General features: G+C 43.1%; 3 protein-coding genes across 6 annotated transcripts; 2 read left to right on the forward strand and 1 right to left on the reverse strand.

Annotated features, from left to right (window-relative positions):
* Positions 1 to 6,580: 6,580 nt before the first annotated feature.
* Positions 6,581 to 14,003, forward strand: LOC118362314 (Krueppel-like factor 11). Its single transcript, XM_035742544.2, has 4 exons — positions 6,581 to 6,778; positions 7,671 to 7,931; positions 12,090 to 13,014; positions 13,229 to 14,003. The coding sequence occupies exons 1-4, from the start codon at positions 6,737 to 6,739 to the stop codon at positions 13,525 to 13,527; spliced, it is 1,527 nt and encodes a 508-aa protein (XP_035598437.1). The 5' UTR covers positions 6,581 to 6,736; the 3' UTR covers positions 13,528 to 14,003.
* Positions 14,004 to 33,693: 19,690 nt separating this feature from the next.
* On the forward strand, positions 33,694 to 47,016 carry LOC118362315 (zinc finger protein 395-like). Of its 4 annotated transcripts, none has more exons than XM_035742550.2 (10): positions 33,694 to 34,041; positions 39,350 to 39,579; positions 40,679 to 40,899; positions 41,007 to 41,107; positions 41,337 to 41,539; positions 41,678 to 41,778; positions 41,951 to 42,221; positions 42,458 to 42,541; positions 43,938 to 44,056; positions 44,296 to 47,016. In XM_035742550.2, exons 2-10 carry the CDS (start codon positions 39,385 to 39,387, stop codon positions 44,405 to 44,407), a joined length of 1,407 nt encoding a protein of 468 aa, XP_035598443.1. In that variant the 5' UTR covers positions 33,694 to 34,041; positions 39,350 to 39,384; the 3' UTR covers positions 44,408 to 47,016. The 4 variants fall into 4 exon arrangements, with proteins under 4 accessions (XP_035598443.1, XP_035598439.1, XP_035598442.1 ...); XM_035742546.2 differs by having other exon boundaries at positions 33,695 to 34,041; positions 41,334 to 41,539; XM_035742549.2 differs by lacking the exon at positions 33,694 to 34,041 and adding an exon at positions 35,362 to 38,149 and having other exon boundaries at positions 41,334 to 41,539.
* Positions 47,017 to 47,060: 44 nt separating this feature from the next.
* Positions 47,061 to 97,851, reverse strand: LOC118362135 (proenkephalin-A-like). The gene is made up of 3 exons (XM_052485925.1): positions 97,748 to 97,851; positions 61,083 to 61,247; positions 47,061 to 49,592 (listed from the first exon to the last, which is right to left on the reverse strand). The coding sequence occupies exons 2-3, from the start codon at positions 61,212 to 61,214 to the stop codon at positions 48,963 to 48,965; spliced, it is 762 nt and encodes a 253-aa protein (XP_052341885.1). The 5' UTR covers positions 61,215 to 61,247; positions 97,748 to 97,851; the 3' UTR covers positions 47,061 to 48,962.
* Between the last annotated feature and the right edge of the window lie 4,398 nt (positions 97,852 to 102,249).

The following is a 102,249-nucleotide window of genomic DNA, read 5'->3' on the forward strand; positions in this document are numbered from 1 at the left end:
CCTTGTACAAACACAAATTACTCCAATTCTCTCGAATTTCAGAGGTACAATACATGCCCAGACCGTCTCAATGGAGCTCCACTAGGGAACCGCCAAGCCTTCAAACCTGCCTCGCCACTCGCAGTTACCTAGACAACAGCCAGCAAATTTAGCAGCTAATGTGTTCATGTGTCATAGTAACAGATCGGTTTTGGCATCCAATACGCACCAATCCTGAGTGAGTCCTGTTAGGAATTGCACTGCTATGTCTTTGGGGGGTGTGTCCTGTTCTCAGATGATTGATAGACATGACTCCCACAAAAGGAAAATGGCCAACTTGAACAGATAGCCAAGTATGGAATATGGTTCACCTGAAAACAGAGATTGCTGCTTAACCAGCATTTCACATTTAAATCTGATGAGAACTGCTTATTAGCATTTGTTTGCATATTTATTTGCTGTCAATTGTGCTTATTTTGATGAGTCTTGATCTTATATTAATCAATCAATGTACAATATATAGTTCATTTAGAGGGACAAAGACGCTTGGAGTCAAATCAGTCAGTATTGATAAGGGTAACACAACAACAATACACACAAACACAAAGAGACAACCTGTTCTTCTGTGAGCACCATGGAAAACGGCATAGCATAAGCCAAAACCTTTTTCGAGAATAGATAGGCTAACACACTGATTGACATCAAAATAGAGCATAGGCTAACAACTTGTCAGCAATGTAAAAGGAAGTAGTACAACTAACCCCCTACCTATGCCAGGCATGGCATGACATGGCACAGTGGCTGTGCCCCACAGGGTAGGTTGAATTCTGCATGCCAACAGGCACAGTGACAGGTCATAGGACCATTGGGACATGTGCCACTTGGTGACACGGTAGGTAGACGGTCTCACTTGTTGTTGTCCTTTCACCCAGATGCCAATCCCCTTGTGGCTTCGATGACTGTCATGACCGACTGTCAGCGTGAAATGTCATCTCTCCGAGGTATTTTAGGCAGGCCCTCCTCAGAACCTCATGGTCCCATGCCCAGTGAAGCTTCCACTAGGGGATGGGTTCAGCATTCCTCAGACACACAAACAAACACACACTAGGGCATGGGTTCAATGTTTCTCGTGGCTGCCTGTCTGAATTGATAGAGCAGAAGACAGGTGTGTATGTAGACCACAGGAGGTTGGTGGAACCTTAATTGGGGAGGACAGGCTCATGGTAATGCCTGGAGCGGAATAGGTGGAATGATATCAAATACATCAAACACATGGTCATTATGGCCATTATTATGAGCCGCCCTCCCCTCCACTGATGTAGATTCAGGTGCTGCTGCTGTATGTTTCCTGGAGGCCATAATGAAGCTCTGGAACCTTGAGTCATACCCAGAGTTCTCACCATTTAACTAGATGTTGATAACATCTGAACAGGACATAATTTTAGAGGAACACACATTTAGTTTACTATGAAAAAGTATTTCCTTTTTTATAGTACACAGCAATTAGTCATAATAAGGACTTTGCATTTATGGTCACAATTTATTTGGATAGTCCCATATAGATCATCTCCAGATGGTCATACCATCAAAAAACTATTATTTATTAACCAACTTTAGGGTATTGGTTCAAATTAGAACTCAATGCAATACATGTAATTTGTGCCTGTGGGATCAAATTTGCCCAATGGTAGTTTGTTATAATGCTGTCATGCACAATGTTGATACCCTGATCAATCATTTTGAGGCCCCTTGTCTGTTTGGTCAGTTGAGGCATTTAATCATTATCCTCATGTTACTGCCAAAACAAAATTCCTGTCCATTGTGCCATCACACCAGCTGATTATATCAAACCCTCTCTTGACAAATCCAAACAGGTTTGATATCATTAATACACTATTTGGTGTATAGTCAGCACAAGTTTGCAATAATGCATGGCAGCAACCTGGTCCCAGAGCATTTGGTATTATTCTGTATGTAAATCTGGGAAACTCCTTTAGTATGATATGTTACGTTTTGTATGGTATGTATTAATTTGTGGATGTCCATCATCCATTCCGTATGATATGTTAGTTCCCGAGTTAGCAAAACGTACAATATGTTACACTATGTTACAAGATTTTGCAAAACATATGATATGTTACAAATTCCAATTTGTTGTGGCTAACGTTAGCTAGCTGGCTAATACTAATGTTAGCTAGCTGGCTAACATTAGGGCTAGGGGTTAAGGTTAGAAGTTAGGTTAAAGGGTTAAGGTTAGGGGAAGGGTTAGCTAAAAGGGTTAGGCTTAGAGGAAGGGTTAGCTAACATGCTAAGTAGTCGCAAAGTAGTGAAAAAGTAGTAAGTATTTGAAAAGTTGCTAATTAGCTAAAATGCTAAACTTGTCCGTGATGAGATTAGAATACGCAACCATTGGGTTGCTACACCCTGACTAACCCACCTCCTTTTGTTTTGGCCTTAAGTAACATTCTGTCTTATGTAACCATGCCAAACGTAACATATCATATGAATTTGAGTGTCCTGGATTTTCATGTACTATGTTACGTCTAGTCTATGAGACCAGGCTGATATCTGAGAGGTGCACTTCTGTGAGAATTACTATTTCTCTACTTGACTCTGCTCCCCTGTCCGAAGTGTCCGCATTTCAGGGCTTGGGGGTGGGAGTGAGTTATAGCCTCTGGGGTGGTATATCTAACTCTCACAGGGCAATAGCCCTCAACTCCCCCTTTCTGTGTCCCCTCATGGAAGTTCCTGAGAGGAGGAGTTATCAGGCGAGGGGAGGTGTGAGCCTAGATTTGACCAGCGTTAACCTTTCCTCCAGTTTTCTTGTTGGCCAAGTTCATACGGTTCTACTCCACTTATATCACAAACAGTTTCTGTTGCTGCTGCAGCCTCTATCTCTAGCCCTGCTCCTCCCTCTGCACCTCTCACTGCTTATGCTGTGCTGCTGGCACTGGGTTGCATTGTACAACCAAGCCCTACTCAGCCCTGCTGCCTGAGGTCATTCTTATGTGACTCGAAGTGGAGCATGGCCTCCCTGGTCGCTCCCTGGTCGCTCCTGACATACCGGGGCGTTTGGGTGGGAAAACTGGTTGATTGAACTACAGAGAGAATGAAGATGACCGGTTTCATTTGAATATTTTCAGAGGTTCAGAGAATGGGGAATGTAGAAAACATTTAAACAGTTTTTTTTTAATTAATTTTTTTAAGTGTGTGTCAGATATCTTAGATTGTAATCTAATTACATAGGCTACTGCAGTTGCAGAGTTTTTGACATACACTATAGTTTCTTCCATCATGTAAACAATTTTGATGATGCAACGTTTCGGAGATGTAGGTCAGCACTCATTTGAATTTGTGACATGGAATTCTGAGAAACCATACATATAGAGGCACAGGAGGCTGCTGAGGGGAGGATGGCTCATAATAATGGTTAGAATGGAGTGAATGAAATGGTATCAAATACATGGAAACCGGGTGTTTCGATACCTTTCTATTTATTCCATTCCAGCTACCCTGGGGCGGCAGGGTAGCCTAGTGGTTAGAGCTGTTGTTCTGCCCCTGAACAGGCAGTTAACCCACTGTTCCTAGGCCGTCATTGAAAATAAGAATTTGTTCTTACATTTACATTTAAGTCATTTAGCAGACGCTCTTATCCAGAGCGACTTACAAATTGGTGCATTCACCTTATGACATCCAGTGGAACAGCCACTTTACAATAGTGCATCTCCCTCTAACTAGAGAAACACAGGGTTATTCCCCCTCTAACTAGAGAGAGGAGGGTTATTCCCCCTCTAACTAGAGAGAGGAGGGTTATTCCCCCTTAACTAGAGAAACACAGGGTTATTCCCCCTCTAACTAGAGAAACACAGGGTTAAACCCCCTCTAACTAGAGAGAGGAGGGTTATTCCCCCTTAACTAGAGAAACACAGGGTTACTCCCTACCTCCAGTCTGGACCCCCTCCCCACCTCCAGTCTGGACCCCCCCCTCCTCCCTACCTCCAGTCTGAACCCCCTCCCCCTCCCTACCTCCAGTCTGAACCCCCTCCCCCTCCCTACCTCCAGTCTGAACCCCTCCCCCTCCCTACCTCCAGTCTGAACCCCCTCCCCCTCCCTACCTCCAGTCTGAACCCCCTCCCCCTCCCTACCTCCAGTCTGAACCCCTCGCCCCTCCCTACCTCCAGTCTGAACCCCCCCCCCCCCCCTACCTCCAGTCTGAACCCCCCCCCCCTCCCTACCTCCAGTCTGAACCCCCTCCCCCCCTCCCTACCTCCAGTCTGAACCCCTCCCCCCCCCCTCCCTACCTCCAGTCTGAACCCCCTCCCCCTCCCTACCTCCAGTCTGAACCCCTCCCCCTCCAGTCTGAACCCCTCCCCTCCAGTCTGAACCCCCCTACCTCCAGTCTGAACCCCCCTCCCTACCTCCAGTCTGAACCCCCCTCCTCCCTACCTCCAGTCTGCCCCCCCTCCTCCTCCTCCCTACCTCCAGTCTGCCCCCCCTCCTCCTCCTCCCTACCTCCAGTCTGCCCCCCCTCCTCCTCCTCCCTACCTCCAGTCTGGACCCCCTCCCCCTACCTCTAGTCTGCCCCCCTCCTCCCTACCTCCAGTCTGGACCCCCTCCCCTCCTCCCTACCTCCAGTCTGGACCCCCTCCCCTCCTCCCTACCCCCTCCCCCTACCTCTAGTCTGCCCCCCTCCTCCCTACCTCCAGTCTGGACCCCTCTCCTCCCCCTACCTCTAGTCTCCCCCCTCACCTCTAGTCTGCCCCCCTCCCTACCTCCAGTCTGGACCCCCTCTCCTCCCCCTACCTCTAGTCTCCCCCCTCACCTCTAGTCTGCCCCCCTCCCTACCTCCAGTCTGGACCCCTCCACTCCCCCTACCTCTAGTCTGCCCCCCCCCTCCTCCTCCTCCCTAACTCCAGTCTGGACCCCCTCCCCTCCTACCTACCTCCAGTCTCCCCTCCCCTCCTCCCTACCTCCAGTCTGCGTATGACCAGGTCGTATTTTGGTTCACATTCCAGTAGCTGAACTCTCTCTAGTAGCGACTCCATCTTGGATTCAGACTGTTTCATGGCACTATGCACTTCCTGCTGGAGCAGACCCTGGACCTCACACTTAACTGACTTGCCTAGTAAAATAAAGGTAAAAATAAATAAATAAAGCCCGTCCTCCCCATTTAAGATGCCACCAGCCGCCTGTAATGTAGAGACAGGTACAATAACTGCTAAAACTAAATTATATTTGGATATTTAATACCGTTTCGATATTACATTAAATGTGTTGCCCATGGTTAAAGCACAGCTATGTTCTTGGTGCGATGAAATGTTGAGTCCAGGGCTACAGGAAGCCTTCTCTGAAGCCATACGATGCATTGTCTTTGTTATAAGTTCATGACATATTTCATTATGTATTAGGCCTACACAACATCCTGTGATTTTGACATGATATATCCTACATACCGGTACTCTGTTTTTCCGTACCATAACAATGGGGCCCGGAGCAAAATGTTGGGCTCTATGGACAAAAACAGAGAGGCTAGGTTGTTCACAAGCTCCACCCTAGAATTCCTCTAAAGATGTTTTTTATGAGCCCATATAAACCATACGGGGTTGAGAGGGGTGGGTCTAAAAACAATATTTAACTCAAATATGACCCAACAATGTTTATATTACTGTGGGGTGTTGAATTTTCAATGTGATTTTGGATTGACATTTTTATGCATTAGGCAACCTGAGGCCTCTGAAGTTCACAATGGTCTCATGCAGTATTTGAAAACAGAAGTGTCAAAATAAATCCAACATTAGCTACATAGTAATATATCTACTAGAAGTAGCAATAAGTAGAGACGTTTTGTAACAGATATAATATGAACGTTACTAAGGTCTGATACAATGTTCATGTTGCGCCTGCTTTGTTAGGTAGATACGATGTGACAATGGTGTAGCTTGAAATGCACATCATTAAGGTGGTAAAATAGAGCATGACTTTTTACTGAATTTGAAAAGCATTGTGATTTTAATAGCTGACAAACTACTAACTGACAAAAAACGAGAGTATTCATTGGCAAACTCTAAAAGCTTTAGATATCCTGTAAAAAATAATAAACATAAAAGTATGTCAAAAACATATGGGAGAAACTCAGGAGTCCCCTCATCCGGCACTAGTTCCGCGTTCAAAACATCTTGGAACTCGGAAAATACGAGGTCGAATCATGACGTCAGTGATTTTCATGTCGGAAAATTGGAGCTCTAAAAAGAGTCCCGAGTTGGAATTCTGACCGTTCAAATCGATTGTTCCCAATCGATGCTAGTTTTTTCCGAGTTCCCAATTGTTTTAAACGCATTGAAGTCAGAGATTTCCGAGCTCCCAGTTGTAATGAACGCGGCATAAGACCTTTCACCTAGTTTTCAGACTTGCAGTTCATCGGGTTCTTTCTGACACCGATGACCCATTTGTACGCCTACCAACAGCCACGCACCCTATTTCCTCCAATCGTCCGGCCACCATGCACTGATCACGCGTCGTCTCACCTGCTATTGGCTAAGATCTCACACACATTTGTTTTTCATTGGTGGCATGTTGCCATCCGCCTGTGTGTTGTGAATTTTGTTTTCCTTTTTTTATCCTGATGTTTTACACAGCTGAGAGAGGACGTAGTGAAAACGAATTGAACAGCCAGTCTCTACTGATCGGGCGGAGTGACACCGCTTCTTTTGTTCCATATCCGGTTGATGCTAAAACTTAATTCAAATATACCTAAACAATGCCCTTACAAACATGTTCAGAAATTGAAGTCTCGTATGGGGTAAGAATATTGTTTTATTTTCTTAATATTATTATTTCAAGTCAACATGCGTATTATTTCATGACAAACGTTTGAATAATTGGTCAATAGGATACTGTATTTGTTTGTCCCTCCAGTTTGTTAATTTCACTTTGGACTTTTTACTTTATAATATTATTCAGTTGGTAATTGAGTCATGTTAGTTCAAAATTATTGAGAAAAAGACAAGACAAAGAAATTATCCAATGACTTCGCAATGATTGACTGTTGGTCCAATATCTTTAATTCAACAGTGCCCAGTTGACAGAATTGTGCAATAGTGTAGCATTTGTTTTATTGACCTGTGTTAATGTTACCCAACGTCACTCTATGATAACCAGGTAGCCCAGTAGAGTGGTATTGTTTTTGCCTAGGCGGGCTACGCTTTCACTATGTGAAACTGGTCACATTATTTGATGTTGGGAGTGGCCATACGATCACTGATAGTGTCATTGCAGACAAAGCACTTCCTGATGCAGCGTTCACACTGGGTAACATACCCTGTCCTGTGCATGCGGGTTTCGGTCTCACGTGGCAAGTGGTAGGGATACATTACTAGTTGGTCTATATTTGGCAATGGGAGGTTACTTGGCTCGTAGGTTTAGGGCAGATGGGGATGTAATCTCAAAAGTCTGCTCCTTCAGCACTCTTAACGGCCACACTGACAACCTCGCAGCAACTGGCACTTGACATTAAGCTAATGACGGGTAAGAATAGAACCATTTCACATTTGAGGTCATTTGGATGCAAATGAATACATCTAGCTGTATGGTTTTGATTGGGTCTCATTTCCCAGTTATTGTTGTGATTAGTCCCTATTGTGACTCATAAGTCTTCTATTATACCATCATCAGAAAAACTTTCTTTCCTCCAGATGAATGGGATGGTGATGGACTATTGCGGCTCCTATCTGAAGAGGAAGAGGCACTACAGTGAGCAGTCCTCCCTAGGCTGCAGTCTAGAGTACACAGACCTGGAGGCTGCAGAGGCTCTGGTCTGCATGAGCTCTTGGGGCCAACACCGCCCCAACCCCTGCAAACCCAGACCCCTTACCCCCGCCTCGGACTCCTGCGACTCCCTTTTGCCTCTGGACCCACCGGAGACCCCCAAAGACTTTGTCTCGCTCTCCTCCCTGGTAAGAGTGTATTCTCTATGGACAACCATAAACACCACACATCCCAAAACAACCATCCTAGCTTTGACTTACTGTGTAAACCAGCTTTGAGACAGTGTCTTTATCTCAGGTTGGTGTGTTTGCTAAAAACTTTGCATGGCTTATAGGGGTTGGAGGGGTTAGGGAGGTTGTTGCACAGGTGTCAGGAAAGAGATAAAGAGAGTCAGTTTCAACTTCACCCAGTGCTCATCTCTCAGCTGCTGGTTGTAAAAATCACTGTTTTACAACCACCCATCTCAAACTAGTCAATAGTGTAGTGTGCATACGTGCCTACTGTGGTCACGTATCTCTCCTAACAGCTACATTAAACCTCCAATTTGAAACAGAACACACCCAACCTAGGACTTCTGTACTAGAACACCACAGTGGCTGTACTAGAACACCACAGTGGCTGTACTAGAACACCACAGTGGCTGTACTAGAACACCACAGTGGCTGTACTAGAACACCACAGTGGCTGTACTAGAACACCACAGTGGCTGTACTAGAACACCACAGTGGCTGTACTAGAACACCACAGTGGCTGTACTAGAACACCACAGTGGCTGTACTAGAACACCACAGTGGTTCTTTGTTCTACAAAACAAGTTTTCATGAACAATTGTGACATGACCAAGATAAAGCAAAGCAGTGCAACAAAAACAACAGTGTTACACATGGGATAAATAAACATACAGTCAATAACACGATAGAAAATCTGTATACAGTGTGTGCAAATGAAGTAAGGAGGTAAGGCAATAAATAGGCCATAGTGGCGAAGTAATTACAATTTAGCAATGAACACTGGAGTGATAGATGTGCATATGAGGATGTGCAAGTAGAAACACTGGTGTGCAAAAGAGCATTAAAAAAAACGTAATATGAGGGAGGTAGTTGGTTGGATGGTTGGGCTATTTACAGATGGGCTGTGTACAGCTGCAGCGATCGGTAAGCTGCTCTGACAGCCGATGCTTGAAGTTAATGAGGGAGATATCACCCAACTTCAGTGATTTTTTTAAAAATTATTTTATTTTTTTATTTTTTTTATTTTTTTGTAATTTGTTCCAGTCATTGGCAGCAGAGAACTGTAAGGAAAGGCAGCCAAAGTAGGTGTTGGCTTTGGGGGATGACCAGTGAAATATACAGTTGAATTCAGAAATTTACATACACTTAGGTTGGAGTCATTAAAACTTTTTTTTCAACCAGTCCACTAATTTCTTGTTAACAAATATTGGTTTTGCCAAGTCAGTTAGGACATCTACTTTGTTCATGACACAATGTTTCCAACAACTTATTATAATTCACTGTATAACAATTCCAGTGGGTCAGAAGTTTACATATGCTAAATTGACTGTGCCTTTAAACAGCTTTGAAAATTCCAGAAAATTATGTTGTGGCTTTAGAAGCTTCTGTTAGGCTAATTGACATCATTTGAGTCGATTGGAGGTGTACCTGTGGATGTATTTCAAGGCCTACCTTCAAACTCGGTGCCTCTTTGCTTGACATCATGGGAAAATCAAAAGAAATTAGCCACAATTGTAGACCTCCACAAGTCTGGTTCGTCCTTGGAAGCAATTTCCAAATGCCTGAAGGTACCACGTCCATCAGTACAAACAATAGTACCAAGTATAAACATCATGGGACCACACAGCTGTCATACCGCTCAGGAAGGAGATGCGTTCTGTCTCCTACAGATGAATGTACTTTGGTGCGAAAAGTGCAAATCAATCCCAGAACAACAGCAAAGGACCTTGTGAAGATGCTGGAGGAAATGGGTACAAAAGTATCTATTGCCACAGTAAAACGAGTCCTATATCGACATAACCTGAAAGGCCGCTCAGCAAGGAAGAAGCCAATGCTCCAAAACCGCCATTAAAAAAAGCCAGACTGCGGTTTGCAACTGCACATGGGGACAAAGATCGTACTTTTTGGAGAAATGTCCTCTCGTCATAATGACCATCGTTATGTTTGGAGGAAAAGAGGAGGCTTGCAAGCCGAAGAACACCATTCCAACCGTGAAGCACGGGGGTGGCAGCATCATGTTGTGGGGGTGTTTTGCTGCAGGGGGGACAGGTGCACTTCACAAAATAGATGACATCATGAGGCAGGAAAATTATGTGGATATATTGAAGCAACATCTCAAGACATCAGTCAGAAAGTTAAAGCTTGGTCGCAAATGGGTCTTCCAAATGGACAATGACCCCAAGCATACTTCCAAAGTCGTGGCAAAATGGCTTAAGGACAACAAAGTCAACGTATTGGAGTGGCCATCACAAAGCCCTGACCTCAATCATGTAGCTTATAGGGGTTCACATTCTTAAATCAAAGTGGTGATCCTAACTGACCTATGACATGGAATTTTTACTAGGATTAAATGTCAGGAATTGTGAAAAACTGAGTTTAAATGTATTTGGCTAAGGTGTATGTAAACTTCCGACTCATCTGTACCTGCTGGAGCGCGTGCTATGGGTGGGTGTTGCTATGGTGACTAGTGGGCTTAGATAAGGCGGAGCTTTACCTAGCCACGACTTATAGATGGTTTGGCGAGGACCAGCCAACGAGAGCATACAGGTCGCAATGGTGGGTAGTATATGGGGCTTTGGTGACACAACAGATGGCCCTGTGATAGACTGCATCCAATTTGCAGAGTAGTGTTGGAGGCTATTTTGTAAATTACATCGCCGAAGTCAAGGATTGGTAGGATAGTCAGTTTTACGAGGAAATGTTTGGCAGCATGAGTGAAGGAGGCTTTGTTGTGAAATAGGAAGGCGATTCTAGATTTAACTTTGCATTGGAGATGCTTAATGAGTCTGGAAGGAGAGTTTACAGTCTAGCCAGACTCCTAGGTATTTATAGTTGTCCACATATTTTAAGTCGGAACCGTCCAGAGTAGTGATGCTTGGCGGGTGCGGGCAGCGATCGGTTGAAGAGCATGCATTTGGTTTTACTAGTGTTTTAAGAGCAGTTGGAGGCCACAGAAGGAGTGTCGTATGGCATTGAAGTTTGTTTGGAGGTTTGTTAACACTGTCCAAAGAAGGGCCAGAGGTATACAGAATGGTGTCGTCTGCGTAGAGGTGGATCAAAGAAAGAGCGACATCATTGAGAGATATATATATATATATATATATACATACATACATACATACATACATACATACATACATACATACATACATACATACATACATACATAGAAAAGAGTCGGCCCGAGAATTGAACCCTGTGGCACCCCCATAGAGACTGCCAGGGGTCCGGACAACAGGCCCTTCAATTTGACACACTGAACTCTGTCTGAGAAGTAGTTTGTGAACCAGGCAAGGCAGTCATTAGCGTACTTTGATTGACAGAGTCGAAAGCCTTGGCCAGGTCGATGAAGACTGCTGCACAGTACTGTTTTTTAAAATTTATTGATGGGCATTATGATATCGTTTAGAACCTTGAGTGTGGCTGAGGTGCACCCGTGACCATCTCGGAAACCAGATTGCATAGCGGAGAAGGTACTGTGGGTTTCGAGATGGTCGGTGATCTGTTTGTTCACTTGGCTTTCAAAGACTTTAGAAAGGCAGGATGGATATAGGTCTGTAACAGTTTGGGTCTTGAGTGTCTTCCCCCTTTGAAAAGGGGGATGACCGTGGCCGCTTTCCAAGCTTTAGGAATCTCAGACGATACGAAAGAGGTTGAACAGATTAGTAATAGGGGTTGCGACAATGGATAATTTTCGGAAGAGGGTCCAAATTGTCTAGCCCAGCTGATTTGTAAGGGTCCAGGTTTTGCAGCTTTTTCAGGACATCAGCTGCCTGGATTTGGGTGAAGGAGAAGCTGGGGGGGCTTGGGTCAGTTGCTGCGAGGTTGCAGAGCTGTTGGTTGGGATTGGGATAGCTAGGTGGAAAGCGTGGCCAGCCGTAGACAAATGCTTATTGAAATTCTAGATTATCGTAGATTCATCGGTGGTGACCGTGTTTCCTAGCCTCAGTGCAGTGGGCAGCTGGGAGGAGGTACTGTTATTCTCCATGGACTTACCAGTTTCCCAAAACTTTTTGGAATTAGTGCTGCAGGATGCAAATTTCTGTTTGAAAAAGCTTCCTAGTATGGTGCATACATACACTGATTCTGTCTTGCCTTTTTCTCTCTGGTTTCCAGTGTATGACACCTCCTCACAGCCCCAGCTTTGCTGAAACCCCCACCAGTACTGCCATCCACACAAGCACCTCTCCTCTGAGCCGGCCCAGCTCCAGCCTTTCTGTAAGGGTCTGTGGGGTCCCACGACCGCCCATGGCCTCTATTGCTGAGTCCCCAACCACTGGAAAGACCCCACCACCGGCACCCTGCCGAGCAATGGTAACCAGCGTCATCCGCCACACTGCAGACACACAGCCCTGCGAGCAAATTCCAGCACACCCCACCGAGCAACAGAGGATCTCAGAGCTGGTGGTCCATCAACAGCACACAGTAAAGACTGAAAAGAGCAGCAAACCTCCCTTCACACCCAACCTCGCCCTCATCTCTTCCTGTAGGGAACAGCCAGTCAAGACTGAGAAGGAAGAGCCAAAGGCTATCCACTGTAAGGAGAGCCCCTCCCCTCCCGCTAACACCCAATCACAAAACAGCCTGCCCACATGCCTCTCCCCGCCCCCCACCTCCAATCCTCCAATCATCTGCCAGATGTTCCCGGTGACCAGCCAATCAGGGATGATCTCAGCGTTCATCCAGGGCCCGATGCAGACATCCAGGACCCCCACATCCATCCTGCCCCAGTCTGGCCCTCTAGGGGCCCTCCAGCAGCCCTTCCTCATGGGCCAAGCTATGCCCCAGGGCACGGTGATGCTGGTTCTCCCCCAGTCCCACATGTCTCAGGCACCCCACTGCTCCCCACAGACTGTCATGACCCTGGGCCACGCCAAGCTGCTACCTCTGGCCCCCGCCCCGGTCTACATGCCCGCCGGACCCTGCAGCGCCACGAAGATGGACTTCTCCCGCCGGAGGAACTACGTGTGCAACTTCCCCGGCTGCAGGAAGACTTACTTCAAGAGCTCCCACCTCAAGGCACACCTCCGAACACACACAGGTAAGCGAGAGTTCACAGTGCTTCTCATGGATGAGTGGAAGTGAGATAGAACTTGACATTTATGGGATAAGATGTTAGGATCTTCATTTGTGTATCACGATGTAAACTGAAGATTATAAGGTCATTTATTTGACTCAAAGCATGTTGGGGTTTGTTAGTGACTAAATGATAATGACTTGCTCACTTACACTCTCTTTCTAATTTTCTCTCTCAGGTGAGAAGCCCTTCAGTTGCAGTTGGGAGGGCTGCGACAAGAAGTTTGCGCGCTCTGACGAGCTCTCGCGTCATCGGCGGACCCACACGGGCGAGAAGAAGTTTGTGTGTCCCGTGTGCGAACGGCGCTTTATGCGTAGCGACCACCTGACCAAACATGCCCGCCGTCATATGACCAGCAAGAAGACCCCCTCCTGGCAGGCTGAGGTGCGCAGCCCCAACAAAATGTCCTCTCCCAAGCCTCTGCCGTCAAACCCTGCCTCACTCTCCCTCAGTATGCTGGTACCTGCCTTAAACTAGACTCTGCCCAACACTACCCACTAGTGACTTCTTACCCAAAACCCCCAAACCATGACATGGATAGGGGGGGGGTAGTCAAGCACACAAGGCTGCCATTTTACTCATGGAGAATGTCTGAAGACATGCACTGGACTCTGTATTTTTTTTTATTTTACTGCTCATTTGTACATTTTTGTTTACTTTTCAGATATTTTACACAATTGTATGTATGTATGTATGTATGTATGTATGCACTCTTTTGCCAAAGCCTTTGTAATGAAGTTTGTCTTTTACATTTCACCTGTCTTCTTTGTATGTATATTTGTACATAATATCTATGTGATTGTGTTGTATTTCAAACTACATTTGTTAATTTGGGAAAATGACTTAATTGTGTAAAATAATCTATGTGGATAGTAATCTATACTGTGATAATTACTTACTGACTTTTCATATTATTTAATACACATTTGTAATAAAGACATATTATAAACTGGTGTGTTTTTAGCAAATCTCCCTTTGACCTTAGATGGTCCTTTTTATAAAAAATCAGAACAGCCCTCTAGTTAATCAGCATTCCTTTCCAGTCACTCCCCCAGTTATATGGTAGTGGAATAGAATGGTGTCTTGCCACACCTATGTGAGTCAGTCAGCTGAAACACTTCCTGTTCAAAATGCTGACTGATCACAGCTCTGGACTGGACCACATCCTGTTGGTTTAGTGGAACGTGCAGGCCAAAGGACTTTTTGTCCCATTCAGCAGCTCTAATCCAAACTATGCTATGAGGCAGCGGGATGTATAGGCACTCATATCCTTGCCTCTGTACTTATAAGCCTGGCCGACTGGTGTATGCCCTGTGATACAGGTAAGAAACCTCACAAGTATCGTTATGAAGTAGTGTGACATTATTTGTGTCAATTGATAACTCAGTCTCTGGATTGCTTTAATAATACAGATTATTATATAAGCCTAATAAAGGTGTAACCAGTAGTCATCCTTGTAGGTTAAACATTCAGTATTACATAAACACCCATCAAGTAACTATTTTGTCCCTCTTTGGCCATCACATAGCTTATATAGCCACAAAGTCATAATAATGACTAAATCCCGCATTTTCAGAATGTATATTCTTGTAATTGGAATCTAACCTTAACCGTATGCCTAACCTTAAATGAATATCGAAAAACGTATTTTTAGCACAAATGTTGACTTTGTGACTGGTAACTAGTGGAAACCCTCTTGCCGCCACTGCGGTTCCATACCCGGTAACAACCGTCCTCCAATCAGATTGTGAGAACTGAACTGTCGGGAGGTGCGACCAATAGACTGGGTCCTTGAATACCCGCCCCTTTGCCTTACGGATCGATTTACACAATACTGCCTCTATGGGTTGAATGGGTTCATACTATCTCACATTTTCTCTAACAGTGACACCTTGTGGACATTAAGAAACATTATCTGACTTCACAAGTGCCACCTTGTGGACAAAAGCTGCACTGTAATTTATTTTCCCGGTTAGATGATGCTGATCTAAATCTCCTGTAGTTTTTGTAGACTACAGTTTTTCCTGGGATTTCATGAAAACAGGAATATCTGAGGTTTGCGTCGGTAGCCTACAGCCTACTGCGCACGGGAATAGCTGGAAAGAGAGAGTATGGAGTTATGTGGCCGAGTAAGCTAAATAATAAGCTAGATATTAGGATCCTCATTAACTAAATATTGGGGCTATAAATATATTCACCTGTCAAAGGGCAAGAAAAAAAAAGTGTATATATGATGAAATGTCCGATCTGTGCGTTCCTCCAGAGTCGGTCACGCAAAGCTCCGCTATTGATTAGGCCTAGATAAGAAAATAACAATTCTACCTAGGCTACAACAACACAGTACAATGAGGAATGTAGTATTGTTATGAAGTGAATATACAATTATTGGCTATAGCTGTAAACTGTAGGGATGTAGGCTAATTAGACATATATATTTTTTTGGGATCCCCATTAGCTGGGGTGATTGCAGCAGCTACTCTTCCTGTGGTACAAACAATACACGATACATGACATAATACGGAACATTAATAGACAAGAACAGCTTAAGGACAGAACTACATACATTTTAAACGTGTGTGTCAGTGCTGTGTGTAAATTTACTATGTAAACAAGTTGGAATATTCAACACATTATGCTTCTTCTAAAAACAAGTGATGCAGTCAGTCTCTCCTTTACTTTTAGCTAAAATAGACTGGCATGTCTTGTACAGATTGATAATAGCCCTCTGATAATAGTGAAGAGCAAGACCGCTCAAACGTACCGTTTTGAATGCTTCATGTCGAAATAACTGCATAGAATCTAATTAAATTGAATTTGTCATATGCCCTGAATACAACTGGTGTAGATTTAACCTTGATTATGAGCCATTCACAACGATGCAGTTTAAAAAATAATAATTACAATAAAATGGTAACATACACAAGAATGGAGCTATATACAAGGAGTACCATACAGCCTGATTATGCAAACATTTCGATCACTTATGGCTATTCTCAACTGTTTGCATACAAGGTCCAGAAGGGTACATTATCAGGCTACTCATATGGGGGATTTTATGCGCGCTCTCTTCCCGTTTCGTTCCGTTTAAGAAATATTTTTCAACAGAATCGGCGAAATGTAAATAGGTTTTCCTTTGGTTTCTGCATTTTACATTCAGCAGGCAAGAGCAGACTGTAGTAGTAAATAAAAACATTGAAATAAGTGAACAATAGGCTATTGTAAGTCTAGTTTTTTCATGGGACTCCACGAGCTAAAGAGGATTTATTAGGAATAATACTACAGGCCTGCCTACCCAATGAATTTACAGTGAAATATTTGGTTTAAAATATATATATATATATATATATATTTATATGAAATGACAGTCAGCCTAAGATAAACATATTGCTCAAAAACAGAGGAGAACAACTCCTATGCACACAGCTAGTCCAGCCATCTACATGGACTGTTGTCCTCCCTATTTGGTAGCAACTCCAAAGTCCGATTGAATTTTTATTTAACAAGGCGAGTCAGTTAAGACCAAATTCTGATTTACAATGACGGCCTACCCCAGCCAAACCCTAACCCAAACCCAAATTTGTAACGGGTTTCTTCCTGGGAAGGAGAGGAGGACCAACATGCAACGTGGCTATTGTTAAGCATCTCTAATAAAGACGAAAACACTATACAAACACAAAATAAGAAAACGTGGCAAAAACCGAAACAGTCCTAACTGGTGCAGAGAACACAAAGACAGGAAACAACCACCCACAAAATACCTAAAGAATATGGCTGCCTAAATATGGTTCCCAATCAGAGACAATGATAAACACCTGCCTCTGATTGAGAACCACTCCAGACAACCATAGACTTACCTAGAATACTACACTGAACACAACCCCATAAATCTACAAAACCCCTAGATAAGACAAAATACATAAATCACCCATGTCACAGCCTGGCCTAACCACAATAATAAAGAAAACACAGAATACTAAGGCCAGGGCTTGACAAAATTAATCCTGATGGTTGTACAGTCGTCTCAAATAAAACTGTGAAGGACCTCGGCGTTACTCTGGACCCTGATCTCTCTTTTGATGAACATATCAAGACTGTTTCAAGGACAGCTTTTTTCCATCTACGTAACATTGCAAAAATCAGAAACTTTCTGTCCAAAAATTATGCAGAAAAATTCATCCATGTTACTTCTAGGTTAGACTACTGAAATGCTCTACTTTCCTGCTACCCGGATAAAGCACTAAATAAACTTCAGTTAGTGCTAAATACAGCTGCTAGAATCCTGACTAGAACCAAAAAATGTGATCATATTACTCCAGTGCTAGCCTCCCTACACTGGCTTCCTGTTAAGGCAAGGGCTGATTTCAAGGTTTTACTGCTAACCTACAAAGCATTACATGGGCTTGCTCCTACCTATCTTTCTGATTTGGTCCTGCCGTACATACCTACACGCCCCTAGAATTTCTAAGCAAACAGCTGAAGGCAGGGCTTTCTCCTATAGAGCTCCATTTTTATGGAATGGTCTGCTTACCCATGTGAGAGAAACAGACTCGGTCTCAACCTTTAAGTCTTTACTGAAGACTCATCTCTTCAGTGGGTCATATGATTGAGTGTAGTCTGGCCCAGGAGTGTGAAGGTGAACGGAAAGGCTCTGGAGCAACGAACCGCCCTTGCTGTCTCTGCCTGGCCGGTTCCCCTCTCTCCACTGGGATTCTCTGCCTCTAACCCTATTACAGGGGCTGAGTCACTGGCTTACTGGTGCTCTTTCATGCCGTCCCTAGGAGGGGTGCGTCACTTGAGTGGGTTGGGTCACTGATGTGATCTTCATGTCTGGGTTGGCACCCCCCCTTGGGTTGTGCCGTGGCGGAGATCTTTGTGGGCTATACTCGCCTTGTCTCAGGATGGTAAGTTGGTGGTTGAAGATATCCCTCTAGTGGTGTGGGGGCTGTGCTTTGGCAAAGTGGGTGGGGTTATATCCCTCCTGTTTGGCCCTTGTCAGGCGGTATCATCGGATGGGGCCACAGTGTCTCCTGACCCCTCCTGTCTCAGCCCCCAGTATTTATGCTGCAGTAGTTTATGTGTCGGGGGGCTAGGGTCAATTTGTTATATCTGGAGTACTTCTCCTGTCTTATCCGGTGTCCTGTGTGAATTTAAGTCTGCTCTCTCTAATTCTTTCTTTCTCTCGAAGGACGTGAGCCCTAGGACCATGCCTCAGGACTACCTGGCATGATGACTCCTTGCTGTTCCCAGTTCACCTGGCCGTACTGCTGCCCCAGTTTCAACTGTTCTGCCTGCGACTATGGAATCCTGACCTGTTCACCGGACGTGCTACCTGTCCCAGACCTGCTGTTTTCAACTCTCTAGAGACAGCAGGAGTGGTAGAGATACTCTTAATGATCGGCTATGAAAAGCCAACTGACATTTACTCCTGAGGTGCTGACTTGCTGCACCCTCGACAACTACTGTGATTATTATTATTTGACCATGCTGGTCATTTATGAACATTTGAACATCTTGGCCATGTTCTGTTATAATCTCCACCCGGCACAGCCAGAAGAGGACTGGCCACCCCTCATAGCCTGGTTCCTCTCTAGGTTTCTTCCTAGGTTTTGGCCTTTCTAGGGAGTTTTTCCTAGCCACTGTTCTTCTACACCTGCATTGCTTGCTGTTTGCGGTTTTAGGCTGGGTTTCTGTACAGCACTTTGAGATATCAGCTGATGTACGAAGGGCTATATAAATACATTTGATTTGATTTTGATTTGATTTGAACCCAGACGACCCTGGGCTAATTGTGCGCCGGGACTCCTAATCACAGCCGGTTGTGATACAGCCTGGAATCAAACCCGGGTCTGTAGTGACGCCTCTAGCACCAAGATGCAGTGCCTTTAGACCGCTGCGCCACTCGGGAGCTTTTCACTTTTTTCCGCATTGAGGAACCATCTCCAATATTCCATTGAACTTTTCTAGACTCTCTTCAGCAGACAGAGACGGCAAAGAAACTTTTAAATGATTGTGAAGGTAACTTTGTTCACAAGCTGTGGTCTTTGTATAATTGTGCTATGCCATGCTTGTTGATTATTTCTGTGCTTTCAAGACAACTGGGAACTATGGAAAAAAATGAGGTCAAATCAGGACATCGGTGATGTTCAGGTCGGAAAGTCGGAGCTCTAGAAAGATGCATTTATCCTGATCTGGTATTAATTTGTTATTAATTTGTTATTGGGATCGATAGAGATATGGTATTCTACCTACAAAAAATCTCCTGTTGATTATTTATTGGCGTAATGCATAGATAGATCAGCAGACATCTGCCTTTTTAAAGATGTAAGAAGTGGAACCTTGTGTATTAACATTTACATTGATTATGCTGCTTGGTTGTACAAAAAAATCACATGGTAAAATGATAAGCTAGTTATAAACTATGAGTTATGTTACTGGTTTCTTTCATTTGGATTCATCCAACATGGCCGACATAATTATACAAAGAACACTATAAGGTGAGGCAATGGTGGTGCATTCATAAATCATTTATGTCTATACATTTATTCAGTAACACAATATTATATCCATAAACTGTTTATCAAAATACTGTTTATCCAAAACTTATTAAAAACCCCAAACACACACACAAACACTCAGACACATGGACAGAATGGTCGGTTTTGGCAGCCCTGGTGTCAGGATTTGGCCAGGGTTGTTCCGGTTTTTGGTCACTAGATGCCCCCATTGTGCCTTTTGACCTTTTGTTTTCCCTTGATCCCCATTATTATTTGCACCTGTGCCTCGTTTCCCCTGATTGTATTTAAACCCTTTGTTTTCCTCAGTTCTTTGCTCTGTGTTTGTATGTTAGCACCCAGTCCTAGTACTCTGTGAACTCTTGTTGATCCCGGTGGACTCTCTTGTGGAATTCTGTTTTTTGTTCTTGTTTGTTTTTGAGTATCTTTTGAGGCTATACCTTCCACCTTGTGGATTTACCTTTTTTGTCTTGGCGGATTACCTTTGTTCTTGTGGAATTCCTTTTGAGGTTGTGGAGTTACATGTTTTCCTGAAGAACTTCACTTTTTACTTCATTAAATGCACCGTCTCAAGTACTGCTGTGTCTGCCTCATCTTCTGGGTTCTGCCGACTATTCGTGGCTCAGTTGGTTAAGTGACTGTTTCTCACTCCGGAGACCCGAGTTCGTAACCGGGTCCTGACACCTGGGAATTCGTTTGGTATGAGGCATCACTTTCGCATCACTCCACGTTATGAACACACACTCCACTTCATAAGTGGGTCAATATACAATTAGTAAATCTATCAGATAATCTACTCAAAACATCCACCTGTCCTGGGTGAGAAAGAATAGCCTACCTTGCTGTGTGTTTCGGCTTATCAAAGGCAATAGAACTACATGGAATTCGATAGTCTAATAATGACCCATGTGTTTTTAACCATTTCATTGTAAAGTTAAAGTATAGTATTGGTTATCAATTGCCGTTTCAACTACTTCTAAGGGTGAAGATAATATAATAATAGACTACTTGATTTGACTACTTGTGGGTATGAACTATGAATCTGATGTGACATTGTGAATAAATACGTTAATCAGATGCAGTTTTACCAGCAGATGGCAGACACATACTGGCCAAGTGTGACCTGTTTGCTGCATTATCAGAATGGAAAATCAGTTGTCGGTTGATCAACAATGGGTTCATATGATAGAATCAGACTTGTCTATTACAATCACAAAGATAAACACTGGGTTGTTATGAGTTTTGCTGTATTTAGCCCAGGCCTATTGTGTGTTGGAGCAGGTCTGGAGCAAAAACCTGCATTGGTTGGCCACCCCTTGTTTAAACTGTTGACACTGTTGTGGCTATACATTTGCTAGTGATCTTGCATTGCGGTTCGTGTATTACTGAAATAGAATAGGTTGAACTGGTTTGTGTATTACTGAAACAGAATAGGTTGAACTGGTTTGTGTATTACTGAAACAGAATAGGTTGAACTGGTTTGTGTATTACTGAAACAGAATAGGTTGAACTGGTTTGTATTACTGAAACAGAATAGGTTGAACTGGTTTGTGTATTACTGAAATAGAATAGGTTGAACTGGTTTGTGTATTACTGAAACAGAATAGGTTGAACTGGTTTGTGTATTACTGAAACAGAATAGGTTGAACTGGTTTGTGTATTACTGAAATAGAATAGGTTGAACTGGTTTGTGTATTACTGAAACAGAATAGGTTGAACTGGTTTGTGTATTACTGAAACAGAATAGGTTGAACTGGTTTGTGTATTACTGAAACAGAATAGGTTGAATTGGTTTGTGTATTACTGAAACAGAATAGGTTGAATTGGTTTGTGTATTACTGAAACAGAATAGGTTGAACTGGTTTGTGTATTACTGAAATAGAATAGGTTGAATTGGTTTGTGTATTACTGAAATAGAATAGGTTGAACTGGTTTGTGTATTACTGAAACAGAATAGGTTGAACTGGTTTGTGTATTACTGAAATAGAATAGGTTGAACTGGTTTGTGTATTACTGAAACAGAATAGGTTGAACTGGTTTGTGTATTACTGAAACAGAATAGGTTGAACTGGTTTGTGTATTACTGAAACAGAATAGGTTGAACTGGTTTGTATTACTGAAACAGAATAGGTTGAACTGGTTCGTGTATTACTGAAACAGAATAGGTTGAATTGGTTTGTGTATTACTGAAATAGAAAAGGTTGAACTGGTTTGTGTATTACTGAAACATAATAGGTTGAACTGCTGAACAGCTCTGAGGTCTACATGGGATAAGCAGCTGTCTTACGGGCTCCTTACATTGTGTTTTTTTTTACGCTGATCGTAACTTTTTTGTACAAATGTCTCCTGTACATAATGTCTACGTAGCCAATGCGAGTAAGACCTTTAAACAGGTTAACATTTTCAAGGCCACGGAGCGAGACGGAATACCAAAACGCGTACTCAGAGCATTTGCTGACCAGCTGACAAGTGTCTTCACTGACTTCACCATAAGATCCTCAAAAAGTTATACAGCTGCACCATTGAGAGCATCTTGACTGGCTGCATCACCTGCTTGGTACGGCAACTGCAAGGCACCCGACCCCAAGGCGCTACAGAGGGGGGTGAGTATGGCCCAGTACATCACTGCCATCCAGAACCTTTATATCAGATGGTGTCAGAGGAAGGCCCCAAAAAATTATAAAGGACTCCAGCCACCCAAGTCATAGACTGTTATCTTTGCTACCGTATGACAAGCGGTACTAACGCACCAAGTGTAGAACCAACAGGACCCTGAACAGCCCCGTGCCATAAGACTGTTCTCTTTGCTACCGTATGACAAGCGGTACTAACACACCAAGTCTAGAACCAACAGGACCCTGAACAGCCCCGTGCCATAAGACTGTTCTCTTTGCTACCGTATGACAAGCGGTACTAACACACCAAGTCTAGAACCAACAGGACCCTGAACAGCCCCGTGCCATAAGACTGTTCTCTTTGCTACCGTATGACAAGCGGTACTAACGCACCAAGTGTAGAACCAACAGGACCCTGAACAGCCCCGTGCCATAAGACTGTTCTCTTTGCTACCGTATGACAAGCGGTACTAACACACCAAGTCTAGAACCAACAGGACCCTGAACAGCCCCGTGCCATAAGACTGTTCTCTTTGCTACCGTATGACAAGCGGTACTAACACACCAAGTCTAGAACCAACAGGACCCTGAACAGCCCCGTGCCATAAGACTGTTCTCTTTGCTACCGTATGACAAGCGGTACTAACGCACCAAGTGTAGAACCAACAGGACCCTGAACAGCCTCGTGCCATAAGACTGTTCTCTTTGCTACCGTATGACAAGCGGTACTAACACACCAAGTCTAGAACCAACAGGACCCTGAACAGCCCCGTGCCATAAGACTGTTCTCTTTGCTACCGTATGACAAGCGGTACTAACGCACCAAGTGTAGAACCAACAGGACCCTGAACAGCCTCGTGCCATAAGACTGTTCTCTTTGCTACCGTATGACAAGCGGTACTAACACACCAAGTCTAGAACCAACAGGACCCTGAACAGCCCGGTGCCATAAGACGGTTCTCTTTGCTACCGTATGACAAGCGGTACTAACGCACCAAGTGTAGAACCAACAGGACCCTGAACAGCCTTGTGCCATAAGACTGTTCTCTTTGCTACCGTATGACAAGCGGTACTAACACACCAAGTCTAGAACCAACAGGACCCTGAACAGCCCCGTGCCATAAGACTGTTCTCTTTGCTACCGTATGACAAGCGGTACTAACACACCAAGTCTAGAACCAACAGGACCCTGAACAGCCCCGTGCCATAAGACTGTTCTCTTTTCTACCGTATGACAAGCGGTACTAACACACCAAGTCTAGAACCAACAGGACCCTGAACAGCCCCGTGCCATAAGACTGTTCTCTTTGCTACCGTATGACAAGGGGTACTAACACACCAAGTCTAGAACCAACAGGACCCTGAACAGCCCCGTGCCATAAGACTGTTCTCTTTGCTACCGTATGACAAGCGGTACTAAGGCACCAAGTGTAGAACCAACAGGACCCTGAACAGCCCCGTGCCATAAGACTGTTCTCTTTGCTACCGTATGACAAGCGGTACTAACACACCAAGTCTAGAACCAACAGGACCCTGAACAGTCCCGTGCCATAAGACTGTTCTCTTTGCTACCGTATGACAAGCGGTACTAACACACCAAGTGCAGAACCAACAGGACCCTGAACAGCCCCGTGCCATAAGACTGTTCTCTTTGCTACCATATGACAAGCGGTACTAACACACCAAGTGTAGAACCAACAGGACCCTGAACAGCCCCGTGCCATAAGACTGTTCTCTTTGCTACCGTATGACAAGCGGTACTAAGGCACCAAGTGTAGAACCAACAGGACCCTGAACAGCCCCGTGCCATAAGACTATTCTCTTTGCTACCGTATGACAAGCGGTACTAACACACCAAGTCTAGAACCAACAGGACCCTGAACAGCCCCGTGCCATAAGACTGTTCTCTTTGCTACCATATGACAAGCGGTACTAACACACCAAGTCTAGAACCAACAGGACCCTGAACAGCCCGGTGCCATAAGACTATTCTCTTTGCTACCGTATGACAAGCGGTACTAACACACCAAGTCTAGAACCAACAGGACCCTGAACAGCCCGGTGCCATAAGACTGTTCTCTTTGCTACCGTATGACAAGCGGTACTAACACACCAAGTCTAGAACCAACAGGACCCTGAACAGCCCCGTGCCATAAGACTGTTCTCTTTGCTACCATATGACAAGCGGTACTAACACACCAAGTCTAGAACCAACAGGACCCTGAACAGCCCCGTGCCATAAGACTGTTCTCTTTGCTACCGTATGACAAGCGGTACTAACACACCAAGTCTAGAACCAACAGGACCCTGAACAGCCCGGTGCCATAAGACTGTTCTCTTTGCTACCATATGACAAGCGGTACTAAGGCACCAAGTGTAGAACCAACAGGACCCTGAACAGCCTCGTGCCATAAGACTGTTCTCTTTGCTACCGTATGACAAGCGGTACTAACGCACCAAGTGTAGAACCAACAAGACCCTGAACAGTCCCGTGCCATAAGACTGTTCTCTTTGCTACCGTATGACAAGTGGTACTAAGGCACAAAGTCTAGAACCAACAGGACCCTGAACAGCCCGTGCCATAAGACTGTTAAACAATACAGCGAAATAGCTAATCAAATGCTACCTGCTTCTATCTATCCTGTTGCATTGTCACTTTACCCCTACCTATATGTAGATAGCTACCTCAATTACCTTGCACATCGACTCTGTACTGGTTCTTCCTGTATATAGCCATGTTAATATTACTCTTTATTTTGATTTGTTATACACTGTATATTTATTTGTCGTGTCACTATTTCTATCTATCTATAAATACAGTATCAGTCAAACGTTTTAGAACACCTACTCATTCAATGTTTTTTTTCTTTCTTTTTAATTTTCTACATTGTAGAATAATAGTGAAGACATCAAAACTATTAAATAACACACATGGAATTAAGTAGTAACCAAAAAAGTGTTAAACAAATCTAAATATATTTTATATTTGCGATTCTTCAAAGTATAGCTATAGCGCTTGATAGTTTTTTGACTGCCTTGATGACAGCTTTGAACACTCTTGGCATTCTCTCAACCAGCTTCAACTGGAATGCTTTTCCAACAGTCTTGAAGGAGTTCCCACATATGCTGAGCACTTGTTGGCTGCTTTTCCTTTACACTGCGGTCCAACTAATCCCAAACCATCTCAATTGGGTTGAGGTTGGGTGATTGTGGAGGCCAGATCATCTGATGCAGCACTCCATCACTCTCCTTCAAATAGCCCTTACACAGCCTGGAGGTGTGTTGGGTCATTGTCCTGTTGAAAAACAATGATAGTCCCACTAAGCGCAAACTAGATGGGATGGCGTATCACTGCAGAATGCTGTGGTAGCCATGCTGGTTAAGTGTGCCTTGAATTTTCAATAAATCACTGACAGTGTAACCAGCAAAGCACCACCACACCTCCTCCTCCATGCTTCACGGTGGGAACGACACATGTGGAGATCATCCGTTCACCTACTCTAAGTCTCACAAAGAAATCGGGGTTGGAACCAAACATCTCAAATTTGGACTCATCAGACCAAAGGACACATTTCCACCATTCTAATGTACATTGCTCATATTTCTTGGCCCAAGCAAGTCTCTTCTTATTATTGGTGTCCTTTAGTAGTGGTTTCTTTGCAGCAATTCGACCATGAAGGCCTGATTCATGCAGTCTACTCTGAACAGTTGATGTTGAGATGTGTCTGTTACTTGAACTCTGTGAAGCATTTATCTGGCCTGCAATCTGAGGTGCAGTTGACTTTAATGAACTTATCCTCTGCAGCAGAGGTAACTCTGGGTCTTCCTTTCCTGTGGCGATCCTCATGAGAGCCTGTTTCATCATAGCGCTTGATAGTTTTTCGGCTGCACAGTTCTTGAAATTTTCCGCATTGACTGACCTTCATGTCTTATAGTTTTGATAGACTGTCATTTCTCTTTGCTTATTTGAGCTGTTCTTGCCATAATATGGACTTGGTCTTTTTCCAAATAGGGATATCTTCTGTATACCCCCCCCCCCCTACCTTGTCACAACACAACTGATTGGTTCAAACGCATTAAGAAGGAAAGAAATTCCACAAATTAACTTTTAACAAGGCACACCTGTTAATTGAAATGCATTCCAGGCGACTACCCCATGAAGCTGGTTGAGAGAATGCCAAGAGTGTCATCAAGGAAAAGGGTGGCTACACTTGTTTTGGTTACAACATGATTCCATATGTGTTATTTCCTAGTTTTGATGTCTTTACTATTATTCTATGATGTAGAAAATAGTACCAAAATTAAGAAAAAACCCTCGAATGAGTAGTTGTGTCCAAACTTTTGACTGGTACTGATGTACACTGCCTTTCAAAAGTTTGCAACTCCAGGAGGCTGGCCTTCTAGGCAGAGTTGCAAAGAAAAAGCCATATCTCATACTGGCCAATAAAAATAAAAGATTAAGATGGGCAAAATAACACAGACACTGGACAGAGGAACTCTGCCTTGAAGGCCAGCATCCCGGAGTCGCCTCTTCACTGTTGACGTTGAGACTGGTGTTTTGCGGGCACTATTTAATGAAGCTGCCAGTTGAGGACTTGTGCGTCTGTTTCTCAAACTAGACACTGTAATGTACTTGTCCTCTTGCTCAGTTGTCCACCCACTCCTCTTTCTATTCTGGTTAGGGCCAGTTTGCACTGTTCTGTGAAGAGAGTAGTACACAGCATTGTACGAGATCTTCAGTTTCTTGGCAATTTCTCGCATGGAATAGCCTTCATTTCTCAGAACAAGAATAGACTGATGAGTTTCAGAAGAAAGTTATTTGTTTCTGGCCATTTTGAGCCTGTAATCGAACCCACAAATGCTGATGCTACACATACTCAACTAGTCTAAAGAAGGCCAGTTTTATTGCTTCTTTAATCAGACAACAGTTTTCAGCTGTGCTAACATAATTGCAAAAGGGTTTTCTAATAATCAATTAGCCTTTTAAAATGATAAACTTGTATTAGCTAACACAACGTGCCATTAGAACACAGGAGTGATGGTTGCTGATAATGGGCCTCTGTACACCTATGTAGATATTCCATAAAGAATCAGCCGTTTCCAGCTACAATAGTCATTTACAACATTAACAATGTCTACACTGTGTTTCTGATCAAATTGATGTCATTTTAATGGACGAATTATGTGCTTTTCTTTCCAAAACAAGGACATTTCTAAGTGACCCCAAACTTTTGAACGGTAGTGTATATATACAGTATTTGTATCTTTAACATACATCTCTATTGTGGCAAGTAGAAAAATAAAACAATAAAAACTAACAGAAACTCTCTCTGTATCTCTTTCTGTGTATCTCTCGCTCTCTCTGTATCTCTCTCTCTCGCTCTCTCTGTATCTCTCTCTCTATCTTTCTGTGTATCTCTCTATCTCTCGCTCTCTCTGTATCTCTCTCTCTCGCTCTCTCTGTATCTCTCTCTCTATCTTTCTGTGTATCTCTCTCTCTCTATCTCTCGCTCTCTCTGTATCTCTCTCTCTCGCTCTCTCTGTATCTCTCTCTATCTTTCTGTGTATCTCTCTCTCTCTCTTTCTGTGTATCTCTCTCTCTCTCTATATATATCTCTTTCTGTGTATCTCTCTCTCTCTGTATCTCTCTCTCTCTCTCTCTGTGTATCTCTCACTCTCTCTCTGTATCTCTCTCTCTCTCTCTCTCTCTGTGTGTATATCTGTGTGTATCTCTCTCTCTCTGTATCTCTCTCTCTCTGTATCGCTCTCTCGCTGTATCTCTCTCTTTGCGTGTGTGTGTCTCTTTCTGTCTCTCTCTCTCTCTGATTCTGTATATCTCTCTCTCTGTATCTCTCTCTTTCGGCATCTCTCTCTGTGTGTGCATCTCTCCCTGTGTATCTCTCTCTATATCTCTCTCTCTCTCTCTCTCTGTGCGTATCTCTCCCTTTCTCTCTGTATTTCTGTGTGTGTGTGTCTATCTCTCTCTCTATCTGTATCTTTCTCTGTGGATGTCTCTGTGTGTGTATCGCTTGGTCTTTCTTTTTCTCGGTGTGTGTGTCTTTCGGTCTTTCCCACAAGCGCACACACACACACACACAATCAATGTTGTGTACAACATTCTACAACCTTCTTGTCTCTATTGGGGCAAGTAGATCAAAAGCAAAAACAGAAAGAAAAAAAAATAAATCTGTCAATCACTTGTTCAAAGTATCCATAAAACGTGTTTGTTGTAGGTGATTATTAATTTACAGGTGTGTTTTGACACCTCATAGGTAACTCTCCACTCAAGATGCCTTGCAGATTGCCAACGGGACTCATAGAGCTGTAACCATACTGATAGCAGCATCTCAAATCACCCATGTGCACTCTAGCTTCACCTCTCAATGTGTCTTTGGCTTAAACCTGAGCTGCTAATATGCCCACCCTGTAGCAAAGTGCAACTGTATACCGGTAGGCAGATACAGCAGCTGTAGCCTTGACTTTGGAACAAACATTAGGCTACATTCTATGAATAGTGTGTTGGGCTGGGCTCACAGAGGGTATATCCCCAAGCATTGAGATGACAAAGGCCTTTGCATTATGTCTCAAATAACATTTGATAGTTTAATGCACATAGAAGGGGTTCAGATTTAGTCAATGCCTTAAGTCATTTTTGTATACTTTGAAGGGTTCATGAAAAGTACAGTCAACAACACTGAATATATCTTCTTAATGTAATCTCTCACAATGGCCACTTAGTCTCTATCTGTATTTATGTTTGGTAAGCCCTGACGAGATAGTCAAAGTCCGTTTGTAACTGCAGAATTTATACATTTTTAACATTGTTGGCATTGTTAGTTGTCATGATTAGTATTCATGCCATCTGGCATAGGCCTTTGTATTAAGGGCTGAGGTAAAGTCAGGCCTCTCATTTCTTTGCTGACTAAAAACATGTGAATGACTTCCTGAAATGCTGATATTCACAGTATTACACTAATCTAACGTCATGACCCAGTCTTTAAAAAACATTACTCATTATCACCTGTTGGCATTGAGGTCACTGTCATGACATTCTGAAATTCACTGGGTGCGGTTCCATTATCTGTTGCAATCAGTGGCAAGAGCATTACATGGTGAGAAGGGGATTCTGTCTTGTGACTTGTCAGCAGTGTTTGAAGGAGCAGAGTGAGTGTATGTGTTCGTTTGTGAGTGAGTGAGTGAGTGAGTGAGTGAGTGAGTGAGTGAGTGAGTGAGTGAGTGAACGAACACAAATATAAATTCCATCTGGACACTGTTGACCTAGAGCACACTAAAACGATATATACCCTAACCTAAACATCAGTGCCTCGGGTAACTTCCACAAGGCTGTGAACGATCTGAGAGACAAGGCAAGAAGGGCCTTCTATGCCATCAAAAGGAACATAAAACTTGATATACCAATTAGGACCTGGCTAAAAATACTTGAATCAGTTATAGAACCCATTGACCTTTATGGTTGTGAGGTCTGGGGTCCGCTCACCATCCAAGAATTCACAAAAAGGGACAAAGACCAAATTTAGACTCTACGTGCAGAATTCTGCAAAAATATCCTCAGTGTACAATGTAAAACACCAAATCATGCATGCAGAGCAGAATTAGGCCGATACCCGCTAATGATCAAAACCCAGAAAAGAGCAGTTAAATTCTACAACCACCTAAAAGGAAGCGATTCCCAAACCTTTCATAACAAAGCCATCCCCTACAGAGAGATGAACCTGGAGAAGAGTACCCTAAGCAAGTTGGTCCTGGGGCTCTGTTCACAAATACAAACAGACACCACAGAGCCCCAGGACAGCAGCACAACTAGACCCAACCAAATCATGAGAAAACAAAAAGATCATTCCTGACACATTGGAAAGAATTAACAAACAAACTGAGCAAACTAAAACGCAATTTGGCCCTAAACAGAGAGTACACAGTGACAATACCTGACCACTGTGGGTGACCCAAAATTAATGAAAGCTACGACTATGTACAGACTCAGTGAGCATAGTCTTGCTATTGAGAGAGGCCACAGTAGACAGACCTGGAGCTCAAGAGAAGACAGGCTATGTCCACACTTCCCACAAAATGAGGTGGAAACTGAGCTGCACTTCCTAACCTCCGGCCAAATATACACTACCGTTCAAATGTTTGGGGTCACTTAGAAATGTCCTTGTTTTTGAAAGAAAAGCACATTTTCTGTCCATTAAAACAACATCAAAATGATCATAAATACAGTGTTCACATTGTTAATGTTGTAAATGACTATTGTAGCTGGAAACGGGAAGAGGCGACTCCGGGATGCTGGCCTTCTAGGCAGAGTAGCAAAGAAAAAGCCATATCTCAGACTGGCCAATAAAAATAAAATATTAAGATGGGAAAAATAACTCAAACACTAGATAGAGGGACTCTGCCTAGATGGCCAGCATCCCGGAGTCGCCTCTTCACTGTTGACGTTGAGACTAGTGTTTTGCGGGCACTATTTAATGAAGCTGCCAGTTGAGGACTTGTGATGCGTCTGTTTCTCAAACTAAACACTGTAATGTACTTGTCCTCTTGCTCAGTTGTCCACCCACTCCTCTTTCTATACTGGTTAGAGCCAGTTTGCGCTGTTCTGTGAAGGGAGTAGTACACAGCGTTGTACAAGATCTTCAGTTTCTTGGCAATTTCTCACATGGAATAGCCTTCATTTCTCAGAAAAAGAATAGACTGATGAGTTTCAGGAGAAAGTTCTTTACAGCCATTTTAAGCCTGTAATTGAACCCACAAATGCTGATGCTCCAGATACTCAACTAGTCTAAAGAAGGCCAGTTTTATTGCTTCTTTTATCAGACAAGAGTTTTCAACTATGCTAACATAATTGCAAAAGGGTTTTCTAATAATCAATTAGCCTTTTAAAATGATAAACTTGGATTAGCTAACACAACGTGCCATTGAAACACAGGAGTGATGGTTGCTGATAATGGGCCTCTGTACACCTATGTAGATATTCCATAAAGAATCAGCCATTTCCAGCTACAATAGTCATTTACTTCATTAACAATGTCTACACTGTATTTCTGAGCAATTTCATGTTATTTTAATGTTAAAAATGTTGTTTTTCTTTCAACAACATGGAAATGACCACAGAATTTTGAATGGTAGTGTATTTCACAGACCTTCAAAGAATTCAAAAACAAAATCAATTTTGATCTCCCATATCTATTGGGGGGATATATTACAGTGTGCCATCACAGCAGCAAGATTTGTTTATTTATTTTCCCCTTTGTACTTTAACTATTTGCACATCGTTACAATACGGTATGTAGCCATAAAATTACGTTTGAAATGTGTCTTTAAATTTAGAAACTTTAGTGAGTGTAATGTTTACTGTTAATTTTTTATTCTACTTTTGTCTATTATCTATTTCACTTGCTTTGGCAATGTAAACATATGTTTCCCATGCCAATGAAGACCTTTAATTGAGAGCGGGAGATACAATAACATGAAACTGATTTGCTGCAGGGAATAATAGCCTATGCTTGTATCTGTTTTTTGTGTGTGTTTTTTTACATGTAATGGTGCCCTTATTTTCACAGGATTGAGACGAGGTACGTTAGTTGCCAGTCGGATACATTTATATGCAAGTGTGAAAGCTGAGAAGGGAGCCCATGAACTGAGTAACTAACTATAAACTAACTGTATCTGGGTCAGTGGACCAGAGTGTAGGCCTATTTCGCAACAACATTCTTTAGAGCGCCACTGACTCACCCACCCACCCCCACACACCAAGGACGACGTGTTGTACGCTCTCTACGTGCAGTTTTTCAATGTGTGTGTGTGTGTGTGTGCGCGCGCGTGTGTATATATATGCCTGATCGAACAGACGCTCACCCGCACGTACAGCACGAGCTCCCCATGCAGTAAGAGCTATAAAATGACGAACTACTATCTCTCGAGCCAGACCGTTAGGCTAAAATCGGTATTTTGTAACTGCATGGGGATGTCGTTACATCTCCTCTCGCCAATATTCACGGAATGTGAAAACAAATGAGATTAAAACAGCGTCCCTGGTTCTTCATCTTTATAGCTGCACAATATATATGTGGTTCTCAAACCTATTTTGTTGTAGCCAAAGATTTTCGATTAAATTGACAAGATAGTCAAGTGACCGCTCGCTCTAACAATAGAAATGCATGTCTTCAAAAATGGAAGGCAAACGAGAGGAGGCGATATCAGGAGGGACCATTCTGTTGAGAGGGCAGATAGGTGTTTAAACAGCAGGCACAACAAAGTCATGATTCTCACAATTGCGGGAATGCCACGTGCCTCCACTTATATCAGTAGCCTAAATGTGTAATATGAAGAAACTTGTATTAGATCAAATAAGACACACCTATCTCTACACTTTCTCATAGACATCCATACAAAAGGGGCTTATCTCACACACAGATTTTGCGGAGAGTAACTCCTCTTGCTTTGCCTCTTCCTCTCTGTTGTAGCCTTCAACTAGCTCACTCGATTCAAATCCAATTTTATTGGTCACCTACACATGGTTAGCAGATGTTAATGTGAGTGTATCGAAATGCTTGTCATTCACCTAGGGCTGATGATTGGTTGGCAAGTTGAATCAGGTGTGCAAGTTCTGGAAGAGATAACATACAGGAAATGGCTTTGGGTCCCTGAGGAGAGGTTTAAGAAACCACTGATCTATTTTATGTACACCAGTGGTTCTCAAGCATCTCCTTGGGGACCCTCAGCCGTTCCATGTATTTGACCTATTCTATTCTAGAGCTAGCACACCTGATTCAACTTGTCAACTAATCATCAAGCCCTTAATGAAATGAACCAGGTGAAATGTAACGGGTCCCTGAGGAAATGTTTGAGAACCACTGATGTAAACTGCTGTATAGGGGACACCATGCCCACACAAGCCATCCACATACCTGTTGTTTTTCACCTCAAGAAAAGGAGAGCCAACACCTTATAATTAGTGTAAACAAAGGCAGTGTGGATTGCATAGGCTACTGTGTAAGTCACACAGCGAATCTCATCTGACTGGTTTAGTCAAACGCTGATTAATTGTGAGATTAGAATGGAGCTGTGACATTACAGTAGCAATATTGTTAATGTTGCAGATGGGTATGAAATGGCAAAAATAGGCCTAATAGAAATAACAGTATATAACATTTATTATAATAATTAATTTAGAACTTCACCAAATTCCCTATCGTAGCCTATCACAAACTTGCACTGAAGCAATGTGACAAAGTTCTAAACTTGCACTGAAATGATGAGCAACGTTGCAACTTTCAATGTAGCTGTTTGCTTTCTGCAGCATGCATACAACAATGTAACCTAGTTGAGTTACTGTACGTCCATTGTGAGCTCCACTCAAACAAGCCCAAATCCAGGCTACTGTAAACAAGTGAACATTGTGGGGCGTGTGTCTAGAAAAACAGGGTTTGACCAATGAACGCTGACATCCTTACCACATGGTTATCTTGTTTACTACAAGACCTGAAAACCCGCTGAAAACAGATTAAAGAAAACCCGGACGTGTATTTCATTCCTTTTTAACAAAACTCGAAACCTACAGCTATATTTTCACGCTAAAACTGTTTAACTGCCACTGATGTATCTATTCAGTTGAGTCAAATATGTAAAGTAGACGGTTATTTACGTCCGAGTACGGTGTATGTATGGTATTTACTTGATAATGTTTTCGCAGAAGAAAAGCTCCATTCCAATCCTGCCCCTTAATCCATACCGGGTTTGGATATAACCAGCATTACAACCCTTTTTCAGGCAGGGAAAACAGCATTTCAAGTTACAGCCGGTTAAAGCGAGCTTTAAGGAAGCTGGTGTGTTGAATATTGGCAGAGGTAAGTGCACTGTACCCATTGAAACTTTGGGAGGGTTTTCTCAAGGAAATGTGCTGTTTGGGATGCATGCTTTTCAACATGTTAGTAGATTCCTTATGCAGTATATAAGGTTTGGATTTTAAGTGCATATTTGTATTGTAAACATGAAGGGGGGAAAAACATGTTCTTATCGCTGCAAAACGCATTGAGGCTACGTTTTATATGACCATGTTTATCAACTGTGAAGTTGCAAATAATATTAGGACCCAGTCAATGCAGACGCTTGTTATTTGTGGGCTATCAGTAATTGTTCAATGAAGCAATCAATGCCTTATTACATTTTTATTACAAAGCATGAGCTGCAGAATATAGGCTGTAAACGTGATGTTTTGCATCCTAAAATATCTTGTGTGCATAGATCCTTTGTGACAACCTTATATAACTAATTTAGTTTAAAACAACATCCAACTATCCTATTACTGGGAAACCAGTAAACATAAGAAACAAAATTATAAAATCAAAACGAATTAAAAATGAATTATGCATTACACTAAATCATCTACATTAAGTGTCGTAGTGATAATTTTACTGCAATGATGGTGTTTTCATGGTCTATTTTTGGTAAGAGAAATTGACAGTTTTAGTGCGGGCATGCGTGGTTATACTACTTTCTACCGATAAGGGGGTGGACAGCTATGTCATAGACCCTCAAGTTCTAGAATGTTCTGAGAATGGCAGCTATTTTGGTCAGGGAGAAATCCAAACCAGTCTTCGAGTACCACAGTGAGTCATTATACCCATAACCTAGTGGTCAAACAGGGATATGGTTCCAATCGTTTTCCCACCATTCATATTTCCCATAGTGGATTTTAGAAACACTTAACAAGGGCTGTGTTTTGTGTAGAATTACCCTTGCGTGATGTTTTGATAACCGTGTAAATCTCTAGGACTATGTGATTTTTGATCAATATTTACCCCCCGAATGTTCGCTAAATGTAGTAATAGATACATTGCCTACATTTCTTTAAATGGACAATTCTGTGAACAGTCTTGTGCAAGTTTTAAATAGACACAATACTTGTTAGCTAAGGTGTCAGCTAGAGATGAGGTGCAGGAGCTTGCAGGGATTTGTAGTTTTGCATTATGTCTATTTTGACCTAATTAGCATTTTTGAATCTGAGTAGATTCAGTCAAATATTTGTCACCTTGTCCGAGAGAGATTTACATGGTTATCAAAACAGCACGTCATGGTGAGCCTATACGAAATACAGTCCTTATTTTATGTGTTTCTAAAATCTCCTATGGGAAAAAATTATGGTGGGAAAATGATTAGAACCACTTCCCTGTTTGACCACCAGGTTTTATGGGTATTATGACACCAATGTGGTGCTATATAGGAAGGAATGGCAGAAGAGGCATAGGTGATGCATTTCTTGCTTTTACTTTTGGAGGAGAATAAAAGGCATGCGTGTACAATACAGTGCATTCGGAAGTATTCAGACCCCTTAACTTTTTCCACATTTTGTTACGTTACAGCCTTATTCTAAAATAACTTTTTATTTATTTTAATCCATCTACACACAATACCCTGTAATGACAAACCCAAAATAGGTATTTAGAAATGTCAACAACAAAACAATACGTCTTATTTACATAAGTATTCAGACCCTTTGTTATGAGACTCAAAATTGAGCTCATGTGCATCCTGTTTCCATTGGTCATCCACGATGTTTCTACAACTTCATTGGAGTCCACCTGTGGTAAATTCAATTGATTGGACATGATTTGGAAAGGCACACGTGTGTCTATATAAGGTCCCACAGTTGACAGTGCATGTCAGAGAAAAACCAAGCCATGAGGTTGAAGAAATTGCCCGTAGAGCTCCGAGACAGGATTATGTTGAGGCACAGATCTGGGGAACGGTACCCAAAAAAATTCTGCAGGATTGAAGGTCCCCAAGAACACAGCGGCCTCCATCAGTCTTAAATGGAGGAAGTTTGAACCACCAAGCCTCTTCCTAGAGCTGGCCAAACTGAGCAATCGGGGGAGAAAGGCCTTTGTCAGAGTGGTGACAAGGAACCCAATTGTCACTCTGACAGAGCTTCAGAGTTCCTCTGGAGATGGAGAACCTTCGAGAAGGACAAGCATCTCTGCAGCACTCCACCAATCAGGTCTTTATGGTAGAGTGGCCAGACGGAAGCCATTCCTCAGTAAAAGGCACATGACAGCCCGCTTAGAGTTTGCCAAACGGCACCTAAACAAGATTCTCTGGTCTGATGAAACCAAGCGTGAACTCTTTGGCCTGAATGCCAAGCTTCACATCTGGAGGAAAACTGGCACCATCCCAACGGTGAAGCATGGTGGTATCAGCATCGTGCTGTGGGGATGTTTTTCAGAGGCAGCGACTGGGAGATTAGTCGGATCGAAGAAAAGGTGAACAGAGCAAAGTATGGACATATTTGACAAACCTGCTCCAGAGTACTCAGGACCTCAGACTGGTGCGAAGGTTCACCTTCCAACAGGACAATGACCCTAAGCACACAGCCAAGACAACGCAGGAGTGGCTTTGGCACAAATCTCTGAATGTTCTTGAGTAGTCCAGCCCGAACTTGAACCCGATCAAACATCTGCAGAGACCTGTAAATCGTTGTGGAGCGATCCAGTTGCAGAGGGAGGTGTTTAGTCCCAGAGTCCTTAGCTTAGTGATGAGCTTTGTGGGCAGGATGGTGTTACACTAAGCTGTAGTCTATGAACAGCATTCTCACATAGGTGTTCCTTTTGTCCAGGTGGGAAATGGCGGTATGGAGTGCGATTGAGGTTTGCATCATCTGTTGGGGTGGTATGTGAGTCTAGGGTTTCTGGGATGATGATGTTGATGTGAGCCAAGACCAGCCTTTTTAAAGCACTTCATAGCTACAGATGTGAGTGCTACTGGGTAGTAGTCATTTAGGAAGGTTACCTTCCCTTTCTTGGGCACAGGGACTATGGTGGTCTGCTTGAAACGTGTGGGTATTACAGACTCTGCCGGGGAGAGGTTGAAAATGTCAGTGAAGACACTTGCCAGTTGGTCCGCGCATGCTTTGAGTAAACATCCTGATAATCCGTCTGGCCCCACATTGTGAATGTTGACCTGTTTAAAGGTCTTGCTCACATCGGCTACGGAGAGTGTGATCACACAGTCACCCAGAACAGCTTTTGCTCTCATGCATGCTTCAGTGTTGCTTACCTCAACATGAGCATTATGCATTTAGCCCATCTGGTAGGCTCGAGGCTGGGTTTCTCTTTGTAGTCTGTAATAGTTTGCAAGCCCTACCATATCCGTCAGAGCCGGTGTAGTACGATTCAATCTTAGTCCTGTATTGACGCTTTTCCTGTTTGATGGTTCATCTGAATTGCATTCAGTTGTGAAACTGACAAGGTATCCCCTTTCCCCTCATAAGACGTGTTATTTTCCCCTGTATTCCTGGTATAGAGTTACAGTGCCACCTGTGGCTGGTGACTATTGTATGCCTCTACGTACAGCAGCGAGCTACTGTTACAGAGGGCTAATGTTGTGAAATCAAAGGAAATTCTGTTACCATCAGGTTGGTTCATCATTACACCAGTGAGTCAAACATTACTGGAATCAAGGAGGGGATGGAGAGAACCTTACCTCCCCCTTCTCTCTTTCATACTCAGCCTTTGGCTTCTCTGGTGGCATTGTTGTTGATTATACACACATACTTCTTCCCTTCTCTCTTTGATGTGTTTTTAATCGGTATTCCAGGATATGATGGACCGTGAATACTCAACAGAGCAAATCTGGTCCACCCTAAATCTTTCCCAACTGTAAATTGTTCTTCTATATTTTCTAGAAGGGGTGACTCACTGTGTCTTGCTCTCTGGTTTCCAGAATTGCATCAGTTATCGTGATGACGTCCATATACTGATGCCCATCAGCATGTTTCTATTGACGACGTGAGAACGGCAGGGGGATTGATGCTAGAATGAGTTCATGGGATTAGAGGTCAAATCACTTTGCAGGAGAAGAGTTCATTCATTATTGGGAGAATGTTTTTGGAGAATCCCACACCTCAAATTATTGGAGACTATTATTGAAGCCCTGCCTCTATCGCATTTCCTGTGCAGGGTAAATACAAAGCATTTTGTCATAATCGTTTCTTTTTGAACATGTAACTTGGAACAACTTTAACAAATGAAGAGTCATTAGTAGGGCACTCTTGGAATCAATATATTTCTGGTTTGAAGATTCTATTCACAGGCTACTGTTGTGTAATGGTAATAGTATCTTAAGGTAGGCCTACACATTCCATTGGGATGTTGAATGTCAGCTAACTTTAGCTCTGTGTGTAGGAGGTTTTACCAGCAATGAGCTCTCTGTAAAGGTCAAGGCAAACCTTGTGGCTCAGGTGGTAGAGCATGGCCCTCAGGTGGTAGAGCATGGCCCTCAGGTGGTAGAGCATGGCGCTTGCAATGCCAGGGTTGTGGGTTTGATTCCCACAGGGGACAAGTGTGAATAAGTTCAAATGTATGCACTCACTACTGTAAGTTGCTCTGGATAAGAGCATCTGGTAAAATGTCTCAAGTGTCCGAAATAGAGAAGGACTCCAAAATAGGTCATGGGTAAATATTTGTGTTGTAACTCTATCTGCAGAAGCCAGCTGATCCCAAGCCACCACACACTATAGTATATAGTTGGATGGTGTAGAAAGAAGTCACCTCCTACCCACTGATTTGGTGTCAGATGTGTTTTTATCTAATAGTCAAGGATAGGGTTGGGGGATATGGTCATCTGATGCAATTTCAGCCAAGAGTGTTTAGGTGGGGAGGGGGTAGATTTTGATCTAAGACAGGTGTTCGTTCAAGTGCTGATGAAGACCAATTATGTAATTGATTAGCTTTCAGGAGTGCCCTCCCCACACTCTTAATCAATCCATCAACATTCATGGCAGAATGGCTGGGATGTCATCCACATATGCATCTGTATGGATATGACTCTGTCAATAAAGTTAACTTTATAGAGCTTCAAAACATGAAATACAATCGTAAAGTGAGCACACAGATTTTTTTTTTCTGTAATGTGTTGAAAGCAGATGGTCAATTTCTCAATCCTCATTGCCCCTGCAATTGCATTTGACTGTAAAAGAGATTAAGTGTAACATGCGCACTTCTAAGATCTTTTAAAATGGATACCAATGACAACCAGAGTGCATTTCTCAGAATGCAACACAGCATGATTTCTGAGTCAGGATCAGTACTCTCCTACAGTACAGTAACTAAACCCAAACTCTACTCCTGTTTCGTCTGTCTCTGTCTGTGTTCCCAATAGATCTTCTGAGTCTACAGACAGTGTTACTGCCAACCATGTTACCTAAGAGTCGCCTGGGGAAGCGTTCCCCATTAGGGGCATTGGTGTGTACCTCCTGCCCCTCCATGGAGAGCACACTGGAGACAGGGGGTCATGGGGACCCCGAGGGGGGTGTGGGGGGCCCAACCATGGGATCACCAGGGCCCCAGCATCTCAGCAGGTTCAACAACAAACTACTTCCAGGACAGAAGGTGAGGGAGACATTCTTATGTTACATGTCATGCTTGAGAGAACACCGACAATCTGTCTGTCACTCTCTAATTCAAATTCAGATTGTTTTAATGAATATTCTCTTTCCTCAAAGTATCGCTGTCTGTCTTTTTATATCTGTCTCTCTTACGCGCCCCCTATCTTTGCACTAACCCTGACTTGTTCTTTTTGACTTGTCATTGTACATCTCTCTCTCTCTCTCTCAATCGTTGTACATCTCTATCACACTCTCTCTCGCTCTTTCTTGCTCTCTCTCAATTCAAAGGGGCTTTATTGGCATGGGAAATATGTTTACATTGCCAAAGCAAGTAAAATAAACAAAAGTGAGAGGATCATTTAACAACGTCAACAAAAAACTATTAGAAATGAACAGTAAACATTGATTGCCGTCTTCTCATGGCAACGGGCCACAAATCTTGCTGCTATGATTGCACATTGTGGTATTTTGCCAAACAGATATGGGAGCTTATCAATGTTGGATTTTGTGGACACTATACAAATCATTCCTACTGAATATGTGGTGTACTTAACTGCAGTATAGTATTATGACTGTTCATGGGAGCATTGTTATTATGGACATGTGTTGACTGTGACCTTTACCCAGAGTCGGTACATTATTAATGTGACACTGCCTCATGTTGAGTTGGGTATATCACTCCTGTTTTCTACCATTTCTACATGGCTGTACACCTTTATTTTGGAGTTTGCAAGTAAAGACAATGAACCTTGAAATGCTTGTGGATATTCCTTGTCAAGTTCTCAAATTCTTTGTGGGTCTGTGTGATCTGAGGGAAATCTGTGTCTGTGGTCATAGGAAGTGCAGCTCAGTTTCCACCAATTTTGTTGACAATGGGCACATCCTGTCTTCTCTTGAGAGCCAGGTCTGCCTATAACGACCACTCAATAGCCAGGCTATGCTCGCTGAGTCTGTACGTAGTCAAGGATTTTGGGTCAGGTATTCTGCCACTGTGTACTCCTCTGTTTAGGACTCTCTCGGTCTCTCTCCCTCCATCCATATCACTCCCTCCTATTTCCTCCCTCAATTACACTTCTGTCGCTAACCTCTCCCTCTCTCTTTAGGTGTATGTGTTGTGTGGAGGGCGTGAGTGCACAGGGATAGTGGAGCAACACAACCATGTGGATAATGAGGTGGCCGTCCTACTGCCTGTCCTGGGACAGCATGTCCTGAGGAAACTAGAGGACGTATGGACCTGCCCCACCGTACCGCCTCCACCTTCTACTACGACACAAGGCACAGGCAGACCACACCAAATGTCCTCCTGCATCGACGTGCCCAGGAGGTTAGTGTAGTGTGGATGTCATTTGTGTGTTAACTGGAGCAGGGTATGCATTTCCCTGTCATTGTGTGTGTCTCTCTCTCTATACCTTATCGTTCTCCCTGCTACAGGAGTGCGGAGACTATGGATGAGATGATGGCAGCCCTAGTTCTGACCAGCCTGTCCTGCAACCCTCTGGTCCCGAGCCCTCCTCAGAGAGACACAGTCACAGGTAATTCATTGACAGAATAATTGATTGAGTGATAAGCTCTTGGTTATATTTTTTTCTCTCCCAGTTTTTGTCAATCATTGCAGCACTAGTAAGGTGTGTGTGTCTCAGTTGGTAGAGCATATTGTTTACAACGCCACGATTGTAGGTTCAATTCCCATAGGGGTCCAGTACGAATATGTATGCACTGTAAGTTACTTCTGGATAAGTTAATAATGTGTGTGTACAGCAGGTTCTGCTGGTATGGAGTGTGGAGGCGGGGAACTCTCAGACAGTGGAAGTAGTGGCTACTGGAGCTGTGACCATGGCTACGGAAGCCCGGCTCCCTCTCCACCAATCACAGAAATAGAGGATCACAGCCTGTCCATGCCCCCTGATGAGGGATTGGACATGGAGCAGGTGCTGTTTGACGAGCCAGCACCACGGAAACGCAGGGTGAGTTGGGTAGTCACGGGGACAGACTTGCTAAAATTGACCAATGTGCTTGCCAGTAAATTCTGTCACATATCAGCTACTTGTTCTTGATTTAATGTTCCATCAGCCTTGCTTACCTGTGAACTTGTTTCCTCTCAGAACTCAGTGAAGTTGGCCTACAGGTGTCTGTGGCCAAACTGTGGGAAGATTCTGAAGTCTGTCGTTGGGATTAAACGTCACATCCGTACCCTGCACCTGGGGTAAGTGTCTAGGGATGAGACTTATCTTTGGTGCAAAAATGGTGGCCGTTGACATTATAAAGTCTTAACTTTTATTATCAGATGATGTGACAGCGCTTCTACTAGCAGTAATAGTGGCACAAGAAAACAACTGTTGCATTAATCTATGTACTGTATATCCACGTGTTTTCAGCCAAGTCAGTGAGCATGAGCGTTGCTCCTGCAGCGAGGAGGACTTCTACTACACAGAGATCCATCAGCGGGAGGCGCGGCCTCTCACCCGACCTCTAGGGGTCTCCACCCCCAGCACCCCATGGCCGGCCTCCACCTCCAGCCCCTCTCCCGCTGGCGTAGGACCAGGAGCTGGAGGAGACTCTCCCACAGAAGTGAGCCCCCAGCTCAGCCAGTCTGCCCCCTCCACCCCAGACTTCTTCTGGCAGGTCCACTCTGAGCACTCCTACCAGGTTAGCACTAGGACAACTGCCCTCCCTGCTATTCATGTCTATGTTATCTCTGTTCTGCACACCGGGAATGAAAAGTGGAAAACAAATGTGTTTCTTGAGTTAAATATATAACAAGCATGCTATGAGCATCTATTGCAAACTCTGTTTTTGTATGTGGTTATATAGCCTATTGTTTCATATTTCGCAATCAATGATCCTAACTGATCGCAATCATTGATCACTTTATTTATCTCTAGGTTCCAGTCCAGGTGGTGGCTCCACCTGTCTCGGTCTCCTCCTGCCATTGTACCACACCTACCTCAACCCTCCACCCAAGACAGGTAAACTTGCCTGAAGCACTGGGTGGGTAGAGTTTGCACTTTAGGACTGAAGGAATGGTCTCAAATGTGCAAACCCCGCCGATCCCACACCCCTGCTGAGCTAAATCAAATGCGCCTAGAGAAAAGTGTTGGTAAAGGAGCTGGACAACACCAATGAAATGACAATCAACACAACCCTGACTCCTGGGGCTCTTGGACTCAACCGTCACTGCAGAATCCAATAGGAGAATCTCAAGGGAAATTCCCTGTAGATAATTGATTTATAAACACTCAGTTAAGAATCTACTGTACAACTGCTGTTCATGCTCTATATATATGCTATTTTCGCTGGTAGAATTAAACATATTTTTGCCCTTTAAACACAGAATTGTCCATATATCCTAGCGTTTTGAATTCATCACATATTTGCTTTTAAAAGTGGAATATTTGCAGAAACATTTCCCATACAGTATGTGTTTGGAGAATTGAATTCAGTCCATCAGGGAAAAATAGCATTTGTTTTTTAGGATAGATTTAGTGCCCTGTCTCCAGAGCTGCTCTATACTGCCAATAGTGTCATGGATATTTACCAGCTAATCCCCTGTTGATTTGATCATATTTTCTTTCCATCGCTGAACTGGCTGCCTTTGCCTCCACTGGCCCATAGTTTCTCGTTAGCTGGTGCTACAACACTGCCACCTATCGATATGTAGTAGAAACTGCTGGTAATTTATTTGTAACAACACGTGGACACTGGCGTGATCAAGCCACTGCAGTAGTCTGCAGCGGTACACACAAAGAGAAATCAACGCTGATGCCGTTTCAGCAGTTAACATGCATCGTTCAGTTTACTGTAATCTAAATACGCATTGCATGAATGCTAAAATAGTGGATGAAGACTTTCCTTACTTTCACCAGTGTTGTTTTGCTGGACCTTGCAGTATTGTGAGAGATGGCAACATCAAATGCAATATGTTGTAATTTATTTTATTAGTGTACTTGTCAGCAACCATGCATAACAAATGCATTGAACCAGATTGATCTACACCGCTCAGGTCCCATCTGTAGTATTATTGATATTTACAGATTTTAAAAATATTTTCCTTTAGGGTTGTAGATTTCTCAGCACAACATATGTTCAATTCAGTTGTGGGTTATTTGTATAAAATTAGACAGATTAGTTAGTTTTTGGTAATTGGTTAGACTACTGAGTTTACACTTATTTATAGTGGCTGTCCTTGTCTCCTCTCATCTGCAGTTCCTTTCCCTTCAGTGGAGGTAAAGGATAGATGTGGAAAAGTAGCCTTTTGAAAGGACATTATGCTCTTCATCACCCATAACAAAGGCAGTCATAATGTGTATGTTCTGTTGTTTTTCTATGCACTGCTTCTCACCTGTTTCCCCCTCTGTCCACCAGGGTGCATCGTTCCGTGTGAGGTCAGTCAGTGTGGGAGAACAGTGGCTGCAGCAGCAGAGTTCCCCCATCAGACCACACCCTGTCAGCACCTCTCCCCAACGCAGCCACTGGTCCGCAAGGTGAGATATTTATACTATTACTAATGTATCACTATTGATAACATTTTAATGCCTCATATCTGCCTCAGTCAATCTGAGTCTACAGTCATTTCCCTTCTCGCCGATCTGATTTTTCTGTCTTTTCCTCACTCTTATCTATGCATCTCCTAACTTATGACTCTCTCTCCATTTCTGTTCATTACATTTACTGTAAATTGACTTCCCCTCCCCCTCTTTCCCTCCCTCTTTTCTCTCTATAGGAGAATCCGTGGCGAGGCGAAGAAGTGCCGTAAGGTGTACGGCATTGAGCACCGGGACCAGTGGTGCACCGCCTGTCGCTGGAAGAAAGCCTGCCAGCGCTTCCTCGACTGAACCCCTCACAGAAGAGGGGGATGAAGAGCGAGAGAAAGAAAGACTGAGCTGTCACCTCTTCGAGTGAAGACTGAGGAAAGATCTGGGGGGTCAACCAGTGGAGCACCATGTACGTTGATGTTTATTTCTTTCTTTAAAAAAAAAAAACGTTTTTGTACTTTTTACCACTTTACTAAAAGTTTTATGTATTTTGTTCATGTCTTTGACAACTTCGGGTTCTTGTGTGTTGGTGCTCATGGTGAACTCTGCGTGGGGCAGGCAGCTAAATGACCTATGACTGGTAAGCTATGACCTTTACCAGAAGCATAGTTTTGCTTCTCAATTCCCCTGTCTTCCTGCCCAGGGAGGGGCTATAAAGGAAGTGGAACGTGTGATCCTCTCTTCCAAATCTTTGGCTATAACTTATAAACAGCAGCTCTTCTATACCCAGCAGCTATATAGGGGATGTCTATAGATCTATGACATCATGCCATCCATAACTTGGCTTGGAAACATGGCTTTTGCTGCCTGTTGCTAATTGTGGGCCTGAGCCAGACAGGAGCTGAGCAGAACATCTGATCTGTAAATTAACCTAACTTCCAAACGCCTGGGCAAGAACAGATCCGTATGATACAAAGGTTAACCGATCTATCAGGCTTTGGCTTCCTGTCTGTGCATGCAGTGGAGAATGATGACAAGGAGAAGAACGTAAAGTGATACTAGGAGGGAGCTAGCCCTATGTGACAGAGGTGAAGCCTCACTAAATACTTAGGTCCTGTAAATAGCATGCTTGTTACCATGTCAGAGAAGAGAATTGCAGTCAACTTGCTCATTTATTTGTTAAAAAGTATTGAGTTTCATTTATACCAGCTCTTGTCAATTGCATATAGTGCACGGATTGGTTGAGAGAATCCCCCTTGACCTATAGGATTCCATCTGCTCATGATCTACCAAGCGTCGGTAACCAGGAAGTTGTGTCCTAAACATTGAGAATGGGTTGGAGGAGGAGTAAAATGCAGATTTGGGAGTCATTAGCCCAACCTGTCTGTCATAAGCCATTTATTCCTGCAAATGTGTATGTAGCTTTTTTTGTAATGTATTTGGCTTTTTTAAGGGAACAAAAACATGTTTTTTGGTGATGTTGAATATGTTAATTTGTATTGTGTTTTGTTATATTATCCAGAAATGTTGTCTATATTTTGCAACTTGTCGTTTTTCTAAGGTGTGTTAAATACAATGTTCCGCCAAGAATTACCATGTTGTGGGATATAGGAATGAATTCACATACTTTAGACCAATCAGATGTCATACACATTGATTTTCACTTCTCTGAGCATGATGTAACCAACTGTTAAAGTTAAGGACCCAGTATCTCATCCTTCTTGTTAGCAGCTACGGTAGCTATCCTTTCTGGTATGCCTTAAAGTCTTCTTAGTTACACCAGAAATAGTCTGTAATATAGCCTCGTAACAGGCTTTGGTTATGCTAACGGATATCATTTCAGAGCACTAGTCTATAATTAAAGAGACACTATGACAGAATAGGACATGAAAGTATTGGTTCCCTTTAAAACATGGAGGTCATTGGCAGCTTTGGTCTCTTACTCACATCGTTGTAATAAAATGAGCCATTTGTATAAATGATTCCTGACAAAATATAATCTCCATACATTTGCCATATGCTTGGATATCCCACACTCCAGTACCAGCCTCAGTACTGCTGAAACACTAACTGAATTATGTTATCGAGGTTCCAGGTTTGATGTGGAATGTGCCACGTGGTGCCAATAATAAGAACTAAAATATGGTGCCAAGATTGAGTCTGAAACATTTACATGGCTAAGGGTTTATCTAGAATGATATGCTGCATTGTGGCCCTAAACCCTTGTCACTCTGCCACTTATTGTAAATTAACTTGCATAAACAGATGTTTCATATGTTAACCCAAAATGCTTGTTTATTGAAACTCATGTTTCCTTGCAGTAAGCCAATGTATCCACAGAAGCAAAAAAGTGTTATATATTGTGTTACGTATAGTTAACTGCCAAAATAATGGAAATACTTGAGTAAATGAGGGATACAAGGTATATTGAAATCAGATGCTTCCACAAAGTTGTCGTTCCTGAGTTAAACAATTAACATCCCATCATGCTTAGGGTCATGTATAAAATGCCCAGTTGTCCATTGTTTTGGCTAGAAGAAGAGATCTCAGTGACTTTGAAAGAGGGGTCTTAAAGGTGCATAGAGGGTTTAAAGAGCGTGTCAGTCATCAGATTTGAACCCAATTTAATAATTATGGGAGATTCTGGAGCATCGCCTAAGACAGCGTTTTCCACTACCGTCAACAAAATACCAAATGATGGAATGGTGCCGCATCCCTCCGAGTTCCAGACACATGTAAAATCTATGTCAAGGTGTATTGACGCTGTTCTGGCGGCTTGTGGTGGCCCAACACCCTAAAACACTGGTGTTTCCTTTATTTTGGCAGTTATCTGTATGTACTGTACCTGGAGAAAGAAATGACCTCTGAATAAAGTAATTTTTTTATTATGATGCACTATTTTTATATGGAATCTGGAATGTTTTGGTCCTTTTGATGTTGAAATATGCTTGATAAAGATTAACCCTGTCTCTAGTAGTCTTTTATTCTCCTTTTTCAAATCTTGGCCTGAAGTTAGATGTAAAGTTTTACACCTTTCCATGTTGAGTTGTGAGCCTGCATCTATACAGATATTTTATTTGATCAAGAGAGGACATTTATTGTTATTATACAAGACATTTGGTGTGGACACTTTGTTTAATAAATGGAGCATTGTGGGATTCATACAAGATGTCATTGTCTTGTGAACATTCTAGAACGCTGGAACAAAACACCTCAAGACACTGAATCATTTGCTGCATAACAAGCCACAAAACAAATAGTAAACTATCTTTATTGATATGTGAAATTTCTGCTATTTACAGGTTTTATACTGCACAACAAAATGGTTTCACGTAATAACTCTGACCACTGTTCATACATACAGTAGGGTCTCTCAATGTTTTGGTGGTGTTGGAGGTGGAACTGCGTCAGATGCCAACTCCACAAGCGGCTCCTGGCATTCATCCTGAAGCTGACATTGTCATTGGCTGTACTAGGTACATTAAGAGAAATCCCATGCAGCCTTGGTTACAAGTTGGAACACTGGAATGTAAGAGTAACTATTTCTTTATAGCCTACACCAGGGACCATCAACTACATTCAGTCACGGGCTGATTTAAAAAAAAAAAAAATTCTTCTTGACCAGATGGTCTGGGGGCCTGAACATAATTACAAATAATTTGAAGACTGCAAGAAGCCCAAACAGATATAACGTTTGACTAAAACATAACGTTTCTTACATTTGTATATGATCACATATCTATGTGTGGGAGTAGTTTGGAACAGATTTCCTCAATTTAAATCACTTGGAGCTGATTTGCTGCTGTTTTTTGTCTTTTATGTTAAAGTATTCTACTTTAATTGTTGGGCCGCCAGTTGGGGAAGCATGGCCTACACTTTCTCTTACCTTTTAACACTAGTGGGGCGGGTGTGGCTTGGTGACAATGATGGCAAGAGCAGTTGCTCACAGATTTGACAGCTCCGACACAGTTCCACCTCCAACACCGTCAAAACATGCACTATGCAGATGTCTGCTATCGCTGGTTAACACGTGAACTGATTGGCTACATCTGCGTCCGCTTCAAAAAACACATGCCAAGGTTCATTCTCAAGTCAGAACATTAGTTTTGCCAACAGATCATTGGTACATGAGCATGGATATATAATATGTCTTACGCAGTAGTAACAGTTAATTGGGATGTTTTGCTCCAAATTATAGTAGCCAGGGTTGAAATTGTTGGAGTTTGGAGAATAGTTCTGAAGATGTGAATAGGTTACAAGCCATCCACAAACCTAATACTGAGATTGTGTTATAATATATATTATATTATATAACATAATCATGAACATATTTTAGCGCATTTTCAATTGGAAATCTGAAAGTCATTTTTGTGTTAGCCACTAGAGGGTAACCTAACAAAGAGAGTGCCTTGCCCGGTCACCAAACAAGCTCCCTCTCATGTACTGTACTGCTTCAGGAAATCCATGGAAACTTCACTAGTAAGTCATTTAAATTCATGAAGTTTACACTGAATTAGCCTATGTAATAATAATAGCCATAATTGATGAAGGCAAACATGGTTTGAAAAGTTACATTACAGATGCAGTATAGACAGCAAAACAAATACAGTGTGTTCATGTGTCTATAATATTAATCCAATGTGATTCTCTGATAAACCATTTAGCTATATACATGGTCTTTTTAATACTATTTTCTTAGTTTTTATTCATAATATGTTATTGTTATCAATGAGGAAATGCAGTATACAAGACTGAATCTATAATTGCTCCAGTGTGGATTTTCATGAGGGGTTGTGTTCAGAACAGAAGTTTAATCATCACCTTGGTGATGGATTTGAATATGTAGGGCGGGTTTGGGGGTTGCTAGGTTACGACATGTGCGTCATTGCCAGGGATACAGTTGCCGTGTGCGTTGCTACACCTTGTTCTGTTGGGTGATGTCAGCGGAGACGCTGTTGTAGGACTTGCTAGCTCGGGTGCTCATGCCCAGGTATTGCTTCAGGAACTCACTGAACCGTTTCTGGTTGTTCCACTTGCGGGCAGATTTCCGGACACCTATGAACCCGCCGTAGCGCTTCTGCAAGGGCCTCCCGGGGCCCATCAACTTCCTGTAGCCATGCCTTCCCTTCAGGAACCCCCCGAAGCGCTTCGACAGACTTATCCCCGCCGCTCCGTCCTGCTCTCTCTCCATCGCGTTATCCCCCTCTTCCTCGTCCCCCTCTTCCTCGTCCCTTTCCTGCATTTCCTGGGGCAGCTGGGAGTTGTAGACATCAGCGGTTAGCCGGCTCTCACTGCCCAGCTCGTCTATGCCCAGAGCACGGACCACGTGGTCAAACCTCTGCAGGGCTACTGGGTACATCAGCCCCCCTTCCCCCTGTTCCTCTTCTTCCTCTGGCAGCATGGCTTCCACCTCCTTCTGGGCCCGGGTCAGCATGGCAGCGCCCCCTATGGGCAGGGAGGGTAACTGTGGGGAGGCTGAGGCCTTGCGGCACATGTCCCAAGTGAAGGCAGGGGACACGTTACCCTCACACTCCACCAGACACACCTGAGACGGGGAGGGAAACACAGAGCACATGGCCATTAGAGAGCAGCTCTCCCACAGACTATCCACACTGACTCTATCCCCATCCACACTGACTCTATCCCCATCCACACTGACTCTATCCCCATCCACACTGACTCTATCCCCATCCACACTGACTCTATGCCCATCCACACTGACTCTATGCCCATCCACACTGACTCTATGCCCATCCACACTGACTCTATGCCCATCCACACTGACTCTATGCCCATCCACACTGACTCTATCCCCATCCACACTGACTCTATCCCCATCCACACTGACTCTATCCCCATCCACACTGACTCTATGCCCATCCACACTGACTCTATGCCCATCCACACTGACTCTATCCCCATCCACACTGACTCTATCCCCATCCACACTGACTCTATCCCCATCCACACTGACCCCATCCCCATCCACACTGACTCTATCCCCATCCACACTGACTCTATCCCCATCCACACTGACTCTATCCCCATCCACACTGACTCTATGCCCATCCACACTGACTCTATCCCCATCCACACTGACTCTATCCCCATCCACACTGACTCTATCCCCATCCACACTGACTCTATCCCCATCCACACTGACTCTATGCCCATCCACACTGACTCTATGCCCATCCACACTGACTCTATCCTCATCCACACTAACTCTATGCCCATCCACACTGACTCTATGCCAATCCACACTGACACTCAAACACCTTCACTGTCACTCACTCACACACAAAAACCTCACTCACACACTCATTCCTCACACCACACACTTATACCCACACGCAGACACCCCTCACACCTACGCTGCTGCTATAATGATTATTGGTTTGATATATTACTATCGTTATGCTACTGTTCATTGATTGCCATTTCCATGAGTATCTATCTTATATTTTATCATGCTACTGGTCACTATTATTCCTGTTTACATACTATTAGTATATTACCATAAGTATTTATTTATGCCTGCTACCAGTCACTTTTTAGCCCTGTTTACGTGTACACTCACCGGACAGTTTTTTAGGTACACCACCCCGTTCACGAAAATGGATCGCTCCTACAGACAGTGAGTCACGTGACAGCCGTGGCTTGTTATATAAAGCAGGCAGACAGGTATCGAGGCATTCAGTTACTGTTCTATTGAATGTTAGAATGGGCAAAACCAGTGACCTAAGTGACTGAGCGTGGTATGATCATTAATGCTAGGCACTCTGGATCCAGTATCTCAGAAACAGCCTCCTGGGCTTTTCATACACGACACTGTCTAGGGTTTACAGAGAATGATGCGACAAACAAATAACATCCAGTCAGCGGCTGTCCTGTGGGAGAAAACAGCTCATTGATGAGAGAGGTTGAAGGAGAATGGTAAGAACCGTGCAAGCTAACAGGCGGGTCACAAACAGACAAATAACGGTGCAGTACAACAGTGGTGTGCAGAACGGCATCTCGGAAACACACAACTCCTCAAATCCTTGTCAGGGATGGGCTATTGTAGTAGACGACCACCCTGGGTTCCACTCCTACCAGTTAAAAACAAGAAGAAACTAATCTAGTGGACATGTGATCACCAACACTGGATAATTGAGCAGTGGGAAAGCATTGCCTGGAAAATAACAGCAAGTTCAGTTTACTCCCCAGACCTCAACCCAATAGAGCATCTTTGGGATGAGATGGAACGGGCTGTTCGCAGTATCAATGTACCGCCTTCCAATCTGCAGCAACATGGAATAACACCCCTGCTGTCACGGCCGTCATCGGAATGAGACCAAGGTGCAGCGTGGTGAGCGTACATTTTATTTTATTTTAAAATGTCGCCAACAAATGAAAGAAACAACCGTGACCTTTACAGGGCTAAGTGCCACAAACAAAGTTAACTACCCACACTGAAAGGAGGGAAAAAGGGCTACCTAAGTATGATTCCCAGTCAGAGACAACGATAGACAGCTGTCCCTGATTGAGAACCATACCCGACCAAAACATAGAAATAAAGAAACATAGAAAACAAAACATAGAATGCCCACCCAAATCACACCCTGACCAAACCAAATGGAGACATAAAAAGGCACTCTAAGGTCAGGGCGTGACACCTGTGGAACGTTTCTGACACCTTGTAGAATGCCCTGAAGAATTCTGAGGCAAAGGGCCAAACCAGTACTAGACAGGTGTACCTAATAAACTGTCCGTGAGTGTTAATCCTACTACCAGTCATTAGAGCGCGGAACAGATCAGTGTCTACACTCGGTCTGTTGTTTTTATGAAATCTTTTTCATTAAATAGTTTTTAAATCATGTCAACAACAACAACATCTTTAACCATTGGAAGTCCTGATAGCTAATGATTCCGAGACGCGGTTAGCTTTTTTGTCTGGGACCGCAAGATTGTGTCCCGGATTCCCACAAAAGAAAAAATTAACAATAGTTAGCGGTTAGCCATCATGTTAACAGAGCAAGATAACAGTGCTAGATTCAAAACACCAGTGGTATTTGTGTCTACGTCTGGGCTCACATGTGCTAGGTACAAGATGACATTTACGCAAGAGGAGGAAAATAAGGTGGAACTCATCAAGCAGCTTAGGGAGGAGATTCTCTGGCTGCTAGCTCAGCTGCGGGAAAAACAAGATGTGCTTTCTAAGTACTTGGATGCAACCCAGTTACACAGAATGTCAGTTCTGAATGCCTTCTACAGCCAAGGGGTCGATGAGTTGGGAGGTACTGACCTGATCCAATCCAATGGGCAGATGGTAAGCTCAACACCGTGGCCAATGGGAGACTGGACACTGGCAAGGCGAAGGAGGTAGGGTGGAAGGCAGTCTAGCCGGCATCCATATATCCTAGAAGATCAGTTCCAGCTATTAAACAGCTTTGCCCCACTGGAGGCAGACATACCAGCTCTGGGAGTCAACTCTGATTCTGGGAATACACCAACAGCCAGCAGCCATCAGGGGCACCTTGGCGATCAGCCGGTCGCTGACCAAAGGAAAAAAGGTCTTGGGCCCTCCTCCATTTCCAGAGGATTCCGACGCCATCCGCTGCTACTGGTGCATGTACGGTGAGTCAGGCTGGCATGAATCAAAGCCCACCTCCCCCTTCACGAGGCAGGCTGGCATGAATCAAAGCACACCTCCCCCTGCACGAGTCAGACTGGCATGAATCAAAGCCCACCTCCCCCTTCACGAGGCAGGCTGGCATGAATCAAAGCCCACCTCCCCCTTCACGAGGCAGGCTGGCATGAATCAAAGCCCACCTCCCCCTTCACGAGGCAGGCTGGCATGAATCAAAGCACACCTCCTCCTGCACGAGGCAGGCTGTTCTGTTCCCCCTCTTCCTTACCCATCGGATTCCATCACGACCACCTTTGTCGGGGGCAGCTCGATGGTGAGAGATTTCATCCTGTAGGCCGACCAAGGTCCACTGTCATACAGGCGCCTGTGTCCAAGACATCAACTCCCTCCTGCCCAGAGTTCTAGCTAACTACTCTAATATTGACACTGTTGTCACTCACGTTGGATTTAACAACATTCGCTTTCGGCAATCTGAGGAACTGAAGAAGGGCTACAACATACTCTTGAAAACCCTTGTTTTCACAGGGAAGAGAACAGTCATCTCTGGCCTCCGTCCGTGCTATAGAAGGGGTTCGGAATGTTACAGCCGCCTTGCTGCCCTAAATAAGTTCCTGAAGAAACTCTGCAAAGACCGGAATGGCTCCTTTGTGACAATTTTGACTTGTTGTGGGAGCAACCAACACTCTTTTAAAGAGATGGAATCCACCCTGACCGCAGGGGTTCCAGGATTATCTCCAACATAGTGAACTGTTTAAGAGACTGGCGGTCTGGTTTTGTTAGTGCTCCAGTCCTCCATGTCATAATAAGTAACAGAGGACAAGGAAATCGTATTCTATCCCAGAGAAATAGAAGTGCAGTAAATGTAAATAACCAAATATATGTTCCTTTAACTGTTAGTTCTGAGGGTATTGTCTGCAATAATCATATGGGCATAGAATTGAATGTCAGATGATATGGAAGTAAAATGGCTACAGGTTCCTCTGCCTCACATAAAGCCTTTTCTTGTAGGAAGTTGCTATAGACCACCAAGTGCTGAAAGTCTGTATTTGGACTATATGTGTGAAATGTTGGATAATGTATGCGATATCAACAGAGAGGTATATTTTCTGGGTGACTTAAATATTGACTGGTTGTCGTCAAGCTGCCCAATCAAAAACAAGCTCCAAGCTGTGACCAGTGCCTGCAATCTGGATCAAGTCATCAGTCAACCTACCAGGGTATTTACAAACAGAACAGGAACTAAATCATCCACGTGTAATGATCATATCTTTACTAATGTTGCAGAAATCTGATCTAAAGCCATATCCACACCCAGATGTAGTGATCATAATATAATAGCCATGTCTAGAAAAAACAACATTCCAAAGACTGGACCTACAATTGTGTATAAATGATCATACTATAGGTTTTGCAATGATTTATATGTTGAAGTAAAAATGTAAAGAAAATATTTGTTGGTCTGATGTGTGTAATGAGGAACATCCCAATGCTGTGCTTGAAGCATTTATGAAACTACTTCTTCCAGTGACTTAAAGACATGCATCCATCAGGAAACTGACTGTTGGAACTGCTAAATCCCCAAGGACAGATGATGAAACATTTTATGGCTGAGAGGGTTGCGGCAAAGAGCAAATAAGTCTGACAACACAGTAGACTGGAAAACATACTGTACCAGTCAAACGTTTAGACACACCTACTCAAGGGTTTTTATTTATTTGGACTGTTTTCTACATTGTAGAGCAGTGAAGACATCAAAACTAGGAAATAACACATATGGAATCATGTAGTAACCAAAAAAGTGTTTAACAAATCAAAATAAATGTTATATTTGAGATTCTTCAAAGTAGCCATCGTTTGCCTTGATGACAGCTTTGCACAATCTTGGCATTCTCTCAACCAGCTTCATGAGGTATGGAATGCATTTCAATTAGATGTGCCTTGTTAAAAGTTAATTTGTGGAATTTCTTTCCTTCTTAATGCGTTTGAGCCAATCAGTTGTGTTGTGACAAGATAGGAGTGGTTTACCGAAGTTAACCCCCTTTCCTGTGGCGGTCCTCTCATGAAAGGAAGACCCAGAGTCCAAATGTGAGATTTTTGGTTCCAACCGCCATGTCTTTGTGAGATCTCCACATGTGTGGTTCCCACCGTGAAGCATGGAGGAGGAGGTGTGATGATGTGGGGTGCTTTAATGGTGACACTGTCAGTGATTTATTGAAAATTCAAGGCACACATAGCCAGCATGGCTACTACAGCATGCTGCAGCAATACTCCATCCCATCTCGTTTGCACTTAGCGGGACTATCATTTGTTTGAAAAAGAGGACGATGACCCAAAACACACATCCAGGCTATGTAAGGGCTATTTGATCAAGAAGGAGATTGATGGAGTGCTGCATCAGATGACCTGGCCTCCACAATCACCTGACCTCAACCCAATTGAGATGGTTTGGAATGAGTTGGACCGCAGAGTGAAGGAAAAGCAGCAACAAGTGCTCAGCATATGTGGGAACTCCTTCAAGACTGTTGGAAAAGCATTCCTCGTGAAGCTGTTTGAGAGAATGCCAAGAGTGTGCAAAGCTGTCATTAAGGCAAAGGGTGGCTACTTTGAAGAATATAAAATATAAAATATATACTACCGTTCAAAAGTTTGGGGTCACTTAGAAATGTTCTTGTTGTTGAAATATATATTTTTTAAATTGCCCACTAAAATAATATCAAATTGATCAGAAATACAGTGTAGACATACCAGTCTAAAGAAGGCCAGTTTATTTGCTTCTTTAATCAGAACAACAGTTTTCAGCTGTGCTAACATAATTGCAAAAGGGTTTTCTAATGATCAATTAGCCTTTTAAAATGATAAACTTGGATTAGCTAACACAACGTGCCATTGGAACACAGGAGTGATGGTTGCTGATAATGGGCCTCTGTACGCCTATGCAGATATTCCCTAAAAAAATCAGTCGTTTCCAGCTACAATAGTAATTTACAACATTAACAATGTCTACACTGTATTTCAAATCAATTTCATGTTATTTTAATGGACAATTTTTCAAATTTTCTTTCAACAACAAGGACATTTCTATGTGACCCCAAACTTTTGAACTGTAGAGTATTTTGATTTGTTTAACACTTTTTTGGTTGCTACATGATTCCATATGTGTTATTTCATTGTTTTGATGTCTTCACTATTATTATACAATGTAGAAAATAGTACAAAGGAAGAAAAATCCTTGAATGAGTAGGTGTGTCCAAACTTTTGACTGGTACTGTAGGTAAATTGCAGTTGTTCCAGAAAAAAGTGGCACGTACCGCACTTAGATGTACACAGAGGACAAGTGTCAGTAACATGCATGCCAGTCTCTCCTGGCTCAAAGTTTAGGAGAGATTGGAGAGACTATGAGAGACTATGTATTGTGTTATGTTTCATGTGGAGCCCAGGAAGAGTAGCTGATGCTTTTGGGGATCCTAATAAATACACACATTTTATGTAAAACCTACCTAAACCACTCCAGTACCCCTGCACATTGAAGAAGGTACTGGAACTGGTCTGTATATACTCACAGACTCGTGTGTCTTCAACCTGTATTGTACTTCTAGTGTGTTTTTAATTATTATTTTAATGTTTTATTAATTTTTATTATATATATTATTATTCTCACTGCATTGTTGGGAAAGAGCTCTCATGGTAAGAACTGTTTCATACCTTTTGTATCCTGTGCAAGTGGGGAATAAATGTTGAAACTTGAGAGAGAGAGAGAAAGAAGGGAAGAGGGAGAGTGAGGAGAGAGAGCAGAGAGGGAGAGAAGGAGAGAGGGAGAGGGAGGGAGAGAGAGAGAGAGGGGAGGGAGAGAGAGAGAGAGAGAGAGAGAGAGAGAGAGGGAGGGGGAGGGAGAGGGAGAGGGAGAGGAAGGGAGAGAGAGAGAGGGAGAGGAAGGGAGAGAGAGAGAGCGGGAGAGAGAGAGAGAGGGAGGGAGAGAGAAGGAGAGGAAGGGAGAGGGAGAGAGAGAGGGTGAACCAACATTATGACTTGTTAGTTATTTATTAATTCCCCAGTCAAATCGAAATCAAATCAAATTCCATTATATTTGTCACATGCTTTGTAAAAAGGTGTAGACTAACATTAAAATGCTTACTTAGGAGACACTTTGTCCAGGTGTTGTACAGTGCTAGACCTTCCATGGTCAAATGCTGACGTTAAAAAGGCTTTATGAATTGAATTGAGATAGACGATGATACACGATGATACACCATCAAACACTGGGAGTCCCATTGTGAAGCATGATGATGGCCATATGACGCATGAAGAGACCATACTGTACTTCTCTCGACAGAACATAGAGTCCTCCTTTTTTGTCTTACAGAATGCTTCACCCTGAATGAACATGGCGTCCATGCTGTCTGTATGGTCTTTGTGTGAATATACACTTAGTGTGTGTATAAAACATTAGGAACACCTGTTCATTCCATGACATAGAATGACCAGGTCAATCCAGGTGAAAGCTATGATCCCTTGAAGGGGAGGAGACAGTTTAAAGCAGGATTTTTAAGCCTTGAGACAATTGAAGCATGGATTGTGTCTGTGTGCCATTCAGAGAGTAAATGGGCAAAAATATTTAAGTGCCTTTGAACGGGGAATGGTAGTAGGTGCCAGGTGCACCGGTTTGTGTCAAGAACTGCAATGCTGCTGGGTTTTTCACGCTCAACAGTTTCTCGTGTGTATCAAGAAGGGTCCACCACCCCAAGGACATCCAGCCAACTTGGCACAACTGTGGGAAACGTTGAAGTCAACATGGGCCAGCATCCATGTGGAATGCTTTCGACACCTTTTAGTTTCCATGCCCCGACAAATTCAGGCTGTTCTGAGGACAAAAGGGGTTCCAACTCAATATTAGGAAGGTGTTACTAGTGTTTGGTATTCTCCGTGTAGTTATTCCTTAGAGAGCAGCACAGATAGACATTTCTATATGGCTCACAGTCCCAACAGAGCAAGACATTACTATGTGATTTGTATATCTACAATCGGTCTCCAAATGCATCACAATCTCGTCTTGGAGTCTCTCAGTGGAGATGCCCCAAGTCGGAGCTGTACCTGACATCAACACTCACACACACACACAGATTATCCTCATCTCAGAATTTCTTCAGTTCGAGAGGCGTACAGTATACCAAATGTCGATTATGGCAGTCCCCCGCACCTCTCTGATTCAGAGGGGTTGGGTTAAATGCAGAAGACACATTTCAGTTGAATGCATTCAGATGTACAACTTACTAGGTATCTCCCTTTCCCTTTACCCTGCAGAGAGACGACTTCTCTTGAGAGAAAGAGACAAATATACCCTGCAGAGAGACGACTTCTCTAGAGAAAAAGAGACAAATATACCCTGCAGAGAGATGACTTCTCTAGAGAGAAAGAGACAAATATACCCTGCAGAGAGACAACTTCTCTAGAGAAAAAGGGACAAATATACCCTGCAGAGAGACGACTCCTCTAGAGAGAAAGAGACAAATATACCCTGCAGAAAGACGACTTCTCTAGAGAGAAAGAGACAAATATACCCTGCAGAGAGACGACTTCTCTAGAGAGAAAGAGACAAATATACCCTGCAGAGAGACGACTTCTCTAGAGAGAAAGAGACAAATATACCCTGCAGAAAGACGACTTCTCTAGAGAGAAAGAGACAAATATACCCTGCCCGGTATGATTGGAAACAGAGAGGGATTGATGGATCCTGGAATTATAGAATTGGATATCATATTAATTGTTTTGATATTACATTCATGGTTTTTCTTATCAAAGAAAGCTATTGTTTTACTTCAAGGACAAAATCAGAAATTCTTGACTTTAACAGGAGAGTTGACTTACTGGATCATAGTGAGGGAACATATTTACCCCACAGCACATAGGAAAATACACTGAAGCCACTAGAGAAAGAGAGGGGGGTCGATGGAGTTCTAAACCACAAGCAGTGAGATGAAGAAACTGGAGAGAGGGCAGAACATTCACGTCTATCCTCAGGAATCAATTAGCCAACGCAAATTAAAAGCCAGATGCCGGGAGGCTGGGAGGGCATAATACTATGAGTCAGAGATCATCGACAGTATAGGAAACGATGTAGGGAGATAGAAAGAGGGTGGGGGCAGTTTGTAGAAGGAAGGGTAGTTTGTAGAAGGAAGGGTAGTTTGTGGAAGGAAGGGTAGTTTGTAGAAGGAAGGGTAGTTTGTGGAAGGAAGGGTAGTTTGTAGAAGGAAGGGTAGTTTGTAGAAGAAAGGGTAGTTTGTAGAAGGAAGGGTAGTTGGAGAGAAGGAAGGGTAGTTTGTGGAAGGAAGGGCAGTTTGTGGAAGGAAGGGTAGTTTGTGGAAGGAAGGGTAGTTTGTAGAAGGAAGGGTAGTTGGGGAGAAGGAAGGGTAGTTTGTGGAAGGAAGGGTAGTTTGTAGAAGGAAGGGTAGTTTGTGGAAGGAAGGGTAGTTTGTGGAAGGAAGGGTAGTTTGTAGAAGGAAGGGTAGTTTGTAGAAGGAAGGGTAGTTGGGGAGAAGGATGGGTAGTTTGTGGAAGGAAGGGTAGTTTGTAGAAGGAAGGGTAGTTTGTAGAAGGAAGGGTAGTTTGTGGAAGGAAGGGTAGTTTGTAGAAGGAAGGGTAGTTTGTAGAAGGAAGGGTAGTTTGTAGAAGGAAGGATAGTTTGTGGAAGGAAGGGTAGTTTGTAGAAGGAAGGGTAGTTTGTGGAAGGAAGGGTAGTTTGTAGAAGGAAGGGTAGTTTGTGGAAGGAAGGGTAGTTTGTAGAGGGAAGGGTAGTTTGTAGAAGGAAGGGTAGTTTGTAGAAGGAAGGGTAGTTGGGGAGAAGGAAGGGTAGTTTGTGGAAGGAAGGGTAGTTTGTGGAAGGAAGGGTAGTTTGTGGAAGGAAGGGTAGTTTGTAGAAGGAATGGTAGTTGGGGAGAAGGAAGGGTAGTTTGTGGAAGGAAGGGTAGTTTGTAGAAGGAAGGGTAGTTTGTGGAAGGAAGGGTAGTTTGTGGAAGGAAGGGTAGTTTGTAGAAGGAAGGGTAGTTTGTAGAAGGAAGGGTAGTTGGGGAGAAGGATGGGTAGTTTGTGGAAGGAAGGGTAGTTTGTAGAAGGAAGGGTAGTTTGTAGAAGGAAGGGTAGTTTGTGGAAGGAAGGGTAGTTTGTAGAAGGAAGGGTAGTTTGTAGAAGGAAGGGTAGTTTGTAGAAGGAAGGGTAGTTTGTGGAAGGAAGGGTAGTTTGTAGAAGGAAGGGTAGTTGGGGAGAAGGATGGGTAGTTTGTGGAAGGAAGGGTAGTTTGTAGAAGGAAGGGTAGTTTGTAGAAGGAAGGGTAGTTTGTAGAAGGAAGGGTAGTTTGTGGAAAGAAGGGTAGTTTGTAGAAGGAAGGGTAGTTTGTAGAAGGAAGGGTAGTTTGCGGAAGGAAGGGTAGTTTGTAGAAGGAAGGGTAGTTTGCAGAAGGAAGGGTAGTTTGTGGAAGGAAGGGTAGTTTGTAGAAGGAAGGGTAGTTTGTAGAAGGAAGGGTAGTTTGTAGAAGGAAGGGTAGTTTGTGGAAGGAAGGGTAGTTTGTAGAAGGAAGGGTAGTTGGGGAGAAGGATGGGGGTGGGAGAGGTGGAAGGGGAAGAAGAGGTGGAGGGGTGCATGGAGTAAGGGCTATGGTAGATGCGTCTGTGCATGCATGCCTGTTTCTGTATGGTGGGTTCTGCTCCCCCTTTCTCCGGCGACGAAGTGCACCCTCATTGCGACTTACTCGATCTCTGCCAAAACAATATCTCCTGAGTGAAATGGCTCTATTGCCCCACAGATAATCAACCTTTTAAGGACTGTGTGATTGAGTCAGGGCCCTGTTGACACAATAGAGTCAAAGTATCTTATTGTTCTGCCATTGATATCTGTGGGCAGGAACTGATTGTGGCAGAGATAGGAAAGGGAATGGAGAATAAATACATTGAGGGATAAAAACTGTGGGATAGAGGGTGCATAGGCCAGAACTGGCTGTTGGCTGGGGCAGAGACAGAGGCAGAGAGAGAGAGAGAGAGAGTTAACAGGAGGCGGTGTGTTGAAGTTGATCTCGGTAGGGCAGGATGTGGCTGAGGCAGGGGTAGGCAGGGACAGACAGAAGGATAGAGATAATGGAATGGAGTGATAGTAGGGCTTTAATATGGACCCTCACCAGTGTGTTGAAGTTGATCTCGGTAGGGCAGGATGTGGCCGAGGCAGGGGTAGGTAGGGACAGACAGAAGGATAGAGATAATGGGATGGAGTGATAGCAGGGCTTTAATATGGACCCTCACCAGTGTGTTGAAGTTGATCTCGGTAGGGCAGGATGTGGCTGAGGCAGGGGTAGGCAGGGACAGACAGAAGGATAGAGATAATGGAATGGAGTGATAGTAGGGCTTTAATATGGACCCTCACCAGTGTGTTGAAGTTGATCTCCTGCGGCAGGATGCGGCCACAGGCCAGGCAGTCCCCATGGCATTCACTACAGTGTCCCGGGACACACAGACACAGCAGCAGCAGGGACCAGAGAGGGGTCTTCATGGTCATCAGTATTCTAACTATGGAGACAATAGGGACAGCCTGGGACAGGATAGGGGAGAGAGATCAGAGGTCAATTCACTGTCTTCTGTTCAGTCATAATTTACTGTGAACAACCAGACTGAAATAGAGGAGGGGGAGGGAAAGACAGAGAGAGAGAGAAAGGGAGAGAGAGAAGAGGAGAGAAGGGGAGCGAGAGAGAGATACAGACATACAGGACCGCCCGATAAGATAAGTGAAAAACACTAAAGCCTTTGTTTGTCTGGGTGTGGTATCGTTTAACCCCCCCCGAACTCCCCCGTATTGACAACAGCGACGAAAGAAAAACAACAGCTGTTTGTACCTCATTAAACAGACTCATCATCACCTTAATTGAAGTCTGAATTAGTCCTTCTTGCAGGGAGCACAACAGCCACAAGAAACACAGTGATTTACAAGGGATTCTTTGTTTTACTGGATTAGTCATCAGGAAGAGATGGGAGATGTGGAGACATAGAGAGAGAGGAATCTGAAGCTGTGTTACACTTGTAACAGTGTAACAGATAGAGAACAAGGAATACTGTACATGCACACAGACACACACAAGCATGAAATCTTGCGGGCACACCATCTTTATCTCAGTGATTCAAACAGATATGCATTATGCCCAAAACTGCAATTAATAGGTGTGTATCTATTATGGAATATAAATAATTAGAGCATAAACATGTTTGGCATGAACATTCTTTTTACCCCAATTTTGTGGTATCCAATTGGTAGTAGTTACTGCAAAGTAATTGTCTCATCACTGCAACTCCCGTACAGACTCAGGAGAGGCAAAGATCAAGAGCCATGCATCCTCCGAAACACAACCCAACAAGCCGCGCTGCTTCTTGACACAATGCACATCCACCTCGGAAGCCAGCTGCACCAATGTGGCAGAGGAAACACCGTACACCTAGCAACCTGGTCAGCGTGCACTGTGCCCAGCCCGCCACAGGAGTCACTAGTGCACAATGAGACAAGGATATCCCTGCTAGCCAAACCCTCCCTAACCCAGACAACGCTGGGCCAATTGTGCGCCAGCCCCTGGGCCTCCCGGTCGCGGCTGGCTGCGACAGATCCTGGGCTCGAACCCAGATGGCACAACTAGCACTGCGATGCAGTGCCTTAGACCACTGCGCCACCCCCTGGGCCTCCCGGTCGCGGCTGGCTGCGACAGATCCTGGGCTCGAACCCAGATGGCACAACTAGCACTGCGATGCAGTGCCTTAGACCACTGCACCACCCGGGAGGCCCTGGCATTAACATTTGAATCATACTGAAAGTAATTAATTTACTGTAATGATGGGGTAACAATGATTCACTTTTATCACTCATTTCCTGAGAGTAGCATACCTAAACTCATTTAAACTAGTTTATCATAGAAAAACGGCAGTTGGATAAGGATTTTTGGTATTTTATTAGGGTCCCAATTAGCCGTTGCAAAAGCAGCAGCTACACTTCCTGGGGTTCAACACAAAACATGAAACATAATACAGAATGACATAATACAGAACATCATTAGACAAGAACAGTTCAAAGACAGAACTACATTTTAAAAAGGCACACGTAGCCTAAATATCAATGCATACACACAAACTATCTAGGTCAAATAGGGGAGAGGCTTTGTGTTGCTAGGTGTTGCTTTATCTATTTTTTTAAACCAGGTTTGCTGTTTATTTGAGCAATATGAGATGGATGGAAGTTCCATGCAATTAGGGCTCTATATAATACTATACACAATCTTGAATTTGTTCTGTATTTGGAGACTGTGAAAAGACCCCTGGTGGCATGTCTGGTGGGATAAGTGTGTGTGTCAGAGCTGTGTGTAAATTGACTATGCAAACTATTTGAGATTTCCAACACATTGTTTCTTATAAAAAAAAGAGGTGGTGCAGTCAGTCTTTCCTCAACTCTTAGCCAAGAGAGACTGTCAGGCATAGTATTTATCAGCCCTCTGATTACAATTAAGAGCAAAATGTTCCGCTCTGTTCTGGGCCAGTTGCAGCTTAACTAGGTATTTCCTTGTAGCACTGGGCCACAAGGATGGACAACAATCAAGATTAGACAAAACTAGAGCCTGCAGAACTTACTTTTTGGAGTGTGGTGTCAAAAAAGCAGAGCGTCTCTTTATTACAGACAGACCTCTCCCCATCTTTACAACCACTAAATCTATATGTTTTGACCATGACAGTTTACAATCTAAAACAACGCCAAGTAATTTAGTCTCCTCAACTTGTTCAACAGCCACACCATTCATTATCTAGAATTTATACAATACTCTTAGTTTTAGAGATGTTCAGAACCAGTTTATTACTGGCCACCCATTCTAAAACAGACTGCAACTCTTTGTTAAGGATTTTATTGACTTCATTAGCTGTGGTTGCTTATGTGTATATGGTTGAATCATCAGCATGCATGGACACACATGCTTTGTTTAATGCCAGTGGCAGGTCATTGGTGAAAATAGAAAAAAGTAGAGGGCCTAGAGAGCTGGCCTGCGGTACACCACACTTTACATGTTTGACATTAGAGAAGCTTCCATTAAAGAAAACCCTCTGAGTTCTATTCGATAGATAGTTCTGAATCCACAATATGGCAGAGGTTGAAAAGCCATAACACATGCGTTTTTTCAACAACAGGTTATGGTCAATAATATCAAAGGCTGCACTGAAATCTAACAGTACAGCTCCCACAATCTTCTTATTATCAATTTCTTTCAACCAATCATCAGTCATTTGTGTCAGTGCAGTACATGTTGAGTGCCCTTCTCTATAAGCACGCTGAAAGTCTGTTGTTCATTTGTATACAGAGCATTGTATTTGGTCAAACACCATTTTTTCCAATAGTTTGCTAAGAGCTGGCAGCAAGCTTATAGGTCTGCTGTTAGAACCAGTAGAGGCTGCTTTACCGCTCTTGGGTAGCAAAATTACTTTGCCTTCCCTCCATGCCTGAGGACAAAGACTTTCCTCTAGGCTCAGATTAAAAAATATGACAGAAAGGAGTGGCTATAGAGTCAACTACCAGTCAATGACAGTTGTCAATGCCAGGAGGTTTGTCATCATTGATCGATAACAATAATTTTCCCATCTCTCCCACACTAACTTTACAAAATTCAAACTTGCAATGTTTTGCTTTCATTATGTTTTTTATGCATGAATACAATTGCTCACTGTTCGTTGTTGGCATTTCCTGCCTACGTTTTTGCCCACTTTGCCAATGAAATAATCATTCAAATAATTGGCAACATCAAATGGCTTTGTGATGAATAAGCCATCTGATTCGATGAAAGATGGAGTTAAATTGGACTTTCTGCCCATAATTTCATTTAAAGCACTCCAAAGTTTTTTTCCATCGTTCTTTATATCACTGATCTTCGTTTTGTTGAGTTTAGTCACATAATTTCTCAATTTGCAGTAAGTCAGCCAGTCAGATGTGCAGCCAGACTTATTAGCCACTCCTTTTGCCCCGTCTCTTTCAAACATACAGTTTTTCAATTCCTCATCATCCATGGAGCCTTAACAGTTCTAACAGTCAGTTTCTTAACAGTTGCATGTTCATCAATAATTGGAAGAAGCAATTTCATAAATGAATCAAGTGCAGTGTGTCACGACTCCCGCCGAGGGTGGCTCCCCTGCCTGTTCGGGCGGCGCCCTTTTCCCTTTCCGTTGGTTTAGTCTTATTAGTTGTTCCTGTTTCTTTTGTGTTTCTTGATTTCTGGTCTATGTAAGCCTGTTAGGCCCACTTAGGTTTGTGCGGGATTATTTTGTGTTCGCTGTCGGTTGTGGATGGATTTTTGTTCTCCGGATGGTTTTGCCCTGTGTGTTTGGGCTGGTCAGTGTGTTTGGGCTGGTCAGTGTTTCTGCGCCCTGTGTGTTTGGGCTGGTCAGTGTTTCTGCGCCCTGTGTGTTTGGGCTGGTCAGTGTTTCTGCGCCCTGTGTGTTTGGGCTGGTCAGTGTTTCTGCGCCCTGTGTGTTTGGGCTGGTCAGTGTTTCTGCACCCTGTGTGTTTGGGCTGGTCAGTGTTTCTGCGCCCTGTGTGTTTGGGCTGGTCAGTGTTTCTGCGCCCTGTGTGTTTGGGCTGGTCAGTGTTTCTGCACCCTGTGTGTTTGGGCTGGTCAGTGTTTCTGCACCCTGTGTGTTTGGGCTGGTCAGTGTTTCTGCGCCCTGTGTGTTTGGGCTGGTCAGTGTTTCTGCACCCTGTGTGTTTGGGCTGGTCAGTGTTTCTGCGCCCTGTGTGTTTGGGCTGGTCAGTGTTTCTGCGCCCTGTGTGTTTGGGCTGGTCAGTGTTTCTGCGCCCTGTGTGTTTGGGCTGGTCAGTGTTTCTGCGCCCTGTGTGTTTGGGCTGGTCAGTGTTTCTGCACCCTGTGTGTTTGGGCTGGTCAGTGTTTCTGCGCCCTGTGTGTTTGGGCTGGTCAGTGTTTCTGCGCCCTGTGTGTTTGGGCTGGTCAGTGTTTCTGCACCCTGTGTGTTTGGGCTGGTCAGTGTTTCTGCGCCCTGTGTGTTTGGGCTGGTCAGTGTTTCTGCGCCCTGTGTGTTTGGGCTGGTCAGTGTTTCTGCACCCTGTGTGTTTGGGCTGGTCAGTGTTTCTGCGCCCTGTGTGTTTGGGCTGGTCAGTGTTTCTGCACCCTGTGTGTTTGGGCTGGTCAGTGTTTCTGCGCCCTGTGTGTTTGGGCTGGTCAGTGTTTCTGCGCCGGAGAAATAAATCATCTGTTATTGAACCATCTGCTCTCTGTGCCTGACTCCTACCTTCTACTCCTAGTAACTCATGACATGGTGTCTGGATGCTCCTCATTAATCACATCAGACCAACAAACATATTTAACATATTTTGTATTATCTCTTATACACTATTTTAGGCCCAACTGTTGGAACTTTGGCTTTCCTGGATATAGCCACTATATTGTGATCACTGCACCCAATGGGTACGGATACAGGTTTAGAACAAATTTCTACAGTGTTAGTAAAAATGTGGTCAATACATGTGGATGATCTTGTTCCTGTAGTGTTTGTAAACACCCTGGTAGGTTGATTAAAAACCTGAACCAGATTACAGGCACTGGTTACAGTGAGAAGCTTCCTCTTGAGCAAAAAGTCAATACTCAGTTCCCCAAGAAAGTAGACCTCTCTGTTTACATCACATACACTATCAAGCATTTCACACATATTATTTAGATACTGACTGTTAGCACTTGGTGGTCTATAGTAACACCCCAAAAGAAAAGGCTTTAGATGTGCCAAGTGAACCTGCAACCACAACACTTCAATAACACTTGACATAAGAGCTTCTCTAAGCATTACAGGGATATGGCTCTGAATATATACAGCAACACCTCCCCCATAAGCATTCCTGTCTCTTCTATAGATATTATATCCTTGTATTGCTACTGCTGTATCATCAAATTAATTATTTAAGTTAGTCTCAGAAATGGCTAATATATGAATGTTATCTGATGTTAGTAAGTTATTGATTTCATGAACCTTATTTATAAGGATACATATATTAATATGGGCTATTTTCAGCCCTTTCCTGGGGAGCTTAAAGGATGAGTGTGATTGTCGAATATCATGTGTGAATGAACCCAGATAACGAAAGGGAAAAGTACATGACACATCTCTCCCCTGTGTTTTTAGCTTTTCAAGAACTTTATTGGGTTTAGTGTGCCAATGGGAAATGCAGGCCCCAATGCAGCATCACAAACGTTCCCAGGCATGTTTCATATAACCTAAAAGTGTACAACAAATCAATAGTCTCTTCTTTATGAGACATGATATATACACAGAAAAGAACATAACCTATCCAGGAAGCACAGACCATTCACCTGCGACGTCAAGGGGAAATAGTGCTGCAAAGAAAAAGTATAGTGTTGTCCATTGTTGTCACTCTATGTCATTCCATTTATTTTTTTGTATTTTTTTTAACCAAGTCAGTTAAGAACATATTCTTATTTTCAATGACGGCCTGGGAACAGTGGGTTAACTGCCTGTTCAGGGGCAGAACGACAGATTTGAGACAAGGATATCCCTGCTAGCCAAACCCTCCCTACACACTCACTAAACTACAGATTGTCAGCTCAGGGGTTTGAACTCGCAACCTTCCGGTTACTAGTCCAAAGCTCTAACCACTAGGCTACGCTGCCACCCCATTAAGTGCAGTACAAGACAGTGCCTGTATTTCATTAACAATCTATAGCAGTTCTCGCCAACCCTAGAACAGCTAAAGTAAGTCTGGCAGTGGCAAGTGATTATAAAGTATGGGAGTGAATTAAGAATACTATACGCAGGGATCTGGCAGGGCGGACAAAGGAGGGGTGCTCTTAAAACCACCTTATTGATTTTTAGCTTGGCCTGTGTGTAACGAGTTTCCTCCTCTTCTTCCGAAGAGGAGAGGCGAAACGGATCAGAGGATCAATACGCGGCGTGGTAATTTTCCATGGTACTTTTTAATGCGATAAGGTACACATGAACAAACTAACAAAACAAGAAAACGTGAAAACTCAAATTACAGTCCTATCTGGTGCATACACAGAGACAGGAAACAATCACCCACAAACACACAGTGAAACCCAGGCCACCTAAGTATGATTCTAATCAGAGACAACTAATGACACCTGCCTCTGATTGAGAACCATACTAGGCCGAAACATAGAATTTCCCAAAACCTAGACAAACAAACATAGACTGCCCACCCAACTCACGCCCTGACCATACTAACTAAACACAAAACACAGAAAATAAAGGTCAGAACGTGACAGTACCCCCCCAAAGGTGCGGACTCCCGGCCGCAAAACCTTGACCTATAGGGGAGGGTCTGGGTGGGCGTCTGTCCGCGGTGGCGGTTCTGGCGCGGGACGCTGACCCCACTTCACCCTTGTCTTTGTCCGCCTCATTTTCCGCCTCCGTGGCTTTCTCACCATGGCAACCCCTTCAATGACCCCACTGGACAGAGGGGACAGCTTGGGACAGAGGGGCAGGGGCTCTGGACAGAGGGACAGGGGCTCTGGACAGAGGGACAGGGGCTCTGGACAGAGGGACAGGGCTCTGGCGCCTCTGGGCTGAGGGGCTCTGGCGCCTCTGGGCTGAGGGGCTCTGGCGCCTTGGGCTGAGGGGCTCTGGCGCCTGCTGGGCTGAGGGGCTCTGGCGCCTCTGGGCTGAGGGGCTCCGGCAGCGGCGCCGGACAGGCGGGACGCTCCGGCAGCGGCGCCGGACAGGCGGGAAAAGGCAGCAGCGCCGGACAGGCGGGAGGCTCCGGCAGCGGCGCCGGACAGGCGGGAGGCTCCGGCAGCGGCGCCGGACAGGCGGGAGGCTCCGGCAGCGGCGCCGGACAGGCGGGAGGCTCCGGCAGCGGCGCCGGACAGGCGGGAGGCTCCGGACAGGCGGGAGGCTCCGGCAGCGGCGCCGGACAGGCGGGAGGCTCCGGCAGCGGCGCCGGACAGGCGGGAGGCTCCGGCAGCGGCGCCGGACAGGCGGGAGGCTCCGGCAGCGGCGCCGGACAGGCGGGATGCTCCGGCAGCGGCGCCGGACAGGCGGGAGGCTCCGGCAGCAGCGCCGGACAGGCGGGAGGCTCCGGCAGCGGCGCCGGACAGGCGGGAGCACCTGCAGAGAGGAGACAGAGAGACAGCCTGGTGCGTGGAGCTGCTACAGGAGGCAGCGGCGCCGGACAGGCGGGACGCTCCAGCAGCGGCGCCGGACAGGCGGGAGGCTCCGGCAGCGGCGCCGGACAGGCGGGAGGCTCCGGCAGTGGCGCCGGACAGGCGGGAGGCTCCGGCAGCGGCGCCGGACAGGCGGGAGGCTCCGGACAGGCGGGAGGCTCCGGCAGCGGCGCCGGACAGGCGGAAGGCTCACGGCAGCGGCGCCGGACAGGCGGGAGGCTCCGGCAGCGGCGCCGGACAGGCGGAACGCTCCGGCAGCGGCGCCGGACAGGCGGGAGCACCTGCAGGGAGGAGACTGAGAGACAGCCTGGTGCGTGGGGCTGCCACAGGAACTACCAGGCTGGGGAGACTTTCAGGAGGCTTGGTGTTAGGAGGAGCCTGAAAGACCGGGCTGTGGGGAGCACTGGAGCTCTGGTGCGCAACCTTGGCACCACTTCCCCAGGCTGGACAACTACTCGAGCCCGGACCCTCAAAAGTGCAGGCACAGGTTGAACCGGGCTGTGGGTAAGCACGGGAGATCTAGTGCTTACTACACGCACCTCTCCCCTAGGCTCCACTCCCACAGTTGCCCGGTACGAGCGGAGCGCAGGCAGAGGACGCACTGCACCCTCCCAGCGCCCGGAGACACAGCACGCAGAGCCGGCGCAGGATAACCTGGACCCAGACTGCGTACCGGCGACCAGACCCGCTGAGCAGGCACCATACGCCCTGGCTCAATGCCCACACTGCATGGCACTCTCGGGGGCTGCCCTATAGCGCACCGGGCTATGGACACACTGGCGACACCGTGCGCTCAACCGCATAACACGGTGCCTGACCAGTAATGCGCTGCTCATAATAAGCACGAGGAGTGAGCTCAGGTCTGCTACCTGGCTTAGTACCACCCTCGTGTGCCCCCCAAAAAAAATTTGGGGCTGCCTCTCGTACCTGTCGCACTGCCGTGCTGGCTCCTCATATTGCCGCCGATCAGCTTTCGCTGCCTCCAGCTCTGCTTTGGGGCTGCGATTTTCCCAGCCCGTGCCCAGGGTCCCTCTTCGTTCCATATCTGCTCCCATGTCCAGGAGTCCTGTGATGGTGGCCTCTGTTGTTGATGCTGCTGCTGCTGTCGTCGCTGTCCTTTACCACGCCGCTTGGTCCGATTGTGGTGGGTGATTCTGTAACGAATCCTCTTCTTCCGAAGAGGAGAGGCGAAACGGATCAGAGGACCAATACGCGGCGTGGTAATTTTCCATGGTACTTTTTAATGCGATAAGGTACACATGAACAAACTAACAAAACAAGAAAACGTGAAAACTCAAATTACAGTCCTATCTGGTGCATACACAGAGACAGGAAACAATCACCCACAAACACACAGTGAAACCCAGGCCACCTAAGTATGATTCTCAATCAGAGACAACTAATGACACCTGCCTCTGATTGAGAACCATACTAGGCCGAAACATAGAATTTCCCAAAACCTAGACAAACAAACATAGACTGCCCACCCAACTCACGCCCTGAACATACTAACTAAACACAAAACACAGAAAATAAAGGTCAGAACGTGACACTGTGGCTCGTGGCTAGACTTAGGAAGACAAGTTGAAGGGAAGGTAATACGATTGTGGCTGAAGCATAATGTTCTCTGTGGATGTTTTATAGAGTAACTACAGTATATGGACTGTTTGGTAGACCAAGGACCATACAGTATATGGACAGTTTGATAGACCAAGGACCATACAGTATATGGACTGTTTGATAGACCAAGGACCATACAGTATATGGACAGTTTGATAGACCAAGGACCATACAGTATATGGACTGTTTGATAGACCAAGGACCATACTGTATATGGACTGTTTGATAGACCAAGGACCATACTGTATATGGACTGTTTGATAGACCAAGGACCATACAGTATATGGACTGTTTGATAGACCAAGGACCATACTGTATATGGACTGTTTGATAGACCAAGGACCATACTGTATATGGACTGTTTGATAGACCAAGGACCATACTGTATATGGACTGTTTGATAGACCAAGGACCATACAGTATATGGACTGTTTGATAGACCAAGGACCATACTGTATATGGACTGTTTGATAGACCAAGGACCATACAGTATATGGACTGTTTGATAGACCAAGGACCATACAGTATATGGACTGTTTGATAGACCAAGGACCATACAGTATATGTAACTATAAAATATACACATCAATACAATATGAAAAGCACAACAGAGATAGAAAACACAGTCATAGAAAACAAACCCATTTTACATGAAACATGTCCTCAATCTGCAGTCTGAAATGCCTTAGAGGCACAAAATCATCCAATTTTAGGGGTTTGGAGATTTTCACTCTTCACTCGGCAACAAGTGCTCTTACCTAGTCAGTAAAACGGTTTATTGTATGCTCGTTGCAAGGGTAGCTCATCCAAATACATTACTGATAAGAAATAGCGAGACTCCCTCGATGAGAGTTCATTACTAGACAAAAGCAGCCGTGCCAGTACCAGTACCAGTGTTAAATACCATTGGGTCTGAGCCACTTATAGGATTGACAAATGAGCCGTGTGCTGAAAGCACCATTGGGTTCTCAAACGCCATTGAGCACCTGTGTGTGTGTGTGTGTGTGTGTGTGTGTGTGTGTGTGTGTGTGTGTGTGTGTGTGTGTGTGTGTGTGTGTGTGTGTGTGTGTGTGTGTGTGTGGTGTGTGTGATGGTGGTGACAAGGGGCTGTGGGGTGTGGTATATGGCCAATATACCACGGCTAAAGGCTGTTCTTATGCATAACTCAGCACAGAGTGCCTAAATACAGCCCTTGGCCTTGGTATATTGGCCATATACCACAATTCCTTGAGGTGCCTTATTGCTATTATAAACTGGTTACCAACATAATTAGAACAATAAATAAGTAATTTTGCATCATACTGCTGGTATATTGTCTGATATACCACAGCTTTCAGCCAATCAGCATCCAGGACCCAAACTACCCAGTTTCTAAGAATGTATTATGACATCAGAACAGGGTGTGGTTGTTTCCAAGTGTGAAAATGCACTCCAAAGTCATGGATAATTGGGTCAATCCATAAGACTGCTAAATAGTCCATTTATGGTACCCAAACTATCTGCACTGACTCTACGCACACTCACTAGACTATATATACACACCATATACACACTCACTAGACTATATATACACCATATACACACTCACTAGACTATATATACACACTCACTAGACTATATATACACACCATATACACACTCACTAGACTATATACACACACCATACACACACTCACTAGACTATATATACACACCATATACACACTCACTAGACTATATATACACACTCACTAGACTATATATACACACTCACTAGACTCTATATACACACCATATACACACTCACTAGACGATATACACACACCATATACACACTCACTAAACTATATATACACACTCACTAGACTATATATACACACTCACTAGACTATATATATACACACCATATACACACTCACTAGACTATATACACACACCATATACACACTCACTAGACTATATATACACACTAAATACACACTCACTAGACTATATATACACACTCACTAGACTATATATACACACCATACACACACTCACTAGACTATATATACACACCATATACACACTCACTAAACTATATATACACACTCACTAGACTATATATACACACTCACTAGACTATATATACACACTAAATACACACTCACTAGACTATATATACACACTCACTAGACTATATACACACACCATATACACACTCACTAAACTATATATATACACTCACTAGACTATATATACACACCATGTACACACTCACTAGACTATATACACACACCATATACACACTCACTAGACTATATATACACACTAAATACACACTCACTAGACTATATACACACACCATATACACACTCACTAAACTATATGTATACACTCACTAGACTATATATACACACCATATACACACTCACTAGACTATATATATACACACTCACTAAACTATATATACACACCATATACACACTCACTAGACTATATACACACACACACCATATACACACTCACAAGACTATATACACACCATATACACACTCACTAAACTATATATACACACCATATACACACTCACTAGACTATATATACACACCATATACACACTCACTAGACTATATACACACCATATACACACTCACTAGACTCTATAAACACACTCACTAGACTATATATACACACCATATACACACTCACTAAACGATATATACACACCATATACACACTCACTAGACTATATATACTCACCATATACACACTCACTAGACTATATACACACCATATACACACTCACTAGACTCTATAAACACACTCACTAGACTATATATACACACCATATACACACTCACTAAACGATATATACACACCATATACACACTCACTAGACTATATATACACACCATATACACACTCACTAGACTCTATAAACACACTCACTAGACTATATATACACACTCACTAGACTCTATATACACACCATATACACACTCACTAGACGATATACACACTCACTAGACTATATATACACACCATATACACACTCACTAAACTATATATACACACTCACTAGACTATATATACACACTCACTAGACTATATACACACACCATATACACACTCACTAGACTATATATACACACTAAATACACACTCACTAGACTATATATACACACTCACTAGACTATATATACACACCATACACACACTCACTAGACTATATATACACACACCATATACACACTCACTAAACTATATATACACACTCACTAGACTATATACACACACCATATACACACTCACTAGACTATATATATACACACTCACTAAACTATATATACACACCATATACACACTCACTAAACTATATATACACACCATATACACACTCACTAGACTATATACACACACACACCATATACACACTCACAAGACTATATACACACCATATACACACTCACTAAACTATATATACACACCATATACACACTCACTAGACTATATATACACACCATATACACACTCACTAGACTATATACACACCATATACACACTCACTAGACTATATACACACACCATACACACACTCACTAGACTATATATACACACCATATACACACTCACTAGACTATATATACACACTCACTAGACTATATATACACACTCACTAGACTCTATATACACACCATATACACACTCACTAGACTATATACACACCATATACCCACTCACTAAACTATACACACTACTAGACTATATACACCATATATATATACACACTCACTAGACTATATACACACCATATACACACTCACTAGACTATATATACACACCATATACACACTCACTAGACTATATATACACACTCACTAGACTATATATACACACTCACTAGACTCTATATACACACCATATACACACTCACTAGACTATATACACACACTCACTAAACTATATATACACACTCACTAGACTATATATACACACTCACTAGACTATATATATACACACCATATACACACTCACTAGACTATATACACACACCATATACACACTCACTAGACTAGACTGTGTGTGTGTGTGTGTGTGTGTGTGTGTGTGTGTGTGTGTGTGTGTGTGTGTGTGTGTGTGTGTGTGATGGTATGGTGGGACAAGGGGCTGTGGGGTGTGGTATATGGCCAATATACCACGGCTAAAGGCTGTTCTTATGCATAACTCAGCACAGAGTGCCTAAATACAGCCCTTGGCCTTGGTATATTGGCCATATACCACAATTCCTTGAGGTGCCTTATTGCTATTATAAACTGGTTACCAACATAATTAGAACAATAAATAAGTAATTTTGCATCATACTGCTGGTATATTGTCTGATATACCACAGCTTTCAGCCAATCAGCATCCAGGACCCAAACTACCCAGTTTCTAAGAATGTATTATGACATCAGAACAGGGTGTGGTTGTTTCCAAGTGTGAAAATGCACTCCAAAGTCATGGATAATTGGGTCAATCCATAAGACTGCTAAATAGTCCATTTATGGTACCCAAACTATCTGCACTGACTCACACCATATACACACTCACTAGACTATATATACACACCATATACACACTCACTAGACTATATATACACCATATACACACTCACTAGACTATATATACACACTCACTAGACTATATATACACACCATATATATACACACTCACTCACTAGACTATATACACACACCATACACACACTCACTAGACTATATATACACACCATATACACACTCACTAGACTATATATACACACTCACTAGACTATATATACACACTCACTAGACTCTATATACACACCATATACACACTCACTAGACGATATACACACACCATATACACACTCACTAAACTATATATACACACTCACTAGACTATATATACACACTCACTAGACTATATATATACACACCATACACACACTCACTAGACTATATATACACACCATATACACACTCACTAAACTATATATACACACTCACTAGACTATATATACACACTCACTAGACTATATATACACACTCACTAGACTATATATACACACTAAATACACACTCACTAGACTATATATACACACTCACTAGACTATATACACACACCATATACACACTCACTAAACTATATATATACACTCACTAGACTATATATACACACCATGTACACACTCACTAGACTATATACACACACCATATACACACTCACTAGACTATATATACACACTAAATACACACTCACTAGACTATATATACACACTCACTAGACTATATACACACACCATATACACACTCACTAAACTATATATATACACTCACTTGACTATATATACACACCATATACACACTCACTAGACTATATATATACACACTCACTAAACTATATATACACACCATATACACACTCACTAGACTATATACACACACACACCATATACACACTCACAAGACTATATACACACCATATACACACTCACTAAACTATATATACACACCATATACACACTCACTAGACTATATATACACACCATAAACACACTCACTAGACTATATACACACCATATACACACTCACTAGACTCTATAAACACACTCACTAGACTATATATACACACCATATACACACTCACTAAACAATATATACACACCATATACACACTAACTAGACTATATATACACACCATATACACACTCACTAGACTATATACACACCATATACACACTCACTAGACTCTATAAACACACTCACTAGACTATATATACACACCATATACACACTCACTAAACGATATATACACACCATATACACACTCACTAGACTATATATACACACCATATACACACTCACTAGACTCTATAAACACACTCACTAGACTATATATACACACTCACTAGACTCTATATACACACCATATACACACTCACTAGACGATATACACACTCACTAGACTATATATACACATCATATACACACTCACTAAACTATATATACACACTCACTAGACTATATATACACACTCACTAGACTATATACACACCATATACACACTCACTAGACTATATATACACACTAAATACACACTCACTAGACTATATATACACACTCACTAGACTATATATACACACCATACACACACTCACTAGACTATATATACACACACCATATACACACTCACTAAACTATATATACACACTCACTAGACTATATATATACACTCACTAGACTATATATACACACTCACTAGACTATATACACACACCATATACACACTCACTAGACTATATATATACACACTCACTAAACTATATATACACACACCATATACACACTCACTAAACTATATATACACACCATATACACACTCACTAAACTATATATACACACTCACTAGACTATATATACACACTCACTAGACTATATACACACACCATATACACACTCACTAGACTATATATACACACTAAATACACACTCACTAGACTATATATACACACTCACTAGACTATATATACACACCATACACACACTCACTAGACTATATATACACACCATATACACACTCACTAAACTATATATACACACTCACTAGACTATATATACACACTCACTAGACTATATGTACACACTCACTAGACTATATATACACACTAAATACACACTCACTAGACTATATATACACACCATATACACACTCACTAGACTATATACACACACCATATACACACTCACTAGACTATATATACACACTAAATACACACTCACTAGACTATATATACACACTCACTAGACTATATATACACACCATACACACACTCACTAGACTATATATACACACACCATATACACACTCACTAAACTATATATACACACTCACTAGACTATATATATACACTCACTAGACTATATATACACACTCACTAGACTATATACACACACCATATACACACTCACTAGACTATATATATACACACTCACTAAACTATATATACACACCATATACACACTCACTAAACTATATATACACACCATATACACACTCACTAGACTATATACACACACACACCATATACACACTCACAAGACTATATACACACCATATACACACTCACTAAACTATTTATACACAACATATACACACTCACTAGACTATATATACACACCATATACACACTCACTAGACTATATACACACCATATACACACTCACTAGACTATATACACACACCATACACACACTCACTAGACTATATATACACACCATATACACACTCACTAGACTATATATACACACTCACTAGACTATATATACACACTCACTAGACTCTATATACACACCATATACACACTCACTAGACTATATACACACCATATACCCACTCACTAAACTATATATACACACCATATACACACTCACTAGACTATATACACACCATATACACACTCACTAGACTATATATACACACCATATACACACTCACTAGACTATATATACACACTCACTAGACTATATATACACACTCACTAGACTCTACGTACACACCATATACACACTCACTAGACTATATATACACACTCACTAGACTATATATACACACTCACTAGACTCTATATACACACCATATACACACTCACTAGACTATATACACACACTCACTAAACTATATATACACACTCACTAGACTATATATACACACTCACTAGACTATATATATACACACCATATACACACTCACTAGACTATATACACACACCATATACACACTCACTAGACTATATATACACACTAAATACACACTCACTAGACTATATATACACACTCACTAGACTATATATACACACCATATACACACTCACTATACTATATATACACACCATATACACACTCACTAGACTATATATACACACTAAATACACTCTCACTAGACTATATATACACACTCACTAGACTATATATACACACACCATACACACACTCACTAGACTATATATACACACCATATACACACTCACTAGACTATATATACACACTAAATACACACTCACTAAACTATATATACACACTCACTAGACTATATATACACACTCACTAGACTATATATACACACTCACTAGACTATATATACACACTCACTAGACTATATACACACACCATATACACACTCACTAAACTATATATATACACTCACTAGACTATATATACACACTATATACACACTCACTAGACTATATATACACACTCACTAAACTATATATACACACTCACTAGACTATATACACACACACCATATACACACTCACTAAACTATATATACACACCATATACACACTCACTAGACTATATATACACACCATATACACACTCACTAGACTATATACACACCATATACACACTCACTAAACTATATATACACACCATAAACACACTCACTAGACTATATATACACACCATAAACACACTCACTAGACTATATATACACACCATATACACACTCACTAGACTCTATAAACACCATATACACACTCACTAGACTATATACACACCATATACACACTCACTAGACTATATACACACCATATACACACTCACTAGACTATATATACACACCATATACACACTCACTAGACTATATACACACACCATATACACACTCACTAGACTATATATACACACTAAATACACACTCACTAGACTATATATACACACTCACTAGACTATATATACACACCATATACACACTCACTATACTATATATACACACCATATACACACTCACTAGACTATATACACACCATATACACACTCACTAGACTATATATAAACACCATATACACACTCACTAGACTATATACACACCATATACACACTCACTAGACTATATACACACCATATACACACTCACTAGACTATATATACACACCATATACACACTCACTAGACTATATACACACACCATATACACACTCACTAGACTATATATACACACTAAATACACACTCACTAGACTATATATACACACTCACTAGACTATATATACACACCATATACACACTCACTATACTATATATACACACCATATACACACTCACTAGACTATATATACACACTAAATACACACTCACTAGACTATATATACACACTCACTAGACTATATATACACACCATACACACACTCACTAGACTATATATACACACCATATACACACTCACTAAACTATATATACACACTCACTAGACTATATATACACACTCACTAGACTATATATACACACTCACTAGACTATATATACACCATATACACACTCACTAAACTATATATACACACCATATACACACTCACTAGACTATATACACACACCATACACACACTCACTAGACTATATATACATACCATATACACACTCACTAGACTATATATACACACTCACTAGACTATATATACACACTCACTAGACTCTATATACACACCATATACACACTCACTAGACTATATACACACACCATATACACACTCACTAAACTATATATACACACTCACTAGACTATATATACACACTCACTAGACTATATATATACACACCATATACACACTCACTAGACTATATACACACACCATATACACACTCACTAGACTATATATACACACTAAATACACACTCACTAGACTATATATACACACCATATACACACTCACTATACTATATATACACACTCACTAGACTATATACACACACCATATACACACTCACTAGACTATATATATATACACACTCACTAAACTATATATACACACCTATATACACACTCACTAGACTATATATACACACCATATACACACTCACTAGACTATATACACACACACACCATATACACACTCACAAGACTATATACACACCATATACACACTCACTAAACTATATTTACACGCCATATACACACTCACTAGACTATATATACACACCATATACACACTCACTAGACTATATACACACCATATACACACTCACTAAACTATATATACACACCATATACACACTCACTAGACTATATACACACCATATACACACTCACTAGACTATATATACACACTACATACACACTCACTAGACTATATATACACACTACATATACACTCACTAGACTATATACACACCATATACACACTCACTAAACTATATATACACACCATATACACACTCACTAGACTATATATACACACCATATACACACTCACTAAACTATATATACAAACCATATACACACTCACTAGACTATATATACGAATAAGGACAAATATTTAAAGGAATTGCAGCTATTGTAGCTAACTGTCAGAAAAGCCCTGTACAAGCATAGGAAAACTATGATAAAAGACAAACAGGAATTACTGGCACATTAGTCCAGCATTTTGTGTTATCATTGCACTTATTAGCCTTTAAAGTAGAGGGAGAGGCCTAGACAGACAAAAAAAATGGCCATGCGTAAATAATCCGGATTTAACACTTAACTCGAGATTAGTCATTTGTTTTACATTTCCTAGCCTTGATGAGGACACTGCGGTAATGAGAAAAGTGTTAAGAGAACAACAGAGAAATAGAAGACTGATGACGTCACCGGAACCACAGAATCAGAATGGATTCTAATTCAAATTCTTTGTCCGGAACATTCTTCTGTGGAAAAGCATTGTGTGTCTAACATGGTGAACGTTCAAGACCAGAACATACAGCATAATCACATAGCTAGAACTGAAATGGAATTAAAGTTGGTATACTAGAGCCAGAGAGAGAGAGTGAAGGAGGGATTTGCGTTTTGCCAACGTTGGTGCATAACAGCATACCATTCAATATCTTTGAGATAGAAACATTCTTTTTTATATTTTTTTACTTAGACATCCAAAGTCAGACAGCATATTGCCAGGCACAATACTGTATTGTCTATTCTTTCCCCAGTGTCTGGAGAGTTTGTCCTGGAGCTCTCATTCTATCCTTCACACCTCCTGCCCCTCCCCACATCCCCCTCTCCATATCCCCCTCTCCACATCCCCCTCTCCATATCCCCCTCCCCACATCCCCCTCTCCATATCCCCCTCTCCACATCCCCCTCTCCATATCCCCCTCCCCACATCCCCTTCTCCAGGTCCCCCTCTCCACATCCCCTCCATATCCCCCTCTCCACATCCCCCTCTCCATATCCCCCTCCCCACATCCCCTTCTCCAGGTCCCCCTCTCCACATCCCCCTCTCCATATCCCCCTCTCCACATCCCCCTCTCCAGGTCCTCCTCTCCACACCCCAATCTCCAGGTCCCCCTCTTCAGGTCCCCCTCTCCACATCCCCCTCTCCATATCCCCTCTCCACATCCCCCTCTCCATATCCTACTCCCACATCCCCTCTCCAGGTCCCCCTCCCCACACCCCCAATCTCCAGGTCCCCCTCTCAGGTCCTCCTCTCCACCCCCCTCACCCAGGTCCTCCTCTCCACATCCCCCGCTCCAGGTCCCCCTCCCCACATCCCCCTCTCCAGATCCCCCTCCCCACATCCCCCTCTCCAGGTCCTCCTCTCCACATCCCCCTCTCCAGGTCCCCCTCTCCAGGTCCCCTCTCCAGGTCCCCCTCTCCACATCCCCCTCTCCAGGTCCTCCTCTCCAGGTCCCCCTCTCCAGGTCCCCCTCTCCAGGTCCCCCTCTCCAGGTCCCCCTCTCCAGGTCCTCCTATCCACATCCCCCTCTCCAGGTCCTCCTCTCCACCTCCCCTCTCCAGGTCCTCCTCTCCACATCCCACTCTCCACATCCCCCTCTCCACATCCCCCCCTCCGGGTCCTCCTCTCCATGTCCCCCTCTCCATGTCCCCCTCTCCAGGTCTCCCTCTCCAGGTCCTCCTATCCACATCCCCCTCTCCAGGTCCTCCTCTCCACCTCCCCTCTCCAGGTTCTCCTCTCCACATCCCCCTCTCCACATCCCCCCTCCGGGTCCTCCTCTCCAGGTCCCCCTCTCCCGATAAGCCAGCTGTAATCGTTTAATTAACTGGCTTATTACTTAGGAAGTCACTTAATTAAACACAGTAATTGGGTCAATCCATAAGACTGCCAAATAGCCAGGCTGCTAAATAGTCAATTTATCGTAGCCAAACTATCTGCACTGACTCTATCTTGCACTGACCCTATGCACACTCACTAGACTATATATACACACCATATACACACTCACTAGACGATATATACACACACCATATACAGTACCAGTCAAAAGTTTGGACACACCTACTCATTCAAGGGTTTTTCTTTAATTTAACTAGTGAAGACATCAAAACTATGAAATAATACATATTGAATCATGTAGTAACCAAAAAAGTGTTAAACAAATCAAAATATATGTTATATTTTAGATTCTTAGTTGCCACCCATTGCCTTGATGACAGCTTTGCACTCTCTTGGCATTCTCTCAACCAGCTTCACAAGGAATGCTTTTCCAACCGTCTTGAAGGAGTTCCCACATATGCTGAGCACTTGTTGGCTGGTTTTCCTTCACTCTGCAGTCCAACTCATCCCAAACCATATCAGTTGGTTGAGGTCGGGTGATTGTGGAGGCCAGGTCATCTGATGCAGCACTCCATCTCTCTCCTTCTTGGTCAAATTGCCCTTACTCAGCCTGGAGGTGTGTTCTGGGTTATTGTCCTGTTGAAAAACAAATGATAGTCCCAGATGGGATGGTGTATCACTGCAGAATACTGTGGTAGCCATGCTGGTTAAGTGTGCCTTGAATTCTAAATAAATCACTGACAGTGTCACCAGCAAAGCACCATCACATCTCCTCCATCTGGCCTACCTGGTTAAATAAAGGTGAAATATATATATTTTTTAAATGCTTCACGGTGGGAACGACACATGTGGAGATCATCCGTTCACCTACTCTGCGTCTCACAAAGACACGGTGGTTAGAACCAAAAATCTCAAATTTGGACTCATCAGACCAAAGGACCGATTTCCACCGGTCTAATGTCCATTGCTCGTGTTTCTTGCCCCAAGCAAGTCTCTTCTTCCGATTGGTGTCCTTTAGATGTGGTTTCTTTGCAGCAGTTCGACCATGAAGGCCTGATTCTCCTCTGAACAGTTGATGTTGAGATGTCTGTTATTTGAACTCTTTGAAGAATTTCTTTAGGCTGCAATCTGAGGTGCAGTTAACCCTAATGAGCTTATCCTCTGCAGCAAAGGTACCTCTGGGTCTTCTTTTCCTGTGGCAAATTGATCAGAAATACAGCGTAGACATGGATTATTGTATGACTATTGTAGCTGGAAACGGCTGATTTGTTATGGAATATCTACATAGGCCCATTATCAGCAACCATCACTCCTATGTTCCAATGACACGTTGTGTTAGCTAATCCAAGTTTATAATTTTAAAAGGCTAATTGATCATTAGAAAACCATTTTGCAATTATGTTAGCATAGCTGAAAACTATTGTCCTGATTAAAGAGCATTGGCCTTCTTTAGGCTAGTTGAGTATCTGGAGCATCAGCATTTGTGGGTTCAATTACAGGCTTAAAATGGCCAGAAACAAAGAACGTTCTTCTGAAACTCATCAGTCTATTCTTGTTCTGAGAAATTAAGACCTATTCCATGTGAGAAATTGCAAAGAAACAGAAGATCTTGTACAATGCTGTGTACTACTCCCTTCACAGAACAGTGCAAACTGTCTCTAACCAGAATAGAAAGAGGATTGGGAGGCCCTGGTGCACAACTGAGCAAGAGGACAAGCACATTACAGTGTAATGAAAAAAATGAAAAGATGCTGGAGGAGTGGTTGAAGCCATCTGTCAAGCATGGTGGAAGCAATGTGATGGTCTGAGTGTGCTTTGGTGGTGGTAAAGTGGGAGATTTGAACAGGGTAAAAGGGATCTTGAAGAATGAAGGCTATCACTCCATTTTGCAACGCCATGCCATACCCTGTGGACGGCGCTTAATTGGAATCAATTTTCTCTATTAACAGGACAATGACCCAAAGCACAGCTCCAAACTATGCAATAACTATTTAGGGAAGAAGCAGTCAGCTGGTATTCTGTCTATAATGGAGTGGCCAGCACAGTCACCGGATCTCAAACCTATTGAGCTGTTGTGGGAGCAGCTTGACTGTATGCTACATAAAAAGTGCCCAACAAGCCAATCCAACTTGTGGGAGGTGCTTCAGGAAGCATGGGGGGACATTTCTTCAAATTACCTCAACAAATTGACAGCTAGAATTCCAAAGGTCTGCAAGGCTGTAATCGCTGCAAATCGAGGATTCTTTGATGAAAGCAGTTTGTAGGACACAATTATTATTTAAATTGAAAATCATTATTTATAACGTCTTGACTATATTTCCTATTCATTTCATGTATGTTGTAAGTGACCCCAAACTTTTGAATTGTAGTGAATATTTTTTAAATATTTAACCTTATTTAACTAGGCAAGTCAAATAAGAACAAATTATTACTTACAATGGTGGCCTACACCGGCCAAACCCCGACGATGCTGGGCCAATTGTGCGCCGCCCTATGGGACTTCCAATCACGGCCAGTTGTGTGTAGTGACGCCTCTAGCACTGAGATGCAATGCCTCAGACCGCTGCACCACCCAGGAGCCCCAGGACTAATATGGACTTGGTCTTTTACCAAATAGGGATATCTTCTCTATACCACCCCTACCTTGTCACAACACAACTGATTGGCTCGAATGCATTAAGAAGGAAAGAAATTAACAGACACACCTGTCTGCATTCCAGGTGACTAACTCATGAAGCCGGTTGAGAGAATGTCTAGAGTGTGAAAAGCTGTCATCAAGGCAAAGGGGGCAACTTCAAATATAACATATATTTTGATTTGTTTAATACTTTTTTGGTTACTACATGATTCCATATGTGTTATTTTATAGTTTTGATGTCTTCACTGTTATTCTACAATGTAGAATATAGTAAAAATAAAGAAAAACCCTGGAATGAGTAGGTGTGTCCAAACTTTTGACTGGTACTGTATATATATTATTGTGTATTTTATTTTATTGCTCATGCTACTATTTTATTATTATTTGAAAACTCTGTATTGTTCAAACTCTGCATTGTTGGCAAGGGCTCGTAAGCAAGCATTTCACGGTAAAATTTACACCAGTTGTATTCGGCCCATGTAAGCAACTTTTTCTTAATTTGATTTGATTCATCAAAGTCCTCTGGTGAATCTGACTGCTAGACCTGCTAATAATAACCTAGGAATCCTCCACAAGGTCTGTGTCTCTCCTGACTGTCTGTACCCATTACAGCAGGGATGTGCAACACCAGTCCTCGGAGGCCAGAGTGGTCACACCTTTTCCGCATCCCTAGCAAACACATCTGATTAAATTAATTGCGTTCTAAACTGAAGATCATGATTCTTGGAGTCAGGTATGTTAGCTGGGACTGGGTCAAAAGTGTGACACGAATCAGGCCCCTGAGGACTGGAGTTGCCCACCCCTACACTACACTCATCCCTATGATTAAAAGATGTTGAAAAGACGTCTTTTTGGTATTTTAACATCTTGTGCTCATTGGACCAGTATATTCCTTGATGGAGTAGACCGATCAGTTATAATCACTAATAATGTTGACCATTTCAAATAATAGTAGATTGTAAACACATTGCATCAACTTTATATCCAGTGTGGTGACTGTGGTCTGTGTCTAAAACATTTCAACCTTATGACTTCAATGGTCAAATAAAGAAAAGATAGTAGGATAGAATGGTACTGAGAGGAAATTAATAACCTCAACCTGAACCGAGACTGTCAGTCACGGCGATATACCACACATCAGCCTCCTCATCAATACTATACACCTCTAACTCTATCAATAAAATACATCACTATCTTACTCCTCTTCTATCACCATCAACAGTCTATCCCTTAATGTCTTCTACCCCGCAAACCCACATCAATATTGGTCCCACAGCACCACAGATCAATATAGAGATGGATTCATATAAATTTAGAGATCTCCTCCAATGCTTTCACCATCCACGTAATCAATGGCTGGTTAAGGCTAGCAAGGAATACATCTCGATTAATGGGTTTCAACCCATCAGGAGTAACTCTATGACATGTGCAGATGAGGAAACTAAGGGTCACAAGGCCCGCTCACACACACACGAATGCAAGCACACACACGCACACACATCAGTCATGAGACAGTGACTAGGCCATTTGATCAGATTGACAGCCATGTTGATACAGTACACATCCCAGTCACCCAGCTGGCTGTGGGCAGAGTGTATTATAGTATTTATTAGGGTGTATATTCACCTACCATTGTTGATGGATCAAATGTGACATGTGATTATAACTTTGTCACCAAGCCACAGGCCAACACAGTCGTCAGAGACAGCACACAGTCGTCAAAGCTTGTGGCAAATAATTCCCATGTATTCATTACAACTGGCAAGTACATTTGATATTTTTTACGTAGAGCTTTTCACGATATGAAGACAAAATACATTTTCAATACTTTTCAGTACTAGCAGCCCACCTGATTGAAATGTTTCACTAATCCACAAGCACAGATACAGTTACAGTAGGTGGAATGGAAGGGCTCGAGGTCAGGTTTGGGAAACACCAATCTATCACAAACCTCACCACATCATAAACTCACACCCCATTCACACTATCACCAAACCACTCATCATTCTACCATCATTGACACCATCATTCTACCATCACGCCTCCAACTCAATCATCAAGTTTGCGGACGACACAACAGTGGTAGGCTTGATTACCAACAACGACGAGACGGCCTACAGGGAGGAGGTGAGGGCCCTCGGAGTGTGGTGTCAGGAAAATAACCTCACACTCAACGTCAACAAAACTAAGGAGATGATTGTGGACTTCAGGAAACAGCAGAGGGAACACCCCCCTATCCACATCGATGGAACAGTAGTGGAGAGGGTAGCAAGCTTTAAGTTCCTCGGCATACACATCACAGACAAACTGAATTGGTCCACTCACACAGACAGCATCGTGAAGAAGGCGCAGCAGCGCCTCTTCAACCTCAGGAGGCTGAAGAAATTTGGCGTGTCACCAAAAGCACTCACAAACTTCTACAGATGCACAATCGAGAGCATATATTAACAACTTGTCTGTACAGTTTTTTTTACCTGCACTTGTATGCCGATGATACTGTTGTGTAAGCTATTGCCCCCAAAGTTTACCAGGCTCTATCTGAACTACAGCCTGCCTTCATTGTATTACAGAAAAACTTTATTGACCTGAAATTAGTGTTGAATGCAGGTAAAATTAAGTATATGTTGTTCTTTAGAGAGCATAAAAATAACAATGATGATTTAAGCATATGTACTTTAGATCGTGTTCCTGCTTACAAATATCTGGATAGATGAAAAGTCTTTTAAACATAAGAATGAGTGTGGTTTTGTCACAAGAGCTCTTATAGGACCAAGACATAAATAATAATATAATAATAATCAATAATTTTGCTTTTTATTTAACCATTACACATAAAACCTTATTTACTCATCGAAAATTGTGAATAACTCACCACAGGTTAATGAGAAGGTTGTGCTTGAAAGGATGCACATAACTCTACAATGTTGGGTTGTATTGGAGAGAGTCTCAGTCTTAAATCATTTTCCACACAGAGTCTGTGCCTGTATTTCGTTTTCATGCTAGTGAGGGCTGAGAATCCACTCTCACATAGATACGTGTTTGCAAAGGGCATCGGTATCTTAACAGAGCAATTTGCCAAGGCATGATCATCTGAGAGCAGCCCAATCCAGAAATCTGGCAGTGGCTTCTGATTAAATCACATTTTCTCAGAACCACTTGTTGCAATTTTGATGAGGCTCTCTTGTTCAGATATTGATAAGTGCACTGGAAGCAGGGCATGAAAGGGATAACGAATCCAGTTGTTTGTGTCATCCATTTTGGGAAAGCAACTCACTCAGGTGCTTCGCTATATCACATTTGACATTGTCCGTAAGCTTGAGTTCATTTGCACACAAAAAAATCCTACAATGATGGAAAGACCTGTGTGTTTCCCTTGTTAATGAAGACAGAGAAGAGCTCCAACTTCTTAGTCAGCCTCAATTTGGTCCCACACATTGAATATAGTTGCTGACATTCCCTATCATCCTAGATTCAGATCATTCAAGTGAGAAAAAACATCACCCAGATAGGCCAGTCGTATGAGAAACTCATCATCATGCAAGTGGTCAGACAAATTAAAATTATGGTCAGTTAAGAAAACGTTAAACTCGTCTCTCAATTTAAAAAATGTGTCAATACTTTGCCCCTTGATAGCCAGCGAACTTCTGTATGTTGCAAAAGTGATACGTGGTCGCTGCCCATATCATTGCATGGTGCAGAAAATACACAAGAGTTCAGGGGCCTTGTTTTAACGAAGTTAACCATTTTCACTGTAGTGTCCAAAACGTCTTTCAAGCTGTCAGGCATTCCCTTGTCAGCAAGAGCCTCTCGGTGGATGCTGCAGTGTACCCATGTGGTGTCGGGAGCAACTGCTTGCACTCGCGTTACCTCTCCACTATGTCTCCCTGTCATGGCTTTTGTGCCATCAGTACAGATACCAACATGAGCAGCAGCTATGTTTGGCTACATATGGACCGTTAGTGGAATTCCTGCAAGAGAGTAACAGTTAATGTGATTGGATGTTAATTATTTAACTAGGCTACCTGTATTTGATATTGTGTTGTATTTTTCGCTGAACACAAGATGGTTTAAATGTATTTTTGTCAGTGAAATGAGGCTACTCAGGCGAGAAGAAAAACCCGTTGGAAAATATAAATGGACTGTTTGAAAATGTGAAGAAAAGAATGTGAATCCCATTTTTATTTGGCGTACCCCCAACGGCATTGCGGTACCCCTGGGAATACCTGCTCTACATAGACATGTCTTATATGTGCAGAAAGCTTAAATTCTTGTTAATATCACTGCACTGTCCAATTTACAGTAGCTGTTATTATTCCACTATCATTAACGCCATCAGGCGCATTTCATCCATCACTAAAAGTCGATGAAGATGAAGCCACAATCTGAACCGACCGACAAATATGGAGAATTCTCCTTTATATTTGAGTCACACTTACTCCAAATGACCCTGCCAAGGTGAGAACATTGGGAACCTGATGTAAAATCTATCAATAAACCATAATAGAAGTATTAACCTAACATAGTAGGTGTAAAAGAAACACCTGAAACTAGATCCCCTACATACTGGTCTTTAGGAGAAGGGGGAGGTTCTCTTCTGCTCTGTTTAACCAATCCAGTAAATGTGGAGAAGGAGTAGATGCAGGCTCTTTTTCCATCTCCCCTGAAATCTGGAACATCCCATTACATGGGCTTGCTCCTACCTATCTCTCTGATTTGGTCCTGCCGTACATACCTACACGTACGCTATGGTCACAAGACGCAGGCCTCCTAATTGTCCCTAGAATTTCTAAGCAAACAGCTGGAGGCAGGGCTTTCTCCTATAGAGCTCAATTTTTATGGAACGGTCTGCCTACCCATGTCAGAGAAGCAAACTCGGTCTCAACATTTAAGTCTTTACTGAAGACTCATCTCTTCAGTGGGTCATATGATTGAGTGTAGTCTGGCCCAGCCCAGGAGTGGGAAGGTGAACGGAAAGGCTCTGGAGCAACGAACCGCCCTTGCTGTCTCTGCCTGGCCGGTTCCCCTCTTTCCACTGGGATTCTCTGCCTCTAACCCTATTACAGGGGCTGAGTCACTGGCTTACTGGGGCTCTCTCATGCCGTCCCTGGAAGGGGTGCGTCACCTGAGTGGGTTGATTCACTGATGTGGTCATCCTGTCTGGGTTGGCGCCCCCCCTTGGGTTGTGCCATGGCGGAGATCTTTGTGGGCTATACTCAGTCTTGTCTCAGGATGGTAAGTTGGTGGTTGAAGATATCCCTCTAGTGGTGTGGGGGCTGTGCTTTGGCAAAGTAGGTGGGTTTATATCCTTCCTGTTTGGCCCTGTCCGGGGGTGTCCTCGGATGGGGCCACAGTGTCTCCTGACTCCTCCTGTCTCAGCCTCCAGTATTTATGCTGCAGTAGTTTATGTGTCGGGGAGCTAGGGTCAGTTTGTTATATCTGGAGTACTTCTCCTGTCCTATTCGGTGTCCTGTGTGAATCTAAGTGTGCGTTCTCTAATTATCTCCTTCTCTCTTTCTTTCTCTCTCTCGGAGGACCTGAGCCCTAGGACCATGCCCCAGGACTACCTGACATGATGACTCCTTGCTGTCCCCAGTCCACCTGGCCGTGCTGCTGCTCCAGTTTCAACTGACCTGAGCCCTAGGACCATACCCCAGGACTACCTGACATGATGACTCCTTGCTGTCCCCAGTCCATCTGACCGTGCTGCTGCTCCAGTTTCAACTGACCTGAGCCCTAGGACCATACCCCAGGACTACCTGACATGATGACTCCTTGCTGTCCCCAGTCCATCTGACCGTGCTGCTGCTCCAGTTTCAACTGACCTGAGCCCTAGGACCATACCCCAGGACTACCTGACATGATGACTCCTTTGCTGTCCCCAGTCCACCTGGCCGTGCTGCTGCTCCAGTTATTATTATTCGACCATGCTGGTCATTTATGAACATTTGAACATCTTGGCCATGTTCTGTTATAATCTCCACCCGGCACAGCCAGAAGAGGACTGGCCACCCCACATAGCCTGGTTCCTCTCTAGGTTTCTTCCTAGGTTTTGGCCTTTCTAGGGAGTTTTTCATAGCCACCGTGCTTCTACACCTGCATTGCTTGCTGTTTGGGGTTTTAGGCTGGGTTTCTGTACAGCACTTTGAGATATCAGCTGATGTACGAAGTGCTATATAAATCAATTTGATTTGATTTGAAAATTGATTTGATTTGATTTAGTCAGAGGCTATATAATTATACACTGTCTTATACAGATGTAGGATCTTAATTTGATCACCCTGTTGCAGGCAAACTTTCCTGCATTAGACTTCTAGTGTATTTGAGGTTTCTGACTTGAATTTCCCTTACGAAAAATGTATCAACCCCTACAAAAATGTCCATTAATTATAATCCACATAATAATTCACATGTCCTGTTGTTGTGGGATTATTTTCCTGCTGTAGCAAACTGGCTCAAATTAAGATCCTACATCTGTATTTAATAATAATAGCATAACACACCTGACTCAGACCTGCAGTGATGCTAAGAAAGGCAGCTGCAGAGTTGATGTGATGTGACACCCGTGATGTGGCAGATAAAGAACACCCCTGTCAGGAATTGAGTGGGAATCGACACAAAGTCCTCACCCAACGCCGTTTCCCCTCCAAACACATTTTGTCTTGTGTCATCCTGTTCAGCTCCTGTTTTATCCAACAAGGAAGAGCCACTTAGGAGAAAAAAAGAACAACGTTTTTTTTCTTCAGAGAACTGTCTGTGATTATCTGCTTTTCAAGGGAGATTCAGGACTCTTCTCAGTAGGTTGTGTAAACGGGGTTGTGTTCCATTAGGCACCACGTAATGAAAATGAGCGTTCTTATTGGATGAGTTAATGTTGCATGTGCCTATTTCAGTGTTTTAAAACGTTTTCTTCCATTTCGTGCATATTGAACACATGACCCAGGACACAACTTGTTGGAATGGCTTCTCAATTGGAGCTCTGCGTACTATAGGCATATGCAAAACACTGTGATTTTTTATTTGATTTCTCCCTCAATTCATCCGAGATTTGTAAAATGTATCCAGTATGGCATCCATATGAGGAATGCAGTTTGATGACTTTCTAATAGGGATCGCTTTAGTCTTAATGGGTTATTTTTTCTCAAGCAGAGTGGCTGTCTTGTGCTGCTGGTAGTAGTACTATACAACTGATCCACAACTATACGGGAGGGTTTCCAACAACTGTACAACTGTTACAAACTAGTGGAACATGCACCATGTCACTGACATAACTCCAGAGTAGAACGTATCCTGGTCCTTTATCTGATGCTGAAGCCGTTCAAACGGTTGCACAGAAGAACAACAGAGAGCTGATCAAGAGCTAATTTCACAGTTTCCTCGAATCTGTGTCGTGCCGGATGGGGAGAGCTTTGAATTATTTTGCCCCCAGGTCTGAGGAGGCCGCATCTAATTGTCTTGAAATCCCTTTAAAATCCCATTTACACACTCCTCTCTCTTTCTCTCTCTTTCACACGCACACGCACACGTACACGCACACGCACACGCACACACACTCTCTTTATCTCTTTCTCTGTGTCTAATCAGAAGACACAGACTAAGTGGAGAAAACCCTTTCCCTGAGACGATATTATCTGTCTACTGGGTTTCACCCTGGGTCGTCTGTGCACCGTAAAGCTGTAAAAGCCCACTGAGCTAAAGGCTAAGCATTTGCTTAGGGAGCTAACGCAAGCCTAATTTGAAACACAGCGTATATATGGATTATTTTCTGAGAAAACTAAAAGGCTAATTTGATTGAGTAGATTTCCATTGTGCTCTGAAACCTCTATCTATAATGAAGTTTGACCGAAAGCAGCTCCAGTCAATGTGTAGCTTTGAACCTGACCTCCTGGGTCCCTCTGTGCCTTCACCTCTCTCTGGAATCCGCAATATTCACCCCCAGATTAGCCTTTATCTCCCATTGGGCAGCTAGCCATGAACAGTTTAAACCTATAATCAGTTGAAAGCTAATCCTGATTGACTCCTTTGAACAAAGCCAAATTGATATTGACTGATATTCAAAGAAAAACACCTCCGTCAAACTACTGTTCAACCAGGTATGGAATAAACCTTTAAAATAATCTAGGTAACCAGGTGTAGATTACGTTTATAATCAAAGCAAATTAAAAGACAGGAATTAAACTGATCCCTATTAACCCAATATTGGCTTTATTAAGGAACATTGTATAATTTCTTAAAGAAACCATGTACATCAAAATGCAGACAATTCTGATTCTATGTCAAATGAATGACAGAGAAACAAAAACTACAGATGTGGGATCTTAATTTGAACCAGTTTTTAAACCTCAAATACACTACAGGTTTTACATTTCCTGCATTGCAGGAATGGTATCCTGCAACAGGGTGATCACATTAAGATCCTACATTTGTATAGGACCCTGAGCACCTCACTAGCACTCTAGTGGGTTGGCGCCCCCCTCAGGACTCAGGCCTCAGGACTACCTGGCATGATGACTCCTTGCTGTCCTCACTCCACCTGGCCGTGCTGCTGCTTCAGTTTCAACTGTTCTGCCTGCGGCTATGGAATCCTGACCTGTTCACCGGACGTGCTACCTGTCCCAGACCTATTAATTGACCATGCTGGTCATTTATGAACATTCTAACATCTTGGCCATGTTCTGTTATAATCTCCACCCGGCACAGCCAGAAGAGGACTGGCCACCCCTCATAGCCTGGTTCCTCTCTAGGTTTCTCCCTAGGTTTCGGCCTTTCTAGGGAGTTTTTCCTAGCCAACGTGCTTCAACACCTGCATTGCTTGCTGTTTAGGGTTTTAGGTTGGGTTTCTGTACATCAATTTGAGATATCAGCTGATGTACGAAGGGCTATATAAATACATTTGATTTTGATTTGATATTGAATTTGTTCATTTAGGGTTGGTGCAGTAAGGCTTGTATGGTAACCCACTGCACTGCTAACTGTCTGGGGCTTTCCTCTTATTCACAGCACCAGAATAACTCTAGGCAGTAAATATAAATCTAGTATGGGAGATAAATTGAGCCAAAGAGGTAAGTTGAGTCACCCTTGTTTCTAGGAAACCATACACAAAATTAATAATTTGACCAAATCTTTTTTGAAATAGGTCATAATTGCATTGAGTCTGTGAAGGAAGAAACCCCATGGAAAAAAAGTGGTAAGCAACTGTGAACAAAGGATTTATGGACTACAGCTGTAGATAGCCCCTCATTAAGTGGTGGTGGTGGTTCATTGACAGAACACACAAAATGAGTCCTGGAAAGCAACAGAAACTGCCCCCGGGCTTTAGCATAAGTCTTGAGCAGCTATGTGCTCTGCCATCATCAGATCATCAACAGGAAATTTCTTTGCAGACAGTATTTTGCACCGAAAGCATAAACATTTAACCTTCTCCCTGAGGTGTTAACTGTGGAAAATAATAGTCTTGCATCGTCTCGGTGGAGATGCATCGATTTAAAGACCAGGGGATCAATGGGAGGATAATGAGAGTGATGGGAGAAATATGCTCCTGTCAAGGGTCAGGACTTTAACTGTGCCACGAGCACTGAGAACAGAGAGAAAGAGCACAGAAAGAGAAAGAGTACAGAAAGAGAGAGAGCACAGAAAGAGAGCACAGAAGAGCTAGAAAGAGCACAGAAAGAGAGAGCTCAGAAAGAGAGAGCACAGAAAGAGAGATCACAGAAAGAGAGAGAGAGAGCACAGAAAGAGAGAGTAAGCACAGAAAGAGAGAGAGCACAGAAAGAGAGAGAGCACAAAAAGAGAGAGCACAGACAGAGAGAGAGAGAGCACAGAAAGAGAGAGAGCACAGAAAGAGAGAGAGCACAGAAAGAGAGAGAACACAGAGATAGAGAGAGAGCACAGAAAGAGAGAGTAAGCACAGAAAGAGAGAGAGCACAGAAAGAGAGGGAGCACAGAAAGAGAGAGAGCACAGAAAGAGAGAGAGAGCACAGAAAGAGAGAGAGCACAAAAAGAGAGAGAGCACAGAAAGAGAGAGAGCACAAAAAGAGGGAGAACACAGAGATAGAGAGAGAGCCCAGAGAGAGAGAGCATAGAAAGTGAAAGAGAGCACAGAAAGAGAGAGAGAGAGCACAGAAAGAGAGAGAAAGCACAGAAAGAGAGAGAGCACAGAAAGAGAGAGAGCACAAAAAGAGAGAGCACAGACAGAGAGAGAGAGAGCACAGAAAGAGAGAGAGCACAGAGAGAGAGCACAGAAAGAGAGAGCACAGAGATAGAGAGAGAGCACAGAAAGAGAGAGTAAGCACAGAAAGAGAGAGAGCACAGAAAGAGAGGGAGCACAGAAAGAGAGAGAGCACAGAAAGAGAGAGAGAGCACAGAAAGAGGGAGAACACAGAGAGAGAGAGAGCTGAGAGAGAGCACAGAAAGAGAGAGAGCACAGAAGAGAGAGAAAGAGCACAGAGAGAGAGCACAGAGAGAGAGCACAGAAAGAGAGAGAGAACAGAAAGAGAGAGCACATAAAGAGAGAGAGAGCACAGAAAGAGAGAGCACAGAAAGAGAGAAAGAGAGAGAACACAGAAAGAGAAAGAGAGCACAGAGAGAGAGAGCACAGAAAGAGAGAGCACAGAAAGAAAGAGCACAGAAAGAGAGAGCACAGAAAGAAAGAGCACAGAAAGAGAGAGAGCACAGAAAGAGAGAGACAGAAAAAGAGAGAACAGAGAGAGAGAGAGAACACAGAACGAGAGAACAGAACGAGAGAGCACAGAAAGAGAGAGAGCACAGAAAGAGAGAGAGAGAGAGAGAGAGAGAGAGAGAGAGAGAGAGAGAGAGAGAGCACAGAAAGAGAGAGAGAGCACAGAAAGAGAGAGAACACGTAAAGAGAGAGAGAACACAAAGAGAAAGAGAGCAAATAAAAGAGAGAGTGCTCGGTTTAAGCAGTGTCTGTGTACCAGCAGTTACTCTTGTACACATCACGAAACTCAATGAGAGAGAAAGAGAGAGAGAGCTCAGAAAGAGAGAGAGCACTGAAAGAGAGCGAGAGAGAGCACAGAAAGAGAGAGAGCACAGAAAGAGAGCGAGAGAGAGCACAGAAAGAGAGATAACACAGAAAGAGAGAGAGAACACAAAGAGAAAGAGAGCACAGAAAGAGAGATATAGCACAGAAAGAGAGAGAGAGCACAGGAAGAGAGCACAGAGAGAGAGAGAGAGAGAGAGAGAGAGAGAGAGAGAGAGAGCACAGAGAGAGAGATAGACCACAGAGAGAGAGAGAGAGCACACACAGAGAGAGAGAGAGAGCACACAGAGAGAGAGAGAGAGCACAAAGAGAGAGATAGAGCACAGAGAGAGAGAGAGAGAGAGAGCACAGAGAGAGAGAGAGAGAGAGCACACAGAGAGAGAGAGAGCACACAGAGAGAGAGAGAGAGAGCACAGAGAGAGAGATAGAGCACAGAGAGAGAGAGAGAGAGCACACACAGAGAGAGAAAGCACACAGAGAGAGAGAGAGCACAGAGAGAGAGATAGAGCACAGAGAGAGAGAGAGCACAGAAAGAGGGAGAGAGAGCACAGAGAGAGAGAGAGCACACACAGAGAGAGAGAACACAGAAAGAGAGAGAGAGCACAGAAAGAGAGAGAGAGCACAGAAAGAGAGAGAGAACACAGAAAGAGGGAGAGAGCACAGAAAGAGAGAGAGAGCACAGAAAGAGAGAGAACACAGAAAGAGGGAGAGAACACAGAAAGAGGGAGAGAGCACAGAAAGAGGGAGAGAGCACAGAAAGAGAGAGAGAGCACAGCAAGAGGGAGAGAGCACAGAAAGAGAGAGAGAGCACAGAAAGAGGGAGAGAACACAGAAAGAGAAGAGAACACAGAAAGAGGGAGAGAACACAGAAAGAGGGAGAGAGCACAGAAAGAGAGAGAGAACACAGAAAGAGAGAGAGAACACAGAAAGAGGGAGAGAACACAGAAAGAGAAATAGAGCAAATTAAAGAGAGAGTGCTCGGTTTAAGCAGTGACTGTGTACCAGCAGTTACTCTTGTACACATCGTGAAACTCCATGAAGAATATACCATACAACACAAATAAATCGTTATCAAGTTCAAATATTGCCATGTTATTTTACATTCTAACTTGATGAATAAAATCCAAAGAAATAGTATTTTCTTCTCCTTAGCAATTTATTGTCCTCTCCTTATGTCTTGATATTGCATCAAATAAATCAGTCTAATCTACCAAATTGTTGCTCACTTACTGTGTGATTTATATTTTCCTTTTTAACTAATTTGTTTCAGTGGTATTCTACATGCTTTACCTGTAAATGACAGTGGGAAGAACTCCTCCATACTTCAGCAAGAACCCAGAGAGAAATTCTACATTGCTCAAACTGATAACTAAACTAACCCTAAAAACACTTGCCACCCTATAAATAAACCAGCCACCAGAAGATTAGCCAAACTGCACTAAGCTGTTTGGCAACTTCGCAGGTTTAAAACTGAACCCAAACTCCTTCAGTATCAGCCAGGGAAGTATCCCAGCAAAAAATCAAGCCAGATGATTTCTCCCCCCCACCCCCACCTTAAACCAAGCCTGAAGGTCGAAGGTCAGTCTTACCTGAGTACTATGGAGGAGTTTGGGCGCAGGTCCTTTAAGTGATTTTGGTCTACAGTGCAGCAGCTCTAGTTAGTGTCCTGTCTTCTTTCTCAGTGTATTTCATCTATACAGACAGGCTGTTGCTCAGACCTCTTATAGAGGGGCACACCCCTCCCTCTGGTGCTGCCCCCTGCATCCCCCTTTCACTTTCATCACAGAGAGGAGGGGGATGGAGAGAGTGGAACGAGAGAGGGAGGGGTTGGAGACTTAAAAACAGAAACCTAGTGAAAGAGAGGGGTTTGGAGAGATGGAGAGAGGGAGAGAAAGAGGGGTTGGAGACTTAGAGACAGAAACCTAGTGAAAGAGAGGGGTTTGGAGAGATGGAGAGAGGGAGAGAAAGGGGGACAGAGAGAGAGAGAGAGAGAGAGAGAGAGAGAGAGAGAGAGAGAGAGAGAGAGAGAGAGAGAGAGAGAAAGAGAGCGAGAGAGCGAGAGGGGGGAAGGAAGGAAGGAAGGAAGGAAGGAAGGAAGGAAGGAAGGAAGGAAGGAAGGAAGGAAGGAAGGAAGGAAGGAAGGAAGGAAGGAAGGAAGGAAGGAAGGCTTATTACATATGATGGACAGGCAGACTTCCATTAGTTTTCTCAATGTGGACGTATAACCTGCGGTCTCCTACTTCAGCTCCATTTTCAAACAGCTGAAACAGTCTTTTCCTGCATTATAGAGCTATAATCATTATGCTCAATTCTATATAAAAAATATATGTATATTTTTCTCCTTAATATCTAATACATCTTGAGCTGTCTCTATCCTCCTGACTGGTGGTTCCTTTTTTAAAGCAATGAAATAAGCTTCTCTGCATCTCTGGGTAAACGATGGAAAGGAATGTGTGTTATTCAGTACATTTAGTTATTGCTTACTTTTCTGAAGACTACCAACCTTACCAGCAGGCATGCAACTAAAATAGTTAAATAATCTAGCTACTGATAGCCTGAAATGGACTCTTGGTAGCTAGTCATGAGGTTGGGAACCGATCTGGGCTAAAGACAACTTCAGAAAACTGCTAGGTCACGAGTAGTATTACAGAGAAACAGCAACAACAAACGTTTAAAAATAAATACATACATATATATATTTTTAAAAGGACACCTCTGAGGGGGAACGTGACCCGGCGACCCTGTGACCCCTACGAGCCTCTGTGCTTTCCTACTTCCAGATAAAATCATCTTGGTAAAATTGACCTTTTAATAATTATATTAATTGAGTCTATTCTCGAGATGACAAAGCCATAATAATTTCATCTCTCTTCCTCTCATTGTGTTATCTCTAAACCCTGGTCCGAGTCAGTGATCCAGTCCATTAATCGCTCATCTTTATCTGTGCAGCTACTGACGTACATGTAGCGTTGGTTCATCATACTAGCCAAAGAACAAAAATCCAACCCAAATGATTCACAACCTTTAAAGGGATTTTTTTTTTTAAATGTCAACTTCATTTTCATCATCTCCAGCATTACCCCAACATCAACGTATGTGAAAAGGGAGCATTTCTATGTTTTGTAGTAAAAAAACAAAGAGGAAGATAAGTGTTTCCACTGACATCATCGGTGTGTTACATGTGATTTTAACCAATTATGACGAGGCATTGCCTCCTAATTGCCTCCTAATTGTCCACTAATTGGTTGAAGATGTCATTGGAAACACTTGTCTTTCTCTATCTTTTTTTACTACAAAACATAGAAATGTTCACTGTGATTACTATTATTTGACCATGCCGGTCATTTATGAACATTCTAACATCTTGGCCATGTTCTGTTATAATCTCCACCCGGCACAGCCAGAAGAGGACTGGCCACCCCTCATAGCCTGGTTCCTCTCTAGGTTTCTTCCTAGGTTTTGGCCTTTCTAGGGAGTTGTTCCTAGCCACCGTGCTTCTACACCTGCATTGCTTGCTGTTTGGGGTTTTAGGCTGGGCTTCTGTACAGCACTTTGAGATATCAGCTGATGTACGAAGGGCTATATAAATGCATTTGATTTGGTTTGATTTGAAACGGGCCGTTTTCACATATATTGATGTTGGGGGGTGGTGCTAATTTCCCTTTACGTACGTTAGACGCAAACAGATCCTCTCATTGGGATATACACTGAGTGTTTCCATGACATAGACTGACCAGGTGAATCCAGGTGAAAGCTATGATCCCTTACTGATGTCACCTGTTAAATCCACTACAATCAGTGTAGATGAAGGAGAGGAGAAAGACAGATGTTGAAGCCCTGCGACATGGAATGTGTATGTGTGCCATTCAGAGAGTGAATGGAAAAAACATATATTTAAGTATCTTTGAACGGGGTATTGTAGTAGGTGCCAGGCTACCAGTTTGTGTCAAGAACTGTATCACTGCTGGGTTTTTCACCTCAACAGTTTCCCATGTCTATAAAGAATGGTCCACCACCCAAAGGACATCCAGCCAACTTGACACAACTGTGGAAAGCATTAGAGTCAACATGGGCCAACATCCCTGTGGAATGCTTTCGACATCTTGAAGTGTCCATGCTCAGATGAATTGAGGCTGTTCTGAAGGCTAAGGGAGGTGCAAATCAATATTAGGAAGGTGTTCCTAATGTTCTGTACACTCAGAGGAGTTGTTCCTTAGAGAGCATTGCAGTCAACAGAGCCACAGATAAAGATGTATGTATGTCTCACAGTCCTAAGGCTTTAATTAAGACCATTCAATTAAAGTGGTTGTGCTTTCCTGTTTGTATGTGTTCGTGTTTAGTCATGTCACTTCCCACTGGGAAAACAATAGTTCAATCAATGTTTTTCCATGTGATTTCAACCCCCAAAATCTATGTGATGACATTGAATCAATGTAGAAAACTACTTGGATTTATAAAAAGTAATCACTGTAAATGCATTTAGTCTTTTTTCACCCAACTTTTAATCCAAATCCAATGACACGGTGAAATGTTTAGTTGATTTCACGTTGAATTCACGTTAGTTGAAGGTGCAAACAAATGTAAATGAAAACTAGACGTTGAACTGACGTCTGAACCCAGTTGGTTAACTTTGTATCGTTAAGAAATATTTGTATGGATGAGAACAACCCCCTCTAACACAAACACAGAACCCCCCCGAGACCCCCCTCCCTCTCACACACACACAGAGCCCCCAGACCCCCGCCCCCTCACACACACACAGAACCCCCCCCAGACTCTCCGCCCCCTCACACTCACACACACGCACACAGAACCCTGTCTGCCAGACCCCCGCCCTCCCTCACACACACACAGAACCCCCTCCCCAAGACCCCTCACCCTCCCTCACACACACAGAACCCCCTCACCCACACACACACACACAGAACCCCCAGACCCCACCCACCCACCCACCCACACAGAACCCCCAGACCCCACCCACCCACACACACACACACACACACAGAACCCCCAGACCCACCCACACACACACTTCTCAGCACCACCACCACCACCACCGTCATAAACACACAATCTTGACCTTTTAACTTCCCTCACAGACAACGCAAACACAATCTATATGTTGCACTCAATACCTAATGACTGTACTACTCTAGCCACTTAGTTGTCCAGACAAATTGAGCCGGTGTGTTCTGTGACAAACTGATAGTGGACCGTACTGAACAGCAGTAGACTCACAGGTCCTCTCCAGTACAACAAAGAGCAGCACATTTAGATTGTAATGGTTACTGATCTCTGTGAACTCGACTGATCATTGGTCCAAATTACTGTTGTACGTCAGTAGACTAGTCCACTCGAGTATGTCGATCTGACATATGACAAATACTATTGTCTTGATATGATACGCTTTTTAAAACCTTGGAAAACCTGGACTTTTCAATGGTGGACCTGGGTGTGAGGTCACCCAATGGGCACAGACGTCAATTCAACGTCTATTCCACGTTGGTTTAACGGTGGAAACAACATTGATTCAACCTGTGTGCCCAGTGGGAAGTGTGATGGGTGGTGTGGGACATCGTAGCAGAGGACATGTGGAGTTGGAGTGGTGGGTGTGGTAGTCTTCTGTACACTTTAATAGTGGACACGTGTTGAGCTGTTACCTTGTCCTTGGCTCCATCCTTCACCTCTCTGTATGCGAGTACCGTCACGCCCCTCACAGGTCAAAGGCCTCCCATTTCTGCAGGGGGTACCCTTCTCTCACGGAGCGTGTCACAGAGGGCACTGACAACATGGGCTGCCTGCAAATTGACATGACATTAGAATCTATAGAAACAGGGCTCCCCATTCAAGTCAATGAGGATTCTATTTCCATGGACATGACAACAAGTTCAATCATGCAAATATAAAACTGGGGAGAATTCTGGAGTCTGTGACTTTATTTGGGATTTTTGTTTGTTCTAACTTGACGATTCGTTAGTCTGACACCTTTGCCTACCTTTTGTTCATTACCATTGGGTCTAATTAAACATTTCAGGTCTATTTCCTGACCCTCCTTCGGACCTCACTAACCAGTAAACTTCTCAGGTTGACG

Source organism: Oncorhynchus keta, chromosome 29 (assembly GCF_023373465.1).
Source record: "Oncorhynchus keta strain PuntledgeMale-10-30-2019 chromosome 29, Oket_V2, whole genome shotgun sequence".
Classification (NCBI taxonomy): domain Eukaryota; kingdom Metazoa; phylum Chordata; class Actinopteri; order Salmoniformes; family Salmonidae; genus Oncorhynchus; species Oncorhynchus keta.

Bases quoted from the DNA above. Each gene is read 5' to 3' on its own strand.
- LOC118362314 (XM_035742544.2), top strand. From the start codon at position 6,737: ATGCCCTTACAAACATGTTCAGAAATTGAAGTCTCGTATGGG. The intron at 6,779-7,670 runs GTAAGAATATTG...TCTTTCCTCCAG, and splicing joins AAATTGAAGTCTCGTATGGG to ATGAATGGGATGGTGATGGA. The intron at 7,932-12,089 runs GTAAGAGTGTAT...TCTGGTTTCCAG, and splicing joins TTGTCTCGCTCTCCTCCCTG to TGTATGACACCTCCTCACAG.
- LOC118362315 (XM_035742546.2), top strand. From the start codon at position 39,385: ATGTTACCTAAGAGTCGCCTGGGGAAGCGTTCCCCATTAGGGGCATTG. The intron at 40,900-41,006 runs GTTAGTGTAGTG...TCCCTGCTACAG, and splicing joins TGCATCGACGTGCCCAGGAG to GAGTGCGGAGACTATGGATG. The intron at 41,779-41,950 runs GTAAGTGTCTAG...ACGTGTTTTCAG, and splicing joins ATCCGTACCCTGCACCTGGG to CCAAGTCAGTGAGCATGAGC.
- LOC118362135 (XM_052485925.1), bottom strand. From the start codon at position 61,214: ATGACCATGAAGACCCCTCTCTGGTCCCTGCTGCTGCTGTGTCTGTGT. The intron at 49,593-61,082 runs GTGAGGGTCCAT...TCCCCGTCTCAG, and splicing joins AGATCAACTTCAACACACTG to GTGTGTCTGGTGGAGTGTGA.